A 121,800-nucleotide genomic window follows, 5' to 3' on the forward strand; every position below is an offset into this window, starting at 1 on the left:
CAGACACAAATATCCCTTTAGGGCAACGGTCACCAACTGGTCCATGAGAAAATTTTGGTGATCCACAGAAAAATTATTTGCATTTTTTATATTGCACTAAATCATGGGTCCTCAAACTACAGTCCCTGGGATGAACTTTTGTGTTGCTGCAGAGAGTCTCCCCCTTTAGGGTCTTTTTGTCCAGATCAGGGTGGGTGGTGGAATTCCGACTTGGGATCTGTGGAGTTTTGGGTGAAGACTGGAGGAAAGTGCTGCTGGTGGCAAAGAGCCGGAGGGCCTCATTCCAGTGGGACTGCATCATGGCCTGGAACTGGCTGACCATTTCAGTCTGTTGAGCCTGCAGGCACTGGTACCTGGCCTTGCACTCCCACAAGTCTTTCCTCTGCTTGGAAAGCCTATGCTTGTAGTCCTCAGTGAGGTGCTTCTGCTGAGCCTCCATCTTGATCAAATCCAATTTGAACTGAGCCAGCTGTTTTGCCAACTTTTTCTCATGGTGGCTGCTTACCTCTAACTTCCTGTTGGGGCCCTAAGGAGCCCGGGCAGGCAGGTGAGGAGTGGCTCGGATTGGAGGGGCGAGTAGAGGCTGGGGAGGCACCCCTTGATGTGAGTGACATCGAGTTGGCCATGACCGCCCAGTCACATGACCACCCAGCCATGGTCACACAGCCAGTCATTAGGCAGATCATATTATTGGTCCGCGGGATTTAAAATTATGAATTCAAGGTCCAAAAGGTTTGTGATCCCTGCTTTAGGGGACAATATACTTGGCAGATTGGTGTGTCTACAGCTATATATGTTCTTAAAAGATAACAATTATTTCAACACTTTTAGCTTGGGTCAGGCCTGTTTTTGGAACAGAATCAAGCATGATCACTCTGATGGATGACCTTGCACAGCAGAAAATACACAAAGAGAAGGTTGCTTGATCTTTCAGTACTCTTTCAGTTGGGAGCACTATGTTACTCTATTCCTTGTTAACATTAATATTTCATATTAATTCTATTTCTTTTTACATGAGTAGTTTCAGTTGGGTGACTGTATCTCTGGCTACAAGTGCTACAAAGCAATTTCTATCCTTGGTATTATTTAATTTTGATACTAATTTGCTAAAGATGGACATTAGGAGTTTTGAAACTGGATTCCATCAACATATTGATCATGCTTAGTTGCACTTTCCCACAATTCCTTAAACTAAAAATACGTATGTCTCTAACATCAGTATCTAAATGCAGTGATGGAATGGATGTAAGCTAATTAATTGTAATTTAATCCTGATGAGGTGGAAATGTTGTGAGTAATAATTCCTTGACTCAGATATTGGGGAGTATACTCATTTTAATTGGAATAAGCTTGTCTCAGAAAAAAAACAAAAGTCAGGGAAGTTGTGAGTGGGCTGTTATCTTTTTTATGGGAGGTCCAAGTAATCTCAATGGCTAGAAATGTAGAGATGAGGAAAGGAAATAATCATAATAGTAATTTCAGATGGTTTGAACTTGAACAGTACCTATCTACGGGATCAAATAAATGGAATATTTGAACCTTTAATTATGGTGTATAAAAATTATTATAAAAAAAAGTATATTGATAAAAACTATATCCCTTATTTAATCAAACTTTCTGACAACTTAATTTTTGTAATTTGCTCTTTTTAAAGGAAAATTTTAAATGTATAGAATATTATCTAAGGCCATTTTTTTCTATTACACATGTAGAAAACTAGTGCATACAGAGGTAGTATGCTACAGATTCAGACTGGTTCGCCCAAACCAGTAGCGAAAATTGCATGTGACTCTGCCCCCTCCCCCGTTCCAGCTCCATGGCATCCCATTTAGGACCTATTTTTAGCCAAAAGCACATGCATGGAAGGCTGAGCACATGTGCAGAAGTGGAGCACTCTCACATTTGTGAACCGATAGGAAAGGTAAGTGAATACCACATCTAATGGTGCACATCTAATTGACAGAAAGGAATAAATTCTCAGATATTTAGTTCTATTTCTATGGACAGCATGAAAACCAATAGTAACCCTATCTAACATATGGGAAAATGGTAAACATTCTTTATTTACAGTACATTCATATGAATGCAAAATGAAATGACACTGAACTTGTGGAACATAGTTCCAGAATAAGCACTATGGGCTCTGGGGCTGCAAATTTGGGATGGTAATATCAAATAATAGCCAGTTCTAATTTTTCCATTCAAGGAGAATTCAGGACAATGGAATAAATCCAGTAACCATTAAGATCCATACACATCACTGAAAACACCAAAAGTAAATTTACAATCACATCTGTGCCATCCCTGTAGCAATAGTGTTGTTTTATCTCCTATGTCCATTGTACTGCATCCAGCTTTTAAAGCAATTTCCTGAAAAAATAAAGCATTAATTATTTAAATCCTTGGCAATACTTGTATATCACGATCAAAAGAAGGAAAATGAGAAAATTTGATACAAAGAAAACTTTATTAAAACTGAATCCAAATATATGTTGAGGGATATAGTGAATCTGCGTCAGAAGACAGAAATATATATAAAAAGCATAGTTACAATACATTAAACATACAGGATAATAGGGATAAATAGAATACAGATACAATACAAATGAAATAATTTAAACCAGTGAGAATTATGTACAAAGAAAATTCATAGAGAGACATGGGTGGCAACTCAAGAGCAGATCAGGAATGAGTATCCAGCTTATAAAAGAAATAATGTAAATCAGTTAAGGATAGCTACACAAGACAGCATTAAATGAATGGTAAAAAAAAATGGATATAGTCTACCAAAGTGGAATTCTATGTTGCATACAAATTCATGATGACAGACTAAGTGCTGCTTGATTCTTGCACTAAAAGAAAAAAATAATGCAACCTCCTCTCCATAATTAAACCTAAATTTAAAAATGCAAAAAGTGAAAACAAAATTTTAAAAAATGGAATGAGAATATCTGTTCCAAGTCTCACAAACAAGAAACTGAACAAAATACTGAGAATGAGAAGGCATCATGAACTGGCAAGAAGTAGTATTGTTAAAATGAGGACACAAACCTAATTTCACTTAGGTTTAAAAATCATATAAAAACCATACATTCTGCATAGTTCCCTAAAACACATATCTAAAATTCAAAAACACAACAGTATTGGAATTGGACTAGGCTAAACATAAATAAAAAAGTGAAGGAATATAAAAGCGAATGTAACTTGGAATAACTACAAAACTTCATCGAAAAGAAACCAACAATTGTGTTAAAAATGTGTTAAGCATCATAAACTGGATACTGTCAAGTAATGAACTCCCACTTTTGTCTATAATGTCAATAAAGTCACAATGGAAGTAGAAAAGCATAGAACTGGATTACAACAAGTGTCATCACGACTTTAACATTGTGTTTAGCAACGGATTCCTGTGCTGCTTGCCTTTTAAATGCTGTAATGTTTTCGTTGTTTTTCTATTGAAAGAACTTCAAGTTCATGTTCCATAACCAACTAAAGGATATTTTCTTTTGTTACCATATTTCAGTACAGTGATTCACAACAGGCTTTATTTATCTTGATACTCTATCCCAAAATGTGGTTTTATGCCAAACTATGCAACATTTAAATAATTTCCAGAAGAATATAACATGGATATTCTTCTTGAAATTGTTTTAATGTTGTATAGTTTGGCATAAAACCACATTCTGGAGTAGAGTATCAAGATAAATGAAGCCTGTTGTGAATCATTGTACTGAAATTTGGTAACGGAAGAAAATATCCTTTGGTTGGTTAGGCAACATTAATGTCTTAACTCTTATTCCAAGAAATTCTTGTAAGTAAAGCTGAAAATATTTTCTGCAATGAATATTTAAAATACCAAACATCACAATGAACCATATAGTTGTATTTTGTTCAAGATAAATGCAGCTTTCACTTCATTTTAATCTGACTTATTGGATGAATCAATAGCCATCATAAAAGATTTCATTAATCATTTGATAACTCCATTCTGAATGAGCAATTCAGAATGTCTTTATTTTTAAAGGATATTGTATTCTAATATTCATCATATTTAATAAGAGATATTTAATTGAATTTGTATTTAACATGGGAACTAATTTGGAATAGATTAAAATATAGCCAAACTTGTAGACTAGTTCTAGACCAATATATTAAATTAATCTGAATTATTTTATAATGAATTTCTATCAAAGATACTAAATAGCTGGCTATTGGCACTTGAAACAACTCACTGGAATGATATGTATACAATTTCCAGTGCTCGCAATACTAGATGTCATATTTTGATTATTGACTGAAAGTTATGTATTCATTACCTGGATAAAGGACCAATTCATAGGATGTATTTCTGACAGCTTTCAAATTCCTGTTTTAAGGGGGAAACTACTAGCTGTTAATAAGAAAACTGAACAGTGTTAACTTCATGTTTGATGTCTATCTAGCCTTGAACACAGGAGTGGTGGTGAAAGTTGGATATTCATTATTTGATTTATTTGGGGTGATTGCTTGTAAATAGGATTGGAGATAAAGATGGGTTGGCCTCGGGCAGAGATCCCAGGGGAGGAGATACATGAGGACTGGAGGCATTATTCGTACACTGATGAGCAGGAGTGGCTATGATAGGAAACATGAGGATGGCCTGCATTCACAGATGCCAGGAATATCCTTGGAGATAAAAATCCCAACATCTTGCTCTCACTATTTACCATCAGGACTAGTTTAATAGATCCTTGGTGATCCTAGACTCTGGCTGCTTCTTCTGAATGCAAAGTTGGTATGCAGTAAATATGGCCATTATCTAATAATGGATGAGTGCTGACCTTGTGTACATATGCCCTGGGGGCCTGAGGAACGTTCACTATTTGGAATATATACCTACCTGGGCTTCATGTTTTGTATCAGCAAAGTTCCCAGGAAGGAATGCATAACATACTTTTTCTGCCAGCCATCATGGAACAAGCAGATGTAATCACAAAGAGATAGTGTCTTAAATAATCCAGTCTCCTGCCATAAAGGGCTTTAATGGTTAAAAACAGCACCTTGAATTGGACCAATAATCAAACTGGAAATCACTGCAAATTCCAAAACAGAGGTGTAACGTGTGCTGCTCTGTAGCATACATAACTGCCTGTACTACCACATCTTGTATCATCTGAAGCTTTTCAATATTCTTCAAAGGCAGCTCCATCTAGAGGACATTACAGTAGTCCATGAATTATCATGAGCAGAGCTTCCTAATTCAGCAATGGGCACAATTGGTGCATAACACAAAGCTGTTCAAAGGCCTTCATCGTCATGATGGTCACCTGTTCTCTGAAAGGGATTCATGAGCCTAAGAAGACCCGCAAGATGCACATTAGGTTTGTTTGGAGCAGTGCAATCCCATTCAGTATCAAAGATGGCAGAGTCCCAAAATTGGGAGGGCCAAAAACCCAGAGCCATTCAGTCCTGCCAGGATTCAGTTGAAACCTATTGTTCCCCATCCAGATCCCCACAACCATGAGTCATCAGGATAAAACATCAACAGCATCACTTAATTCACCAAGGGCAGATATATAAAAACTGGGTGACACAAATGATGCCTCACCCTATAGTGATGGATGAGCTTATCCAAATGCTTTGTCTATTAAAGAGAGAGAACCATATCCTCAACCCCCCACAGAGTAGAGATCAAAGGTAGGATCTCCCCCCGACTGGTATCAACCCCAGAGAGAAAAAAAGACAACCAGCACAATATAATGCCACCTACTCCAATTCCCAGAGCCTATTCAGAAAACATAACATGATTGATGGTATCAAAGTTTGCTGAGAGATCAGGGAGAGCTAGGCTGGATGAACAACCATCACCTCATGCCTGCCAGAAATCATCTAAAAATACAATCAAGACCAAATCCTGACAAAAGGATTTTGTCCATTTTGTCCAAATAATCCACATGATGTTGTTTACTGATGAGAAATTCCCAGGCTGCCCATTTCTCAAAAATGTTAATTTTTAAATTTAAAATATTGGTAGCTGCTGAATATAGTTGTATCACAAATACAAACAGCACAACTTGAGATTTAAAATCTTCCTGCTAGCAGCTTTTTTGTCAATCCAACATAGATTCTGTTCTTTTGCCCCCCCCTTTCCCTGTTTTTTTTTTTGCTTTTTTCTCCTTGCTGCTAAAAATCCATTTATAATCCACAATTCACAATATAATAGACTTAAGTGTCCCTGCATCATCTATATACATTTGAATTGTCTTTCAAAATTCAAGTGATTTGACTTTTCTGAGTATTGTTTTTATAATGTCCTTGGTCATTATCTTCTGGTAGAACTACTACACTAGAGAAGGAATGGATATCTATGAAACCCAAGCCTCCTGTTGCGTCTCAAGAATACTTGAACTACATCTCATTATGCTATGGTCTTATGATTATGATATCATAACAGAGATACCAACAACCATTTTAATGCCATGCCTTCTGTTGACCTTTAATAGAATGCACTCTATTGCATTCTAAAAAATGTAAAGCATTCTAAACTGTAAAGGGTTTAATTTAAGCAAAACAGAATAACAATTGAATGAAAATAATTAAATGCAGGTGATTTGGTCACTTATTAAGTACCGAACATTTCTTTTTTACTTTTAACAATTGCAATTCAAGAGCAATAAAGCACTGAACTCTACAATCAAAGCACTGGAGAGGTGAAGCACCTCTAGAATAATAAATTAGCCCTGGACTAGAGAAGAAGTGGCTGCATCATGTTTAGATACAAGACACTTGGCTTTCATTTATTTAAAAATGCTAGTTTGTCTTTATTCAATTGTTATTATTAATTTTATATAACTTGCTATTTTTCTGCTCTTTCCTAAATGCTTTGGACAATTTCGTTCTCTAGGTAACACAGAAACTAAATAAAACAAAAGCAGAAAGCATAATAAAAATTTAAACCATCAAAAGGCCACAAGGAAATTCAACATCAGTACATGTAGTAGACCAGAGGTGTCAAACTGGTGGCCCATGGGCCGTATGCATCACATGCAGGCCATGCCCATCCCAGCTCCGTGAATGGGAAAAATGTCAGGAAACATCAGGTGATGGTAACATGATGCCGCAAGTTTGACACCCACACAGTAGACCAACAGAGAATATGTACAATATAACATGATGTTTCAGCTGTTAATAAAGTAGCCAACAAACTTCAAGTAGAATTATACTTATTTCACTATGTAAAGAAATAAAATTACATTTTTACATGCTTTCTTCTGAGTCAATCATACTGTATAATAAGCAGGTTCAAATAAAGAAATTATGGAGTGGGGAAATACCTAAGTCACATTTGATGTCGTTTTACAAAGTCTGCAAACTGATGATCCTTGGCATAAAGTTCTATAATCCTTATTCTGTCCTGAATCTCCTGTAAAAGTAGGGAAAAAATCATAGCAACTGTACAATAATCCTAAATAAAGTCTCATGGTTCTATTGTATCTATTTCAATATAAAATCATAAAATATAAAATGCTATGTGATGTCCTTTTAAAATTGTTTCATCAAATTTGAATCCCACATTTTGACTTGAAAATGTGTATTCAGTTAGAATCATTAAATCCTTTGGATGCACAAAGTGAAAAATGAAACAAATATAAGTTGATACATACCTCCTTACTTAATTCTTTGTTATCATAAATATGTTTGATCTCCTCACTGCTATATTCAGTGGATGTCTCATTGCTTGTGGAGCTATATGAAGTTAGCTGTGGACATCTCCGATAATAGTGGCTGTATCCAGTGGTATCACTTTCATACATTGGATTGTATTTCACTGCATATTCAATGGATGAAAGACTGTCTCCTTGCCTATAAAGAAAACAAACAGAACAAGTGTCAAATGACACTTTGTATAATATTTCCCAAAACTGAGTTGACAATAGATATTCTTAGGCAATCAGAAAAAAATGAGTGAGGAGAACAGAAATGCATGCTGCTGTCCTTCACCCCGACCGGAAAATCTGAAAACAAAATGTAGCTAAATTTGAATGAGCCACATTCCATTTTCCATCTCATAAATAAATTACCATGGAAAGCTGTAATTGAATTCATTTGATTGCCATCTCTATAAACTCCATCAACACTGAAAGACTGGAGGGTGAGGGACACGGTACAGTGCAGAGTTCCTCTGTACTTTTTTTAGTTTTTTTTTCTTTTATTATTATTTTTTTATCAGAAGAATATTTTATTTTCATTTCCATAACATATAATCACATGTATATAGTTACATAGACAATATCATGTTGTAAGAGAAGACAACATACATGTGCAATCATACTACTTTAAAATCAAACCTGGAATAGTTTCCCCCCCCCCGAGCCCCCACAACCTACCTCCCCAACTTCCCAGGACCCGTACACGGTATAGATATTTAACAACCACAGTCTAAGATATATTGATAAAAAATAAATGTCAGAAATTAATAACCTCTTTACATTGAACTTAGCTCCTCCTTGCTAAATTAACTTTAAACAGTTCAAATCATTCCTAGTCCTAAGCATAGGCTATCTGGAATTTCTTAGTTCCATATTTATTTTGTATATAATCGATCCATTTTTTCCAGTCTCGTTTGTATCTCTCATTTGAATGGTGTTTAAGATATGCAGATATTTTTGCCATCTCAGCTAAATTTGTGACTTTCAGTGTCCATTCTTGGATTGTAGGCAAATCTTCCTTCTTCCAGTATTGCACCACCAACAGTCTTGCTGCCGTTATTAAATGCAAAATCAGATTAACCTCTACCACTGTACAATCAGTAATTATACCTAACAAAAATAACTGAGGAGTAAATTTTATCCTTTTTTTAAGAATATTTTGTATAATCCTCCATATTTTTATCCAAAATGCCTTAACCTTTTGGCAAATCCACCATATATGAAAATATGTAGCATCAAGAGAACCACATCTCCAACATTTGGGTTGTAAATTCGAATACATCAAGACCAATTTTTTAGGATCTAAATGCCATCTATAGAACATCTTGTAGAAATTTTCTCTCAGATTTTGGGCTTGTGTGAATTTCACATTTCTGTACTTTTTTAAACGCAATCTGAAATGAGTTCTCTATCTCTCTGAGCAATAAATATTCAATATCTGTGCTGGAAAGGGTTCTACAAACTAGAACTTCATAACAAAGCAAAAAGAATAAAACAGTGCCTCCAGTATTGTTCAAGACTTTCAGCTTTTCCAGTAGTAGAGTCATAAAGCTGCCCAACTGTAATACATATATTTTCTCCTTCATTCATCAACCCACTATTTATAAACTACAGTAACCTATCTTTAAGCTTTTGTTAATATATAATTTTGTCTAGAGGAACAGTAAGATCCAATTTTTAAAAGGCACTGGTTCACACATTTATGCAACATTTATGCTCTGTGTATTGTGTGTGTGCCTGACCTCTCTTCAGCACCCAGTGAGTGAATAACACAAAATAACCTTCAGCTGATACTTACACAAAGGAGTCTTCAATTTCACTTTTTGTGTTCTGGTCTCGAAGGGTTCTGGCCAGGAAGAAAGTTACAGTACAGGCTATGAGAAGAAAGACAGCTACTGAAGCTATTGCAATTCCCACAACAAGTGGCTCTGAGACATACTCTTCACAGCGCTCTCCTCTATACCACCAGTTTTCACCTACACGGCATCTATCATTTGTTCATGCCAACAGGATAGTGGAAAAGAAAAACAGTGAAAAGTTAGTTATTCTACTGTCACCATGAATGACAAAATGTCAAATACTAGTCTTAGCTAATGCAGGATAACAACACAGCAATTGCTCATATGTTGTACAATTATACAATCATAACTAAAGTATTGAGAGTCAGTTTGGGCTAGTAGTTGAGGCACCAGATTAGAAACTGGGAAACTGGGAGTTCTAGTCCTGTCTCAGGCATGAAAGCTGGCTGGGTAACTTTGGTCCAGTCTTTCTCTCTCAGCTGAAACCCCCTCACAGTATTATTATAGTTAAAATAGGAGAAAAAAGAAGTATTAGGTCTGTTTTCCACCTTCAGTTATTTATAAACATAATAAAGGTGAGATAAAAATCTCACATTTATTAAAATATAATAGTTGTGATTTTAGTCATTTAAAAGCCAGTTGAACAACTATGTACTTACCTACATATTGCTCCTTGCCCTGCGATTATGTCACAATTGCCATCATTTTGACAAAAATTACGTTGCAGAAGGCAAATGCTATTACATGGCAATCCATCAACGCTTAGATAACCAGGATAACAAACACACTCAGCTTCTCCACTCCACTGGTTTACCAAACACTCCGAAAACTCATTGCATGCCTGGAATTTGCAAGGATCAGCCTGGACTCCTGAAAATTATGAGAGAAAATTAATGCATAGCAGAAGAGTACACAACTTTCCCTGTAGAAGTAGATTTTATATATATATTTATCAGCACAAATACAACATATATATATATATATATATATATATATATATATATATATATATATATATATATATATATATATATATATATATATATATATATATCTTCCACTGTTTTATTTTGGACAAACAACTTTATCCAAAGTGAAAATGAGATTTAAACATTTAATTATAATTATAAAATTATAATTTTAAAAACTAAAAATCAGTCTTTAAAATATAGTTATTAACTCAAGGGAAATGACATATTAAAAACTTGTTGGTAACATGAGAATAAACTGTGGGTGAGACAAGTACACAGGTTAGCCAGCATTCTCCTTAAGATACCCACAAGAGGTCTACAAACAAGCCCTCCTTTGTCATTGTAGCTCCCATGCCCCAAATATATAGAAATAGTCTGTCCTGTGCTTTGATGTAGCACCCAATAATCAAATCTTCATTGCTGCACTGGTTCTGTATATCAAGCCATTATTTATTTTTGTTAAACGGAACAGTATAAAATTTGCACAACAACAGTTATCTATAGTGCTGATCTTACTTTGTATCATGGAAAGTCTGAGGCCCCCCAAAATAACAGGGAATGGAAATTGGACACAAATGGAGTGAGATGAAAAGGGTTTGATAGCATTCAGTTATCTGAATCATGTTGTGTTTTTTTGCAATCTTAAAGTCTGTTTGGCAAAAGTCTTCTGCCTCACTGAAAATAAGCTAATGGAACAAAAAAAAATTAATACCTGATTCAACATCAAGAGAGTACTTATCAATAGCCAAGTTCATAGTCTGATAGGCCGTGTTGCAAAAATCTTCCAGAATCATGTACACAGAATTTGTGACATTGCGAGGCACAGGCCGTGCAAATTTCATTCGGCTGTTAACCACAATACTACCATTCCTGAAGTTCAGAATTTCCAGATTCTGGAAGCCAGTTAGATTTGATTGCAAATAAGGAACCAGCTATAATGCAGGAAAAACAATATATAAATGAAATAGATATAAATTAAATATAAATATAATTCATATATCTACCCATTCATTCTGTGTTAACCCATTGCCCTAAACTATAATGGGATTCATAGGATCTGCCTTAATATGATGCATGAGCTTAGCTTACACTGATTGTACATTATAAACTATGTTATTATTTAATTTCATGTGTGAAATAGGCTTCTCAACGAATAGGTTGGTCAACAAATCAGTAAACACTGCCTTAATACAATGAAGATTAGTCCATGAGCTCTACATGATAATGTATGTATTGTATGCATATTCCTGGTAATATATCTTTTTAAAAATAATACTATCAATAACTGTGCCACATGTGGAGAAAGCTATTTAACTTTATAACCGTGCATATGAATTAATTTTACTAGTGGCAGATATAGTGACAAATACAAGGTACTTTTTCATTATTTCTAAATAAGACAATCAGGATATTCTAGGATAGGGAAGTGACCAATCAGTATTTTAAAGGACCTCAAAGAGAACAAAGTATCACATTTTTTTTTAGGAAAGTTAAATTCCTTTGCACAGGCAAAAAAGTAAAGTTAAACCATTTAAGGCAAAAGCATACATTAAACTGATAAGAAATAGATGCACTTATAAATACCATAACCATTCCAACCCTAGTATATGCTTCTACAGGTAGATATCAACAATTTTTGCTGAATAAACCTTTCCCTTTACCTGCTAACCCTTTTATTTATTGTTATTATGCAATGCACATTATAGGCAATGTATGTTGATAGTTAACAATAAAACATATTCCAAAGTTTGAGTTAACTAATACAACAATTAAAATAAGAATATGTCTGTAACAATTGCATTTAATGTTAGTTCATTGATTAGCTATAGACAAGCAATATTCAATCGTGTATGAAGAAGGTAGATCTGATTGTTTGCTGTAAATTGTCTGTATCAGTGAACTGAAACGAACATAGCAAGTTAAAGGGCAAATTAGCCATTGCATATCATTGTTAAATGTTACTATTGTGTAGTGGGCTTCTTCAGTTACTGTCTTATAAACTGTCATACAAAAACTGAGTCATGTATGCCCCTCCAATGCTAAAATAATAACAACCAGTAGAAATAATAATTTCTTACCAGTTCTAGAAATCTTTGCTCCAGCGCTTTATATTCAGGGGAATTTTTGTTAAACAAATCCTCTGAAAAAATCATGTTAGTAACTCGAAGGCTAAAGAATACAACTAAAGCACGTGCATGGATAGTTACGTTGTTGAGATTTTCAGGAGTAATCCTAGATATCCCAACCATTTCAGTAGAATGGGGATTGGTTGGTAATTCTACATGACTATCAATCACAATTCCGTTTTCCCAGTTCATTTCATGGGAATAATAAGTTGTGACTTCATAGGCTTGATCTGTAACTTCCAGTTCTTTTGTGACCAAGTCTTTTTCAGGTTCAGGTGATTGGATCACTGGGCTTTCCATAGTAGAATATGCTGATAAAATTATTTCCGGCTTTTCTAATTCTTTTCTTGTAATGGTTGTATATGACTGATTTTTTAATGACTGTTCTGTTAATATTAAGTCATTGATTTTTGTTATTTCAGAAATGATTTCATTCCCCTCTGTGGAAGGCAATTTTATTGTGCTGTATATTTCAGTAGATGGCACAACTCTTTCATCTGAGGTGACTTCTGTGTCAAGAGATGATTGGGAAATAGTTGCATCTAGTATATCCCGAATTATATCATCCTTTGGAGAATATGGTGTAAAATATGTTTCATTATAGTCAGGCATACCAGATCCCTCAGTTTTCACCCAGGTCTCTAAGTTGGTTTGTGGCTGCTGTCCTGAACCAGAACCATAATAATCAATAGTATCCTTTTCTTTATTTATAGACGATTGCTGAGTTTCTTCTTTTAAAGAAGTTGTAAGTAATTCTTCCTCAGTGCTAGGCTCTACTGCTAAAACAGAGGCTGTTGGTGATGTAAGACTGAGAGGAAATGCAGAATCACTTGTAGGTAGAATTTCTTTTGGCACAATGTGAGGGAAAATAGTTGAAGGCACAAGCAAACCTTCCAACTCTTTCTCTTTTTCAAGTCCTGAAAAAAAATCAATGCATAGTTATGAATGCATTTTGTGAATGCACCTTATTGGATTTTGTGTCTTAAGAAACCCAATGTTATCCTTTGTTGCTCAGCAATTACTGCAGTTTGTTTAGGACGGATTCACTCTTGTATCAATGACAGAAATTCTTCTCTTTTTTCCAAACCTTTAAGATAGTTGCATTAAAACCAAATCAAAGTAAATGGAATAAAACTACATATTTTAAAAGTGTATATCCCTTTCATTTAAAAATACTTCTAATTTAATTTTAAGAATAAAATATGAAATATACATATATTTCAATTAATTCTAAAAGCAGTAATCAATAACAAGTCACTGATGTAATATGAGGGGGGGCAATAAAAAGCAATTGAAATTGTAATAATAAAAGAGCAAAAGCAAAATGTATATGACAAAAGAATGGCAAATCTGTAAACCAACTTAATTTTAATTTAGTTAAAACAAGCTAGTAACCTATGTAGATCAATCAAAATTGCTACAATATGTCTTATAAATACTGACAACTGCAATTTGCATCAATTACATTTGCAAACTTCAGTAGGATTCCCCTTCAGGCAAGACAGACCTATGGAGTACATTACACTAATCTAATTTGTAGGAATTTAGAGCATAAATGACTGCTGAAGGTTGCTATTCTGAGCAGCTTTATACATCTAAATAAATAAATATTAGTAGTTAGTGATGGATTTCGAAAATTTCTATTTTGTTCTGAGAAATTAAAAATTAAACCAAAGGGATTTCTGTAATTCTTAAGAAGATATATTATATTATATATTCAAGAGAGATGGGCAATTAAAAATATGAAATATAAAAAAATAAATATTTCTGCACAGGACTGCAATTATAAATGTGACTTCCCCATCAATGCAATTAAAATATTTTCTATCATGGTGCCAAAATCTGACACTGTCTGTCTGATTGTGAAAAGTTGGTCATTTCAATTAATTCTTGAGGATCAGTTTTGAAGTAGCTAATCAAGAACTCAGGCAAAAATGCTTTGTCCATTTTCACATCTGAAAAAAATATATTATTCTAAGTCTTATAATTTATACAAACAAGTCAACTTACCAATGTCTAACAAAGACAAATTAGAATGACTTTCCAAGTCTATATGGGAATCAGTTTCAAAGAACAATGGTGTCCCAGGATGTATTTTTTCTTTTTCATCCATAAAAAGCAAATCTTCTGGGGAAATGGTGATATCAGTTTTTGAATTGAGAACACTTTCAGAGTCCACAGAACCATCTGGTTTTATCCACACATTATTGTCACTATCAAAGATAAGATCTGGTCCTGGCAAGTCAAAGGGCAAGATGTTGCTTGCAGTTGACTTATCAGCAGAAGGCCATTCAGATACTATGGCATCATCCTAAAATATAGACCCATAATGGTTACAAACAATGTTGATAATAATAATGCCTCAAAATATCTTATAGTTTACTCCCACATCTCATTATGTGTACAATTTCCAACAAAAGTATGGACAAATCAGAATTCTAAATATATCATGGGTTGTGACTTCTTAAATATGTCATCAGGGGCATCTGGAGGGACAGTGGTTGCAAATGACAAAACCAGTATCATACTGAAATTTTACAGGGTAGACCAGACTAAGAAACCAGTGCCTTGTAAATAGTAATAGCAATAGCAATTATATACTGCTTCATAGTGCTTTTACAGCCCGCTCTAAGCAGTTTACAGAGTCAACATATTGCACCCAACAATCTGCGTCCTCATTTTACCGATCTTGGAAGGATGGAAGGCTGAATTAACCATGAGCCGGTGAGATTTGAAATGCCAAACTGCAGTTAGCAGTCAGGTGAAGTAGCCTGCTTCAGAACTACTTTTATTATAAGAGCAAATAACAATATAATTTTCCAAGTATGGATGTTGGTTGTATTTTTCTCCCACTTACTTTATCTTTCTGTGGTCTAGGAAAGGTCTTGTTTGAGATGTTAGCTCTTCTACTTTACTATACTATTTTCATATTAGTGTTTAACATCTTCCTGCATCTTATATTACTTTTGGGAGAAACTACAAGTTGAATATGTCAAATTAAAAAAGAAAAGAAAGAAACAAAATGCCATGAAACCCTTTCAGAGGATATTTTTGTACTTAAATGTGATGTTGAGAGAAACTAATCTGGACTAAGAAAGCTTCTTTATGTATAATTGTGTTAAAATATTACTACAATCCTATTCCCATAAAGCAGACAAAAGAGCTGCTTTTTTGTTAATTTAAATCCTTGTCACATGTTCAGTGATTAGTCCATCAATAAATAAGTGTTTTTATTTGAAATACAAGAAATAAGTAATATAATGTAAGAGAACCTAGAGAAAATGTGCACAATTATATGCCAAAATACCATAACCACAAAGTCTGAGGACAATTATTTTTAATAGAAATGTTTGAACCATTTATCTATAACTGTCAAGAATTGCAATTTAATTTTTATTTAAATGCAGGGACAGTATCTGACACTATTCAAAGATGTTGAAATCATTACAAAAATATATTTTGGGCGTATTTTAGATTCTTTATACACAAATATACATACATTTAAAAGGCTATTCTGAAAAATATTTCACAAAAACAAAAGAATTAAACATAAAATCTACCATAAATAATTAAACCTGCAGATTAAATGAGCACTTGAGAGTCTTTGGAATATTGTTGAATTTTATCTTATCTTGCATTGAAACAGTTTAGATAATTGGGTAAATGTATATAATACTAAGTACTTTTCGAGCAACTTTTTAAAACTCTTGTGATATGAAATTTTCAAGATAAAATAAAAGTTGTAATCCAATAGTCTGTTGAGCATCCAACTGGGGAACATTGTGCTGGAATAAAATGGCAATAGAAGAAAATCAACTTACATCATCAATGGGTTTAGCAGTAATCCATGATGGGATTTCAGTCATGGAAACAGCCACTTCCTTTACTTAAGAAGGAAAATATTAAAAAGTAGTTATGAAACATGTTTATTTTTCAATTGTTTGCAGTCCTATTACCAATTAAATTCTATAGAGTCAGATCTACAATAGATATACATTCCGTGTTTCAAGGAACACAAAGGATATATTGAGTATATTATTTCTTTGATCAGAGTAAATAGAGCCACTAATAATTGAATACACATTTCTCTTTCTGTGTGTGCATGTTCTCTAGAATTTCACGTTCCTCTTAAGATTTTAGATTAGAATATAAGAATTATACTGTATTTCTTAAGCACGCACATAAAGAACTCAAACACAAAAGTAATAAATACGGGCAGAATACGCAGAGAACAAAAAGAATAGGTGTAATAATCAATATAAAAAGAATAAGAAAAGTAGATATAGCATTATTTGTATGGATTTATGTATAGATGTTTTCAAAGTTGGTTTAGTGGTTAAGGCACCAGACTAGAAAGCAAGAGATCATGAGTTCAAGTCCTGTCTTAGCCATGAAAGCTAGCTGGGTGACTTTGGGCTTCATATCAAATTTTTAAGAGAAAAATGTTTTTGCCTACTTTAAGAGTGAAATCATTTGAGTGAATCGAAACTATATTTATATACCATTAATAAGTTGGAGAGAACCAGGATCCAAGGGCAACGAAGCATTTTCAAATAGAATGTTCTTATGGAGGATCTCAGCAATGTAATGTCTGAAGTCACTATCTGTATAAACAACTGTAGAGTTGTCTTCAATTTCTGAAAAGGAGTTCTGTTCCACTTTGTTTGGCTGGAGGTTAATCCAATCCCAGATAACATTGCTCATTGCTTCCCTGTCAAAAACCACAGCATACAGGACTTCTACCCTGTTAAAGGGAGAATTAGAAAGATGTATATTGTCATTTAAACCCTACATTAGCAGTTACAGCTTATCTTTTGTTTACAAGTCATGTAATATATTTCTTTGCATCCCTTCTGATAATGACTACATTTTTGTAATTTAAGCATCAATCTAATTACTATTCTTATTGTCTAAGGGCAGCAGTTATATCTATTATATTACTTAAGGTAAGATGGTTTTAGCAAGATTTACACATGCACAGATTAGTTTTATATTAACTGTAATTTCACTGAACATAACCCTTTCTAAAATGCAATTAGATTCAGAAGAAAGTGCAATTGATATCAATAATTATTAATGGATTATTTCAATGTATTTAGTAATATAAACTCTTCTAGTGACATGGTTTTTGTTAACTTACCAACAAGTATTAGAAACATATATTTAAAGACATTGAATTTATTATAGAATGCTATAATTTATTGAAACAACTTTTTGCTGATTCAAGATAATTTTTCCTATAAATCCTATAAATTTTCCAAGAAATGGACAACATGTGATTAAAAGGAAACAAATAACTATCATTATGAAAAAAGTATTTTGAAATTTTCTTTACCTGCTGTCCTGAGTTGACCTAAATGTTAAGGTAAGATAGAGAATACCTGTTATAAATTAGAAATATTGCTTCCAAACTAAAATTTATAAATCAAATCCTCCCATAAAACAAGAAAAGAGAAATTGAGATTTAATTAATGATACGTAAATTGCTTAGAATTTAAAATTTAGTGTATTGTTCTGAATTTAAAGCAGTTCTTGGAAACAGTGCTTTATATTCAATATTGACTTTCAATAATTTTTGAAGTAAAGATTAAAACAGTTCACTTCAGACACAACACAGCAGCTTTGAACTTAAAACAACTCATTCAAATTCAAAACCAGAGTGTTTTAAATTCAAAATGATATGAGCTCACATATCAGCTCTGACTTGGCTGTTCCCATGAAGCTGGCTCATTTCAAGGTTGGTTTGGCTTCTAGAAGAGAGGGATTTATGCTGGCTCTTCAAAACAATATCAGATCTAAACTTCTTGCAATCTAGGAAAGTATGAGTTGCTTGTTTTTCTACTGCTTTGATCTTGCTCCCTGTGGCTTGCAGCTCTGGACTATAAACTAAGGAGCAGAGGAGTGTAGATAAAGATTTGGGGATTTATTCTGGGTTTCTTTATAGCTTTCATTCTGTCTGGTCTTTATTGAGAAGGCTTCTAGTCTCAGGATCTTGCAACAAACTCTTGTTCTCTGACTCTTCTCCTATTATAATGTAGCCAGCTAGGATCTAGTTTTGCATAGTCTGTATTTTCATAAATAAATCTGATAAAATTATAACCTTGCTTGGCTAATCCTGACCCAGATTATATTCCTGCTCTTAGGAATCTTTATGCACAGGAATCTACAAACATGGCTTCAACCTTCCTCTGGCTTTAAGCAAGCCACAACCATCCCACGCACAGAAGGCTTTTAAATTGCTACCAATGATGATTGCTTTTGTTAAAATATTTTATTGTAACAATACTTTCTTACTATCCTTTCAATTTGATAACTAGCAGAAATTTTTAACAGAACAAAAGAAATTGTACATTTAGAGCAGGCTGGCTTTCTCCCGTAGCGATTTTCATATTTTTACAATATGTTTTATAATAAATTTCAGTAGGCATAAATTATGGGATCAAATTATGCATATAATTGTTTTGTGGTCTGTATAATTACATAAGTATTTAAATAGTACTTAATAAGTATTTAAATAAAATGAACAAGTACTGTCCAATCTATAAAGTAGCCTTTAGGGGAGCAAACTAAACCAGTTTTGCTTTTTTGATATTTTTTTATTTCATTACTCATAATCTTAGCTATATGACTAATGCAAGTATACAAGTGTATACTGTACATCAACAGTGGAGCAAAGATAATATTATATAATGTTTATATTTTAAGCTTACATCAACTATATTGTATTCATTAACTGTAATGTATTTTTTCAACAAAAAGGGAGAAGATAGGAGAAGGAAGCTTTTTCAGCAAGGAGGCAACATATGAATTTCCATACCAACAATATTAACAATAAGATGCTTAATTTTCATTGCTTATAATATTTTATACCTGAATTCAGTTACATGGATATTCTTAAATCCAGGCAGTCCTTCATATGCATTCTGAATCTACATGAAAGATAGAAAGACGATCCTCAAACCATTTGATTTTCAGAACTCACTGTTTAATTCTCTCTTTCTCTTTCTTTCGCTCTTCCTCCCTCCCTCCTTCCGTCCTCTCTCTGTTATCATAATTCTGTTTACTTAATTATGCAGTTTCCAATTGTATTCCATTTAGGAATTATTTTGTCATTGCTTTTTCTTAATCAAACTCCTGGAGGAAAGGAATTTATGCACTCAACATGCAAATGTAGCATGAAGTGCAGTTAAGAAAACACCATAAACGCTGGTCTGATATAATTGGTAGAACATTAATTTTGACAGTAGAAAATTCAGATCTGGAAGCTGTCAACATACCAAGAAGCTAAAGTAAGATTTATGGAGAAGGAACGAGATAAAATAATAATGTGAACAATTTTGGATCTTTGCAATGAGAAGCACCATAGAAATGTAATCAATTAATATAGTGAAGTGGTCCTGGTAGCAAAATTATGAAGTCACAGAAATTGTCCCCCTATTCATACACAATTTGCAATTTTTTGAGAACAATTAGAACTTGATTTGGGGGCTGACCATTTATGCTTATTAAATATTCCTCAGTAAATATTTCTTTCTTTTTTCTTCAAAAGGTAACAAATCTAATCTTTTCCACTTACAAAAATTCCACAACTTTCATTAATTTCTTGTATGTTTTATTTAAAATTCACATAATGAATTTTATTTAATGAAAAGTACAGTTTTCTCTTTATCTAAATCGCTTGTGGTTATTAGTAAGTTATTAGTAATAATGTGGTTATTCTTACTCTGAATCCAGCGCTCATTATAGTTAAAAAATTAAAAATGAAGGAATTATGTAATCCACATCCCACATCAAGAATGCTTCGTCGGCAGAAAAACAATTTGACTATCTCAATATTCCTTCTTTCTCTATAAAAATATTTGATGTACTTGTACTCTAGCCATAATGAAAACATTCTGCAGTGGGGAAAGATTATCTAAGCACTGTGAGAACATGGCAAGAGATGAAGGGAGATAACTATAGCCAACCTGCCTGTCTGATCAGGCATTTATATTATGGCATAGCTTCTTGGCTGTACAGTTAGAAAATGATACTGTCTAGCTTAACCGAGCCATATAACAGTTACAGTGATTTTCTGTGACTACACTATATATATTTTCCTCCATATGAAATGCTGTCAGAATACTAAATATGTATATTCATAAGCTTGTAAAAATATTGTAACCATTATTTCATAGATCACTCAACCCATGTTCTATTAAATTAAACAATGGCATGCTTAAATAAATCCAGATTAAAAATTATATTTGACCTTCAGATTCAGGACTGGTATAAAAATCTGTTTATATCAATTTTTCTAAAGAGGAAAAGCAAGATCTAAAACCAGTGCCTTCCCCTTAAGCAGTTATAATATAAATAGTTGCAGCATTATGACCAAGGACAGAAAATATGAGGAGTCAAGGATTGTTTATAGTTACAGCAAGAAATAACACATAGAGGGGGGGAAATGCTGTCTTCTCAAATAACAGCGTTAAGCATGTGTGACCATTATTAATTCGTGTCTGGTTTAGGAATGCTGGAAAAGCTGGATAAAACATAGCTAATATTTCTCTTTTTACTTTTTAAAAACAAAAATATGATAAATACGATTGGTTACCCTGCATTTCTCTGTTGGCATTTAGCATGCTTATTCTGGATAGGAATAAAACAGGAATACTTTCATTTTCAAGGCATCTTTCACAGACCACTTGAACCAGATATTATGAAGCTTGAGCAGCAACAATGAGCACTGATTGACTAATATTCTTAGATATGTTGGGTTGCCATTTTCAGTGTTCAACTATTAGCTAACTTAAATTGAGTTATCATTTTTTGATTAAGACTTGGGAAAGAGATTGCTTAGACAAGCTATTTACGCTTGCATATTATGAGAGAACAAATTTACTACTCTAATCCCAATTAGATAATGAGTTCCAATGTTTGTCTTAGCAAGGGCCCAATATTTTAATCTTCACTAATATATAACCTTTCCTTTTGCCTAAACTAAGCAGTTCTGGGTTAAGTGGGAAAGAGAGGTTGAAGCAGAGGTGGTATTCAGCCAGTTCTGACAGGTTCTGGAGTAACAGTAGCGGAAATTTTGAGTAGTTCAGTGAAGTGGCAAATAGGCTCTCACCTCCCCCCTCCCCCGTCTCCCAGTCTCCCAGCTGATCTTCTTTTGTTTCCCTGAACAGGAAAACAGATCTGGAAAGCAGGTTAGTGGGGTGGGAAGGGAATAGGGATTTTGTAGTAACTTTCCTCCAGGGAATGAGGATTTGGCAGTATCCTTCTCCTGCCATGGCCACAGTCACAAAGCCACACTACAGCCACAAAGCCACGCCCACAGAAACGGTAGTAAAAAAATTGAATCTTACCACTGTGTTGAAGGGCTATAAAACTTGTAGCTGCAAATGCAACTCTTTTTGAGTCATATCTATTGCCTACCTCACAGCAGTGGGATTCACTTATCTTCCTTACCGGTTCGCAAATGTGAGCACACGCACCACACCTGCACATGCGCACTGCCTTCTGCACATGCGCAGTGCTCGCACATTACGTTGGGGCAGGTGGGCAGAGCCTCCTGCAGCCGCTACTACTGGTTCACTCAAACCAGAGAGAACCACCTGAATACCACCTCTGCTGACTAATTGCTGTCCTCTGAATCTCTGAGGCTGTAAGTTTAGGAACCATTTTAATACATCTTTATTAATGTTAAGATCCTGGCTCCTTTCCTAGTGTTCATCTTTCTTGATCTTCAACCCACAAAAGCAACTCGTAAAGTGTATGGGAAAAATATATAGGTGGTATAATTACTTCAGAAATAAATTGCTGAGAGAGTTGTTGGTATTCTTCAGTGGAAGGGTCGCTTAGCTCATTGATGTATTTCTCTTCAGGAAGAAGAATACTGAATACAACCAACTGCTCATGAGCAGGCTTCATTAGTTTTGTATAATCTCTTGTTATCTCATTGCTGACCTGGCAAAGCAAACAAGCAAAAGAACAATTTGATTTAATGAATTCTAGTCATACACAACCTCCCCAGACTATATTTCTATACCAAATAAATCTGTATGCTAGTTTCTTTCATGTATTACACATGGTACTGAAGTTCTCTGCTGGTTATTTGGCATAATTAATTTTTCTCTTCAATTAAATGTCTTCTCCCAAGCCCAATGTCTGCTCCTATGGAGGTCTATGAAGGGAAAAAGCAATCTTTGAAGATTTATAACTGTGTAGGTATCTCTTGACTTTGAAATGATGTGTGACCAATTTCTGTTGAAATTGTTAGTTATTTGTCTCATTTACAGATATACAGAACAGGGAAGGAGGAAATTTTATGCTGGTAATATAGTTAATTTATTTCTAACATAAACTGTAATTTTCAATATAGATTCTTTTTCTGTTATTCAAATGTGACTGGTGGTAAGATTTTCTTTCCATTACTTCCTGAGTAGAAGCAATCAACGCTTCATTTTTTAAATGGCATTATTTTGATGATGGGTCCACTTATTTTGTCCTGGCTCTCATTCTTAGTAAAACATCTTTAGGGTTAAAGCATATGTAATATATTTATCAGAAATAAAAGTGAAGAACATTCAGAATAAAAGTATTTAGAGAGGCCATTTGGGGAATGCAAGTGCTAACTGAGGAAGTGTGACAGCTGGTTTTTAGTGGCCCAGTATGGCTGCTTTTATGGCGGCACGAGTCATCAAAATGAGAGAGAAACCCTCAGGGGCTAGATAAGATCTTGTTTGGTGGAGACAAGAAAATGTTATCGAAGATCTACCAATTTTTGACCTGCCAAGATACTAATGAAGAGATGGACAAAAGCCTTCTAATAGTATGGGAGAGAAACCTAGGTTATGAAATTGAAATGGGCAAATGGTGGGATCTATGGAGTAAGACCATTAAACTTACAACATCTACTGCATTCAAAGAAAACATATACAAGATGGTTTATAGGTGGCACTTCCCCCCAACGAGGTTAGCTAAGATGTTTCCTGGGTTATCTCCATTGTGTTGGAAATGTGGAAGAAAGGATGGCACATTCTACCATATTTGGTGGTCCTGTACTGACGCCACGAAATATTGGAAAAGGGTTAAAAAATGGTTAAAAGAGGTTACCGGGGCAAACATTGAATGGAGACCTGAGAACCTGTTACTAAGCATCAAACCAGATAACATAAGCAGTTCAATATGGCATTTGAGCCTGCATATAATTGTGGCCGCAAGAATAACCTATGCACAATTTTGGAAATCCACCACTATACCGCCGGAAGATGCTATAATTAAAAAGATCTACGAATGTGCAGAAATGGACAGAATGATGGGTTGGCTGAGGGACAAAGGAGAAACAGAACACTATCTTAGCTGGAACCTATGGTATATGTGGGCGACTAGGAGAACAGCAGGGACTTAAAATGGGGAAAGTTAACATAGGTACCGTAATAGATCCCTGAATCTTGCAATGAGAAGATGTGGCTTAGAGACCTAATAATGAGGAAATAAAGAAAAACTGGGCTGTGAATGACTGTCACCGTGGGGGGGAGGGGGGGTTGTATGTTTAAAACGGCATTTGTATCTGTATGTTTTACTTTATATTGTTATGTATGATTTGTCTTGCTTATGTCGTTGTATTTATGTCACTGTATTTTTCTTCCTGTTTTTTTAAAGGTAATAATGTTTAATAAAAATTATATTTAAGAAGAGAGAGAAAAGGGAGAGAAGAAGCTCAAAACAGCCTTGAAAAGCAACTTTAGTTTCAAGAGGTTGATCTGGTGTCTAGTTAAGGCTATAGCGGTGAGATGCTGAGAGATACAGTCCAGACTGATGTTGGATACCAGAGTCCTGAGGGGACACTCACTGCGTCAGCTGCTGGGGCACATGCTGCAGTATAACCCAAAACTGAAGAAATATAGATGAGAGGATAAAAACTAAACTTAATCCTAAATTTATGACCATTTTGCTCAGCAGTGGTTCAAAGTTATGGTGGTACTGAACAAAGGGAGTTAAGACCTGTGCCTGAAGTTATTGCTATTAGAGCATCTCCACATCATGTGATCAAAATTTGGGCATTGGCAGCCCATCCACACTTACAAGTGCAAAAGTGCTACAACTCCCCCCCCCCAACTGCCTATCATGAATGCCCTTTTGGTCTCCTGCTGCCCATCTGATCTTCACTGTCTTCTTGCTCCTACTACTAGCAAGGCTCGCCTGGGCTTGCTGCTGGGCCATGCTGGGGCTCCACACTGTGGAAAAATAAAAAGTATACTAGAGCTGCAGTGTATCAAAAATCCCCTTTACACCATGTCTCTGGGTCAGATTGGGGCTGAGCTTTTTGCTGCAGTAAAAGAAAAAAATGGGACTGTTTGTACCATGATCCTAGGCAAGACTGACAGAAAGGGGAAAAAAGTAGAGAAGGAAGAAAGGAAGAAAGAAAAAAGAAAGGGAACATGGTGCGCAGAGGCTTTTTAACACAGAGAAGCTATGGGTCCTCCCTCCTCTCTTTTGGGTGGCCAAAAGGCAGGGATTAAGAAAAGATAGGTGGTTGGGGTGTCTTGGAGGCATTACTCAGACTCGGGGCTGGAATAACGAAGCTCAGAATGGTTTAGGATTGGGATGAGTACTCGCTTAATAACCAATAGTTCATGGTTAACAACAGCAATCAGGACTGCTGAGATTGCTGTCAATAAGTGATGCAGTCAAATGATTTTTTTTTTATGATTGCATTCTTTATCTATGGAAATCTCAGTCCAAACTGTGATCATAAGTAAAGGACTACATGTAGTAGAGACTGCATGTTGTGGAAGGAACTGGCTGGGAGAAAGGTAAACTGTAGAATTGTGTGAGCATGTGGGTTCACAGTAGGAGAGGGGGAAGAAAATCAGTTGGTAACTTCTGTGGAGAAAGGCACATCTCAGAAAGATGAAATTTCACCCAAGACCCAAAACAGGAAGTGAAAGAAAGATTTATACGATCTGAAGAGAAACCAGAGTATTGGTGGGGAAACAGGTGGCTATGGACATAACTGAAATCACGGAAGTAGATAGTGACCAGAGAAGAGAATCATGTTTTGTTTTTATTAATGGGTTTATTATGATTTTCACTTCGTTTTAAGAATTTTCTAGCTTACTATTAAATGAAGCCGAGATAAATTAATTTTAAAGAAAACTTGATAAATTTTGAATTAAAAAACATGTTGAACTACTAGGCAGAGATTTTCAATATTCTTCTAATCTTGGTTAGCCTTTGAAGTAAAAAAAATAAATAACTGTTTAAAAAACTTGGATGAAGCTATTATTGCTGCAATACCTCCAATGTCTATCAAGCAACATCTATAAAAAATAAAACAACCTTATAAAACACTTTAGCTTACTTCATGATCTTCTGTTTTTTCAGTTCTGTCCAAATGACTATCAGTTGAGACCACATCAGGAGGAGGAGGAATACTGGCAACTATATCTAAAGAAAATAATAAATGTTACCTTATTTTTAAATTAACTATTTTGTAAAATAAATAACAATCCAAGTCTGAAAAGATTATCAGGTCAAAAGAAAATAAATCTGACTAAAGCTTTAATCACATTTAACATTGACCCATTGAAAAATTGGAACCTAAGTTATTGCAGAGAAACAAATATTGACTTGGCCCAACACAACTGCAGCATTTCTCTGCCTGGAAAATGTCATTCCCTTCTATAGCTAGGGACCCTGACCAACTTCCACACATTTTATTCACATGCAAAAGTGTAATCATTTTGCTCCGTACTTTTCACTAATTCACAAATCAGGCAACAGACAAGTTAAGGAAAACAGACCTCTCAGAGTGGTAGTATCACCAACTGGAGATGGAGTTGACATCCTAAAACTGAAAAATAAGAAAAACAAAGGGATGAAGTATGTCTGTGTGTGAACAACAAAGAAATAGATTAAATATTTTCTTTCAAAGCTAACAATCCTTATTCCCGTGGCTGTTTCAGAAAACAGAAATAAGTGGATAAATAATTCAATGCTATTTACAGAATGCATTTACAACAGATAATGAGTGGGTGTGTATGTGTGTGTCACAGTTTTTTACTGAAATAATATCACTATTATTGGAGAAAACTTGATCATGTGGAAATCATTAAATCCAGAAAATTATTAATTATATTTTTACTATAAGTGGAAGCAACTTTTTGCATTTTCTTTATATTATATTTCTTGTGTTTATATACAATACAATACAATAGCAGAGTTGGAAGGTACCTTGGAGGTCTTCTAGTCCAACACCCTGCCTAGGCAGGGAACCCTATACCATTTCAGACAAATGGCTATCCAACATCGTCTTAAAGACTTCCAGTGTTGGGGCATTCACAACTTCTGGAGGCAAGCTGTTCCACTGATTAATTGTTCTGTCAGGAAATTTCTCCTCAGTTCTAAGTTGCTTCTCTCTTGATTAGTTTCCACCCATTGCTTCTTGTTCTATCCTCAGGTGCCTTGGAAAATAGTTTGACTCCCTCTTCTTTGTGGCAACCCCTGAGATATTGGAACACTGCTATCATATCTCCCCTAGTCCTTCTTTCCATTAAATTAGACATACCCAGTTCCTGCAATCGTTCTTCATATGTTTTAGTCTCCAGTCCCCTAATCATCTTTGTTGCTCTTCTCTGCACTCTTTCTAGAGACTCCACATCTTTTCTACATCGTGGTGACCAAAACTGAATGCAGTATTCCAAGTGTGGCCTTACCAAGGCCTTATAAAGTTGTATTAACACTTCACATGATCTTGATTCTATCCCTCTGTTTATGCAGCCCAGAACTGTGTTGGCTTTTTTGGCAGCTGCTGCACACTGCTGGCTCATATTTAAATGGTTGTCCACTAGGACTCCAAGATCCCTTTCACAGTTACTACTGTTGAGCAAGGTACCACCTATACTGTACATGTGCATTTCGTTTTTGTTGCCTAAATGTAGAACCTTACTCTTTTCACCATTGAATTTCATTTTATTAGATAGTGCCCAATGTTCAAGTTTGTCAAGATCCTTCTGTATCTTTAGCCTATCTTCTGGAATGTTGGCTATTCCTACCAGCTTGCCCCCAGGGTTCTTGTGGCTTCAACACCTTCTATCATTTCATCTCTGTTAGTGAGAATTACACCGCCGCCCCCCCACACTTCAGTCGCTACCGCCGCTACCGCTGCCGCTGCCACTAGCACCACCACTAACGCTGCTAACGCCGCCACCGCTAACGCCGCCGCTAACACTGCCGCTAACACTGCCGCTAACACCACCGCTAACGCCGCCGCTAACGCTGTCCCCCCACCCAGCTTCGGCTGCGTAGTGCACGCAAGCCTAGCTCACAAAAGCTAGGCCGCCGCCCCCCCCACGTCAGCTGCTACCGCTGCTGCCGCCACTAACGCTGCCACTGCTACCACCACCACCCCACCCAGCTTCGGCCGCGTAATGCACGTGAGCCCGCAGCTTTCGTGAGCGAAGGCCTGGGGGCCTTCCCTCACGAAAGCTGGGCCACCACCACCCACCCGAAGCCTCCCGAGTCCCGCTGCTGGGGCTTTGTTGCTTACCTGAGGGGGAAGCAGCAAGCGAAGGCCGAAGGGAATTTTCAAATGGAGGTCAAGCGTGAAAAAAGCTTCTCTTCGCCTCCAGCATGCTCACTGATTGGCTGGACTCCAGCCAATCAGTGAGCGGCAGGCTGGGCTTAGTGCAGACGGGCAGGGGAGCGAGGGAGCAAGCTGCGGATGGGCAGGGGAATGAGCAAGTGAGCTGTGACGCGCCGGCAAAAGGATGCTTTGCAGCGACAGGGGCCAGGACCAGTACCGGCGTTCCCAGAAGTTAATTACTTCCGGGTTCACCGACGAACCGGTTCGTGCGAACCGGTGCGAACCGGGAGGAACCCACCCCTGATTTAGATCCTGCCTAGCTTCTCTGCTATCACTATGTCTCAATAAAAGTTCCTTGTAAAATGCTGCATGCTTTCAAGAGTTCTGCTTTCTTGAACATATAGCTGAGGCAAACCCTTACATAGCCAGAATTTGATACTATTTAGCAATTTGTTGTATTTAATGTCAAAATTCTTAGAAGAAATGTTACAGAAATTGAGATAACTAAATGTTATCTATTTATAAATAGATGATTCATTCTAAAATCAATGATGTTACCTCAGAACACAAGCTGAGCTATTTAACTGCCTCCATTTTTCCCTTATGATTTTAAAACACAATTGTAATAATTGTAAACCTGAGAAACCTTTGTTTATGGTGAGTCTCAGTCATTCCTAGTTGTCTCAAAGGTGCTTTTTCAAAAAACAACTAGATTGCTTTTCCTCTGAGGAACAAGAAAAAGATCTTTTCTTCTTCCTTAAGGAAAAACAGTCCAGTTGCCTTTGAAAAATCACCTTTGAGATTGAGAAATCTTTAACTTCTTTGCAAATTGGATATTTTTATGAAATCCAAGTCAAAACATGGAGACTTGAATATTCCTGATTATATCCAGACATAAGTACATTATGGAGAAATATGTCTGTTTATTTCAATTTATTCGACCTTTGATCTGAACCATTTATCTACAATTTACCAACATCAACAAAAAAAAATAACTTCTGTGGAATGGTGGATATGATGTGCAGTTACATCTGTGAAATCAATGATTTCAGAGGATAAAAAAGTTTCATGAGACTAAGATTAATTAATTCAGTCAAGATTTAAGTCTAAGCAAACCAAGTGGAATAAAATAAAGCTCTAATATTCATCATAATAGAAAGATCAAATGTAACAAATAGTAGATATACTGTAAAGCTTGGTTTGGAATATATTCTTTGACTGAAGAGGAAGGAATTCAAATAACAGGAGGAAGAAGAACCTATACAGAAAACCTGCCATTTTATATTTCTTCGGGAGTCCTTCGGGAGTGGGCGGCATACAAGACCAATAAACTGAACTGAAAACTGAACTGAACTTTTGCATACTGGTTTTCTCTTTAGTAATTACATTTAGTAACATATACCACCAACATATACCCAACAGTATACCCACGATGGGTGAAGAGGCGTCAAGTACAAGTACAAGTAAGTTAGTAACATACTATCACAGTTCAATTTGTTCAAGAAAAAACAAAGTTGATTTTTAAAATAAATGTGAAATGAACTGAAAAGTTCCTGTATTATCAAAGGCATTTTCTCTGAAACAAAGAAAACTCTACATGACATTCTAAGAGGAAGCTCAAGGCTTTAGGAATTTTAATAGCTAGTTTGGCATTCACAGATAATGCTATGTCTGTTGGCCAATAACTATTATTATATATAGCTTCTACAGCACTATTCTTTATGAAGTCTTTATGAAGGCATGTTTTAACCCTGTGATGGTGAACCTATGGCACGCATACAGGAAACTGGAAGAGCAGCCACCAGGTGCACATGCATGCGCTGGGAAGATGATCTTCCAGTTTCCAGCACGCGCATGTGCATGAGGCAGCTGGTCTTTGTGCGTCCATGCACACCAGAAACCTGAAAGATCATCTTCCTGGCATGTGCATGAGCACCAGGTGGCTGCTCTTCCGGTTTCTGGCACATGCACATACGCACACTCCCGTTTCGGGAGCGGTCGGTGCTGAAAAGGTTTGCCAACATTGTTTTAGCCTGTGCACTAAAAATGTAGTTGACATAGTAGCTGTATATATCTTCATTTTTTACTGTGTGCATGTAGATGTATGAAACAATTTACACTGGTTCAGTGCAAATAAACTGCAATCCCACATATCTAAATGAGAAAAAAGGATGTAGAAATGGGAACAAGTGGCGTAACAATTATTTTTTTCTTTTACTGTTTAAATTTTATAACTGCTCTTTGGAAAAAAAGAACAGCTTTTCCTGTCATGTTTAATAGAAAGTAGTACAGTATCTTGACATATAAATAAATTCTGAGTTCCCTAATTACTATTCCAGTTCAGTGTTTCTCAGTATGTCTCAACTTGGAAAGAACCCTTGACATTCTTCTATTTCTCTGGGAAGGTAGCATTTAATTTCAGTACTTGGAGATATATATTTCCTGCTTCAAAAAACTTTACATTATAAAAAACCTATTCTGAAATTACTTGAAATTGTTTGTGGCATATGAACAGTGATCATTTTCAACAAGTCTTTGAAATGATCTTATACTTAAGGCCACAATTAGCTCAAATTTTGATGATAAAGACTTAAAACACTGCAGAATTGTTAAGTAAATGATGCCAAACAATAGTAAATTGGTTTTAAAACAATAAATGCTAGAGAAAAACTGAAATTATTTTGCAAATATTTGCATTTTGAAATGTGAAATTTCTCATATCTAAATTTTAGTTAGATTACAATTGTTATTTTGCATGTAGTTTATATTATAGGCCTGCACATTCTCAAAATTGTGACTGAATATTTTTCCCATTTATTTTAATTTATAAAAAAATATAGTTTGTATCTCAGTGACCCATTCCAGGTCACTGTTATATAAACTATATTTTACAAATATTTTCCCTTTCTTTACTTGCAAAAGCCATTTATGGATGTGTAAACTAAAGCAGGAATCTTCCAAAGCTGCAAATAAAGATTGAATTTTTTTTTTTTAAATTTCTCAATGGATTTTACTGAGTAAGATGAGATGGAAGAAATTATGAAAACACTTGAAAGAATTACAATGAAACACAGAAACCTAAAAAAAATCAGTGATTAGAATTTTGTTGATGGTAATACATCAAGGGTGTTCCTTTCACAGATATGAGTTCCATATGAATGTAAGGAATTAATTTTACTTATTTTCAATAATATCATTGTTCATCTGTTAACTATAAGGAAATGAAAGTGATTTTGACTATGTAATATTATGGGTTCAGTTGGATAGTTATTATGTGATATCTGTGATAACATGGCAAGTGCTTTGTTCTAAATATAGTAGAATCTCTATTACATTTAGCATTGAATGTGTATAGAAACATCTGAAATATGGGGCAAAATTGATTCATCTTAAGTTATTAATGATGCTACTATATACAAATTACAAAAGGAATATAATTTACTAAAAAAACAACATAATTGCTACATCTTTTATTTTGGCTTTTGGTGGATTTGTTAAAAGATGTTTAAAAGTGTAATAAATGCTGCAAATTTTTATCTCAAGGACTTGGAAAAGATAAAATTATGGTTATTTGTATTTTTACAAGTTGGTTTTCCCTAGACTATGAAAGTCACTTAATAATAACATCAAGTCTAGGAAAGCTAAATTAATGTTCATATCTTCAATCTGCAGACTAACTTTTTTAAATGATGCCAACATGATGAATGGAGATTAATTGTGATTTTTTTAAATAAAAAAACTAAATGCATAACCATGAAATAGCCAACGACGTTTCCAAACCTCAAGATAGATAAAAATGCTATGAATTTTGCATGTTTGACCAGCGCTATATGTTGAAGTGCTTATAAAATATGCATTAAATTCTTAATTTTTAAATTCTTAAAAATCTTGAACTCTGAAATAGGAAGGAAGGATGCTGTGAAACTTTAACTTATTGCAAAAACTGTCAAGAAATCAAAATAGTAGACTAAAGTGAAATCATGGAGACAAGGTTTCTTACTTCTGAATATGGAGGTAATCCTCAACTTACAATCATATGTTTAGCAACTGTTCAAAGTTACAACAGCACTGAAAAATGTGACTTGCAATTGGTCCTTGCATTTATGACTGTCGCAGCATCCCCATGGTCACATGTTCAAAATTCAAACACTTGACAACTAGCATGTATTTCCAGTGCTTGCAACAGCCCAAGGTCATGTCATCACCAGTTGTGACCTTTCCAGATGACTTCCCTCAAGCAAAATCAATGGAAGAAATTGGATTTGCTTAATGACCCCATGATTCATTTAACAACTGCAGTAAGTCACTTAACACAGCAAAAAAATTCATAAAATCTGGAACAACCTACTTAACAACTGCTTTGCTTAGCAATGGAAAATGTGGTTCCCAACTGTAATTGTAATTTGAGGACAACATGTACTGCAAAATATAGAAAAATATAGATACTCACCCATCCATTGCTTCTTTAGTATAGGACACTTTCTAGAAAAATAGAAAACCGTATTTTAAATGTGGAACTGATTTTTTTAAATTTATGTTATATTTTATGTTTCATATATGTGCTTTTATTATGTGTTTATTATTATTTATTATTAAGTGAATCAAGCATTCCAAATAGCCAAACCCGTTCATTCTTATTTATTCATAAAAACATTCAAAGGAAAGCCTTCAGAAGGTTGAAGGCATTTATGTTTATAGAACTAAATACATTAATTCAATAGATGCTTACATTTAATAGCCACATTATTGGGGAATGGGACTATGTAAGACTTAAGATGAAAGGTCTAACTCTAACATATAAAAAGGGGTGGGACTTCAATTGCATTTTCATGGCAACATCTTGACTTGTGTTGACACGCCCCCTCATTCACAGTGGCCCGGTTATCAAAATTCAAACAAAGTTAAGTTTTACAAAGTTAAAAAAGTTAAAACGTTTCAGACAGAAGTTTATTTTCTAATTATGCAGGGCACATATACTATACTGTGTTTATTTGAAAATGAATTGCTTTCATTTTATATTTTTCCTAGATTGATAATTGCCTTAGTTGCTTGACTAAACTGGAATATAAAGCAAATATATATGAATATACAGTGTGCCAAATCAGATTAATTTGTACATTTAATTAAAGGAAAATCCATATATGTTATTAGTATTAAGGCAGACAATCATTAGGCAAGCCATTTTTCTTGAATCCAGTTGTTGAAAAATAAGCACTGGACACTCTGAATAGGTATTATGATTTCTAAGGCAAATTAGAGAAAGGAAGTAAATTTGAAAAATTTAGTATTCTTGGATAAGATTAATAGTTATTTCAGTTTGCTTGTATTATGTGTCCAAAGCATTCAGAATAGAACAATAAAACTAATAAAGACAGGATGTTAGCACTAGTTAGATTATGTATGTATGTATGTATGTATGTATGTATGTATGTATGTATTATTTAGTCTGGGTATTTTATAGACTATTTATAATATTATTTATCCGCATACCTATAAATGGTTTCTCTACCTAAAGAATGAAAATTATTAGGAGAAATAAAATAATGTATCAATGCGCAGATAAGTAAAGAGTGCAAGATTACCAATATACACATTTGTGAAAAAGGACCTTTCTTTTATTAATTAATTAATTAATTAATTAATTAATTATTAATTAATTAATTTATTTATTTATTTTACTGGTAGTAGCAGAATGTATAGCCAATAACTGAAAATTAATGGGGGAAATCAGCATATTTTCAAGAGACAAATAACAACAGTTTGAATTTTCAAATATTGCAATTGAGGCTGCACCTAACAGGCATCTTATACAGCAAATGAGTAATAGCTTCTGAATCACTACACTAATGAAAAATCAGTTGGAAAGGATCTGGGTAGGGAAAAGGACAAACCTCCAAATCTGCCAAAATATTAGTCGCTGACCAGAATACTTATTTATTTAGAAAATTTATGTGGTCTCCCTCTTCATTCTAGGTGACTCTGAGTGGCTTACAAATCTCTTTTCCAGATACAGAAACTCTTATATTACAGGTAGAGTCAGACAATGGGATGTAGATGCACATTTAGTATCTAAACATCACAAAAATTTCAATGGGAATAGTCAATGTCAGAAACAGGTTGTCTATTTATTACACATTTTAAATAAACAAATAAGTAAAATGCATAAACTTAGAAGTGTTCCCAAATACAATTCTGTGTTTTATCATTTTGTAACCTAACTTTGGAATTCGTATTCACCAAATATTATATATCCCCTGGTTTTGCAGCAGAGATTATCTATATCCACGATGGCCTGGACTTTTTTGGATTATAACAGTGTTTCTCTTGACAACTTTAAGAGGTGTGTCTTAATTACCCAAACAGCCATGTTGAAGAATTCACCTGTCATGGTTGAGAAATATTGGATTACAATGTATAAACTTGAAAAGAGTGGGTGGGGTGGGGGAGGACTCAGTTAGCCCAGGACACATCTCTAAATCACTTAGGCAGCTGGTCCGATGAAAACCAGCAGGTTTAAAATAACACTTACTGGAAATGTTTGGGTTAGATGATAAACATAAGTATGATGTCACCCTGGATACCATTGGATTAGGCACTGACTCCTGGTGTCTGGTTTAAGGATTTGAGCAAATGATTTTTACAGAGATCACAAAACAACTCAAAGCAATATTGATACTCTATTTTGGGCTTGGAAGTTTTACTACTGCATAGTAAGACTGTAAGACTGAAAGCAAATTAAGTCTATTATGGCAGAAAAATATAACATTAACTTCAACAGCCGATTGTAGTTCTGATATTTTGGAACCATTCCACCTTAACAAGTTCAGATTGCAGAAATGGATTGTAATTTATAATATTTGCAGTATGTCATACCTTTGTGTTTCTTTAAAATGTGTGGGTGGATGATTTTTAAAAAAAACTAAAGTACTTGGCTTCTTTAAATAGATAAATGTTGAATAAATTCTCCCATATGCTTCTGAACAAAAACTTTAAATGTCACTATTTAAATGGTTTATTTTTTCTGATTTCATTAAGATATAATATCAAAACTCATTTAGAATAATATATAACAAGTTTATATAACAGGCTGTTTTGGGGAGGTTTGCAGAGTGTAAACACTTTTTTTTCCTTTCGGAAAGCTCTTTAGTTAGAGTGATTGATGAGAATTACATTGATCAAGTGCTGTGCAAAGCAGAAACAAGTCTTAGGTGCTGCAGGTTGTCAGCAATTTCCTTCTCCGGCACATGGATAAATACACCTGGAAACATCTACCTACCTACCTACCTACCTACCTACCTACCTACCTACCTACTCTCTCTCCTCCTATCTACCTACTGTATTTCTCTGTCTCTCTCTATCCCTGTATCTACCTCCCTACTCTCTCTCTCTCCCCCCCCCACCTACCTACTGTATTTCTCTCTATCCCTCTATCTACCTACCTACCTACTCTCTCTCCCCCTCTCTCTACCTACTGTATTTCTCTCTCTCCTCCTCTCTCTCTTCCTCCCTCTAGCTACCTGCCTACTCTCTCTCTCTCTCCCTACCTACTTTCTCTCTCTCCCTACCTACCTACTGTATTTCTCTCTCTCTCTATCCCTCTATCTACCTACCTACCTACCTACTGTATTTCTCTTTCTCTCTATCCCTCTATCTACCTACCTACCTACTCTCTCTCTCTCTCTCTCCCTACCTATCTACTGTGTTTGTCTCTCTCTATCTCTTTCTCTCTCTCTCTCTCTTCCTTTATCTACCTACCTACCTAACTACTCTCTCTCCCTACCTATCTACTGTATTTCTCTCTCTTTCTCTACCTCTCTATCCCTCTATCTACCTACTTACTTTTAAAAAAATTTGCCTCTTCAAAACCTTGGTGCGTCTTATACTCCGGTGCATCTTATACTCCAAAAAATACGGTAAGCAGCCAAGAATTACACTGCAGACAAGTACTTGGTACTGTAGCCATTTAAAAAATATTCAAATATTTAGTAGCAAAGTAGATAGGCTCAGTTACAAAGATAACAGGTGAACTATTGAAAGACTCAAAGGACCTGGATAGGGACAGACCATTCTGAAGCAAAAATCTATCTGTTTGAATAGCTGCTGACCGGAAGGTACATAGTCAATTAATTAGATCCTCTTATAAATTGGTCCAAAGGTTTGCCTTGATCTATCAACAGCAATGTCATTAAACAAGTATTATGCTTTAAATACCTAGGCATGGTCCTCCAGCTGATGGTTTCAAAAGAATTCATTCTAGCCATTAGACAAAATGTGGGTAAGAGTGCAGCAGTTATTCTACTACTCTAGGGGAGGTCAGAATTTGCCTGCAGCTATCACATTTTTTAGCCTCTAGCTAGCACAATTACTATATAGAAACATTCAGTGCTTTAATTAACATAAGAGGATTTACTACTACAAAATATGTGCAATATCTGCCTTCCAACACTAATCCTGAGATTACATACTATGTAGCTAGGTTCTGTAGAGCAGCATATAAAATAATTCAGAAGGTAAACATGTAGGTCAGAGATGTCAAACTCATAGCCTGTGGGCCGGATCCATCACATGTTGGCCACACCCAACTCCATTTTAGCAAAGGGGGGAAAGTTTCAATACATCATGTGACAAAAATGTAACATTGTGAGTTTGACACCCCTGAGGTAGGTTAATCCATGGTTAATAGATACGATTTATTCTTAGCATTACATTTTTAAAAAATTCCTATTGTTCTTTTAAGTGGTATGTGACCTTTGTTTCATACTTATCTTGTTAGTACTTGCTATCTTGCTGGGTTTGTCAAAAATGTATTGATAATTACAATTCTGACGTTCTTTTTAACTGACTTTATTTAATAGCTTTAAGGTAAGGTAAAAGTTCCCCTCGCACATATGTGCTAGTTGTTCCCGACTCCAGAGGGCAATGCTCATCTCCATTTCAAAGCCAAAGAGCTCCATTTCAAAGCCAAAGCACTGTCCAAAGACGTCTCCATGGTCATGTGGGCATGACTCAGTGTTGGGTTCCGTACTGGTTGCAATGGGGCCCGATGTCCTCCACATGAATGTGTGCGGTGTGCACACGCGCGCAGCACACATGCATCTTACTTTCCAGCGACACCTCCGCAAGCCTCTGCGACACTCCACCTACTTGGTGGAGCATCGCGTAGGCTCTGTACACGCCATGCGTGTGCACAGAAGTGCCGAAGACTTTAAAGGACAGGTAAGGAGCGTGGGCAGGCAGGTGGGCCCTCCGGAGCACCGTACCAGAATGGTATCCGGTGCTCTGGGCAGGCTCCGGTACCGGGGCATACTGCCTGCAACCCACCACTGACATGACTAAATGCCGAAGGTGCACGGAACATTGTCTTTAGCTTTATTTAGATGTTTTATTTAGTGGCACTTACCTTAAAGTTTCAGTTTCATTATAACTTTATTTTTTTATTATTCTGATTCATTAGTGTTATCTTTCTCTATTATATCTACCCTTGATATTCAGTTTAATATCAAGGGTACATATATGCTATATGCCTAGCCTATGTATTTATACCAATAGAAGAAAATACACACATTTATGCTAGCGTTGCCTAAGTTTGATTGCTTGCTGATGTTTCATTACCCAACTAGGTAACATTATCACTATGACTGAGTATAGGTTTGCTCTCTATTTATATACAGTAGTGCTATTGTAAATAAATAGTGAGCACAGCACATCCCACGCTCACTTTCACTGATTATGTTATCTTACTGGGTAATGAAATATCTGCAAACAACCAAGCTCAAAAAGCACTAAAAACGTTCTCTGTGTTTAGTTATATTTGCTTTGTTTTGGTTAATGACTATAATAAATATTAATAAAGATTTCTCAGCTTTCTTGTGATCAAAGCTGAAATATATTTAAAAGTTTCTTTCTTCACAATTTATTTTCCAACATTTGTTATTTGATATTTGCAAGATGACATCCAAAGTAATTTTAGGCATATCAAATAAGTACTAAAAATATAAAAATGAAAAAGAATAGATTTTAAGAGATACTTCACATTAGATGTCAGGTGCTAATTTCCCAGAGCCTGAGAACTCTGAAATTATTTTTATCATGTCCAGTATGACATAGTAAACAGTAACTGGTTTAATAGAATAATGAATAAGAAATAGAATAAAATAACAGAATAATTGAAAAGGTTTTAGTTTCAAAAATGTACATCCTTTTTCATCATATAGCAATAGTCTTATCTTCACTATAATTGAAACTATGTCCAACTGATATTCTCTTAAACTCTGTATCTTTTACCTTTGCTATGAGGCTTTGATATTCTTCAGATTGACTAAAATTGGTGCCCATTTCAAATATATTCACAGTTCCTGCTTCACATTCATTTAGCCACTTTTGATATTCTTCTTGTCCTGGGAGTCTGTCCAAGAAGATTTTGAAGGCTTCCCAAATAGCTTCTTGGCAGACTTAAAAAAAGAAAAAGAAATAAAATTACATTACTGTAAAAATACAAGTATCAATATTATGTAACAACTATCTTGTTGTATAAAGAGAGGGATGCACAAAGACATTGCTAGATACTGTTGTTGCTACTGCAGGTGATCAATCCTGCTGGATTAGAATTTATAAATTTATAGAGATACTATATTCAACTAAATGTTAAAATGTACAAAATTTCTAGACATCCGCTAGAGACCATAAAATAGCTATTACTGTTCATATGGTAGAAGGCTATCTGGTTTACAGAAATCTGGATGGTCATTGCATGACAGTGAAAAGAGTGGCTTTACTTAAGAATGAAAAAAGGCACAATTCTTTGTGAGTATAGTGTTTCTGAGGGTATACATCAGAAGAAGTACAGAGACAAATTGGTATGTTAATATTATTTGGAAAGTTATCAGGATTAAAAGTTAAAAAACAATGATGGAAGAATGTTGGAAATAGGTACAATTTTCTGGAAAAGACTAAAAGAATAGTAAGAAAAGAGAAATAGGGAAATAAAAAAATCACTAATTATTTCCAATTATTTTCAATTATTCTATGTGGCAATTGTTAATCCAAATGTGGCTTAAATTGCACTAAGTTTATGAGTGTGTATATTTATAGTTAATGGTTCTTTTAGCAAGTTCATGGATGTATCACAAGGTAATTTTGTCAAAATTTGACAAAATGTAGGCAATTATCTTGTTCAGAAGAATCCCACAGAGGTGATGCCAAGAACAGATGAAAACTTTCTTCAATTAAAGTTGAATGCAGAGATAAAAGGCCTGATAAGAACATTATTTTCTTCAATCAGCTGGAGAACATGCTTGATTGTCAATTGTTTTTGTTGGATTTTTGTCTGAAATAAATGTCTAGAAATCATCCAAGGATTTGTGGCAGTGGTGAAATCATCCAAAGGCTTTGTGGCAGTGGTAAACCACACCCACTACCGGTTCCGTGGGTGTGGTTTAGTGGGCATGGTGTAGCTTGGTGGGCATGGCTTGGTGGGTGTGACTTGGTGGGTGTGGCAGGGGAAGGATACTGCAAAATCTCCACTCCCACCCTACTCCAGAAAAATGATACTGCAAAATCTCTATTCCCACCCCACTCCAGGGGAAGGATACTGAAAAATCTCCATTCCCACATCACTCTGGGGCCAGCCAGAGGTGGCATTTGCTGGCTCTCTGAACTTCTCAAAATTTCCACTACTGGTTCTCCGAACTATTCAGAATTTCCACTACTGGTTCTCCAGAACCTGTCAAAATCTGCTGGATTTCACCCGTTTTGTGGTATAAACCTTCAACATTCTACTTAGAAAAACCTTCTTTTTTGTATAATTACATACACCATGTTTTCCTTTCTCTTTCCAAATGATAAAATAGCTTTAAACATGTATTAAATAATTTTAAATCATAGAAAATTATATTACAGTCTAGTCCAAGTAGGCATTTTTTTCTAAAACAAATTGAGCTCATGTAGCAAATGTATTTGAGCAGAATGAATAGTAAGATAAATCTGGTCGATCTTAGAAATCAGAATTCCTAATCAATTAATCACCATGAATTTTTCAAATGCTAACACTTGAAACTTGTGTAATTCTCCAGAATATTGCATAATTGGATTGTTTGTTTATTTGTTTCAAATGTCCACCCATCTCATATAGATGATTCCTTAAAAAGAATAAAAACCCAATGAATAATTACAAACATAAATAATCTAAAAATAATACCTGAGAAACTCACAATGTTCTATAAAGAGCTTACCTATTACAGCCTTCTGCAATCTATTATCTTCCAGATTTACATTTCACAATTTACATTATTCCTAAATTTTACAGCTTAGATGATCAAATTGGCAAAGGCTGAGTTATTGGCTTTTATCACTGACACTTGACAATAAGTGTATGATATAATAAGTATGAATTCAATCCGATAAGGGTAGCTTCTATCATTATTTATTTGCTTGTTAAATTTATGTGCCACCTTTTTAGCCATGGGGATACTCTAGGGGGTTTACAACAATAAAATTAAAATTAATTTATGTCTTAGCTTAGGAGGATTCAATGTGAGAACAGTTTTCTTTGGGAATTGTATGATCCATTTAAACATTTAAATAAACAGTCTAACATGTAGTATAAATCCTCATAAGGTTCTCTATACAATAAGTCTTCCTCACAAAAAGCTTTAGTCTTTTCAGGAAGTGCCAATTAACATTGCTATTATTGTCCAATGCCTTTTTATTATTACATACAGTAAGATGCTTTAATCTGTTACTTGTCATTCTACAGAAAGGGATTTGCTGGAGATCAGTGCCTGACTAGTCCTGCTTATTTACTTGGAGGTTGGAGAGCTTGCTCGGTCATTTATGTAAATGAGCAGTTCTTCCATTTAATCCAATTATAATCCCATTTGTGTTTCTTAAAGATTGACCCATGTACAGTATATTAGCTCAGGCAAACTAAACCTTTAAAACTCAATTCCCAAATGTCCAACAGCTTGCTATTCAACATGAAAAAATTAATGAGTTACTGCCTCAAAGAAGCCTCTCTCTCTGAGAATTTTATACCGTTAGCAGTATTTTACTAAGTGCATAGTTAAAGGAGCACTTTTAATCAAGAAAGGTCCATTTTACTCTGGATACCAATTCATTATTCTGTTGGTATGTAGCCTAGGAGGAGAAAAAGAGAAATATCATGACAGTTCACAGCTACTTTGACCATCTGGGCTAGAGAATCCTTGTCCTTCCTCAGAGGCCTTTGGGTGTGACAGTCCTTATCAGGGGATCAAACAACCATCTGTTGTAGGCCTTCCTGAGTGGAATGGAGCAGTTCTACAAAATGCATGATCATATCAAATGGATTACAAATAGGGACAGTAGAAAAACATTAGTATAGATTTAGTTATATAGTAAACTGCTATTTGGAGTTGAAGAAAGAAATGAAGACATGACAAGAAAAAAAGAGACATGAGTATGTGAGAATGTATGTTGCAAAAATGGCATGATGTTACTCAAATGAAACAGAAGAGATGAAACATAACACGGAGAAAGATAAGGACATTTAATGGGAATGGTAAATTGGTAGGATGTAAAAGATATTTGTTTAGGTTTCTGTGGTGTTAATTTGTGTAAGCCCTTTAACATCAGAGATGGTGTTAAAATATTTCCTAACTTCAATCAACAGCATTACAACTATCACTTCAACCCTTTGCAGGAATGGACCATGTTCTGATTTCTAATTTATTTTAAGACAGCATTTAAATGTCCTAAATATAGCACCCACAAATCCCTTTTATTAAGCTTGCAATTCTTAAAGAGAGCATGGCAGATATAATTAATTAATTATAAGTGTCAAGAAATTTAGACAGAAGCAGCGAACTCTATCCATAGAGTTAAGGAGAACATTTTGTGAAAAAGGGCTCTGTACAAGTTCATAGGAATCTAACCAATATGTTTGGATGCTGAGACTTAGAAACTATGGCCAAATTATATAAATTATACAGGAAAAATCAAAATAAAAGGAAGAGAAGGAATGTAACATTTTCTTCATTATCTCAGAATCACTAACATTTTTAAAGACTATACTTAAAAGTACTACACTGCCCATTGTAGGAAAATATAATGCCTCAGATCTGATTCCAAATAAGATGTTTTGAAGCTACCTGTCTATATCTTCTTATGGCAAGCATAAGATCTGATCCTGCATAACTTCATGATCTCTGGAAAATTTCTTTGTGGAATTGAATTTGGAGCACCACAAACCTTATGTTATTCTCATTTGCAATATCCACATAGTCAAGTAAATGATACATGCATATATGTGTTTTTCCCAAGCCCCTACTCTAACTGAGCTGATATATTTTTCCATATATCACATAATTTTTAAGCTTGCCTGCACTGAGAGGCAGCATAACTTACCCAAGCAAAATTTATACTTCCTTTTTCATCTCCCACATGCTAGTGGCTGTCCTTTGAGGTAAAACAAGTAACCAAAATACCAGTCCTAATACAATGAGAAGAGAATTTGCTTTGCTAATATTTAGTGAAAAAGTAGCATAATAATTAAAATACTGGAGTAAGATGGGACAATCTGGATTCTGGTGTCCATGCAGCTTTGAAGCTTTAAGCCAATTGTTGTAATTTAGTTAGCATATCAGACAGGGTTGTGGGAGTACTATGCAGATTGTCTTAAGTTATTGCAGGAAATTCATGATTTAATGTAATAAAGAAGTGAAGCAAAGCAAGCATCCCAAAGAGACAGCTCTCTTTGATTGTCCTATTATTTTCTGTAACTGTTACTTCTGTTGCAGTTATCTCTGTTCAGCCTATATCCTTCATTGCTACAACTTCCTGTTGAGTGACAGGAAGACAAGGGGAAAAATGGCAATATGCCCAGCACCAGCCCAACAGGGTTGTTTTTCTGAGGGTTTCTAACATTCACATAAATCTAGATCAGCGTTTCTCAACCTTGGCAACTTGAAGATGTCCGGACTTCAACTCCCAGAATTCCCCAGCCAGCGAATTGAAGTCCAGACATCTTCAAGTCGCCAAGATTGAGAAACACTGATCTAGATGTTGATTCTCTCAAGAAACAGCAGTTGCCTTGGACTGTTCACTTACCTCTAAGTTTGAAATATTTAAGATGATTCGCAGTAGCCTGTTCAATAGACTCTTCTGGGCATACTTTAATTCCAGTAGGGAAGAAAATGGATCTCTTCATTCGAAATAAATGCCTACTGAACTTTTGTGATTCCTTGAAGTCAAGAAGAGGCTTAGAATCCAGAAACTGAGAATGACTTCTATTTGTTTGCCAAGTATCAGATGAAATATCCAAAGAAATATCCTTAGGTGCTGTGTCCTCTGTTGGCAAATAGGTTTCATTACAAAGAAATATCTTTAAGGAGCTATGGATACAATGCTATAGTACTACATTATCTTATAAGCTTCATTAAGAAATACAATCTTTCAGATATTTCCAGTCTATTTTTCTTATATTTGTCTGGTAATATGGATGTTAACTAAGCAGTGAAGGAGTTAAAATATTGGATTGATGCTAAGGAGATCAATATCCTAGTCCACCATTTGTCACCAAAGGTCACTAGGTGACTTTGTGCCAGTTATTCTCTTTCAATCCAACCCACAGAGTTGTTGATATGAAGAAAAATAAAGAAAGCAAATCCTATGTACACCGCCTTCAGTTCCTGAACAAAAAGGGCAGTATATGATTCTAGTAAAAAACAGTGTATCATAATAATTATAATACTTTTTCCACTAATTATACTTTCTTTGTTGTTATAGTATTGCAAATAAGTCTTAAATATAGATCTTATTTTATTAAAAAAGTTATCATGGGATTTTTTTTGTTTGTGTGATTAAGGTAGATAATAATCAAGATTTCAAAGGAAAAAATGTTTATTATATAGATTTTGTGCCCCAAAATAAGAAAATTAAACTTGTTTTACAATTGAAGAAGAAAAGAGCTAGCATTTCTTTTCCATAGATGTGAAGAAACTACAACACTATTGTTAAAACATATTTTTGCCTAGGTGATAAAACTAATTTCTATATATTCTGAATAATCCTTTCTCATATAGAGAGACTATACAAAGTTTCTCCTACTTGTTCTGCACACATCTTACAGAATTTCCCTACCAGATTAGAGGGCTTACAATGACTCACTTCTTAAATATTTTCTATTTGTATCATACTAACTTTGACAAACAGCATAAAACTTTCAAGCACAATTTATGCATCTAATATGAATGGGCTAATCTAATCCCATCAAATGGCTACATTTTAAAGATGGAAATGAGATTAGTTCCTGCTTTATATTTTTAATATGGAAACTAATCAAACTTAGTTCACATATTTCCCATATTTGGTATAATGTAAAAACTAACTAGGAGGAAAATGATAAAGCTGAACAATTCACTGACTATATGAATGATAAAATATTAGCAATGTTTAAAAATGTTATTTGAAATGAAAAATAAATCTAACCATTACAAGAAGAATTACATGATATACTTGCCATGGGCCTGAGGACAAATATTAACAATATTAAGATTTTGTTTTCTGAAAAAAGCTACTACTGAGTCTGCATTGTAAATATAAAACAGACATATGCTTAATATTTATTGTCATGATATATTTCAGTCATATTTCAGTAAAAGCAAGCCTTAGGTGATGCTTGTTTTTATGTTAGGGATAGGGACCTTGTAGCCTACAATTAATTTTTCCTTTCAATTTTAAGAATTGCAGATAAATACATTGGATTCCAGTTCAGAAAGACTGATTCAAGCTCCATATAAATATAAGCTATTCCCTCTTATTCTGATTAAATGAATTTTCATTAAATACAAAAGTATGGAATAACTGTTTAATTAGTAAAATGGTTTATAAATGAATATTAACACACACACAAACACACAAATTATTAGGTATACTGTCTTACCTGCAAATGTTGGAAAATCCCTTTTAGCCAAAACAAATATGCATATTCCTAAATATATTTTCCAAGGAAAGTCACACATATTTATTTATCTTTTATTCTGTTTTATATTTAAAGTGAAAAAGGAAATAATCAAGTCCCTTTTCCACCGGACCAGCAATCCTGAACGTATCAAGCATCCAATAAGATTCTCTTCCAGGAACAGCACTGATGTCATATATTATTCCTTCTGATCATTAAAAAAAATACTATAGTTTGTTTAACAAAAGCCCAACAAAATATCTAGGATTATTTTCTCTAAAATAAATTATTTCATTTTTCATTTTGGGAGTTACAGAACTGCTAAAGGAGAAGCTTCTTGATATTAATCATTCCAGAGCAGACAGTTTTTTTTAAAAAAAATTAAGCTGGTCAGCTGAGCCAGCTTTACTAGAGCTTATCATGCCCTTAACTGGCATTCCATACAAGGGCAGCACCATTCTCACTTAACAAAATACAGTTTTAATTAACTTCTTGGGGAGAAAAGTAGTATTTAATTAATATCTTATGTTAACGTAAGATAAGTGATTTTCAACCTTGAGTGATTTTGCTGCAACTCTGGATGGTAACAATACATGCTTGATTTAATTTATCACTATGATTCTCCAGACAAGGTTAAAGCAGGGAAATATTTAGAAAATAGACCAAAAAGAATGTTGTTGAATAACATTGTACTTATTTATAATTTGTATAATGGTATTGCTATCCCATTTACAAAAAAAATAAACAAAAAACTATGGGCTTTTTATACATACACAATGACATATACATGAAAATAAATTTAAAATTGACGTACCTGAAAGACCAGTTCACATTAATGTCATCTTTGACCTTGATCCCAAAACGTTGATCCCCAAAAGCTAACGTTTCAGACCTAGTTAATATCTGGATGTGAGTTGATAAGGTAATCCTAGGATTTCTAAAAGAAGGAACTGAAAAATATTTCCCCAAAGAAGCCAATCCTTTCTGTATTCTTACAAAGTAAAATATATGGAAGTGTTTATATACTACACACAGTTGGTTCCAAAGCTTTACTCTCTACTTACCCAAAGAGGTGTTTTGCATAACTGGAATAAGGAATAAAGTATAATAAATGATACATAATAGCCATGTGGCTTGCATTTGCCTGCTTGTTATATTTTAATCTGGTTTTAATGTAGTTTTATTGATACCTATGTTTTGTTTTGTTTTTAGTGTGGTTGTTTTAACTAGATGAGTGGCCCAGAGCCATGAATGTGAGATGGGCTGTTATACAATCAAATCAATCAATAAAAATGGCACAATAACAGTACTCGACAAATAGTGATTAAAGGCTAAATACATCTAAATATCTAGTGGAACTTTATTCTGGGACACATTACATCATTGTTCCACAAGGGCTGATTGACGTCATATCATCATCTGCAGGAAGTTGTCTCAATCTTTCTGACAAACCTGACTCACAGGGCTTTTTGGTAGGTCAGATGCACCTTGCATGGTCTTCTACATGGCTTTTTGAGGGGCCTCAAGCACTGCCCCATTTACAGCTCAAGGGCCTCTTTCTAGGTTTTGCCTGATAAATTATTTGTGGTCTTCCAAGGCAGGTCCATTGATGAACTTCTTCAAAATATTCCGGTTGATAATATACCTCAGAACCTTTCCGTCAGAACACACTTGGGTCTCTTCCAGCTGTTGATGATATATACATGTATCTGCTCCAGTCTTTCTGGCAGTAGCTATTCAGCTCAGAGGAAAAAGCCTTTTCATGAGAAATATAAATGTGTCCTTCAGCAACTTCAAACTCTAGGCACCACTCCCACAAGTTTCATACATACATACATGAATATAAACACTTACATACACATATACATATACATATCTATGCCTATCTACCTAGGTACATGTACTTTCTATATCTATCTATATACACATACACAGAGAGATATGCAGTACATACCAATATTTTAAATTCCTACTTTTACCTGCATGTGTCTATCAGCATAAACAGATGGAGTCATACAAATAGGTTGGGGAAAGAAAGAACATGAAAGCATTTCTCTTCTATCAAGTTAGATTCTTTCTTTCCACAATGAGCCATGAAAGTAGAGTTTGCTACTGCTGTGTATTGAAAGCTATTGGATAGCAGGCTAACAAAGAGCAGGCTGTTTTGTACATCAAATTTGAGAGTACTGACCACAAAGCAGCTTAAACCACAGTTTGTGTAAGCTAATCATCAGATTACAACCTTTAGAAAGCTGGAATGTTTGAGGAATACAAAAAGTGCCAAACACAATTAAATCAAGAGGTTCACCAAGTAAGACTATTTGGACAGCTACTGCCAATGAGCGTAGATAATAGAAATATGTATTTTTCTTATACTGGAGTATAAGACGCACCAAGGTTTTGAAGAGGCAAATTTTTAAAAAGTAGATACGTAGGTAGAGGGATAGAGGAGAGAGAGAGAGAGAGAGAGAAATACAGTAGGTAGGTAGGGAGAGAGAGAGGGAGAGTAGTTAGATAGGGAGATGTTTCCAGGTGTATTTATCCATGTGCTAGAGAAGAAAATCGCTGACAATCTGCAGCACCTAAGATTTTTTTTCTGATGGCACAGCACTTGATCAATCTAATTCTCATCATTCACTCTAACTAAAGAGCTTTCAGAAAGGGGGAGAGTTTTTGCTCTCTGATAACCTCCCCAAACTTTTCCCCACTACAAGCAAAAGAGTTTTTCCCTCTCTCCTGGTTGACACATGAAGAAAAAACTGGATTGAATAAAAAGGCTGAGAGTTCTCCATCTAAGTATTTGTGCATTATGCAAAGAATCTATGACTTAAAAAACATAATTCAAAATTACTTTAAAGAAGTATTTTCAAGGAAGCAACCAGCTTTATGCAGTTTAAGAAACATAAGACAGTTATTCAAATTGGACCACGCACAGGTTATCTATCCAACTTTATGATTTCTGGTTTGTGATCACCAGGATATGGGCTAGTTGGTGGTCTCCAGCAAGATTGACAAAGTGAAAATATTTCTTTAGAAAGCCAACATTCCCATATCCCAATATTTGGGGCCTTTTATTTTTCAAGTACAATATTGGAACACCTGATACAAATACATAACATGTTGCTAGAGGTGGTTCCCAATCTGTATCTTAATTTGATCTTCAAAAACCTTTGATTATAGAGTAGTCCTCTCCCACTCATTCACACCTACACGCAGAGATGGGTTTCAAATCCCAGCGCCACCGGTTTGTTCGTGCTCGCATGCACATCTGGGCAGTTGGGTGGAGCCTCCCATTGCCGCCATTGGAACAACCCACCTCTGCTTAAATGTAACAGTGATTTAGTGAGTTTATTAATATTCCCCAGCAATTCCCTTCAACAAAAATCCAGAACTGTCCCAATTAAGTCCAGCCAAAAGTAGACCAATGCTAGTCCACAGAGTAATGGCTAATGAGCCACTTGAAAGTTTCCCAAACAAGATAAATTTACGGGCAAAATTAAATCCACAACACAAGAAGGTTAAGAGGCAAAAAAGTCCAGAGTTCACCAGGCATGATCCAAAGTCAAGGCATAGTGGCAACACAAAGCAAGGCAGAAATCACAACCAAGAACCACACAGCTAGGAAATGAACACATTGTTCCAAGCATTATCTCCATTTATCTGCTGGCTAAATAGTTAGCTTCTGGTGCAGCCTATCAAGAAGAACAAAGTTGCCTCCTCACGAGTTCTCAAGCTGACCTTTGCTACTCCTGCCTTTTCTCTTCTCTATGTTCTCGGATCAGGTACAGAAGGCAGTTCTTCATCACTGACTGGCTGCCACCGCATGCTTTCCTGCCTGATACCTCAGGGCTGTCCTGCTATAGCTGTCATTCAGCCAAATTACTCTCAGCTGGCTCCTCGTCCTGTTTTTCTTCATTCAACTACTCCCTTTCACTTAACTTGCAGCCCCTGCCTTGGAGCCATTGACCAATTCCCCTTCTGACATTTCAGGGTCTGCCTTATCCTTCCCTAAACAGATATCCAGAGAAGCATCTGGGGAAACATCTGGGGAAGTCATCATAGGAACATTGATTTAGGTCTTATCTTTGATGAGATGTATTCAATTTATCTCAGTGATTTTACACTGTGGCGGCGACGAGCTTTACTTTGTAAAGCAAAAAAAAATCATTTTCTTTAAGTACTGTATTGCCTTAAAACATTATGGAAAGATTGGAAACTACTGTTCAAAGAGAGTGTACTTTCTTTTTCACATAACTGTATCCTTTTTCCCACACAGAGATAACTGATATGCCAAACTGAAATAACTGATATGTATATATTTAGGTAAACTATGTGTGTGTGTGTGTGTGTGTGTGTGTATTTTGTGTCACAACTCCTGGTATGCCCAAATATGGGAGGAAGCATACTGCTTTCTTTCTCTATCGGCTCATCCCAAGAGACCACCCAGAAAGCCATTATTTTTACTGTTGCCTTTGTTACATTTGTGCTGATAATTAAATAAAGAGAGATATACCTTTACTGGGATTTGAACCTGTGCTGTATTATTTATCAGCACAAATGCAACACAAATGTAACAAAGACAACAGTAAAAATAGTGGCTTTCTGTATGGATGGTATCTTGGGATGAGCTGATAGACAGAGAAAGAAAGCAGTATACTTCCTCCCATATTTGAGCATACCAGGGGTTATGACACAAAATATATATCTATATCCCTGGCTCAGCTGATAAAGGAGGAGAACCTGTGGCTTAGTGGCTAACACAACTGCCTAATATGTAATACAGCACAGGTTCAAATCCCAGTAAGGGTATGGCTAGCTGATGAGAGCTCAATAGATTGAAATAGATCTATACTAGTCTCCCTTTATTTATCTATCAGCACAAATGCAACGTGTGTGTGTGTGTGTATGTGTGTAAAATCACAAAAAATATATAATTAAAATATAAGTTACAACTAGTCAAATAAATAGCATTTGTTTCTTCTCTGTGCAGTATTTATTTCATGTAGGAAAAAAAATCATTTAAATTGAATATTTAAAATAATTTTTGATTACAAGGATTCCAGTATCTTCCAAAGAAACAGCACTGATCTGTTGCAAACAACTGTCAAGTCAAACCTAATTTCAACAGAGTAATAGTGAGACTTTTATTGAAGAAAAAGAACTCATGAAACACCGTAATAAAATAATAATTTATTCAATAGTAAAATCCCTTCTTTAACATTTAACAGCTTCTTTATTCTTTAGGGTTCTTTAGTCCAGAAGAAATTCTTCTAGTAACAGCTTCAATGTCAAATGTAAATACTTGGGAGAATCATATATATTCAATTTTTCAATATGTATTTTAAAAATCGTATTCTTTTGGCTAAGAAAAGTTTGTTTTATGTCACTTTTAAAAATTATAACAGTAGTTTACTTGGTGATGGAATGTAATGGGGCTTACTCCTGTTAGTTTAAGATGTCAATCAAAGTGCCTATTAGACACACTTCCACTGACACCACCCCCAAAATAAATAATTGAAATATCAATAAAGCTCCCACCAGGGTGATACCTTGCCAGATACAAGTTCCAGCTGTACCCAGTACAGTGAAAACCACATGGTCTTGCATTAAGTATCTGATCAAATACATAGTATTCATATGTAATTTCTGAGCAACAGAAACAGATTAGGTTTGAATCTGTGCAATGTAACCAAATTAACAGGGAAAACAAATGACACTTCCATTTTATAATAACTTTGAAGCATGACTTTACATTGTGTTCCGGCATTTTAAAAATACAATGTAGAAAGTGATTGTGCGTATGAATAAGAAAACCCAAAAATATAGCCAAAAATCAAATGGGGCAATACCATATCTATTTAAAAGCAGCTATAGAGATGGATTCAGTTTAAATATTGAAGTACTATTTTCAAAAATATTAAATATACCTTTTAAAATGTATCCATTTTGTGAAGACTTACTTTCTAGCTTTTGGAATAAAATTATTTACATTTCTTAGGATAAAGTACTCTTCCATCTTTGCTGTTTGCCATTTTGCTTCTATTTTTCTCACTGAAACAAAATTAGGCAATGTAATGGGCATTTACTTTAAATTACATAATTATAATTTATATGCTTTCATTTCCTTCAAATATAGCTCGAATGTAACCCTTAAAATAAATACAGAAATGCAGCTCTTCACAACATTACAAGAAGAAACATTGCAGATTAGATTTCTCATATTTCTGGATCCATGCTTTTCATTTTCAAGATCCCGAAGAAAAATCTGCTAGCTTTTGCTGCCACCCTGCTGTTGGAAATGTAATTGCAAGATCAAGTCTCTAATCTGTTCTCGCTTTCTTCTCACCAGGTGAGGAGGAAACCATTGCTCCAAGTGTACCGGAAGTTCAAAGTTAACAATAGGATTCTGGTGATTTGAAGGAAAAAGATTCTGTATAAGTAAATTTTTTAAAAAGTATTATCTTGCTAGAAATATTTTTTGCTACTAGTGTTATTAAAATAAACATATAATTCATATAATAACATCCTATCCAAAAGCACAAGTACAAAAATGAATTCTAGAAGCCAGGAGACAGGCACAAAGCCAGCTGTTAAACTTGGGCTGACCATTTTCTCTCTAGAGAGGAAATATTGATAAATCACATATGAAAAAGCACCTAGAAAACTGCAGGAGCCAACACTGATTCAAAGGCACAAAAATAACTACCCTATTTTTCAGAGTATAAGATGCCCCAAGGTTTTGAAGAGGCAAATTTAAAAAGTAGGTAAGTAGATAGAGGGATAGAGAAAGAGAGAGAGAAAGAGAGAAAAATACAGTGGGTAGGTAGGTAGAGAGAGAGAGAGAGTAGTTAGGTAGGTAGATAAAGGGATAGAGAGAGAGAGAAATAGAGGTAGAGAGAGATAGAGAAATACAGTAGGTAGGTAGGGAGAGTGTGGGTAGGTAGGTAGGTAGGTAGGTAGAGGGATAGAGAGAGAAATAGAAATAGAGAGAAAAATACAGTAGATAGGTAGGGAGAGAGTGAGTAGGTATGTAGGTAGATGTTTCCAGGTGTGTTTATCCATGTGCTGGAGAAGGAAATCACTGACAATCTGCAGCACCTAAGACTTTGTTTCTGCTGGCACAGCACTTGATCAATGTAATTCTCATCAATCAGTTAACGAGCTCTCAAAAAAGGGGAAAAAAGTTTTTGCACTCTGCAAACCTCCCAAAAATGGCCCATTTTTCGTGAAAACAGCCCCCTTTTTTTTTTTCAAAAAAGGGCATGAATAGCCTTGGGGGAGGCCTGCAGAGTGCTCCTGGCGGTGGGAAAGGCAAAAACGAGCAAAAAACGGCCTGTTTTTCACAAAAACAAGCCCTTTTTGTCAAAGAAAATTGCATGCATAGCCTTATGGAGGCTTATAGAGTGCTGCTGGGGTCTGCGGGGGGGAAAAACAGCTAGTTTTTTGCTCATTTCTGCCCTCCCCAGCCCCCAGGAGCTCTCTGAAAGCTTCCATAAAGGTATGCACAGCCATTTTGGCAAAGGGGGCTGGGCTTCGGGAGGCACAAATGCTGTATTCGATATATAAGACGCACCCAGATTTTCAGCCTTTTTTGAGGAAAAAAGGCGCGTCTTATACTCCGAAAAATATGGTAACTAATGAACTAAGTTAGCTAAATAAATAAATGTTATATCAGCATTGGAAGATCATAAGATTATACAATATGTTGTATACATATTGATAAACCTCAGAGCTATTCGTTTGTTAAAAGCCTTTTCATGAAATTGAAGATCTGAAAGAGCATTTACTACCTCAACTGGGGCACTCTCAAGACATGTGAACATCACTTCCCCAAATTTCCCAGCCAGTCTTGTTGTTATTAGGAGTTCTGGGAACTGAAATCCACACATATGAATGGGGGCATGATTGAGAAGCCCTGATGTAGAATATTTCTAGTCATCAGCCATGCATTGGAAACAATCTCAGGGTTTATCCAGGAAAAAAAAGAATGCTGTAGTACAAGTACAAAGTGCATTGAAATTATTTGTACCTGAAAAAAAGTTTCCACATACTGCAATAAGTATATTCCACAATCACTGTTATTATTTTGTTTGGGGACTCTTGGACAAAAATCCACCATAGTCGATTTGCTGAACTCACGACAAGTTTTGCGTTTAGCTTCCCATTCTGCTTCTAGATATCTATAATTGAAAAAGAGAAGTATATTAAGATGGGTTCAAATGACATGATCTGCTTTCCAATGTGGTAACAATGAGAAAAATTAATTGCTGTTTATTTAAGTCTCAATAAAAAAATATTGCTATAGGGACACAGTGGCTCAGTGGCTAAGATGCTGAGCTTGTCGATCAGGTCGGCAGTTCAATGGTTCAAATTCCTAGCGCCACGTAACAGAGTGAACTCCCATTACTTGTCTCAACTTCTGCCAACCTAGCATTTTGAAAGCACGTAAAAATGCAAGCAGAAAAATATGGACCATTTTGGTGGGAAGGTAACAGCGCTCTATATGCCTTCGGCATTTAGTCATGCCGGCCACATGACCATAGTGACATCTTCAGACAGCGCTGGCTCTTCGGCTTTGAAATGGACATGAACAATTCAAACCAACCCTCTATGGTTATATGAAAACTAATAATCTCTATTAAAATGATTATTATACACTTGGTGTAGTATTATGTGAAGAGGAAGTTTTCTACACTTGTCCCCTCAAATATTTCAGCTGCTTTTGACTTGATTTGTATACTGCGTAGATAGTATACAGTTAGGCCTCTGACAGTGAAAACTGATATGTATAAAGAAGATAAAGTATGTTTCTAGCAAGGTGAGAAGTAACTGAAGTTCAGCTGAATCCCATTTTTTTCTCTTTGTCAAGCTAAGCCCTGGAATGATATGGAACAATTAAACCACAGTTCAGTTCTTTATTTGCTTATATGTAGCAAAAGAATCTTGGCAGACTAAACCCTTACTGCTTCCAGCCTACAAATATATCCTGGGAAATTCTACAGAGTGGCTATCTTCACTTTCTTGAGAGGCAGGTGGCGCAGTGATTAGGGTGCAGTACTGCAGCCACTTTAGCTGACTGCTAGTTCTGCAGTTCGGCGGTTCAAAAATCACCGGCTCAGGGTTGACTCAGCCTTCCATCCTTCCAAGGTGGGTAAAATGAGGACCCAGATTGTGGGGGCAATATGCCGACTCTGTAAACCGCTTAGAGAGGGCTGAAAGCCCTATGAAGCGGTATATAAGTCTAACTGCTATTGCTATTCTTCTTCTATCCAGATCTGGGCTGGGCTGCCTCTTATCCCCCTTTCCCTTTTGAGAATTCCTTCTGAGGAAACTGACATTTTACTCTAGTTTATCACTCCAGATCCCAGCTTCATGCATACCATCTTTCACAATCTTGAACACGGTTTAGCCAAAATGGGAATAATGGAAGCATGTTAGGGTTAGATTTAGGTACTCGTTGTTTGGTATATGACAAATGGAACAATGCTATTATGGCACCCATAATCTAGAGCATATCAGAGAATGTGTTCGAATCAGATTTTGCTTTTCAGCGGTCACTGATCTGTTGTTTAGCTGAAATGTAGGAAAAGCGACTAGGCTATTATTATGGAATTATTTGTGAGAATATGAATTTAAAGCTGATTGCTGAATGCAATAAAAAGGTACCTGATCAAGGTATAATATACATGAGAATAAATAGAATGCTTAGTGAATTGTTCATCACTGAGCAGAAAGAAAGTTAAGGAGGTATCATGACACTTCAGCAGCTTAATGTATTTATGGCTAAATGTATAAGAAATGCTTGTGGTGAAATGTATTTATTTAATTTCATTTACGTGCCACCTTTATTATTTTTATAAATAACTCATATTTAAGTTTGATATATATATCTTCTGATTTATATATTATGAAAAATAAAAACAGAATTGAAATGCAATAATACTCACTCTCTCAGGATCTGAACAGTATTTTGTACTGAACTTGCCTTCAGAGAATCTAAGATAAGGATACATGGCCTATAGAAAAGGGGAAATATAGGTTCGATTATACAAAACATCTGTCTTGATTTTGAGCATTTCAGGGTAAAATTCAATGAAATAAGTTTGTACTTATGATTGTGGAGACAAGATAATAGCTAAATTATACATAAAAATATGGTTTATTCTAGTGGTTAAGCCACCAGGATAATAATCATGGTACTGTGAATTATAGTCCCACCTTAGGTATGAAAGCTGGCTGGATGACTTCGGTTTACTTAATCTCCCTCACTCCAACTCACCTTACGAGGATTTAGTGTGAGAAAAACAGGAGGTGAAAGCAGTATTAGGTCTGTTTGCTGTCTTGCAAACCAGTGGTGGGATTCAAATTTTTTTTACTACAGGTTCTGTGGGCATGGCTTGGTGGGCATGGCAGGTGAATTCCCCATTCCCTCCCGATCAGCTGGGAGGCGGGAGGCAGAGAATAGATGGGGGGGGGGGCAGTCAGAAGTCGTATTTACCGGTTCTCCAAACTATTCAAAATTTCCACTACCGGTTCTCCAGAACGGGTCAGAAATTTCTGAATACTACCTCTGTTGCATACCCACAGAATATATGTGTGCATGCATGTGCATGTATGATATGTGCATATATATATTTAAAGAATGAAAATAAATGAACTTGCCTACCTTTTACAAATTTTCTTGATTTTTAAAGTGTCTGAGAATTTCTGAAAAACATGCACAATATTATCAGAAAAAGCAAACCAGAAAGGATAAAACATCTTATAAAATGTGAAATAAACTTAGATTTATACAATGAACAGTACAGCAACTTAGCCAAATGCTTAAAACTAAATCTAAAAGTCAGTTCCTTAATACATAATTGATATTCCAAGATTTTGCTTTTGTAACTTATTTACAAACCTTGGCTAACAAGAATGTAGATGGTACCATTTTAGCTCCTGCCTCAGTATGTGTAATGTTTTATTCAAAGGATTCCCATATAATGGTAAACAAGACTGCCACCAATATATATACCATATTTTTGGAGTATAAGACGCACTTAGCTTTTGGGAGGAAAACAAGGGGAAAAAATCTGCCTCCCAGCAATCTGCCTCCCAGCAATTTACAACAAACAGCAAACATAAAGAGCCAAGGTGGCGCAGTGGTTAAATGCAGCACTGCAGGCTACTTCAGCTGACTGCAGTTCTGTAGTTCGGTTGTTCAAATCTCACCGGCTCAGGGTTGACTCAGCCTTCCATCCTTCCGAGGTGGGTAAAATGAGGACCCGGACTGTTGTTGGGGGCAATATGCTGACTCTGTAAACCGCTTAGAGAGGGCTGAAAGCCCTATGAAGCAATATATAAGTCTAACTGCTATTGCTATTGCTAAACAGTACAGACAATATATACTGTTTGTGCTGCATTTCTGTCCATGTATGTCTGACCCATAGAAATAGCAAACAGTTGGAGAAATGTACATTATGGCAGTATTTTAATGAAGAAACTTTTCTTAAACGTAGTCACACTAACTCCTCCCAATTATTTAAATAAATCTACTCCAAACATGACAAAGTCAGGGTCTAATTAGACAACAGGACATTTTTACATTTCAGACTGCACTTGTACAGAAGCTGTTAAAATTGATGTGGCTTTCTGGAAGTATATGTTATTCTCTGCTATTTAAAAGAAGATACAATAGCACTGGGCCTCTTCAGATCAAGCATTTATTTTAAAAAGCTTCTTCATTTTGTTAAGTTGACTAGAAAAAAAATAAAGCAGTCTTTAAAAAATAAGTCTAATAATTTGAACATTCTATAGGCATTTATAGTTATTAATTTACCTCCTTGCAGCAAACAGCCTAATTAGCACAAGAAAAAAAATATCTGCCTCTGCCTCCCAGCAATTTGCCTCCATGGAGCAAACAGCAAGCTTCACTTTCATTTTCGGCACCTGTCTCCCAATCATCAGCTGTTTCATGCTGTATGGATTTCCAGAGCCTACTGCCGCCTCCACAAGCCCCATTTTTCCCATTTGCTGCAAGGAGGTAAATTACTGGGAGGCAGAGGTCAAAGGATGGGGGCTGGCAGGTGGGTGGGGCTACATTCAGTATATAAGACACACCCAAATTTTCACTCTGTTTTAAGGGGGGGGGATTATACTCCGAAAAGTATGGCATACAGACTTTACCGTGGGATGCTGCCACCATCATTAAATGCAAGGCAGTTTCCAAGTAGGCAAATCACAATCATGTGAAAACAAGGGTGTTGTGATGGACAGAACTTTGGAGGACCACTTGTAAATACCACTTGTTTAGTATTATCTCAACTTTGAACAGCAGATTTTATTATTTATTTATTTATTAAATTTGTATGCCATCCATCTGCCTGATAAGGCGGCTCAACAGTAAACCATTTTTTTCCATTTGGATAAAATACTATAAGTAGCTGTTTTGGAACAAGTTAGGATATTAACATTTTGAAATATTTTAGCATCTTCTAAATCAGTTTATCTTGCAAAGAATGAAAAAATATTTCCTGGTTTGATTACTAATTCCAAGGAGAGGAGCAGGCACATATAAAAACTGTCTTCCAACAGCAAAGCCTATAAGCAGAGATACAATTGTATGAATGCAATCAAAATACCTACTTTGGAAACTTTGGAACTGAATTCTGAAGCTATGGTGCCTGGTTGAATATCTAAGATAAAACAAAATAGGTTTAAAGAAAAATAATATTAAGGATGGAAGATGGCTTTGTATTGAAAATACGAAGTATTGTATTAGATGTTTATATATTTTATTGATTTTATCTATAGTCTTTTCAATATGGTAGAGAGAGACAGAGAGACAGAGACAGAGAATGTTTTTAGAGTTTGTCATAATCAATAGCACTTCAATTAGAAACTGAGGCACATTTATAGGGGTATAGGCCTGGCTGAGGCCTATAAAGTTACAATACCACATTAATAGTCAAAGATGGCAAGCTAATCTCAGGGTGGCATTACCTCCCCATTTTTCTTCTTTTCCACCAACAGAAAGGTGGAAATAAATTATATAAAAATGTGAAATAAGGCCCAGGGTTTCCAAAACGTTTCCTATACTTACTCCAGATAGCACTTGGACAGGATCATTGGTTATGGGGTACACTGGCCCCGGTGATGTAGGGATATACATAATCCATGAAATCCTGGAAATCACGATTAATTTTTGCAATAGCATAAGCCAGGATTTTCTAAATAGATTTCTCTGAAATGTTATCTGCTCCATGAAATGTCTCAACTGAAAAGGCAAAGTCTGGATTTGTGAGTTGTAGTTTATGAAGGAACTTTCGTATGTTGAGACACTGATTAATACTAGGACAATTTACGCTTGTATGCAGGGGTCAACTATGCATGAATATAGAACTAGACAATCAGCATGAAACGTAAAACAAAATGACTAAGTAATTTCACTGTAACTGATGGATAAAAAATCAACAGCAACTATGAAATGTTTTCTTGCCACTAGATCATCCCTAATAAAATGTCTGTATTATAATGAGGAGAGACCAAATATGCACTAAACTTCATAACTGGTTAAGCAGGCCACCGAGGGAAAAGCACACCAGAAAGAAATATACGAACAGTATTCATTCATTGATCTCCAAGAGCTTTATATATAGATCTTTTTTAAAAAAAATATCCAGTACATATTTTTAAATTATTACCTTCATGATGCAGGTTGCTCTTTATATCTTGCTCTTCAGTATCACACCAGATATCACTAAGGACCAAAACACTTTCTTTTCTAATGGTTACACTGTTACTTTCTGACTGATGTGGAAATTGCTGGAAGTCAGATTGTGGCCAATGTTGATTTTCACAATCCTTATATATAACGTTTTCTAACCAAGGGAAGCAAATTACTGCAATATACCAATGAGACCTGAACAAGAAAAGGCAGAGGAAAATCATTTCTGCTTCTCTAAGAGGAACAAATTAAATATTTAGGAATATGAATGCCTTTCTCTTTTATTTTTATTTCCAGTAAGCCAGGTGTTCATTTGATATAAAACAAATACTACGCCATTTTTCCCCATTAATGTTTATTTCTTTAGATAGCACCTAAATTACAAGTTATGACTATATGTTTCATATAAATTTCTAATTTTATTTCTTGCATTTATTAAAGATGACTTCATGCCCTTTTCAAGAATATCTAAACTCTACATATACAGTCACACTGAATATAAGCTGACAGAGAGGTGGATATTATAGCAGAAAACATTAATTGTGTTCCAAAGTATTTAGCGAACTTACTCTTCATTTACGGGTACAAAAATGTAATCTTTATTAAAAATGTTTATATATCGAGTCCACCTTTTTACTCTTCGGTGTCTTCTTTGGGCTATTCTGTAAAATAATAATTAATACTGCTTGTTAGAATAACAACAAATAATGATTTTCCTATCTGGAAAGAACCTATAAACTACTTTATATTAGTCTTTACTTGACAATAGGAAACTCTCTTTTTGTGAATCAGCTGGCCAAGATTAGTAGGCCCATCACTACAATTATTATGTAGCAATGCCCATCAGTACAATTATTCAAGCTCCTAACTGCTTCTGCATGGAAGGAGTCGGAACTGACAGAGCGACCAATGGAACTATAGCTCCCTTCTCCCTTCTGTGCTATGCATGTAAGAAATTGAGACTTGGAATCTTCATAAGCTTCACAGAGAGACCTTGGTAATTTAAATGAGTACTTGGCCATTTATAAAAAGTTATGTCTTCTGCACTGATATCTTCCACATGTTTTGATTATTTGCCCTTATCCTTGGCTTTGCATATCATCCAAGAATGGTGGGAATATAAATAATAATAGTTACTACTATTATTTTTCTAAAATGTAAAGGAACTGTGTTAGGAAAAAGTATCATTTTAGAAAGAGCATCATCAACAAGCAAAATCAATTAACTTAAGGTTTTTGGACGAATATTGAAGATAGAGAGAGAGAGGGGGGGGGAGAGGAGAGAGAGAGAGAGAGAGAGAGAGAGAGAGAGAGATAGAGAGAATAAATATATTAGTATCACAAGATTGATATCTATCTATCTATCAGTGGTAGGTTCTGGATCCCGTTGCAACCGGTACGGTGCAACAGAACCAGACGTCCACCACATGAACATGCGCAGCATGCGAACACACATGCATAGTGCGCGCATGCATACTTACTGCCCTTGATGCTCCGCAATACCTCTGTGACGCACCAGCTGCTTGGCAGAGCGTTGCGCAGGTGCTGTACGCTCCGTGCGTGTGCGCAGAAGCCCCGAACAGTTCAAATACAGGTAAGGAGCGTGGGCGGGTGGGTGGGCCCTCCGGAGCACTGTACCGGAATGGTACCTAGTGCTCCCAGCAGGCACCGGTATGCCTGTACTGGGGCATACTGGTCATATCCCACTACTGATATATATGCAATCTTGTGATACTAATATAGTTTCCTGGATTACAGTTCCTTACCAAATTTTACAATTTTTTTATCAGAATGCAAGAGATTAATTGTAGCTGTTAAAGCCTAACTCTAAAAAAGATGTATGGATAAAGCAACTAAACCTTACTAGGGAAAAGTGCCACAATTTTATTAAAATCCATAGCATTGATCAAGAATAATTCTTTGAAATAGTTCTATTTTGTTTGTTTTAAGAAATACAAATGATACTTATTTAAAATCAGCTTACGATAGTTTTGGATTTTCTTCAGAGTTCTTCTCTGTCCTGGTCAAGCACTTGTAGAAGAAACTGCTAAATATGTGTGACCGATCTGCAAGTTCCTTGGGAGCTTTTTCTAACTGCAGATACCTACGAAACAGATAAAAGAAAAAAAATGCTGTTCTACATCTTACATGAAAATGTTTTCTGTTACTCATTTATATGCATTTCAGCAAAATTTAATTCTCATGATTTCTGTTCTTCAGTTTGCCTGGAGAAAATATCGAAAGCAATAAAGTGATTGGCTGTTTATGCAACTGATTTTTTTTACACTAAACATTTGAAAGCCATGTTTTTGACATTCTAAAATAATTAGGCGTGAAATTAAATTAAATAATTTAATTTCCAACAAGCTGATACTTAATTAGTACAAAATACAGAAAAATCTCTTTCAGGTTGATTTAGAGGAAGGGGAAACTTCTTTAGCCTTCTAAATTTTTTCCTATCAAGCAATAACTTTGTCAACTGCAAAGGAACTTATCATCAATTTTACTTACTTAAGATAAAAATCAATGATCACATCATTAAGGAATTCTCCATATTCTAAACACTCCAAGTCCTCTTTTGTGACACCAAGCCCTCCTTTTGCAGGTGAAGGAGGATAAACAATCAAGCTGAGAAACAAAGCAAAACAAAATAATTATTGTGAAGTTATTACTAATGTTAGGATTGAACAATTTGATGTTTATTTCTTGCTATAAAGGTAGTTTATTTTTATAAACATAAAATCTAAATTTTTATTCTATCTAGGATTTTTGTTTTAAAAAAGCTTTGATTTGAAAGAATTGTACAACATACATGCATATACATATGTAATTACTGAAAAATAAGAAACAGTGAAAACTTTAAAAAGGTATGCTTATTAAATATTTTAATTCCAATTGGTGTTAAGACTTTTCTATTAAATGTGATACTATATTTCAGGAAGGTATACGACTACATTAAGCAATATACACAATTATTTAAGATTACCTCTGAATTTCTACTCCTGGCCCAGTTCTTCTGTCTAATCATTTATCTAGATAACAAATTTATTGCCTAGCAAATATGTTGAATGAATGTCGATGTGGATAGCCTGTGTTAGTAGAACTGAAGTCAGTTGTTCTCCTTCCCCTGATTGAGGAAAACTTTTCAGAAGATAATTTAAAGCTAAATGAGTAAGAAAATACTGGAATGTCTAAGATTTCTGAAGCATAATAGATAGCTTTTATTCATGTTAGTAAAAATTGCTCATATCCCTTCCTCAGATTGTAGAAAGCTCATCTGATACTGAATTGCCTGATGAGGCTCTTCCACTTTGAGGAAGTAGAGGCAGTAAATGATACAAGCTAAGTGAGGAAGATCTCAAATTGCTGCTAAAGGCTTATCCCACTGCCATATTGCATTATTCTGGACAATCATGTGATCTTGACAAGCAACTTCAGGTAAAAGACTGCAATGGGATGGAATACTGATCAATACTGATTTTGCAAGAATAACTTCATTTTTTCATACTTTGTATATAAGCTTCCATTTTGGCTGAAATATTATTGAAAATAAAATGTTAAACAACAGAAGCAAAATGATCCTATTGTGAAGGATGGTAGCCAGAACATAAACGCCATATGAATGTAATATGTTCCTAGAGGGAAACAAATTGAGATAATTGGACCAAAATGTATTCCTACTTTGACTTCTTTGAACAATAATTCTTTACGGATCTGAAAGGTAGACATCTAACAATGAAATAACACATTTTAAACTGTAATTTTATTTTTAAATGTCATGGTATATTCAACTATCAATTTGGTACACAAAAAGTAAAGTTATTAGTACAGTAAGTAGCAGCCTCTATCATTAGCTGGATGTTTCACTATTACATAAAACTGTCATACATACTTCTTCATAGGTCGAGTCTCCTGCAACTCTTTCCATTCCTTTCCTTTCCCAGAAGAAATAGAAAAGGAGTATTGTCCACTATGTTCTTTCTGCAGCAAGGTATAATTGGGCTTGGTCAGATTTGATTTGCATTCCTGGCAAAAAGAAAGTTCTATATTAGAACAGATTAAGTATTTGATGGGAAGGCAATACCCAACCATTTAAATTGGCTGCAAAAAAAAAAAAAAAAAAAAAAAAGCACCTAGTATTGATTTCAGAATTAAAAGCCATTTCATGTTCCTCACTAAACCTATCATTTGGACAAAATAAAATATGTCAAAATCATGTTCACCATTCAGCGGTTCTTAGATCCTGATAGATCATTTAAACTTTCTTTTATAAATTTTTGTCCCATCAGGGATGTGTCAATTTAAGTATTGCAAGTAGGTGGAAACAACTTAATTTAGAATAAATTCTAATAAGAAAATATATTTTTATTCTGCACTTATGCTTCCATGTTGAAATTATATAAATACCGTAGCAAAATTATGAAAGTACTATACCAATAATAAATATTGCAATATTCTATATTGGTTTAAGGTAATGGTTTCCCTTGCACATATGTGCTAGTCGTTCCCGACTCTAGGTGTTCATCTCTGTTTCAAAGCCGAAGAGTCAGCGCTGTCCAAGGAGATCTCCGTGGTCATGTGGCTGGCATGACCGAAGGTGCACAGAACGCTGTTACCTTCCCACCAAAGGTCGTTCCTATTTTTCTACTTGCATTTTTACGTGCTTTTGAACTGCTAGGTTGGGAGAAGCTTAGGCATCTCTAATTTTATGAGTTTCAGGAAAAAAATTAATTGCTTTGCTTTAAAATTTACAGATAAATTCAAATTCTAGAAATTATTTGTTTTGGAGCAATGTACTTACGTCCAGGGGCTGCTCTGATGAAACTGAAGTTCTGTTCCTTTCTAAGTGCTTCTGAAATGTTTCATAGCAATAGTGCATGAAAGAATTTTCTTCACATGAGATTTCGTCAATGGCTTGCTGCCAAGGTAAAAAGTTGGTAAGATCTGCAGAATGAATCTTTGTACTTATTTCTGCAATTATCCTATTCAGCATTACCTGCTCCTTTTCTGTGAGCATCTGAGATAGCTGAATAAAAACGAATTTGCTTCCTTTAACTGTAAGAAATAATGAAAATAAAAACTGCTTGGACCACAAAATTAGCACCACTACCACCACCAATTAATTCTAACTTTAGAAACTGAATTAACAATTTAGATTGCAATGTTAAAAATGTACTGAAATATATTTTAAAAAATCAAAAATATGAAAATCACAATGTGAAAAAAAATCATTTTAAAAGCTGCATAAATCAGAACTGGTAGATGGCAGGAAAGAGTAATTTTTGTTATAGGTTAAAACCCACATTTTTGCTACCCAGAAATCCACAAGGAGGATTTGTTGATTTATGCCACCATCTAGTTAAGATAAATGACAACACAGATTGCACTTATTTTATGACTTCCCCATATTTTCTTGAATTTCTGTTTCCGGGTTTTATATACCATGGAGTTAAAATATTTACATCTTCCAAAGCTGCATGAAAACCAAAAATTCAAGACTACAAAAGTGCCATATGTAAAATGCTAATCAGCAGTATTCAGAATTGATTGGAATGACTCTTGTGACAGAGCAGTATCCAGAAGAATCGGAAATGCAACTATTTTTATAAATTAAATTTAATGCATTCAATTAGACATTGCCCAACTTCAAAGTGATTCTGGCAATCAGAACAGAAAAGACAGTGCAATAATTATAAAAGAAATAATAAACAAACCACACCCACTCTCTCAAACTGCACTCCTTAGAATTTCCAAGCCATATTTATTTTATTAATCACATTTATATAGCAACCCATATCTACACATACCTTGCTTATTTAATATAATTCTTCCTAGTTGATTTTCAACTTGTTCCATATAATCTAATGAGAGCCAAAGAAAAATGATAGCACTATTCCCAAAATTGGATGAATCTTTATTTGTCCAAAGTCCAAATCTTTTTAAGTGTAGGGAATCTATTGAGAGTACAATTTTCTTGTTCAATGCAACTGTAGAGAAAAATAATTTAACACACATCAATGAGATAGCAGATCTGCTCTGGATCTATGAAAAATATGCAGTGGTAACCTTTCTGCCACTAACAGTCTTAAAACAGTGTTCTCTAGAAAGGGGCAGAGGCAGGCTGTTTAGATTTGACATGGGCTGTTGTGTCTCTGAAAGATATATTTATGCTTAGCTCACTTTTTGACAATCATGTATATAATTGTTTTAAAATGAAAACAGCATTGGGGAAAAAATAAGTCTTCTGCTTCATATTTGGTCAACCAAAGTCAGAAGGTTTTTAAAAATCCCAGGTTATCTGTTACTTTAGTAGTATATTATTTAGAATTATTCTGATAACAGGGATCAGAACCATGATTTCAATGAAAAGGTATACATATTACATTTTTAGAACCGATCCAACAGCTCTTTTTATTGTATAGGAGATACCTATACCAAAAAGAAAGACATTAAGTGAGTACTAATTTAGTTATAAAGTCAAAATTTGAGTAAGGTTCTTTTAAAGTTTAGTCAATCCCTTTGCTTAGGAAATACAAAAAAGCAATATAGAATCTTACCTTCAAATGGGATTGTAATACAATTGATGGTAAACTTCAAATAAAAAAGAAATAGAAAATTAGACTTTCTTAGTACAAGGTATTAGAAATATAGTCTTAGGTTAGAATTTGCATGGTAAGAAAGTAGGTCACAATACTTTAATTATTTAATGTTTCCAGAAAGTCGTATTGTAGTTTTAAAACTTTAAAATGCTAAATACACCTAAGATTTTTATGACAACTTGTATTTTTTGTTTAAATTCATAGCAGTTGCAAGGCATCTCTCAAATGTAAAATGTAATAAAATTATTTTCAAATAAACAGCCAATTTTCCTTTCATAAAGTTCCAAAAAGACATTCAAATAAATTTATGAAAGTGGAAATTGGATTATACGGCTAACTACTCAATATATGACTGTAGATGGCAAGTTTATTTTATTAATCAAAAAGGGGAGTGGAGAGCATACCAGTAGGAACTAAATGGAGGATTTAGGAGAATTTAGTGAAAACTGTTGTTAAAGTGGCAACAGTTATAATGAGGAACAAATTGAGATATTCATTCAACTGATAATATTATAATAGAAAGTTTTAATAGATATAATGTAAAGTTTTTAAAAAGTAGTAAGTTTTCAAACTGTTCATACATTACTTTATAAATGTTACTACTTCTTTGGAGACTATATCTGAAGTTTATTATTTTCCTTTTCTAGTTCTCTAGAGCAAGAGAAAAGATGGATCCTTTGTTTGAAAGTTCATATCTGTTTTCAGTTAATCAAAGAATAACTTAGGAGAATGGGATTTCTGAAGGAAATCCAGTTCAAAACTAATAATTGATACCATTCTTTCATGTTCAACAATTCTCCCAAACTATTTCTTTTATTTCAACAATTCCTTGAACATTCAGCTGTATAACCAACGCACATAACAAAGCCATGCCAAAATTTTGCATACTTTAACTGTGCCTTCATGTCAGTTATTTCAGTAATTTGAAGCTAAAAGGAAGATTATGGCCCTAAAACAAATAGGTTAATCTTTCTCTATTCTTTGCGATGTATTGATGAATTGTTTGAGATGCATTCTTTGAGTTGTATTGCGTTTGGGGGCGGGGGGCACAAAGGAAGGCTCAGCCAATCTCATTGTACACATGTTGTACTTTGACAATAAATGTTTGAATTGAATTGATTGTGCAGAGGAAATCTAGATTCAAAGGCCAAACTAATTATGGGCAAGTGAAGGCACACTCTTAGCACCTGTTTGGCTGCTCTCTGCAGATGATGCACAGTCCTTAAAAACATATTGTCTGGTTTAATGGGCTCTGTACACCCCTACGTTCACTATGAATCACTGTTTGTTTTGATCTGAATCTCTGCAGAGCCGAACTATTCTTCCAATGTTACAATCACAAATTTATTTAGTTTCTTTTTTAATTCAGTTTTAAAAGTAGATTTCTGCAGAGGAAGATCCCTGGCTTCAATTAATAACATAAACTTACTCTAGCATATCCTGCTGCTGCTCTTTTATGTTTTCCAAAATACATCCTTTCAAACTTTATATCTAAGGCAAGGGGCACATGCTCATTGATGGTGCTGTGATCTGCAGAGGAATGAAGAACAAGTGGATCAGCTGATACCTATGAAAAAAAAATGCACAAATTAATTAACCATTCTAACAAACCATTCAGCTAGCTATTTTAAAATAGCTTCTCCAAATTCCAAATGCTTAATTTCAGAATTTTTACTAGCAACCATAGACAGAAGCAAAAAATGTATTTTACTCATGTATGGAATACCTGATATACAAGAATCATATGAAGAAGCCATTTATACAATCACTAAGCTTTTAGTACCTTTCTGACCCTCTCTCTCGCTCTCTCTCCCCCCTCCCTCCCTTCTCCATATATATTAAAAGCAGATTGTGTGAATGTGCTTACAATTAATGTGCTTGTTCTTTGCTATGAGTTCAATATACATGATTGATAAGAGAATAAATATGTACGGTTATTATTTTGGGATGGTGCAAAGGTGTGAATTCTAACATATATAATAGAGCAAACATTTATTACTTCTTTTGCTTTGCTTTTGGTCTCATACTGTGATGGATCTTCTGATAAATGTAGAACATTTTCTTGTTCTTTGTCCGTTTTTTCTACTTCATGGTCTTTCTCAGTCTGAAAATATATCTCAGGATCCTGTAGCTCAGAAAGTTCTTCTTCATCACTAGAAAGGATAACTGAAATAAAATAAAAGCAAAATAAATATGATGTAAAGCCTGAATGTTCCTATTAACTCAGTGGCACCCAACCTTTTGGGTGACAGGGACCGGTTCCATAGAGACAGGTTTTTCTACGGACCGGAGGGAGGATAATTCCGTGTGCTGCTTACATCCTGCAAATAGGGCGTTGCTTGTTTGCATGGCCCAGTTTCTGGCATGCCATGACCCATTGCCAGTCCACAGACCGGGGTGGGGGAACCCTACTATAACTGATGAAATTAGTATAGCTTATTTGTTTAAATTCATTTATGTCTACCCAAACCAAGTTTTAAAATGTTATAAAATACATACTTGGCTCTGATGACTCCGCCGTCTCCTTATTCATTTCAGATTTATTCAATGGATTTTTCAGTGGCGAAGTTGTATTCACTTCCTCCTTCACAGAAGAGCTGACTACAGACAAAATAGATTTATCCTCATTGGTGGAAGAATATAGCTTTCTATCGGGAGAAGAATTTGAATTATTTTTACTTGGACAGCATCCAGTAGTGCCTAGATCAGTGGTATTTAATGTTTCATTAAAATCTGATTCCAAAGGCTGCTGAATATTTTCCTCCTGTAGACTGGGTGTAAGATTCTGGTGGTTCTCACTTGAATCTCGGTCACCAGGTGATTGAACTGATTCTGTCTTGTGTTCTTTCTGTAACAATATTAAGAATTGAAAGTTCTTTCAAGCCTTAGAATAGCAACAGCACTTTGACTTACATACCGCTTCACAGTGCTTTACAGACCTCTCTAAGCGGTTTACAGAGTCAGCATATTGCTCCCAACAATCTGGGTCCTCATTTTATTGACTTCAGAAGGTTGGAAGTCTGAGTCATTTCATACTGACTCTAAATGCCTATGTTTGGGCAGGTCTGTAGATCATTGTTATGTTCTCTCTCATACTCTTTTGAATCATATGAGTATTGTAACCAATCACATGATTAGTAGTCTGTGTCTGCTTTCTCTTTCCTTCCTCAGGTGAACAATTAAGAATGATATACTAACAGAAGGTACAAAGATTTTTAAAGACTCATAAATAATGAATTGGCAGTGTATGTTTATAAATATAAATGTATACCCTGCCCTTGGAGACCCAGTTTTACTGGCCTCAAATCTTCCATTTGCTCCATATCCACTATGGGCCCTGAGAAGTTCTACTAATGTATATATACTTGCCAATAGTGATTTTTTGGGAGAAGCTTCATTCCAGTGGCTACAGAAAACACCTCTTCTTTTTCTACTTTCATTATTCTGACAGCTTGACTTCATCAAAGAAGGAGAAACATTTTTGAAGTCCTCTTGTCTTTTCTCAGTCTTGTGTCCACGTTTATTATTAATGCTGCAGTCTTTATTTAAAATAATGAAATATTGAAGAGTCAAATGGAAATACATTTTTATTCATACTTCCATTCAAGCCCATTTAATTCCAGAAACCAACCACTCTACCTCTGTTTCTCCTCTTTGTCATGGTATGCAAAGAGAAACTGAAAGCTAATATTTGGCAATAGCAGGAAACCAATGGCTGCTGGATGTCTTGGCAAAGCTACAATCATCATCTGCTAGGCTGATGGTATGTGAAGTCTAAAATAGCAAGTTTGGCAATCTCTACATTAACGGTTGGAAGAATATATGAAAGATAACATTTTAAAATCTTAACAATCCGAAACGATTAGTTTTGATAGTTCTAGATGCACAATCACTACAACGGGAAATAATTTCATTCCAAATATAACACACTACAAATATTCTTTGTGACCAATTTTCAGATACCTCTAAGAAGACTGTAAAATTATTATCAATAGTTTACTGAAGCTGTCTGTTGCCTCTACATATTACTAATAATTTCAAGTCTGCCCTATATTCGCTCATTGTATGTTTGTGTGTTTAATCTGCTTATTTGATATATTTTTAATTATTTAATTATCATTTCAATTATTAGAAAATGAAGAAAATATCCATTCTGTTTCATCCTAAACTATATTAAAAATGAAGGTAGTCTTGATGTCTGACATGTTCTCTGTGAGTATTAAGTCCTATAGCATTTGGGGCAGCATAATGTTTAAGTAATTGCTTCAAAAACTTTCATATAGAACTACAATGCAAATAGCGCATATATCTCTGAGATATGATATGCCATGTAAATGACCAGAATGACTTTGTGGATGAAATTATCAATGAAACTAACACTTATTTGTATTTTATGATAAAACAATATGTATAAAACACATTGCAGTAATACAATAACAAAATGACTGTGCTGACTAAAGTTGGCCAGGGCCAGGTAGAGAACTCTATCCTGGCCAACTTTATGTTTTATCTAAATATTACAGTTGATTAAAATACATTATTTACAAACCTTCTAGCAATACATCACATTTTCTTAAAGTCTGCAAGGCATTACTAAGTTCTGTATCTTTATATTGTGTCTTTTCATGTGATCTTTTTGGATAATTTTCATATCTGGGAAGAAACAAAATTATTAATTAATGTTATATTTTTTTAAAAAACAAGTAAACAACACCCCCCCAAAGTATAGCTCAACTCCTGTAATTGATCCAATTACCATATGTTATGTAACAGATAGAGTGTTGTTAAATTAATATATATTCCTCAAACCAGATCTCAATAAAACTGCCAATAATAATAATTCAATATCCAGGGAAAATAATCGTCTTTGATAAACCTTACAGCTCTATTGGCTGTAGATGATTAGAGCACTGAACACTGTGTTTATTTTTTATGGCTTTAAAAAAAATCTTCTCTATTGCTCACAGTATTTGGAAATAAACTTTAGATCGGTATCAGTAGCCGAATCATATGTAATGGGAACGGCATATTTGTAGGCTTGCCACAGTAGCAGGAAATGCTACTAGGATTCAGTAAATCACCCTGTCATACCCACTTTAAGGAATTTTCTGAGATAAAGTTTTCTCAGTATTCAAATTAGAAAACCTGGAGCCTGATGGACATGTATGAATAGAATCCAAAGTTGAATTTCCATTTCTAAATTGTCTTAGGCCAACAGGATTATAGGCTCTTATAATTACAAGATTATATTATTAGATTCTATAGATTCAAAATTTGATTTTAAAAAATGCACATTATTTCCCTCACTACTGATATAAAAATTCACAAATCAAACTTTCACTGAAATGGTAAACTAGTATTTCAGTTGTTCAATACTACAAATAGTTCACAGGATTGAAGGAGGGAAATTCTAAACCTCAGATCAAATCAGCTCAACAATAATGGCAATGGTGATTATGATGATGTTGATGTCACCAAGCCCTCCATTCAGAAAACTAGAAGTGAAAAAATGAATTTGTTGAGGAACAATTTACTTTACTTTACTACTGATAACTTGGAAATAAATACAACTCTTTCATTTCCTAGGACTAATAACCTGGAGAAAGTCTATCATCATCATCATCATCATCATCATCATCATCATCATCATCTCTAAATGAAAAAAGCTCCAGTGCAGAACATATCAGATTGCAGTTTTATTTACTTCCAGGTCATTAAGCTACTTTAAAAGGAATTACTTTTGTAAAAAGTTTAGAAGTTTTGAACTATAAAAAATGTATCCTATTTCCTCAAAAACAAGACCTTCCCGGATAATAAGCCCAATTGAGCTTTTGAGTGCATGCGCTAAAATAAGCCCTCCCCCAAAATATTTCAACACAGCAGCAGTCATGAGGTGACCATCCTCACCACTTCCTGCACCTCAAAAATAATAAGACCTCCCCAAAAATAAGGCCAAGTGCTTATTTTGGGGGTCAAAAGGAAATAAAACACTCTTATTTTGGGGAGAAACACAGTAATTGCTTGGGTATACTGGCACATATTACTTATTCTATACCACACAAAGCTAGGCCTAAAAACTAATTAAATAATAAAATGCAATAACTTATTAAATTTTTATAAATAATTTGCTTATTATCCGCATCATAGTACAGGTACTTTTAAAGAAATGGGTTAGCGACCTAACTCACAAGAGCTATTTCTTATAATGAGAGAATAAAGACAAAGTTATTACAATAATTCTGTAAAAACAGAATAACATTAGAGAAAGGAATAGCCTTAAATAAACTTATTAAAACTGGTTCTTTACCAATTCAATAGTTTTATTAAATACATTTTGTCAGAACCACATGAGATACTGAAAAAGTATGAAAACTGTTTGAAGTATACATTGAAAAGGCTAATCCCAAGAAAAATAAGACATTTTTAAGAAAGGGGTACAATTAAAAATAATTCCATTTAATTCAAATCCTAGAACAAGTAGATTACAATGATATAGTTTAAAACAATTTGAAAACACCTCAATAATTGCAATGTATCAGTTTTTAGAACCCTCATTAAAATATATCTTTTATAAAATGAAAAATACAATATCTCTTCCTAGAAGACAAAGAAGTTATACTGAAAATAAAAAGACAATTCAAATTCTATAGTTTTAATAAATTAAGATAAACTACTTGTTCTCTATCTTCAAAGAATTCAGATCTTATTTTTTGATAAAAGTTTGAATATTTCTATTTTATTTCAATGTTAAAACATGAATCTATTACGAAAATTAGGTTTGTCAACACGGAAGTCTTCCCAATAGAATATATTATAATGGAACTTTGAGTTTATATAATTTTTTTATCTTTTCCAATGATTTCCTATGTCATCCACTGAGCAAATGCTCCAATGCAACCCTTTAAATCAAACCAATAAAATGCAAAAAAAGAGCTCAGTGAGCATACAGATGTCCTTATAAGCACATATGAAGAAAGGCTGCAATATAACTAAAATTATTTTCTACTTAGATAAATTAATACATAAAGCATGCATGAACTTGTTCCAGCTGATTTAGTGTTTTGTTGTTTAACTGTAGCTTCAAATATATATTCCTATATGCATTCGTTTGAAACTCTATTTTTAGTGATAAAGAGGAATGCAATCGATAAAACACTGTTTTGAATGACATACCTTTTAGGAAAAATACAGCTTTGTTGAGAACTTATTGTTTGACATGATTTTAGGCTGGAAATAGATAAGGAAGGTTGTTCATCTGATTGCAGCTTGTTAGCATCAGATAATTTAGCATCAGTTAAATGTTGCTTTTGCATGTATTCTCTTCCTGTTTTTGTCCTCAGAATATTCCTCAAGATAACTTTAGGTTGCCTGCTATACATATAATAATTAATAATCTTCAATGCATCAAAATGGTGAATTGTTATATTGTAACTGTCTAAATGATCTCAAATTATAGCTCCCCCCCCCAAATGTTCAAAAATGAATAAAAAGAGAAAGTAAGTGAAGTATTCCAGAAGAAAAATTCAGATATGATCAGTTAAAAATGCTATTGATGGTTTCATTGACTTTCTGTTGACACTGGTATCAGCATCATAAAAAAATAAGCATGCATTGCAATGCAGTAAATAAAATGAGAAAATCCACTTTGAACAGAGGAAAATGTTCATCACAATCAAACCTTATTCTCAAATGAATATAAAAGGTCAATAGAAAAATCCTCATTAAATTGCCACCAATTTAGTAAATTATTGACTGGTCTTTTGAATTAGAAGAAATATCTGCAATAATACACACATACAAACACAAAGTTATTTCTTTCTGAACTCTGTATGTAGGATTATCTATAAAAACTATTCCTAAAGAAGAACATGTTTTCAAATTTGACTGTTCAGTTTAGAATCATAAATTATGGTAAAATTACCATGGGAAGGAGAAGGTTTGGCGTATTAAAAGGATCTGCTGCACAATGCCAATGTGCACTAAGACATCTGTTGATCACCAAAAAAGTATTTGCAGACATTCTGCATTTTCAATGTTTTTTTTTTAAGTCTTCTGTTGGGACGCTATGTAACATCAAGGGATCTACAAGGGAAGAAGCCTGCTGCTATTCTTAATGTCTTCTTCGGAAATAGAATTGAAGAATTAGTTTAATGAACACTCAAGAAAAAGGTTAAAAGAAAAACAGTTGCGGAGCGGGAAGAGGGAAAAGAAATTGAATTTTTTTCCAGATGTTAAGCTTAAATCAATTCTTCCCCGATATGAACTGTCAAAGAGATGTAACTTTACAAATTCCCTATAAAATGAAACAATTCTAAAAGGAAATTACATGGATGCCTCAGGAAGATTTAGTGAAGATATTAAAAGTGAAAAAAAAATGTACTGCGGAATGCTTATTCATGAGACAAATTGCATACAATTATTTTAATAACATGTTGTGTTATGTCTAAGACAGACTTAATTAGACATACCTTTCTGATAAAAAGAGGGATTGGTGAAGAGGATTTAATATGTGCCATATCTCTAGAGTGTCAACAGATGAGGAGGTTTGTTGATTTGACTGCAACTTGATAGCATGAGATAAATTAGCACCAGTTACAAACTGCGTCTTTATATATTTTCTTCCTAATTCCGTCTTCAGGACATTCGTCAAGATAACTTTGGGTTGCCTGCCATACATGTAATAATAATGATAGCAAATAAGGAAGTCGAATTAGGATACATGAATTCAACCAAGTGTCCTTCATAAGCCAAATTATTTCAGCTAAGGATATTTATTCTACTCTACAGAGGGAAATTGCTTCTACATTTTCCTCTTTGACACAGCTTTATTTGCTATACATTTGCTTGGCCATTGTAGTCTTCTTTGTCTTCACATCAGCAATGACTGAAATCGTTACCAAGGTTTTGCATTAGAAACATATTTTGTGATAGTATGCAGCCATTGTCATTGTGCCTAAATGGCAGAATTGGATGTCTTGTTTAAAAGATTCTGAAATTACTGTAGGAATATCCATGATCTAACTCTACAAGTTGTCAATACAGGAATGGTCACAGAATAACAATGAAAATCCAGTAACTAAAACTGGAAAGAGAGGAACTATCCAAAATTTGAATAAGAATTTCCGCTTAATTACAGATGTATCTTCTTCGCTCAGTTCTGACATTAGCTTAGTCTACACTCTTAGTCTTTTTAAATTCAGAAATTCAGATGGTTAATTAGGGCTGTTTAGTAGTACTGAAATGGGATACATTCAGCAACTTAGAATTGTAATCCAAAAATAAATTTCAAACTCTAGAAGTTATGAATTTTACATGTAACAAAACCCAAGTCAGTAACTAGACATCTCTATGATCTTTGTGATCAAAGCATATTAACAAGTCCTATAGATTTTAGTTATAGGATATAGTTCCACCAAAATCAAAACAGCAAATAGAGAACACTTAGGATAGATGTGATAAAATCAAATTTTGGTTCATATATTCTACACATTTGGGCAAAAGTAAAGCAAAGCAGCTGGGCATAAAAGACACAGCAAAGACTCTTAAAAGTACTTTTTGAAATAGATGTGCAAGCCTGGAAAAAGATTCAATAACATTAATAATTTAGAAAGATGCTTTGTGCACTACAGATTTTTTCCAATGTACTAGGACATACAATTATTGGTATTACAGTAAAGAGCTGCTAGTCCCAAGTATTTTCTAGTTTGTCATTCTGTGAAGTCCATCTTGCCAGCAGGCTGAACTGAAAAACTACATCATGGGGAAAAAAAATTAGAAATCAGGTTTCCAAGGGCCTTGATTACTGTTAGGGCTATGCAAAAATTCAGAAAGTAGCTTTGAATGCATTCTATAGATATAGATGGGTGTAGCTTCCAAAGCAGTTGTAAGCAGTGGAACCTTGAAAAAAGCTTCTGCTTTAAGAATCTGAAGAAGTATTTTCATATATGCTCATGAATATTGCAAATTACCTCTTTTGATTGCTTTGTGTAATTCCATTAAAACCAGCTATATAATATTTCCTTTGTCAACATACATCATCCAATCAAGAATGAAATGCTAATACTAGTCTTATTATCTACAACATAACGGAAAAGTATAAAATAAAAATATCATGAGTATCCCTGTGCAAAGCTTAATGAAAGGATGGATAACTTGAATCACAAGGACACATAGCAGTGGTGGGATTCAATTTTTTTTACTACCAGTTCTGTGCACGTGGCTTGGTGGGCGTGGTGTGACTTGGTAGGTGTGTCAGGAGAAGGATACTGTAAAATCTCTATTCCCTCCTCACTCCAAGGCAAGGTTACTGCAAAATTCCCATTCCTTCCCGATCAGCTGGCACTCGGGAGGCAGAGAATAGATCGGGGCAGGGCCAGTCAGAGGTAGTGTTTACCGGTTCTCCGAACTACTCAAAATTTCCGCTACCGGTTCTCCAGAATGGGTCAGAATGTGCTGAATACCATCTCTGCCACATAGGTCTCTCAAAGCCTAGAATGCAGTTCCCAAGTTGCTCTAAAAGTTATTGGAAATGTGATAGAATATATTGTCTACAACCGAAAAGTTCCCGACTGAGATAAAATTGGAGATTTAGAACAAAGTCTACTGATGTGCTAAGTCAGTATTTCTTTTTCATGAGATTCAGATGAAACAGTAAAATTGCTGAATTCCTTGTTCATGATAAAACAGTACAATAACATATTTGGAAGGGACCTTGGAGGTCTTCTAGTCCAATCCCGTCTAGGCAGGAAACCCTATACTGTTTCAGACAGATGGCTATCCAACATCTTCTTAAAGACTTGCAGTGTTGGGGCATTCACAAGCTGTTCCACTGATTAATTGTTCTAACCGTCAGGAAATTTCTCCTCAGTTCTAAGTTGCTTCTCTCCTTGATTAGTTTCCACCCATTGCTTCTTGTTCTACCCTCTGGTGCCTTGGAGAATAGTTTGACTCCCTCTTCTTTGTGGCAATCTCTGAGATATTGGAACACTGCTATCATGTCTCCCCTAGTTCTTCGTTCTCTTAAACTAGATGGGCTGGATGATATTTAACAAATCTAAGCCGACATTAGCTGAGGCAGAGATGCTACCAATGGTTCATTTATCTGTCCAGGTGAGTGTTCTGGATGGAACTTCTACCCCCCACTCCCCTCAAGGATCAGTTTCACAGCTCAAGACTGATTCTGAAACTATTCTTGTCTTTAAATACAAAAGTGAAGTCTGCAGTCTTGTTTTCGTCGTCCATGCCCTCGTAATCTCTTTAGATTACTGCAAAATGTTTAAGAATTTAAACATTTCAGTTAGTATAAAATATTGTATCAAGAGTATTGCCTGAAATTGGATGATAAGAACACCTATCAGTTTGTTATGATCTTCACTGACTCCGATTTACATTTGGTTCCTTTCAAAGTGCTGGTTTTAACCTATAAACTCTTTATGGCTTGGGACCACCATATATGAAGAAATGCTTCTTCCCATATTCTGATCCACACTGTATGTAACTTTTCAAGGAACTGCTCCTTATGCTCTCTCTTACTGAGATTACTGAAGAGTGTGCTTTGTCAAACATAGTGCCCCAATGTTGTAATTCTCTCCCCAATAATATGTATTGGCATGCCCTTAATATTTTATTAGAACCAGAAAAATATTTTAATTCTCTTAGGACTTTCAATAATATGTTAATTCTGCTATGGTTTTAATTTTTTGCTATTTTGCAGTATATATTAGTAATACTTGCAAGACCACATTGTTCATTTTTCCAAAGGATAAGAGAAGGAAAAGATTCGTTCCCTTCTTTGAGTCTCTCTCTTTCCTTCTTACTTTTTCTCATTCACTGCTGGAGGCTTCCAGTTTAAAGCAATATTTTGCAACCATGGCAACTTTAAAATATGTGGACTTTAACTCCCAGAATTCTCCACCCAGCATTTTGGGAGTTCTGAGAAGTGAACTCCATTTCAAAGAAGCCAATGTTTAGAAATACTGTATTGTTAACAAAGCGGAATGGCGTAGTTATTCTTGTAGATATAAGATCAGAAATGAGGAACAGTTTGCATTGATTACTAAAAGGAGAAAAAAAGTTTAAAAGTTTTGGAACTAGAAAGATCTCCTCCTTCTAGTATTTGCATATCTTTGCTTCAAAAGTCTCCATTGACAGGGGGTTGTAATCTAAACAGATATGGAACTGTCTGAAAACGTTGTAAAACTGATTATCACCTCCAAACTGGTAGATGGTAAACATATATGATTTTAATATAGTGCTTTGTTTATTACTGATTTCAGTATCTGTTTTGGTACTGTTGTACCTCGCTTCAGTATAGATAAAAACAAAATGATTTAATTAATTAATTAATTTGTTTGATGCCTACTTCACCACAAGGTTAGACTTCACAGTAATACAAATTTATTTATTTATTTATTTATTATTGGAGGACAAGCTGAGAATCTTAGGTTGTAAAATACATTGGTTTTGGCTTATCCTCAAATGGGCCTATGTGTAAATATATATGGTAATACTTTTTAAAAGTACCTCTATGTCAGTGTTTCTCAACCTTGCCCACTTTAAGTCCTCTGAACTTCAACTCCCAGAATTCCCCAGCCAGCTATGGCATAGCTGGCTGGGGAATTCTGGGAGTTGAAGTTCACAGGACTTAAAGTCGCCAAGGTTGAGAAACACTGCTCTATGTACTTGTGAATAAACTCATCCACAGGTAGCTGGCTCATCTCATGGACTAAACTAACTCATGGATAAGCCAACTGTGAAAATTAAAAGACATGGCTTATCAGCTATAGCACATTTTTCATAATATTTTCATTAAAAATTTAAGGATCAGATTATCTGCAAATGGGTTTATTCACGAGAATGTACAGTAAGACATTATTATATTTATTTTATTAATTTATGAAAAATCATCAGCTCACCCCAATAATGGTCTTTCATCACCAATGCTTTTACTCTTCCAGTTTGACTGAATCCTTTTATTCCTTGATCCTGATGCCCACTGAAATAGGGATGGAAAGAGATAATGTTTCAAAACATGTAAAAATGTTTCAGAAAAACTGAGCACAAGATACATTTTGAAAAATTACCAAACTTGTAACATAAATTGATATACAGCATTTTTTTTTAATAAACACGCTGCTGAATAATAATTTGATTGTATAATTTCCATTTCCAATGTATGGAAACTAATCAAGCAATGAACCAGAAACTTCCTAACAGTGAGGGCAATTAACCAATGGAATGGCTTGCTTTCAGAAGTTGTGAATAAAATCTGAAGAATTGACAACCTGCTTCTTACACTGGCTCACACTGTTCACACTGACTATTATGGCAATTATGAGGATTGAAGGGCATTTACTTGAATATGCTGTTCTGGAACTATGAATTTAAGGTCAGTTCTAAAACCATGAATTTAACTTCCAGGTTTATCTGAAAATAAGCACCTCAAGTTATTTTCTTCTGTTGCTAATAGTATCCGATCAAGTGTTGTTGGCTTTTTATAGAAACCATATGTCTTTGTGTCTTTCTCATATCTCGATTGTATTTGCAGGTGTGGACACCATGCTAGGTCCACCCCTTGGTTTTGTAGTTTTAAGTTCAATTTGGAAAACTGTTTAGTTTTAAGTTCCCCTTCTCATTCAGAATATCTTTATATGTTACGATTTTTTCCAAGTTTATAACTTTTGGATGTATCAGTGCTTCCAACACCTCAAGTTATTCTCTTGAATAACTGGTCCGTTCTTGAATACCAAATATTGCACTCATACAGTTATGCAATTACTGTATTTTTCGGACTATAAAGATGCACCGGAGTATAAGACACACCAAGATTTTGAAGAGGTAACTTAAAAAAAAATTTTTTTTGCACTCTACAAGCCTCCCCAACCCTTTGCACACCTCATTTTTTGTAAAAAAACAGGGCATGCAGAGAGTTTGAGAGGCCTGCAAAATGCTTCTGGAGGCTGGGCAAAAACAAGCAAAAAATGGCCCTTTTTTGCAAAAATGGCCCTGTTTTTTGCAAACAGGGCATGCATAGCTTTGGGAGGTTTGTAGAGTGCTCCTGGGGGTAGAGGGGATGCAAAAATGAGCAAAAAACAACCCATTTTTTGCTCGTTTTTGCCCTCCCCAGCCTCCAGGAACACTTTGTAGGCCTCCCAAACCCTCTGCACGTCCATTTTTGCGAAGGGGGCATGGTTTCAGGAGGCCGAAAATGCTGTATTCAGTGTATAAGACGCACCAATATTTTCACCCTCTTTTTTGGGGGGGGAAAGATGCGTCTTATACTCCCAAAAATACGGTACACCTTTTAAGTCATTATAGAATATCTAATTTTAAGAATATGGCTAATAAACTTATCCAAGAGTAGTTCTTAAATTCTCCAAAACAGTGGAAAAGGAAAAGGCTATTATTTACCCCTTGAAATGAATTTTGCAATGGGTGAATTACTTCAAATCTTGACAATGGAGATTGAATATGCTCATCATCTGGCTTTGTGTTTGATCCTTTCTTTGGTATTCGATACTGATAAAAAATTGCATTCACAGTTGTAGATCAAAAGAAAAAAAATGTAACAGCACAAGAAGAAAAAAGATTAAAGGACAAACTTAATGCAAAGCATTACATATAGAGTAATATATCATTTACAAAGTCAATACACATTTCAGAATATTCATTTTATAGGACATTACAATTCTCCTTGCATTATAATGCAGTAAATAATTCACTAATTGTTATTTATTTTATGTGCATTTATTTACCATCCTAAGTGATGTACAACATTGTCAAACTCAATGAAAACTTACATTTTGTGGGTATGAAGATGATTTTCCAGATCCTTCCATAGTTGCGGCTGCATAAGACAGACACAAAACAACACCTTTATGTATTGTGTCATAATTAGCACTTCCAAAAAGAACTAATTAAGATTCACACAGTAACGTTAGGAGACATTATCTATTTCCCACATGTTAAAGGATGTGTATCTCTTGTGAATTAGTAGCCTTCTCTAATGGTTACTTTTTTCTAAAACAACGGTAACTGCAGATCATAAGCTTGTCAAGATATAACATAGAGATATTTATTTAAGTTGCACTGATAAACACATTTCTTCAATGGTTCTCATCATGTTTCTAGGCACAGTTCAGATCATCTCTTGCCATAAATCAGCAACACTGTCCCTTGTAATGTAAATGTGAATTACAGCATGATATTTCTGATACCATGCCAAGCAAAGGCATTTTATTCTCCTAGGTCTCATATTATGTACATTTTAACATTCACTCTTATCCTTGCTATTTTTTCCCATCCACTCAATTGTGTCTGATTCTTCTCCTGGATAAGCAGTTATCATTGTTAAGGTTTTCCATAAGTAGTTTGCCATTGCCTCTTCCTATGATTGAAACAAAGTGACTGGCACAAACTCACCCAGCTGGCTCCGTGTCCAGAGGGGACCAGAACTCAGCATCTCCTGGTTTCTAGACTGATATCTTATTCATTGCACCAAACTGGTGAGTGACTGTCTGGACAGGCAGACGCCCATGCAAGCAGGAGATGCAGATGCACAACTGCGGCCAGTCAGCTTGGAAGAGTGATCTGTGACAAGACCAGCTAAGTACAACAACTCTGATGAGAAACAGTTGCCATCCCTGCCGAATCCACAGATGAGAAGAGTTGAACACCAAGAGGCACAAGCACACTCCTCGGAGGCTACTCAAGAGGAGGCAGCTTTACCCCTCCTAAGAAGCACCAGTTGGGTTGATTTAAGCAGGTAGAGGGAGTTGAGTGGTTGTCAGAGACAATTGTTGTTTTTTCAGTGTGACATCTTCAGCTTCTTGACTTACTCCTTTGCTTCATCTCAGAACTTTGTTCCTGTGCCATGGTTCATGCATGTTCCTGGGACTTGTGTTTGGACTTGGACTTTCTTGGGGAGACCTGCTCTTTGCTTCATTGACCTTCAGAACTGCTGAAGCCAAACAGTTGGCATCCTTTTTGGATTGCTTGCTGTTAATTTGCCTTCTTCGCTTCACACTTGTGCCTTGCTATTTTTTGGCCAGCCAGACACCTCATTGTTCCCTCCATTAGTCACACTCTATTGGTAAACTCCTGTTGTCCTTGTTAGAAGATGTCAAGTCACCGAGGTCGCTACAAATTGTGGGAAATTGAAATGGGGTTTTGGGGAATGCTATACAGACGTTAGTTGTGAAATAAACATAATAAATCCCTCTCAAGTGCTACTTGTGTGAACTGGATATCTGTATCCAGTACTTGAGGGGCTGTCATAGAGAAGAGACAATTGACTTGCTCTCCATAGCACCAGAGGAAAAGTAGTATTGGGCGGAAGCTTATTTAAGACAGATCCAACTTAGAAGGAATAATTTTCTGACAGTAAGAACAGTTAAGCAATGGAATACCTTTCCTCCTAGTGTTGTGGGTGCTCCATCACTGGAGGTTTTCAAAAACAGACTGGACAATCATTTGACAGGGATAGTAAGAGGCTCTTGCCATGAGCAGAGCATTGGACTAGAAGACTTATGAAGTCCCTTCCAGCCCTATGATTCTATGTTCCATCGATGTATAACGGTACTCTGTTTTAACCCAATATCCAGCATTGTTATTATTTCACAGATAACTTTTTTTCTGCTTAAACAAAAGGCAAATGAAATTGTAGCGGTCTCTAAGTACAGATAAATCATTGCAGGTTTTTGATCAGCAGAACTAGTAACAACTTTAGCAAATAAATTCTAGTAATTGTTTCCAGAATCAGAAATACAAATAGAGACAAGACATATTCTTCTTTATACATCTGTTTTCACTATAAAAATATTTTCTAGCAGGAAGGAAGCCACTCAATTCATGCCTTAAGCTTAGGAGATTTAATTAATATGCTATGTCTGAATATACAACAGAACTAAAGCTGAGATGGAATCCAATTTGAAGAAACTAAAAGTGTAATTAAGCTCTCCTTTTACCTTTAGCTTATAAATACATGCAAATTATGTTTGCTGATTTGATTTAATAAGCAAATTATGGTCAATTAAAATGAATAATATTGTTTGTAATGTTTGTAAGGATGCACCAATAGATATCTGTTGTAAGAAGGAAGTTCCGGTGTTATTTGTAAGTGTTGTGTATGTTTTTGTCAATGTGTATAAGTATTTACAATAAAAAATTGAAAAAAATAAATAAAATAATAAATTAAGCTCTGTACAGCAAAAAAAAGCAGAGGAACTAAGAACTTTTATTGTCCATTGTTGTTAAAGATATTTAGAGAGCTATCTTGCATGGGATGAGGAAAGGGTTGAACATTTCAACTACTCATTCAATGTCTTTATTTCATTCCTTGCATATCTCATGATGTTTGTGTGTGTAAAAGAAAGTTGAGGTTTCCCTTTGCTTCTCTTGGTTTGAATAACAGAACCATGATTGGTAAACAAATTTTACAAATCATAATTTTAAAATGAATTAAGAAAGGACTCAGCCTGAATATTACCTCTTTATTCACTGTCTCTGTGTTATGCTAAACCTAATCAAATACGGTATAGTGTGCAAACCTAGTGTCTCAGGTCAGCAGTTGAAAAATAGGATAAAATGAGATGCAATTGTAATCGCCTTGTAGGAAGATAAAATATATATGTTTTCGTAGATTTTCATGGGTGTAGGTATGCTGGTCTTGTTCTATTCGGGTCTTTTCCTGTGTATCTTACACAGGAAAAGACCTGAATACAACAAGACCAGCATAAAATATATAGTATATATATTTTAATATATACTATCAATCAATCAATATACCTGTAGTAATATATAGTACATCATTCCTGACATATGGTTTAATTCTTAAGATCGTATTTTATAATTGATGAATAACTGGAGCTTAAACATCTTAAATTATACAGGTGAAGTATAGCACTTCAGAAGCCATGAGCCTAAGAAACTCTTCCTAAATATATTTATTAAATGTATGGTTCCAAAAAGAACCGAAGACAGCCATTCATTCATTCATTCATTCATTCATTTAGACAGGCTTATATCCTGCTCTAATAGTCAACAAAGTGAGTATTCACTTAGATATATGAGATTATGTAGTAAATCTTTCATTGGAAGAAATATCCAGGTCCAGTTCCAAGTCGAGAGAAAGGCAATGGAAATAAAATGGAGGCTAGAGGCAGATTGGAAAGAAAGGTCCCCTTTATTGATGAAGAGAACCACCAATCACATGTGATTCTGGGACAGCTAACAAAAAAGAGTTTAGAGTGGGTGGGTTTTATACCTTCTGGATTCCTATGGGGTCATGTAGTGGTCATGGCTGGCTCTGTAGCAGGAGTGTCAAACTAGCGGCCCACCAGCCAGATGCATCACGCACAGGCCACGGCCACTCCAGCTCTACAAAAGGAAAAATCATCACAAAATGTCACATGATGGCAACGTGAGACTGTGGGTTTTGACACCCGTGCTCTATAAGCAAAAGGGGCAGTGCAAATCTTAGGTGTTTGTCTGAGCTAATTTTGCCAACCTTTAGCTTGATTGTGTTGCTTATCTGAAGTTTCTGCCTGACCCAGTCCTTTAGGGGAAATATTCTAGCCTTCTTTTTTAATATTCCCCAAAGTATTTCATTTTTCTGGGGGAGGGAAGTGTTCCCACACTTTCTTTATGACAAGATTACTTTTAGTTTAGTGGAATGAAGATGATAACATTCAAGCATCATATGGAAAAATATATTTTATAGAGTAGCATTTTCAGCACATGCCTAATCAAAGAGGAAAAAGGTTAATATCCTTCATATTGAGAAATAGGGGGGAGAATCAAGTGACACACAAGATTAATATTGGAGAATACAATTACTATACTTAAGTATTGCTAAAGGAACATATGGCATATAACAAAGGAAGATTTGCAATATACAACATTTGCATCTATCCAGGCATTAAAAATACATGCGGTTACTAGTTAGTTCAATGTGAAACTTGCACAGCACCACCAAAGAGCGTAGCCCCTGCATTTCCTGGCCCATGGTATTAACGTCAGTTATTTGGGTCTACCCTTTCATCTATTGCCAGTTGGGGGATAATAACCACGCATCAAAAACACACGATCTAACTCACGCCAACTGTTGACAGAATAAAGAATCTGTTAAAAATTCTGCGTTCACTGCAGCAACTTACACGGAGTCCCTAATAAAAAACTGAATCATCTAAGGAAACGAACAGGATGAGACTAACGGAAGCAACGTATATCTTTATAATGTAAAAAAACCGTACACTTGTGTTCGTCGGTGTGTGTGTTTCTTTGTGAATATAGAAAATGCACAAACATCCGAACTGGGATGCGGAAGGAACAGAACGGGCTTCACGCCCATAAAAAAAACACCACAAAAAAAAAAAACCACGGAGGTAACTGCGCTGTAGTTACCATTTATCCACCAAGGAACAGGCACTATTAGCGTGCCCACCTCGCCGTTTATGGGGCGCACCATATTGCCCTGCCGATTGCTTGAAACCCCTTCGCAGAGCTTCCTCCAAGGCTACCCCTGCAGAATCCAACTTCCTCCCGAAGGAAGGCTCGCAGCAAACCCTGAAACAGCTCTAACTGCGATCGACCAGCCTGCCGATGTTTCTTTTTCTCTCTCACCTGATCCGATTGAAGCCCCGCTACCCCTCCAACCGCGCTCGCCTTTGTTGATTCGGATCGCCACCGGCAGACAACTGCGCCGCTTCGTGTAGCATTTCGCTCCCCCCCCCCACTTCCTGTAGAGGCGCCGCCCTTCGGAGCCATGTGGCCTTGAAAATCGTTGCGAGGGGTTGAAAGCCGTCGCTAGAGGCTGCAGTCGGGCCTCGTCCAGATGAGTCCTCGGGCATTCGGGGCTAGAGTTGGTGCGGAGATGTTTTGCGTTTCAGGGCGCTTCGGCTCCGCCCTCGCTCTCTGCCATCTAAATACGTAGTGTAAGTCCTCCAAAAGAAGGCGTCGTTTTGCACTTCGCCAAAACCGGGATTCAATCCTTGCTTATTTTTAAACTATTTCCAATTAAGGAGAATTGAAAAATGGGGTTTTAATCCGTTACAGAGAAAGTTGGAGGGGGGTGGGAATAGCTGAAAATCCCTCATGAGCTGTGGAGTGGAAAATAAACTCCGCAATGCCAAGTCTAAAAACCAAGCGACTTTGTATGAGCTGCAATTGGATGGAGTAGAGGTGTTGTCAACTTGAGAGTAAATTATATTTAGTGCACGTTACAGAGACAGATGTGTATAGAATTGTGGTTCAAAAGATTGAGTTAAGCTTAGAAAATAGTTGAGCCTAAGAATTAGCTATTGCTCTTCCTTTGAGAATATTATTGCCTTCAACCCAGTATCCCATTTATTTAAACTGCTTTATTCATGTTAGTTTTCTTCAGAAAAAAGCAACCACTGTCTTATAGACTGTTCTTTAATTATGAATTGGTAAAAATGCAAATCAAGACAGTCAGTACAGCACTTCAAGAAATAACTATCTTTTACTAGAAATCAATCTGAAACATGTTCTTAAGTTAAATTCTCCAATTCTGGTGCTTCTTTATGGATAGACTTTGATATTATTGATAAATGGGCTTTAGTCTCACTAGAAATTTATCCAATTATTGCTGTACTGAGGCAATTGTAATGAAGAGAGGCATTATTTCTCCATAACAAAAGTTAGATGTCACTCTAACTAAAAACAGATTTTTAGTGGAAAGGAAAAAAAATACAAGAAATAAATTAGAAATGGAAAACCTGTAAATGGAAGATGACCTTTTGGGGTTTGCAGGCTTCCCTTTATGAACCTTAAAATAAGGTAATCCATAAAAGCACTCAACTTTTGTCAAACTTTTAAAATCCCAATATTGTAAGTTATTTTTCCAGATTTAATTATTATTATCATTGAAGTGATTTGGTTGAACTTTGCAGCTAGTTTGCAGTCTCTTATGGCTGGCTCTAGATTTTTTTCCCATTGCCTTGTTCACTGTCCTGGAAAGTATAATTTTCTTAGCAGTTATAAATAATTCTAAATTGTACACATACATTCTTCAAATATCCCTATTTTTCCTAGCTAGATGGGTTTAAATACATATTTTAGATACATATAGATTTATAGCCCTTAATTCAGAAGTACCCATTAAATGCTCTACATAAAATATCCCAAAGATGTTTTTAAGAGGCAACTGGACTTTGAAGATGTTATGCTTATCATCCAAGAAGCTTCTTCAGCTCTGACTGGAAATGGAAGGATTTATATTCCTTGAAGACAGCTGGTCATTTGCATCCTTTTAGAGAGTCCTTGAAGCTACTTGGAGGTTTGTCGGTGTCCTCAGGTCACCTGAGTAGTGCAATGGGGTGGAGCCTTCTCGAAACTGCTGAAAGTACTATGTTGTGGAGCTATATGTTCTGCCCTGTGCCCCTTCACTGTTGAATACAGGTGCAGGCTGCTGGGGATGAGTCTGTGTTGTCTCCATCTCAAACTGAAGCACAAATGGTTCCTGAGTCTGCATTTTTCTGGAAATCCATTCATACTCCTGCACCATACATGGGTATTCATTCCAAAGTGCATAGCTAAATGTTTATGGAGATTCTTAGTCATCCAGGTCATGGTTGTCCCAAAGGTGCTTTTTCAAGAGACAACTAGACTTTCTTGTTTTTCTTTGAAGACGTTTTGCTTCTTATCCAAGAAGCTTTTTCAGCTCTGACACACACACACACACACACACACACAGACCATCCAGTCAGAGCTGAAGCTTCTTCGATGAGAAGTCAAAGAAAAACAAGAAAGTCCAGTTGCCTCTTGAAAAGGCACCTTTGGGACAACCATGACCTGGATGACTGAGAATGTCCACAGACATCTACTGTACATAGAATACACTAAAAATAATATATAAATATAGGCAAGGGTTTACATTTTTATGAATTGTTAATGTACATTTTTGTATTTCATTAAAGCTGGCTAATACAACAATTAACAAAGGAGTGGTGTAAACATCTCTAGCATAATTATTATATTTTAAATATGAGGCAGATAAAATTAATTGTCTCAATACAACAATTTCAACAATTCAATTTTAACAATACAATTTTAAGTGTACGTCAGTGTAACATTATTTTCAAGTGTAAGCCCATTATACAGATCTAAAAAATGTATTTTGATTTTAAAAAGGAACACCAATGTAAAAAAAAACAACTATAATAGCTTCTGTCACTACAGCCAAAGTAGTATTGGAAAACAACAGAGTTCTACAACTCATCACTGCCTGGGTCTCATTTAAAGAGGTTCCTGAAGCATAGTAGATGAAAGTATATTCAGAGATCTTTGCATTATTCAAGCAAGATGAATGTAAGTATGATTTGCACATACATTCAAGTTTATGAAAATTTTGTATGTTTTAGAGCAGACTAGCAACTAAAATATATTATGTATTTTCTACAACAAAGATAAAAATAATATGGTTTTAGGATTTGATAATTAGATTTGTTATGACTATAGAAATATTGGGTGTTTCTATTAGTATTTGATATTCTATATTGGATATTTTTAAGGATTATATTTAAACTTAAAATAAGTTATTTTGTTAAATAATTTTAGTGTTTCTTGGACTGTTTAGTATATATATTGTTTATATGTTGTTTTTGTTTTAATTTAGAGTAAGAGGTTATTTTATTATGCTCTCTGAGTTTGTTTGCTTGCTTGCAGGCATTTCATTACCCAACAAGGTATCATCTTCAGTGTGATAACACTAGTAATGTTACATCTGAAACCAGTGCATTTAGGTCTGGCCAACTGAAAGTATCTCTGCTTTGAGTTTCTTGAAGTAGAAAGGGCAGAAATAAACAGCAAGTTCTAGCCAAAGATATTATATGTATTTCTGAGTCATGCTGATTTCAGAGGAAGATGAGAAACAATTGCTTGCTCAACTCCTCCCCTTGGGTCAATGTGATTTAAGTATTACTTTTCAGATGTTTCATAATCATATTCCTAGAAGTTATAGTTCTAATACAATTTTACTGCTTTTTGACAATATATGAAAAGCAATATTGTGTTTTTAATAAAGATAACATTTTTTAAAATAAAACTGTTAGAGAAACTTGAAAACTTTTAAGAAGTAAAATATATTTTAATATAATTTCTTTATTTATAGTGGCTACAAATGATTGAAGATGTGAGCTTCAGGAAACTAATAAATAATTCAGAGTGCCCAGAAAAACTTAAATACGACTTTAACAAAAATGGTGAGCTTAAGCATGTAGACACTAATGAACCTTTTGTTTTTAATTATGAGAATTCATATAAAGATAATCACAAACGTTACCAAATTCTTGGACAGTTAATAACTCAGTATGTTTATGAGCTCCTTGAAAAAGTTTGCAGTCTGCAGAAGATTTACATCCCAACATGTATGGCCGACAGCAAAATGTGTAGTTTCTTTTTCATGAGTGAAAATGCATTGACAAATAGTTCAACTTTACTTGTCCTCCTTCAAGATCAAGGGACATTTCGTGCAGGCCAATGGGCACAAAAGTCAATAATACATGAAGGCCTTCAACAGGGATCTCAGATACCTTTCATTACAATGGCTCTACAGTACTCTTGGGGAGTGATAGTTTTAAACCCTAATGACAATTTTTTAGATCTGAAAATAGAACCAGAATGTTTAAGCCTTGTGGAGAATGATGCTATGTGGCCTCTAAATTTCTCATGCGCAGTCCCAAAGAGAAACAGCAGGAACCCTGAAGAACATACAACCTATGTTTGGGATCACTTCATTTCAAAGATGACTTCTAGAAATGTGGCCTTTGTTGCCCATGGCTATGGGGGATTAATTTTTATCAACTTACTCATGCAAAGAACTTTGGAAGTGATGAACAAAGTGTGTGCCGTTGCACTTATTGACTCTAAACATCACATGAAACATCAGACACAAGGCAATTCCGAGGTACAAACATGGATATGGAAGCACTGTCAAGAGTGGGTATCAAATAGTAAGCCTATAGATAAGTCAGTAGACTACCTTATGAAAAAGGATTGTCCTATAGTCTCCACCGGATCTGAAAAGTACAATATGGCTCCATCCTCTAGCCTGCAGTCCATCTTCAAGTATCTAAAGAATGCATTGAAAGCTAGTACTAAAAACAATTTCAGCCGATCACCTATTGTAACAAGGAGCAAAAATGCCATGAAAAAAAATTAAGTTTATATGTTTTTCATAGTTTCTTCTGTCAGATAAAAAATGTATTCGATGCAAATGCCTAGGCACACTCTTAACGTAAACTTTTTTATTTAATATATTATTTCTTTTCTTTCCCTTTGGCTGAAGCTGATATTATGTTATATAAGGCGCCATTTTGAATTCCATAGTCAGGCTTTATTTTAGTTGTTGAAAGGATACTTTGTACTAATTTGTAATTTAGTGACAGTTTTTTCTTTCAATGTCTTACAAATAAATTTTAAAAAACTCGTTTAATCTGAAGCATCAGTAAAACAATGAAAATAGAAATAGGATAAACATCAGAAATAGGTTTAAAATCTTGTTTGAAATATTAGTCAACCACTTGTACTTCAAATTAGCATAATTCTAAATGTTTTAAACTTTAAGAGTACATGTATATATTCAAATCAGCATAGAAATGTTGAACATTTTACAAAAATTACTGCTTAAAATTATATTTATTTGACAGTATCACATCAAATTAGATTGATCTTACTAACTGTTAATATTAAGACTATTTTTTAAAAGTTACTTTTAAAAATCTCTTTTCTCTAGATTATTATCTCCATTTTCAGTTCCATTTTACTTGAATAATGTTGTTTTGGTTCAGGTTGGATTTAAATTACAATTTCAGTCATGAACCAGCATTAAAATAAAGTAACGACTTAAAATGCACATAAATTTTATATTAAAATTTCAACTTTCTGAAAAGAATGAAAATACAGGTTGGAAAGATGGGCCCTCAAGGCATTTTTGCAGGATTGTAAAAAATGTAGATTGAATACCTACAGAAAATGCATTCTACAACCTAGAGATGACAGAATAGACTGAATCCCAAAACAATCACCAGATGGCTGATATATTGAAAAATGGACTGTCTGGCAATCTTATAAGTGAGAATCATGCATATACTCAGTCAACTTGAGCCGAGATAATTTAGGGTTACTGATAATAATCAGCATGTTATATGTCCTCTAGGAACTGGCAGACAGTGCAGCCAATTCCCAGAGGGACAGACAAAATGCTACCTTCCAAATAGTCTTTGAACAATCTTCTGCTGCATTTTGAACATGAAGAAGTTTCTAAGCTAGTTACTATGAAGCAATAACCTGAGAAAACATGTAGGAGGGTTTTCAAACTATTACTTTTTTCTGAAGTACAGCCCTGTCCTCTAGAATCTAGATCACGAGTGTCAAACTCATTGCATCAAGTTGCCATTATGTGATGTTTCAGGATGGTTTTCCCATTCACAGAGCTGGGGTGGGCATGGCCTGCACATGATGCATCCAAACCAAAGGCGACCAGTTGGACAGCCCTGATCTAGATCACGATCCTTCAAAATAAACACCTCTGCTTTGTCTGATTTTAATTTCATTTTATTATCCTGCATCAAGCTTACAGTATTATCCCTGTGGACATACATTTCAAAAAATATTGCCCTTTCTCGTGACTGAAATAGAGAAAAAGATTTGGGTATCACCAACCCGTCTTTAATGCCTAGCACCAAACTTTAGACTAACACAGTCTATTAGTCTTACAGAAATGACTGATAAATCATCTATTAGACTGTCTGTTTTCAAGTTAGTTTGAAATATATCTAGATAATCTTTCTTGAAGCTGATTAGTCACAACCTCTTTATACCTTTTCCCAAATACAGGAGGCTAACCTACAATTTAAGAGAGATAGTAAGATTTAGTAAGATCTAAAGTAACACCATTCTGTCCTTTCTCAATGGAATATTATGTCAGCTAGGCAAGAATACAAATATAAGGTGAACTGTATCATTCCAAGCAGCTTTCCTATATTCCCCAAAATTACAAATTTATCTAATATTAATCTTACAAATTACTGACAACACATTACTGTAACTGACTCAAGAATTTGAGTTTTCTCAGCTGCAAAGATTTTTTGCAAAGATCCCATTAAAAATATCACAGTAAGTCATAGCTGCTTACAGAAAATTTGAAACTGTTTTAACTAACTACCTGGGAAAATTTTGTTGGATAGAAGCTGGTTGTGCCATATGCACAGAATAAAATGCATATTTGTTGTACATATAGTTGCAGCATAGTACCCGATTGTTGTGCCTTAGTAGTTTGATTTTTCTGTGTTCTAGTTATCTACATGGTCTATATATTATAAGCTTAGTTTTGAAGAGAACTAGAGAAGCTGTTTAGGAGTAATCCTGTCTGTCTCTGAAGAGTTCCCTATTCCAAGCATGATTGACAAAATTACCTTCATAAGCAACTGTAAAACACAAAATCTCTAATGGCCACCACCCTTGTGCAAAAGACCAGACCAACATGAAAACAGCAATGTGACTCACCACTGGAATAAATAGGATAGCATTATATTTGTTTTGGGAGCTATGAATTCCTGGAATGCACCAAATAGCACCAGAAATGTATTGTGGGATTTGGCACCAAGATTTGAATCTATATGAAATCTCTTGGAGAAATAAATTGTTGCTTCAGGATAAAATTTCACCAATATGATGATATCCAGTTATACAGCTTCACCACAGGCTCAATGGGAGATGGTGTAAATTTCCCATGATGGTCCCTGAAGGCTTTCAAGGAAAAGCACACTTATCATTACAGAATGATTGTTAAATCATAAGCCTTCTGATTCCAGGATTGTATTATCCTTGACTCTTTACTGGGCTGTACTCCCTGTAATGCAAATTTGCAACCTGGGATCTTTTTGAACAATCAGTTCCTATACACAGCATGACTAGGAGGGCCTTTGTCTGATAAACCAGTTGCAACTTTATCTGGAATTTAATACTCTGAAGAGGATCACTTACGCCTTTGTCATCTGATTAACATGGGGCTGTCCTTGAACACTACCCAGAAGTTTCAGGTGGTCCAAAATGCAGCAACACAATTTGGTCTAGTCGTTAAAGCACCAGGCTAGAAAGCAGAAACCATGAGTTCAAGTCCCACCTTAGCCATGAAAGCCAGTTAGGACACTGTCAATCACTCTCTCACAGTCCTACTCACTGCACAGAGTTGCTGTGGAGAAAATAGGAGATGGTGTGTTGGACATGTTTGCGGCAAAGGCAGGGTACAAATAAATAAACCTATGTTCTCAGTGGTCTTGGTACTGTTGCACTGGTTGGAGTCCATTTCTCAGTGAGCTGTTCATCAGCTTTAAAGCTCTGAATATTTAAGACTCTTGTCTTTCCCAAATGTACTCTGTCTTATCTAGATGACCACAGAATCTACAAAAGATCCTATCAGTCATGGCAGAAGGGTGGCCTAATATTAGGTATTCTCATTTTATGGAATAGTTTGTCCACTGAGCTGAATATGACCGTCCTTGTGGCAATCTTGGAAGCTAATAAGAGCGAGTGTGTGTGTCTGTCGCTCTATCTATATATCTATCTAAACCCTATCTAGAGTCACTATATACATACATATACATACTGTTCTGTCCCAGGCTTCCTGAAACAATAAAAAACACATACTTAGTCCCAAAAACCCTCTTTTTATTTCAAAGGCTGAGAATTATGTTCATTCACAGCCCGTAATGAGTCACAAATAGTTGTAAAGAGTCCAACAATAAAAGTCTTTGGAATAAGGCTGATAAGCACCCACCTTTATCTTCCTTGAAACACTGCCAAAGACCTAATTGGCAATTAGCTTGCAAGGCCACACAGAGCAGAGTCAAAATGGAGCTTCAGAATTTAAACCAACAAGAATGAACAAAGTTGCTTCCTGCAAAGACACACCTGCCTTTGCTCCTCCTTTATGTTCTATGGGAGGGGCCAACCACCTCCAAGCCTTACTCCCGAGTTGTCTCTTTTGTCTTAACTGTTCTTGCCTTCTGGCAGCTCTGTGCATGCACGCTCTGGGAACAGACTCCCCCCGTTCCTCTGCCTCACTGATGTCCTACTCTGGAGGCTCCAGAAGCAGCACATAATTCCCAGATGGCCCTGGCTCCCCCTCTCTCTCTCCGATGCAGGGCCCTCGTCCGAGTCTTCCCCAGACTCCAGAACTGGCCCATTCTCCTCCCCAACCTCCTCACTGTCCCACTCTGCTGCCAGCTCCGCAGGCCGCCGGCGGACCACAACACATACATATACATGTATGTATGTATACAGATCTATGCATTTTTCTTATTAATGTTTTAAAATGAAATTGCACAAATAAACTAGCAAGTCCCTAATCAGTCATACTGTTTTATGAAATCTATAACTGAGGGACCATACACAAATTCTCACCCTATCCTGGGGTTATGAAAAAAAGGAAAGAAGAATAAAGATCTGTTCTCTCTAGGCATCCTGGTAAAAATTACCTATCTATTTTTAGGAAACATAGCTATAATCTGTTCTCCCAACATTCCAGAATCCACTTCACAATAGAAAAAGAAGATAGAGTTCACCTTTTCTCCTAGCCAGGTCTCAATTTTATCCACCATAATCAAATAATAATGTTATTTTTGCTCTAAAATGACCTGCATCTACAGAGAAGAAAGATTAAATTATCCAGTTAAATTGTTCTCTATCTTACAATCAATTCTGTTCCTCACAACTAGAATCATTGCTCCTACTTTATGGAACAACTCTGCTATTCCTCCCTCAACCATCATATAATCAGTCTGCTTGAAACCATGAACCCAGACATTAAATAGCTCCCCCAAAGAACCCAGGTAGTAAGTTTGGGGGTGGATAGAAGCAGGCTATCTACTGGCAGATGCATCCATGGCATGATTCCATCTTTAAAAGTTAAAGATTTTAGTATTACATGTCTCACGTGGGCTCCAAATTCTAGCTGATAAAAATAGTTTTAGAGCGAAAACTTAACAGGACAGGCAGGACAAAGGCAAAAATATTTACAGCAATTACATACATTATTATTTTATTAAATAATATAATTAAATACAACTATCTTTAGGTCAAAAAGGAAAGAGAATACAAACGAGTGATTTCTACAGCTGGGTTCACACATGCTAAGTCGTGATTTATTTGTAATTTATTTAATGTTCATCTATAAAATGATTTATTTGGTTTTGTCTTTCAGTCTTGTGTAAAAAAGGTTCTATTTTTGTTTATAGTTCAAGGAATTTTACTTGTTCGCTTTAGAGCAGGTACCTTTATTTAACACATTTTTAAGATATAGGCTATAAGCTAATAACAATAGAAAGTCAGCAACTTGTTGACATACATAACTTTAAGGAAAATAATGACAGAAAATCTGTCTGTTTTGATGTTGACCAATATGATCATGCAAAGATTAAGATTACTTCTTTTTGCTGGCTTAGTTGGGACACATGTTCAAATAAGCCTTGGCATAATCAGTGTTAAGATGTGCCCATTCCAACTTCCATTTATTTCCAGAAAGGGCATTTAAATGTCTTTGTAGAGAAGTTCATACTTGGGAATATTCTTCGGATCAATTGGGCTTCGTACAATGAGTTTTCCACGCATTGCTCCACGATAGATCACTTCAATCAAATCTATGAAGTCTTGTTTTGTTTTGAAACTTCCCACAAATTTGGTATGATCTGGCGATCTGTTTAGGAAAAAAAATAATACAAAGCCAATTTTAAACAACAATGTTAAAGCTGAAATTCAAAAATACAAGTAGTTCAAAATCTGAATCTATCAAGCTCTCACGTTTACAAATATATGTTAGCGTTGTATATAACGGTGCAAGATCAAATTAAAAGTTCATCCACTCTAGTGATTTCTCAAGTATTGTCATAAATGGATAATGAAACTTATAGCTTCAGGACCTATGACCATGAGTTTCAATTTAGACATTATGGCTAGACATCAATGACAGAGCAATTCCTATTTCTGATATAAAGCTAATTTATAAGGTGTGCTTCACAATGTAAAATTAGCCACAACTGTGTTTTATGATAGAACTATTTACATACAGATTCATTATGCCCAGTAATATGTTTTATTATTTGTAATAGGACTTCATTTTCAAAAAAATCTAACTTTGGAAACTAAAATCCATAGTCTTCAGTATTAATTTCTTAACACTTTTATGGATTGATAGCATTTATCCGTGACCCGACAATTGCGCGATAGACATGCGTGACGACAAAACCGCGATGTCAAAACCGCGACGTCAAAATCGCGCCCACAAAAGCGCGATGACAAATGCGTAACGACAAAAGTGCAATGACAAGCACAATTAGGATTAGGATAGGGTTAGGGTTATCACGTACGTATATGTGTCCCACTATGTAGTTTGTTGATGACGCGATTTTGTCAGTGCGCATTTGTCAGTGCGCTTTTGACATCGCGGTTTTGTCAGCGCGCATTTGTCTATCGCACATTTGTCGGTGAACCCGATTTATCAATATAATAAACAATCTGTCAGTGTTTGAATTAATGCATTGCCCCATGCCATAATTTGCTGAATACAACTGCATGGAGAAATTTAGACACCCCTAGTTGAACTGTATCTTTCTAACTAAACAGAAGCTGTCACAATTACTATATGATACAGGTTAAAAATATTAAATATTTGGCAACTCTTAATAAACTTCACTTAGCTATTTCACCAACTTTCCATCCCCATAAGCCTTGTGTGGTATAAGTCATGCCAACCCATCTCTGTAACATTGAACTAACTTCTTACATATTCTGCATACAAATCCTACTTATCCTAATTAGGAAAAAAGTGTCACAGAAAATACTTCCTGGCTTCCTGCATTCTTGCCTTGGCATATTCTGTGACCTAATTAAATCACAGGAATTCAAACCAAAATCAACCTATATAATGGCTTTGCATAATAAGCAGACTAAGTCACAGAATAATAAAATTAATACCAACAAACATGATCACACTTAGACTACATGCAAACCAACTTACCCATAATCAACTTTTATGTGTTGTCCATTGAAAAAGAAGACAGTTGATGGAATATAACTAATATCAAAATACTGGGTGTACACTGGAACCTTATTCACGTTCACTAAATAAATTGCAGCCATTTTACTCAAATCATGAGATGTTTTTGCAAGCTGTCAAGAGACCAAAGTTATGTGTTACACTGGATGCACGAAGAAAGGAGTCAAGGCTTTCAATAACAGCAGTGAAAAACAGAATAATTTAAACCTCAATTTACTGAGATCCTTTGTGATTGAAAAGACATAAAAGTTGGATTATAATTAGATGTACTTTTTGAAACACACTAGCAATAATTGTAGCTTCGATAGCAAGGATAACAAGAACACTACTAAACAATCCATCCATTTAAATGATTAAGAGAAGCCTTGCTGCAGATTCTGCTAGCATCAGATGTGTGTCTGATAAATATAGATGGCAGTTTCGTTCACTATGAAATATGCCAGCTCAGGAAATCTATCTGACCTCCTATAGCACCAAATGAAAATATTTTAGGATCGGGTGTTCTCCGAGCTTAGTTGTTTTCTTGCAAACGTTTCATTACCCATAGTAGGTAACATCATCAGTGCTTATCTTGTCAAGTTTAGGTAAATTAAAAATTCTGCAAGAAAACAATTGAGCTACAAATATTCTCCTTTATTTTAGGATCAGCAGATGTTTAGCGATTCACGCCGCTTAAATTCGGGGACTGCAAATAAATAAAAAGCAAATGCCGGCTTACAATGTTATCCAGTTGCAGGCACACATGATCTTCATCTCTACCAAAGCGAAGAACCAGGACTTTCTCCGCCACGGTCTTAATCGCCTCATCCACCTCCTTTTTGCTGTTTAACTGAGGCAGCAAGAAACTCATACCGGCTGACGAGACAGGAAGGTTAGCACTGCTTCCGCGACAGCAAACACGCGTAAACTTGTTTTTGCTGGGAGGGGGGGGGGGGGGGAGGAGGTGGTGTGGGGAGGGAGGAAACTGTTAACGAGGCCCAGTGAATGACAAGGACCTTCTCCAATCAATGCCAACTACCGCTACAGAACTTGTTTTCGCTGACGGAACTATCCGTCCGAGTCTTAGTTCTAGGGTGTCGGACGGGATATATTTAGGGACGGACCCATTCCGGAGCGGGTTGGCATGCTTAGATGTGCGTTTTGGTAAGTATACCAGATATTAGAAAGTGAGATTGTTTATTAAAACAACGTGAAACCTCAGTCCATTTCATTATCTAAGAAATTGGACTCTCAACTATAATATATTTGGTTTTGCAAAATTAAAATTGCTGCTCCCCCCTTTAAAATTCTTCAGTATATGTTAATCATTTTAAATATGGGAAGGACGTGATGCCTGTTTTAAATGTTGCCGCGTTTATCAATGAAATAGAAAAAAAAAAGAATGAAGAAGCGCATTGTATTATTTCTGACCCTAATTAGGCATACTTACACTGAAACTTGAGTTTGTCTCTCTGAATTCTATTGAATTCAATGTGATTTCTTCTTATGCCACAGCTAGCCAGCCTTAACTGAACTTGGAAAACCACAGCAGTGAAGCTTTAGTATTTAGATTAGAAACCACTTGAAATATCTGCACTAAGATAATAGTGAAAACAGAGAAGAAAATGTAGCAAACAGATATTATTGCCAAGAGAATTGTGTCCTAGTGTAGTCACCAATAGTTCTGGTGAGACCAAATGAGTCTATAATAAATATCTCACTGAAAATAATGCACTTTACTGTAACAGACCTGCCGGGAGGTGGCCATTTCTCAGTAATAAATAATAGGTCATGTGTGTATAGAAGGATATATTTCAATTCTAAAATTAAAACCATATTTTTGTACACATGGCTAAAAAAATATTAAATCTCTTTGGGCTTGCTTCATAGTAAGGAGAAAAGTAATAAGAAGCTCATTGTCTTCCATTATGTTTTGTCAATGGTTTCATTAGCTTCCATGTTTTGGAAAGGAAACTTTCTGGCATAAGCCTTTTTTCTGTATGTGACCTCATTTTTTAAAATAATACTTTTATTAAACATTACAATTAAAATTACAAACTAAAAAAAGAAAATAAATAAAAAGTGCAGAAAGAAGGAAAAAATAGAAAATATCACCTACTTTTCAGTCAGGATTTCAGACAGAAACAACATTTTTGCCCTTTTGAATGATCTCTGACAAGGATAATATGACAATTGTGCATCCATTCTTGCTCTGCTTGACTTCTCTTTTGATACCATTGACCAAGGTATCCTGGATTAATTCAGAGAATTGGGGGAGGGCTACATGATGTTGTGCTAATTTGGCCTCTTTCTCAGTCAAATACATTTTTATTAGGTTATAAAGTATAACATACAAAATACAAAAGCAAATAAGAGGATGGGGGAAGGGGAAAGGGACAGAGGAAAGAAAAGTGAGGAAGGGTACAGAAAGAAAAAAGAAACCGAAACATTGACTTACAACTCTATCTTTGCAGTAGAATAAGGCATTAACAAATCACAACTTTTTGTTTTACCATAATATTATGAACCAGTCAGTAAATCAATAAATCTGTGAAACTCAAAATCAAAGTTTCATTCTTTTCCACATCAAGCATGGACTTTAGAAGCGGTTTCCATGTGGAAACAAAAGTATTTATGTTCTAATTTGGCTTCTGTCTCCAGGATTGATTCCAGTTGGTGGTGATTGGGGAAGAGATTCCACTACAGCCTCCTATAGCTCATCTATTGCCATAGGATGATATATCTTCCTTATGCTGATGATACCCAATTAAATATATATATATCTGCCCATAGCAAAATAAATGCCTATAACATGGGTATCAAACGCAATGCGTCTCATTGCTGTCACATGACGTTTTGCAACATTTTCCCCATTAACAGCTGTGGTAGGCGTGGCCTCCGCATGACGCATCTGGCCCACGAGCCACCAGTTTAACACCCCTGGCCTAGAAGAGTCTAAACAAATGTTTATGCTTTAAGCGAAATCAAGCAGGAACAAATTTAAAGTTTCTAAAAACTGTTTTTCTTCTCTAGAACTTCAGAGTTGTGTTACTATACAAATATATCAAGTGACCAAATATTTAAAAAATAAAAGGTAATATAATTTTACAAAATATATTTTACCATACCTGTATCTCTGTGTTTTATAGTATATAAATACCTCCATTTGTTCTTCATTCACTTTACTTTTTCATTACTTTTTCATTTCTCCTGACATTCCCAGCTTTCACTGCCATACAGCAAAATTGCCTGAAGCATACATTTACATAGTTTATGTCAATATTCATTTCTTTTAACAAATCCTTTATATTAAAAAACTCATGCAGTACCCCAAAAGCAAACTCCATATGCATCTTAAGACATTATTAACATCAAAATCAGTTTTCATAATTTTGCAGCAATCATTCTTATATTTCCTTTTTTATTGACAGCTTCTTTTACTTTAATTATTATACTAAGCATCTTTTTAATACTACTTTTTAATGTAACTCCATATGCTTGTGATTTACTCTTTAACATAGTTTTTTGTCTTTGTTTCTGGAAGCTTCCGTGTAATTTTCCATACATGCACTTTTTATTCATTCTATTGTGAGATGACTCTTTTGTCACGTAATAGTCCTACTAATAATCTACCTTTCATTCATTTCTTCCTTTGTCTTCCACATTCTTTAAATGAATAAAAAACCAGGAATTCTAGTATTCCATGACTCCTGAGTCCCTTGGCTACATTTCCTGGAGTATTTTCTGAACCAAGCACATTGGTAGGTTTTATTGCCATTTTGAGAGGAGAAATACAAAAAATGGCCCTGAGTTTTAAAATACTCTTAATATACATGTACTTTTTAAAAAGTAGGCTTGACAGTTTTGTCTACTTTGCATCACTGCCTTGGTCAGTTGGAACCTAAGCGTCTCCAAAATATGATCGAAATCACAAAAAGGCTAAAATTCCTTCTCTCTGATCTAAATACTTTTATTTTCAGCCCTTAGATGTCACTGGCACTGCATTATTTTGCAACCTATTCAGAATCATAAAATTTGGATAGAATAAAAATGCAATAAATAAAATCAGCTTGTATTACTGATGTTTATAATAATTATAATGAGCAATTTCAGGTTTGTTTTTCTCAAATATATTTTCTTTTCTATATACATGTGACTGCAGGTATCTATTGGACATCACAATTCTCAATTCTGATCTTTTTCAACATGCATTTATTGAATTTGATTAGAAGATCTGCCTTCAATTTGATTGCACCGAAAATGACAAAATGTGGGTTATTTTTAACAGTGCCCAGCAAAATCAGTACATGTGGAACATTGAGGATGATTTATTTGAACAAAAATATTTCAAAAAATGCTAATGAGAACATAGATCTAGATGAATGGAAATCGGTTGTGCTTTCTGGCTTGGAAAAAGAAGCATTTGAAAAAAGATCACCTGAGGAAGAGCCTAATATAGCAGCTATTAAGGAATACATTGACATGTCTAGACGTTTAGGTAAACCTGTTCCAGAAAATATTACTGAAGAACAGTTGAAGAGGTTGATTGAATATCCTTCTGTTAGTTCAAGAAATAGGTATTTGGCCTTTTTGTTTTCAAAAGAAATGAAAAAGAATGCTGATAAAGAAAAAAAGAAAAAACAACAGGAAGAAAGGGAGGAACTTAGAAAAACAATGGAAAATGAAGAGCTAATACCAAAAAGTAGATTGTTTCGAGCCATTTGGGACTCCTCAATGGATGTTACGTACAATTGGAAAGCTGCTCAGGCTATGAGTTTTGGCCAGCCTCTGATATTTGACATGGATTACAATGATATGTCAGAGAGAGAATTGCAGAATACAGTGAAACAGATGATGGAATGTGAAGGTGCAAATCGTAAAGCTGTAGAACCATTCCATTTATATTACTGTAATTTTAAAGAAGATGGGCCATACCACAAAGAATTCCTCAAGCGTTACGGAGATGCATGGGACAATTTGTTTGTGACAGTAACAGAAAAGTCCTATGTTGAATTATTTCCAAGGGACCAGATTGTCTACTTAACTGCTGATTCTCCCACTGTAATGGAAACATTTGACCATAATAAAATCTATATAATTGGATCCCTAGTTGATAAGACAATAAGAAAGGGAGTCTCTCTTGCTCGTGCAAAGCGCTTGAAGTTGGCAACAGCACAGCTTCCTCTAGAAAGATACTTTAATTGGAAAACTGGAGCCAAAGTTCTTACTCTGGATCAAATGATAATGATCTTAATAACTCTGAAAAATACTGGAAATTGGAAGGAAGCTCTAGAGTTTGTTCCAAAAAGAAAGCACGAAGGTTTTTTAGATCCATCTTTGCAACAGTTTATTCATAAACAAAAGAATAGAAAAATCTCTGAGCAAAACTTTAAAAAAAAGCTATTGGTAGAGGAGCTCTCCAAGAAACGTTTGTGGAATGGATTGTGGGAAGAATAGTATGTAAATCACCCATGACTAGTATAAATTTCATGTAAAATAACATTGTTCCTCAGAAACCTTTGCAGACTAAATAACATGTAGTTTTAATACAAGAGGATTCTGTAAATATATTGGAAGCATCACTTCTGACTGCTGAGAAAACCTCTGTAATACACAATGGGGCTGAAAAACATGTTTTATCATCTTAAAGACAATAACAGTAATTGTTAATGTGTGTCTGTCACTAACTCCAATGTAATATGGAGTACACTTTTTCTCTGCTTCCCATTGCATTGCATCATACAACAAAGTTATGTAAATGTAGTTTCCCAATTTTGATAGAGAGGAATATGTGGTTACTGTGAATTTTGCTAAACAAGGAACTCAAATTACTGTAAATGTTCTGATTTTATGCAGGAATTAATACTATGTAAGGAATGTAACTATTAAAAAAGTGAATTGTGTGGTTGATCTTTTTATTTTAGAAGAAAAAATTACTCAATTGTTTCAATTGTTATGGTATTAATTGAAAAGTTAGAGTTGTTAAATATAAAGGACTACTTACTAAAACATGTTTTAAATGTTTTTGATCTAATTATTTTATAATTGTATTTACCTTGTCTTTTGATCAAATGATCTAAAAGTAAAAGGTGATTTGCTACAGTTTTAAACACATCAAGCATACAGTGCAAAAGTATTAATACTGTTTAAAATAGAGCAACATTGTGGATATTCCATCCCAGCTTCCCATCTCCAAAAGTTAAGCTTCTTTTGATGTTTCTGTAATCACCAGAGATAAAAAGGGAAAGGAGCAAAACATTCTACAAGTGGATCAATCTCTGCACAAAACCACCAGCTTGGGATGATCTATATTTGGTCCAACATATGTTCATATTTATAGGTCACCACAGTGCCTCACTGCAGCTAAGGGAAAGGAAGAATATCAGAAGAAAAAGCCGGAGGCTGGTAGAACATGCCATGTTTCATGTGCAGTGGCCATGGTAGTGCATATTGGGAGAAAAGTGCCAATAGTATGGAAAATTTTATCCAGTGAAAATACATTGACAAGCAGGAATATGTTTGTTTTAGCTTTTTAATGGCTGTTGCTAAGAACACATGCCAATGCTATAAACATGGTAATTAACTTTTATTCATATGTAATATAAACAAATTTATGATATGTATTATTTGGCTAAATTGTTCACATTACATGGAATATAGAATCTTAAAAAGTTAGAAATGCAAGTTGTACACATACTGATGTTACCTATGCATTACCTATTTATTTTTTGTGCCTATGTGACTAGTTTATTTAATGTTAATTGTGTTGACATTTGAATATCTAGTATTCTGATTTGCTCAGAATTGTATTCCTTTACTGGGCTTATTGTAGCAATATGTACCTGGCCTGGGCCAATCACACAAAAAAGCAGGTCATGAGTAATAGTTGAGTAGGAATTTATTGAGAAATACAGGGACTAAGGTGAAAAATTCTAGAAGAATTCAGTGACAAATTCATTTCATGAACATGTCCATTGCTTAGCTAAGAGAAGATACCTGAAGTAGAATGAGCCCCATACATTTTAAAGTAAGTGACCTATAATATTTGAATTGCCTCTGCTTTTATCCCACCCAGAGCCCCTCTATGAGGAGATAGGCAGTTGTTTGATTAATAATGACAATTTTTTCCATCTCCTTTAACCAAGCTACATTCTTGTATTTCTTTTGATTATCTGATTGAAATTGGAGATTTTGCCTATTTGCAATTTGAACTTAGTATTTGCTGATCTTGGCTACAGCTGTTGTTTGCTTTATTATTTCCAGTGCTTCCTTGGTATTTCTTGATTAGGTATTCTTTGGTCTTGTTCTTCAGCTTATTTTCTTTCATCTGTTCTAGCTTGCTTGCATCTGATCTCAGCTTGCTGATCTTATTTTCTAGTGTGATCTTTCATTTTGGTGGCTTTGGGATTTTTTTCTTCTTTGTTGATCTTGCATCCCAGGTTTATATTTATAACTGGAGTTATGGTGTACGTTAGTTGGTTTGTTTCTTGCAGTAAGCTGGTGCTTATGTTTGATATTGCAGTAGTGGCATCTTTTAATTCTTGTACCAGCTGTTTCTTTGGAACAAACCTCAATGCAGGGAACCTTATTCTGATGTTTTTGTGCTATTCCAGATGCTAAACGTTTTTTTTAAAATCATCTACTTTAGTTAGAGGGCTTTGTTTTTTCTGACGCAGAGGGTACCTGGTTTCCAAATGAATACAGTTCTATATCTCTTCTGGATTTCTCTAATGCTAACTCTCCCTTGTTTATCTCAACAGTCCAAATTATTTCCAACACAGCTTTGATTTCTCTGCCCTGCGTAGACTTTTTTCAGTTCTTCCAATTCTGCTTCTGTGAATTATTATTTCGTATTGTATAAATACGAATCATTGATCTGCTACCCTCTGTTTTCTTATTTCTGATTCTGGATGTTGCTCTTTCTAAAATTGGTGCGTCCATTTCAAATATCTTCTTGTTGCACTTGATCTGTACTAACAGATCATTATTTCTTTGTTTTCAATCGTGGGCTATTTGTGATGGGTATTTCCTTCCCTTTCCCTCATTTCCTTCCAATAGTTCTACAGCTGCAGGACTGAGTCCTGTACCCTATTTTTCCTCAGATGCCCAGGAATTCCAACATCTAGCATGGTCCTTGTTAACCTGCACAACAACTGAGCCGGTACAAATTTTTGTAATTTACGTTTCACCACACTTTGTTTGACTCCTCTGATAAGACCCATCCAGTATGGTTGAACCTCTGGTATAGCTCTTATCTTCCTCAGAGGACATAAGTCCCACAACCACGTCAAGGTAGTGCCCCACTTGGGGTGTCTATAGTGACATATCAGTTTACAATAACAATGTACAGTGAGATATACAGGGACATCACTGCCTATTCCAGGTTCTTGGAAAGGACTCGACAGGTGCACAGATCCAGTCTGAACAGTTGGCTAATTGTGCATTGAACTAAAATAATAATAATGTGAGAATTCTGCCATCAGAGTCTGAATTGTAGGTACTGTAGACTTCAAGCAATCCCATTTACTAGAAATGGGTACTATATTCTTTGGCATCTTTAAAGCAGTCTAACTATGTGGTCATCCCTGTATTCATTTTTTTGTACTAATTTTTGATTTTACCCTATAAAATAAAAAAAATGTATTAATGAAAATACCAAAAATCTCAAGATGAAACAAAAGATCTATATACAGATAGTCCTCAACTTACGCCCACAATTGACCCCAAAATTTCTGTTCTTAAATGAGATATTTGTTAAGTGAATTTTGCCTCATTTTATGACATCTCTTGCCACAGTTGTTAACTTAGTAACATGATTATTAAGTGAATCTGGTTTCCCCATGGACTTTGCTTGTCAGAAAGTCGCAAAAGGTGGTCACATGACCCCAAGTCACTGCAACTGTCATAAATATGAATCAGTTGCCAAGCGTCTGAATTTTGATCACATAACCATGGGGATGCTGTAATCAGTGTAATGGTCATAAGTGTGAAAAACTGAACAGTCACTGAATGAACTATTGACTACCTGTATACAATGCTCAAGTGAAACGAAAGCTTGGCCACACAGAATCATAACTTTCTATGACATCAATTGAAACTATGCCTGTGCCCCACTTTGATTTTTGACCAGATATATTGTTTGCTGAAGTAAAATGGTTTTAGCTGCTGACTTTGTGCTACAAATCCAGTAATTAATACTTCAAAAGCTTGCAAATTGATATTTTACACTCAACCCGTGATTGATTGGATCATCTTCACCTTACCAGATTCAACAATGACAGAACATTTTTAATGTCTTGCTTTCAACAGAACAGCATGTTCAGAGATGCCTTTGCTTTAAAACAGCCCATTTTGAAGTGTACAGCATAGTCAAGCATCAGGAAATCTGATCACAGGAAATATTTTATGACTTTTAATGTCAAAATGTATTATTGTTTTTTAAATATTTTTATTGTACATTTTTTCTGCATTTTTCATCAGTTTCATCTTTGCATCATTTTTACAATATACAATATACATATTATACCTCCTCGTTCTGATGTCTTATTCATACATAAATATTCATATAGTATCATATTTATATCTATTATTTCCATAGTTCTAACATAGTTGTCCATATGTTTATTGTACTGTATATTTTAATTTATACTTTTATACAGTCTGGGCATAGTATTATTTACAGTAAGTATTCTATCTAGCCTTGTACCTATATTTATTTCTGGTTTGTTAATCATCTTTCCTCCTTACTTTTCTAATCTTTGCATCTATTATTTAATTGATTATACCATATATCCCACATTAAATTATACTCTGTTTCTCCTTTGTCTTTAATGTCAAAATGTTTTATAATGGGTACGTCATAAAATGTTTTATAACATTTGCCAAGTTTCAATTCCATGGAAGTCATGGGCCCTGAATTTTTAAAAGGATATTTAAACAGTCTGATCAGCAATATCAGGTTTGTAGTACTACAGTTCTTTTCCGAGTTTTTTCCACGATAATTGCAAATAATACATTTCTTGAACCTAACCGGTTTGTCTGTCTGTGCTTGAGATAGCAGCTATACGGTGACGTCGTATCCAATCAAAAGGACCGCCGAGCAAATCAAATGTTTGCCGCAGCTCTTTAACGGCCGCCTTGACAACTGGAAACTGCGGGTTTCCCAAAGGAAAGTAACAGGAGCGGGGAAAGCCCTAAGAATAACCAGCTCAGCTTTAGGGAAAGAAGCTCCTTCTAGGCGCCCCACCCACCTTGACTTTCCCGGATGGATCGCGGGAGGACTCATCTACTGCGCATACTCACGGCGCAGTAGCGGAGGGGCAGGGAGGGAGGGAGGAGGAGAAAAAAAATGGCGGACGAGAAAGGAGGTGATGTGAAGCTGAAGCGGCCGCGGCTTGACGGAGGTAAACATACTGCGCTCAAATTCCTCTTCCGCAACCATTTCCTTCTCCCCCTCAGCCTAGGTTTTAATTTAAGACGTGAAAATTCTCGTAGGTCGAGGGATAGTTGTCTCCCCACCCCCTTCCTCCAGAGTCCGTGCGCAGCCTGGCTCTCGTATAATGCCCGTTCCTCGGCTTTTCATTTGAGCTCGGACTTTTCCACGAAAGAGCTCGTGACCTAATCTCCAGGCAGTTAAATGTGGATCTAGTCCACGTCAGAGTCCCGCAGGGTTTAGACCCCTGTAGAACAGGCTAGCTGGCACCTGGGTAGACTAAGTAGCGACTTGCATGTATTGCGCGATTGGAAGACTATCTGGCCGTCACCCTCATACACCAGCGTTGCAGATGAAGGTTGGCGCGGCTAATTGCTCTTTTCAGCAACTTCAGAATGCAGTTGTTGGTGCAAGTTACACGTTCTAGCAATAAACTGAATGTGATCAGCATTCTTTTATAGTTATTATGAGATAAAAGGTCCGTAAAATGGCCCCACAGGAATTCAGTGGATGCTTATCTGGGCATAACATAACATATATAAATACTCTCATAACATATATAAATACTCTCATAACATATATAAATACTAACTAGACCATATATAAATCTGATGCATAATGATTTATTTCCTTCAGGAACAACCTTTTTTGAATTTAGTGATTCAAGATGTCTTGAACTACGACATCTATAAAGCTGATCTGTAAAGACACGTGTTTGCTGGTCTTATGTTATATGTAGTTAACATTTATATGTTATACTACATATAAATAACATGCTAGAGAAAGAATATACTGGAGCATATCATTATGTAGTGTTATAATGTTTCATTTTCACTGATCTATCTCAATCCTGTAATTTTGTGGTAGAACTAAGGGATGCATAGATGAATCAATTTGATTCATGCGAATAACAATAAGTGCAAATAGTTTGGTTTCTAGAGCAAGCTTCTATAACAACTTAGTACTTGCTCAAAGTCAACTCCTCAAATGTTTATTCAAGTTGCACTGTTCCAGACTTTTGCATCAACTTGGAAATACAAGAATAATGGAACTGAAAAGATAATCTACATTTTCCAGAGAAAAAGCAGAAGGTAGACTAGTCTTAGAGGTTGGAAAAGCAGCATAGCAACACCCAACACCCTGTCATATTTAAAATGAGGATTACTAGTTTGAACTTCCACTACTCTGTTGACAAAATGATGCTGGGAAAACTAAAGGATACTGGGGGTGAGTATTGGTAGAGGAATAAGAGTTGTGAACTTATTCCTCTACCAATACTCAGCCCATTCCACGATGTACTTCAAAACCCAGTATCCTTCAGTTTAGCTCCTAGGATTTGACAATGTACAAATCCTCATTATGTCCTTTCTATTCACACAGAACATGGCATTGCCAGGCAGTCTACCTGTCCCTTCAAAAGCAGTAGTCAGAAAGCACAGTTATAGACAGTCCCAACCCAGCTAATGGAGAACTGAAGTTGCTCCTGGTCAGGTGATGAGAAAGGAGAGCAGTTATTTTAATTCCAGAAGTCTATCAGATTAATGCTTCTCTTTGCACCCTCTACAGACTTGTGAATCCCACATTTATGTGATAAATGAAGAATAAAATACCTAACAGATCTAAAAATAAGGGATATAGGAGAAAGATAGACAACAATCATAGTGACATCAAAAAGGGAAAAAGAGGCTGAAGAATCTATGAGAGGTACATAGCCTCAATCTTAGGAGCTTCAGCTATAGACCCTTAAGAGTCAGGAGGAATCCCTGATTTCTATGGCGGAGGGGATCATAAGATAGGTGGAAATATAATCCTTATGGAATTTAGAAGAAGGTACATTTTCAAATCATAACTTCATTCAGTTTCTAGCTTTCCCTCCAAGACTACTTAATATTGACCTACTTATAACACTAAATGTTCAGCAAAAATGCTTAATTCCAATGCTTAATTGGAATTGGGCCCCAGCAGTCTTATACTTAGTACTCCTAAGAATTTGTGACCTTCTGCAGATCCAGCATAAATATCAATGCTGTTTGGATTGGCTAGCAATGCATAGCATGATGAACTGATAGGCATAATTCCAAATTAGTAGTTCCAAGAGAACAGAGAGGTGTTCATAAACTCAGATGAGTAAAGGACAGAGTATTGAAGTGAGCCTACAGAACAGCAGTATTGTGCTTTAGTCATATGGGCATATCATATCCTAGAAGTTTCAACAGAAGCCACATCCCTAAGGCTGTGATGGCGAACCTATGGCACGCATGCCACAGGTGGCACTCAGAGCCATATTTGCTGGCATATGAGCTGTCAGCTCAGCTGATTTTCAGGCTTCAGACCGGGGAGGGCTGTTTTCGCCTTCCCCATGCTTCAGAAAAGCTTCCAGAGCCTGGGGGATGGCGAAAACTCCCCCCCCCCCAAATATAGGGGTGTCGTGTGTAGATGTGCAGGTGGGCAGGACACATTGAATTGTGGGTGTGGGCGCAGTCGCTGGCACACACACACACAATGTTGGCATGCCTTTAGAAAAAGGTTCACCATCACTGCCCTAAGGGCAACAAATTATCTATATTCAGAGAGTATTCAGACTCCCTTAACTTTTGTCAATTTTGTTGTGCTGCAGCCTGATTCTACAGTTGTTGGAATTCATTTTTTCTCATTAGTCTACACTCAATGAAGTGAAAACTGAATTTTAGAAATGTCTGTAAATTTAGTAAAAAAAAAGAAAGAAAGAAAGAAAGAAAGAAAGAAAGAAAGAAAGAAAGAAAGAAAGAAAGAAAGAATATCACATTGGCATAAGTATTCAAACCCTTTGCACTTAAATTTAGCTCAGGTACTCCAATTTCTTTTGATAATTGCTGACATGTTGCTACACCTTGATTGGAGTCAACCTGTGGTAAATTAAATTGATTGGACATGATTTGGAAAGGCACACACCTCTCTATAGAAGGCCTGACAATGCATAGCAAAAGCCATGAGGTCAAAGGAACTGCCTACAGAGCTCAGAGGTGGGATTATTACAAAGCATAGATCTGGGGAAGGCTACAATAAAATTTCTGCTGTACTGAAGGTTCCTAAGAGCACAACAGCCTCTATAATTCTCAAATGGAAGATGTTTGGCACAACCAAGACTCTTCCAAGAGCTAGTCGCCTGGTCAGACTGAAGAATCAGGGGAGAAGGATCTTAGTAAGAGAGGTAATCAAGAACCTGATGGTCACTCTGACTGAGTCCCAGAGATCCTGTTTGGAAATGGGACATAGTTCCAGAAGGATAACCATCAATGCAGCCCTCCACAGATCTGGGCTTTATGGCAGAGTGGCTAAATGGAAGCTTCTCTTCAGTGCAAACATATGAAAGTTTGGAGTTTGCAAAAAAGCACTTGAAGGACTCTCAGACTGTGAGGAACAAGATTCTCTGGTCTGAAATGTAACTCTTTTGCCTCTATTGTAAACATTATGACTGGAGGAAACCAGGCACCGCTCATCACCTGCAGAATACCATCCCAACAGTGAAGCATGGTAGTGTCAGAATCATGCTGTGGGGGTGTTTTCAGAAGCAGGGGCTGGAAAACTGGTCAGGGTTGAGGGAAAGCCAAATGGAGCAAAGTACATGATATCCTCAATGAAAACCTATTCCATAGTGCTCAGGATCTCAGACTGGGCCAAAGGTTCACTTTCCAACATGACAATGATCCTAAGCACACAGCTAAGACAACACAAAAGTGACTTAGGGACAATTCTGTGAATGTCCTAGAGTGGCTCAGCCAGAACCCTATTTGAATCCTATTGAACATCTCTGGAGGGACCTGAAAATAACTGTCAACCGATGGTTGCCATCCAACCTGACTGAGCTTGAGAGGATTTGCAAGCAATCCAGGAGTGTAATGCTTGTTGTGTCATACCCAAACAGACTTGAGGCTAAAATTGCCAAAGGTGCTTTAATAAAGTACTGAGTGAAGGGTCTGAATACTTACGCCAATGCGATATTTCAATGTTTTAAAAAATAAATTTACACACATTTCTAAAATTCTTTTTTTAACTTCATCATTATGGGATACTGAGTATAGATTAATGAGGAAAAAATGAATTTCAACAACTGTAGAAACCGGATGCAGCAGAACAAAATTGACAAAAGGAAAGGGGGTCTGAATACTTTCTGATGCACTGTATATTTCAAGGAATACAAACAGGAAAAAAATTCAAAACTTAGCAGCAGCCGTTATCCAGATGAACAAAAATGATTAGGTTTTTTTTTGGAGTGCATGCAAATCTTGGGCAAATTCTTGGTTGGTAAAAGGAAATTTATAGGACTTAATTCATCATGCCTTCACAGATACATTCATATTGTTTTCTTGCCACCAATATCAACATAATTTTTACTATTTTATTTCAGAATGTTATTTCAGCTTCATAGTGTAGTCTATAACTCTAGAAAGCCCTTGTGCCCTTCCATGCCAATAGTATCCATTCCAGCTTTGCTTAGTTTTTGGAGAATCACTTAAACTCCAATCAACAACAACTACAGTGTTTAAAACCCAGCTAAATAAAATCCAACATTACTAAATTTCACCTAGCCAACAGCAAACTTTGTTTTTTGCTGCAATAAGCCAACCATAAGCTTTGTAACAATTTCTAGTTCTAAGAATTATATTGGCATAAATATTTGTGGTTTAAATGTTAGAATTTTCAGTTTTATTTTTTATCTTTCTGTAATTCAAGAACAGCATAAATTTATATTTTAAAAATTATATATTTTAATTATTTCCATGAGTTTATTCTGTCTTGATTTGAAATAACTCACAATTTTTGTAGGGATGTCATGCAGATACATGATTTTTAAAATATATTTACGTATATAATTTAATTATTTTTATTCTGCATTAGCCAAGTGATAGGAGCTCCCTTCACTATATGTCTATGTCCTTACAGTGTGCTCTGTATAAACAGTTGTGGAGGTGCTGACACTGTAAGTGCAAAAGTCGCCTCTGAATAACAGTGCTTTATGAGGTTGCTGCTCCCATCAGTCCACTCAGTAAAAATAGCTCATCTTGGTAAGTTGTTTCGACTTCACCAGGACCTGAAGAAGAGGCAGAAAAACCTGTGAAAACTAAGACTGTTTCTTCCAGTAATGGAGGGGAAAGCTCGAGTCGTAGTGTGGAAAAACGTGCAGCTGATGAAGATGCTGAAGACTTCTCAACAAAGCCTGCTCCTGCCAAAATGTCCAAGTTTGGGTTTGCCATTGGCTCTCAGCTTGCAAAGAAACCACCTGCAATATCCATCAAACTTGGAGCAAATGTAAGTGGTTAAAAAATGTTTTGAATTGGTAATGTTTAGTATTTGAATGAATAAGTATTTGTTTTGACATTAAAAATAGTCTTAAAATGTTGATTTTATCTTATTTGAGCCTTGTGAATTACAGATGGTTTTTATTGCCTTGTTTTATGAACAATTATAAGATTTACGGAAAATGGAATTTGCTGGGAATGTGAAGATATTGATAATTTCTATTCTAATGTTTGCTGTAGTATGGTGGTGAGTGCATAACTTAGCAATATTATATACTGACAAAAATAAATACTAATTTTTAATCCTTTAGCCTTAATTAAAGATATATGAATTCATTTAAAGGAATATAATTAGTAGTTTAGAAAGCCAGTGTGGTATATTGGTTAAGGCACCGGCTAGAAACCAGGAGGCCATGAGTTCTACTGCTGTTAAGCATGAAGTCAGCTAGATGACCTTTTGCCAGTCACATACTCATAGCTGGAAGAAGGCAATAGCAAAAAAAAAAAAAAAAAAAAAGCCAAGAAAACTGCAATGAGTTGTCTAGGCATTTGCCAGAAGTCAGTGCTGACTGGAAGAAGAAAAACAATCAAATGAGTCTTATTCAAGAGGCTGGCCTATTATCTTTACTATTGTTTTTTATTATTACAAAAACCTTGTAGAAATACTTTTCACTTTAGTGGCAGTTACCTTTTCTAGGAAAGCTTGCAAAAAGTAATTTGAGTTATTGTGTGGATTAGTAGTATAATAAACACATAAGTATACATTTGCATACATACATTGCCAATAAAAATATTTACAAAAGTTTGAAACCATTTAAGCTTTATAAAGTTTTTTTTTTAAATTGAAAATTGCAAACGTTACTTGGCCAAGTCACCAAATTAACAGTAAAGTAAGCACAGGAGGAATCTGTCTCAGGAGAGCATTTTACAATAAAGGTTCCATAGTCACGCCCTCTCCAGTAGGCACATGCTGGTGAAGTATAGTCGGGGGAAAACAACATGCTGCAGCAAATCAATAAGGAACAATAATTACAAATATATTTGTTTCGTAAAGTATATAGAGCTTATTTGTTCTTATTTATTTTCTTCCAGTAAATGAATTTAGTGCAGTGGAGACAATTCGTGGCCTATTGAATCATCGTTTGAGAGATATTTCCTTATCCGATTCCTCAATCTTTTCAACAGTGACAGAACTTATAATGTACTGCCTTTACTGGAGTAGTTGGCATACATTTAGATATATATGTATATGTATGTCTTTGAAAATAGCCCAAGTTAAACTGTATAGCACACTCAAATATCAGCACAGAAAATGTTTTATGACATTTTGCATTATGTCACAAAACTCATGATATTTATAGCATAAAATATTTCATAAGATTTGCCAAATTTCAATTCTGTGGGAGTCATGGGTCCTGGATATTGGACACATTTTGTAAGTTAGTCCATTTGAGGTAAATCTTGGTTCAAAAAGTATTGCCTATGATGCACCCTTTCACCCTATTAAAAGTTACAAGAATAAGAGTTTTAGTTGTACTGTATATAAATTGAATTGTCTTGATTTAGAAACAATTTCCCATGTAATATAGGGTAGAGAAAGGTACAGTTCTAGTAAAATGTCAGTTTGTGTTTAGTAATTTGGTTTACTTAAGGTTTATAGCATGCTTTTAATTACTAATTTCTATTGTATTGATTTCTTGCATCAATAATTTTTTCCTTTGCCTCTTTCAGAAACCTAAAGAACCTACTCCAACTTTAGCTCCAAAAACACTCTCTGTAGCAGCAGTATTCAATGAAGATGAAGATGTAAGTAATTGAGAAATGTGCAGGAACGTGAATGTAGTACAGATCTATAGCGTTAAATAACTCGCCCTGCTGGTGGTTTTGTAGACTTTGAATACCTAGGCTTTGGTGAGGGTAATTGAAGAGCCCTCCTGGGTAGTGCAGGTCTGCTTTTTGTTCTTGCCCATGTTTTGCCATCTTATGTTCCTTGTTTTTACTATTGTATTATATTATTCTGAGTTTTTTTTTTTAATTTGTGTACTGCTCAGAGTAGTTAAAAGTTGAGTCACGTACACATTTAATTATAAGAATATAGTAAATAAACACAATCACATAGTTGCTAATCCTGACGAAAATATGTTTAGTTTAAAGACTTTTAGAGAAGTGCAGCTTTAGCAGTGCAAAGCATCTTTTTGCCTTTGAATCTGAATTGCCACATAGCTCTATATGTTATGTAAAATAGGGATAGTATGCTGCTTTAGCTGCAACAGCTGTATTGTGTCTTTCTAATGTTAATAAAAGATTTTAAACTACAAACTTTAGATTGGATGAGATTTTTAACAATAAATTATTAAGTTGAATGTAATAAAATGTATGATTGATTTATATGCTGGGGGCTGACATTCAAGATCAGCACAAAATAACAAAAAGGCTCTTCAAAAACAATCTCATCTATACTATAAACAAAATAATTGTGTTCATGTTGTATTTTTACTTAGAGTGAACCTGAAGAGATGCCTCCAGAAGCTAAAATGCGTATGAAAAACATTGGAAGGTAACATGTCTTTCATATTAAGATTGTTGGAAAATGGTAGAACAATGTTCATTATATTAGTATATTGACTATGTGTTGAAGCTAAAACTTAAGTAGCTCTTCTAGAGTTATTTCCAAGTGAATCAGGGATTATAATTTGGAGTTTATACATACCATGTTTCTGGTTTATCCTTTTTAGCTTTCAGCAGTTGAAAATATTTTTATTGTATTTATCTTCTGCCATAAGAAAATGTGTTCAAATACAATAGTTTAGGATTTCAGGATTATAAACATACTGCTGCCAGATGCATATAGATACGGCATTTTCACTTTGTAATAGAAGCTCTTTAAATATTTGTAAGTGAAGTACTAAATTAGTAAAGGTGAACCAATTGATTTTGTTTGTTTACAGGGATACTCCAACTTCAGCAGGACCAAATTCTTTCAACAAAGGAAAGCACGGGTTTTCTGACAACCAGAAGTTATGGGAACGTAATATGAAATCTCATCTTGGAAATGTTCGTGAACAGGATGATGACTAGTTGTCTATTTTAATCTGGGTGTTGGGAAATGGGAGAGTACAATATTAAAGGAATAGTGCCCTTTTTTAGAATGGTATACAGCTATTTTGGATGCCACTTTTAAAAGTTTGTCGTGGTACAACAACAAAAATGAGTTTAAAAGTAGAGGTAACTTATGTTTTGTATACAAATTTCAAAGCAATTGCTAATTTTGTAGCTTCATGCATTTAATTTCACGTTATGGAAAATAAAGGCATTGGAAGTGGTACATTTTTAAAGAAATTTTCTTTTTACAATTATTCTTATATGAAGATAGAAAAATCATTCTGTCTTTAATTAGTTTTAAGTTAAATGCTGCTGTATTAAAAAATCCAGATCCTGTTCTGTGATAGGTTTTTGTTGTTTATTTCTTTAGGCTACTTTTATAGAGGTTCAGTACATCAAGTCTTGCTAGACTGTTTTAATCCACATAATTCTGTAAAATAAACTATTACAAAATAACTTTACTACATTTCAATCTAAGATTTTTGACTGTGGTAGACTATTAGTATAATCCTGTTCTCGAACATTGTGTAATCCTTCTGTAGCCTGTTTCCCCCTTAAGAAATGGGTCTTGCATGTATATACATATTAGGAAAGTATTACAACCATTCATAACAAAGGTAAATCAGTATTTTTTAACATTTCAACTCTTGAGCCTTGACCAGTGCTTGTCATTGTTTGTCAGTTTGAAGTAGATTGATTAATAGGCTATCAAAGAAAAAGGAATTTTCAGAAGGAGACTATGCTTTGTCGTGTTTTAAATGCCAGGGTCTTTTTTTAAATAATCCTATAGGAGTGAGAATTACACATTTAAATTAGCAATTGCTTACTAAAATGCAGAAATTTGCAATTTGCTTCCATATGTTGATGGTATATTGTGCTAGAACTTTGGTAGCAAAAGTGAACTCTACTTTGAAGACAGGGAATCATGGTTTGGGTTTGTTTGTTTTTGAGGTTTATTTTGCATTCATATTTAAGCAGATGCAAACACACACACACCCTTTAGCTTTTCTTGTTCAGACTTCATTTCTTCAAGAAAATATCCTTTCCTCATTTTTTTAGAACGTTCTAATTTCTTAAATAAAAAAGAGAATACCATATTTCTGGTTGGTGTAGCTTTCAAGATTTGCGTAGCATAGCTTGACCCAAGGCTTATCTGCTATGTCCCTTTGCAGAATATGTATATAAGTCAGAATCTAGAGCCAGAAGGTCCAGTTGGATTGGAGTTCTTTGCTCATTACAAAGCTTCAATAGGGTCACTGTTTCATTGAAACCATGGTCTGGAAAATGACACCATTTATGCTTGAATATTTCCAACTTCCTGTTTGTTTGTATCTTTGTTTAGTCTTAGGAAATTAAAAACATCTTTCTAAGATGTCACCAGCTGAATGCAAAGATGTAGCTATTAAATAGACATAGAAAATTACAAGCATTGTTTTGGAAAACCACCAGTAATGGCAAAATATAATGGATGCAGCTTTCAAAGTGACAGAAGGAACTATGAATAAAGGAAGTTTCTTTCTACAAAAAAGTATTTTCCACATTCTTTGATTAGGAAAGACATTCCTAGACTTGTCTCCAATTGTGCTGCATTTCTCTTATCCCTCTTCAATTTTTAAAGTAGCTAATTACCAACATTGTTAACCAGCTGGGTCATAAAGGGAACCAATCCAAAAACTGGGTAGACGTTTTCTCCACCTATTTTCTAACTTATTTAAAGACAACATCAGCAAGAAAATGGAAGTGATTAAATAGGTGTACTTATGTCAGCCTTCTGAGGCAGACCAGACAGGAGGTATAGCCAGATGATCTAATTCTACTTTATTGTAAGATAGCATAAACAGAATCATGCAAGTTTGAAAGTATATTTCTCCCTCCCCCATTCCATTTACAGCCCAAGACAACGTGGACTGAGTCACTTGCCTCCTGAGTGACCTCCTGAGTCACTTGCCCAGCCCACATTCCTGCTAACATATAACACATGAGCTGCCTTCCCTCATCCCCAAGGTTTTACATTTATTGATTTATGGAAGAGTTAATGTAAATTTTAAAATGTTACACAAACAGAAACAGATCAGTTTTACATTCAATTAACCCTAAGGGTAAGTAGGTCTGACAGCATTCTGATACAGATAGTCCTCAACTTACAAAAGTTCATTTAATTACCGCTCAAATTTACAACACTGCTGAAAAAAGGGACATGACCATTTTTCACACAACATTGCAGTATCCCTGTAGTCACATGATCAAAATTCAGATGCTCGGCAACATATTTATGACTGTTGCTGTGTCCCAAAGTCACGTGATCCCCTTTTGGAATCTGACAAGCAAAATCAATTGAGAAATCAGATTCACTTAACAACCATGTTACAAAATTAACAACCGCAGTGGCTCACTTAACAGTTGTGGCAAGAAAGGTCATAAAATGGGGTAAAACTCATTTAACAAATGTTTCAGTTAGCAACATAAATTTTGGATACCATTGTGGCCATAAGTTGAGGACTACCTGTACCCCATTTGTAGTTGTAGATTGTAGTTACGCAACCTGCAACATTTTCATTTGGTCATATGAAGGGTTGCCTGGAAGGTTAATCAATGTTTTCCACAATCAAGATGGTTCTAGAGAGGCATCTCAAAATAGGGTTTTTCTCGCTCCCTCTTTTCTGTAGTAATATAGTGCCTGATTGCAATGGCATGACTCTTTTCATTTTATTTTTGCTCCAGTGGAAAAAGAATAAAATTTTTCTTTATAGAATCTGGGAGGAATAACAACATGACTGAGACATCCCCCATTGTGTGTTGTTTGTGCATGGAACAATGAATGAAGATATGGTCAAATGGATTTTCCTGGATCAACAAAGTTTTCTTGTATTTCTTGATATGCTTATTCTGTATTCTATAGCTCCCATTTAAAATGTAATTGATAAACAAGGACATGGTTTGTTTTAGTTCCCATTAGGTCTCTGTTCCCATGAAAATATGGAGATCATTTTTTCAGGATATGCTGATTGAACTTAGAGCTAAATTTAGAGAGCTCAGTAGTGGTGACCATATCAGAAGTCATTTCTTAAATTTGATTGTTATGGATATGGTGAGCTCTAATTAGGCAACAGGTTTTCCCCTCGGCCAACCTTAAGCCATAGACTTCCTAATGGGAGTAAAGCTTCAACACTTCTCCTTTGCAGCTGATCACTGACAATTAAGAAAGCTATAGTGTTGAGCTTATGAGATTCCTTTGTGCTACTACTATTATGTAGAAAACCATCTTTCCTTTTATCCTCACTAACAAAACTCTAGCTCCACTAGGATCCTGTACTTACATTTAATTATAAATCCCTCCATTTGAATCTCAGTTCATCCTCAAAAAATTAGCTATAGACTTACAGAGTTACATTCAAAGAGCCCAGAAATCTCTCCGTTTGGTTGTCTTTCAAATCCATCCAATCAATTTATCTGCAAAAAAAAGCAAACATAGCATACTTTACAAATTTATAGAGATGGTCTCTTGTGAACCTTTATCAATCAGCCTTCAATGATTCAATATGTAAAGGTCATTATAGTACCATTTTAGAGTTTATATTTTGAAAAATACATGTCACAAAGAAAGCAGTTATGGTAACACTATTATGTGCTGTTATCCTAAATCTGAGGATTTCACATTTTGATATTTAATCCTAATCGTTAATCATCAATCACCTATCCTCTTTAGTGGTTTCCACTGCTGCTAACATGGCATATCAGTAACAGAATTAGTCAGATTCACCCAAATCTGAATCAAAGTTCTTGCCTTGAAGGATTCCCTCAGTGCTGAGGGCTGCCACCAGCTGATCTTAGAAATCACACTATCAAGACCAAGTAGACCCCAAATAGTCATGCACAACTTTATTGTAACTTTCTTTTCTATCCAGAAATCTTCAGTAGTATTGAACCTTAGAATCGGCAATGCCATAATCATTACTTGCATAAACAATGAAGAGAATATAACCCTGCCTTTTTTTCTGAAATGGAGTCTTGACACGTGTAGTAATGTTGTTATAGCATCAGTACCAATATTCAAATTGCAGACTCCTCAATTGTTGGAGATGATTTCCCTACACTTCTTGTATAAATAAAAGGTTAAGATTTCCAGCTAAATAAAAGGCATGAATAAAGTGGCATGTCGAATCCAGTGTAGTTCAGCATAGATCTGTAACCCATGTTGATAAGTATAAAATCTTACACCTGATTCACCATACATAGTGGGTTGGGAATAAAGAAATTCTTATGTTTGTTTCTTGAAGCTATAGGCTCCTTTATTCAAGGCTTCTATTGCCATATATGTCAATTTTAACTAAAAACTATGGTTTTTGTAAGCCTCAATAATTTGATCTTTTCCACAATGTTCCAAAAATAAAGTGGCTTCTCTCATATCATACAGACTGTCTAAGCATATTTCTCTTTAATAACAAACCTCAGTGCGGAACAAAACTCTGTGAGCAGCTTCCAAATTTTCATAAAGCAAATAAATTAAGGAAAAAATTCTGATAAAGGAGACTAGCATTGGTGATGTTACCTAGTTTGGCCCAACGGTGCTTTTTCAAATGGCAGCTGGACTTTGTTTCTTCTCGAAAATGTTTCTGTCTTCATCAGAAGAAGAAGAAGCTTGGATGAGAAGCAAAAACAGCTTCAAGAAAAATCAACGTCCAGCTGCCTTTTGAAAAAGATCCTCTGGGACAACCATGACCTGGATGTCTGACAATCTCCATAGACCGTTACCTAGTTTGGGTAATAAAATGCTTTCAAGAAAACAACCAAGTTCAGAGAGCACCAAGGACCCCTCAGATAAGATTCCTTTTTAATATTCTTGAAGGGCAGAAAGAAGCATGTGTTTTTGTTTTGGAAATATTTTCTATTTTTGTCATTTGTTATTGTGATCCTCAGCATTATGTGCTTTACATTATCAGTACAAATATCCAGTTTCTTCATACTTTGGTTAATTTAGTTGAAGAATTTTCATACTATTCAAAATCGTATCTTGGAAGCTGTAACAATGTCTTCAAGATTTGGGGAAAAAAACCATTTTATTTTCATGTTCCCTTTAGTTACTTAATATGCCTAGATAAGGAGTTCAGGACAGTTTCCTTTATCTCTCATAATTATCACAGCTAAGAAGAAGATATTTTCCTTAAAGCAGAGTTTTTGATATGTTCAGCTAAATTATAAATATGGTGCTTGACTGTAGAATTAGAAGGTTTTTTCTGATTTCTTTATTTTCTCCTCAATTGTCAACCAATAATGCAAGACTTCACAAGTTTTCCCAATAACAAGATTTTCTTCTGTTTTTAGTTAGAAGAGCCATTACAGAAAGGTTTCATAATTTTGCAGATACTAAAATTAATATCCAGAATTATCTATTTTAGTGTGCTTTACACACAGAGAGAGAGAGTTTATAATATAAAGTGAATCCATATTTGATGTACTCCTGATCAAGTTCTATTATTTTTGCTGCTGTATTAAGATAAAAATATTTCATTTTTTGAAAGTTGTTATGAATATATAATTTCAGATTTAGTTTTGCAGTCTACACAATCACTGGATTTTTTGTGTATTGTTGTGTTAAAATGCATTTTTTATTTTGAAATGAAAAACTTCAACAAAGCAAAACTTCTTTCTTAAATTTTCCTACACTTTCATTGCAACACTGCTCATTAAAAAAAACATGGTGCAGTCAATGTGCAAACCTGGTGTAATCCTTGTTCTCTGCCTATAAGCACAAGTAATTTCTGGAGGGAAATATTGGGCTAGGATCAGGAACAATTTGCCTGGAAAGGCAAGTAAGAAAGACCTTACACCGGTTAGTGTTCTGTGCTGACTTCCACCTTTGTTCTATTGAGCAAAGTCAAACGGAGACAACCAGAATATTTAGCTTTGTCTTTTCACAGTTCAAGCACAGCTTGAAGAAGTATGTATTTCTGATAGACTTATTCTGATGGGCAATATTGCATCTAATTGGAAAAATCAGTTGCTTTCCAAAAATACTTGGAAAGCTGCAGAGGCAGCAATAGCCAAGCCTTTTTTTCCCTCCAGAGCCAGGCCAGGCCTATCAAACTGGCAGCCTGTGGAACGGATGTGTCAACGTGGAGGCCATGCCCACCCCAGCTCCACAAAGGCAAAAGATGTGATATATCACGGGACGCAATCGAGTTTGTCACCCGTGCTCCAGACTATTGTTTCAGCTTTTTCTCCTTTTTTCTTTTTGTATTCCTCTTCAATAATTTGAAAATGGCGAAAGATTTATACGATCTGAAGAGAAACCAGAGTATGATAATTTGAAAATGGAGGAGGTGTTTTAAACTACATGCCTCTCTCCATTTTGGGTCAGGATAGTAAGTATCTTTTATAAGTTTCTAGAAATCCTGACCCTCCTTAGCCAGCATGATAAAATGAAAATCTCTATTTTTAAAGGTTCCTAGGCTGAATAACTGAAGAAGATGTACCGTATTTATCGGCGTATAACACGCACCGGCGTATAACACGCACCCCCCATTTTAACACAAAAA

General features: G+C 35.2%; 6 protein-coding genes across 12 annotated transcripts; 3 read left to right on the forward strand and 3 right to left on the reverse strand.

Moving 5' to 3' along the window:
* Positions 1-7,318: 7,318 nt before the first annotated feature.
* On the reverse strand, positions 7,319-45,155 carry IMPG2 (interphotoreceptor matrix proteoglycan 2). Its single transcript, XM_032219775.1, has 18 exons — positions 45,077-45,155; positions 43,243-43,503; positions 38,443-38,609; positions 32,609-32,640; positions 26,378-26,427; positions 25,936-26,021; positions 22,374-22,535; positions 19,455-19,513; positions 17,920-17,937; positions 17,087-17,328; positions 16,406-16,470; positions 14,595-14,895; positions 12,537-13,501; positions 11,171-11,390; positions 10,147-10,357; positions 9,487-9,675; positions 7,644-7,842; positions 7,319-7,402 (listed from the first exon to the last, which is right to left on the reverse strand). Exons 1-18 carry the CDS (start codon positions 45,153-45,155, stop codon positions 7,319-7,321), a joined length of 3,390 nt encoding a protein of 1,129 aa, XP_032075666.1.
* Positions 45,156-50,264: 5,109 nt separating this feature from the next.
* Positions 50,265-85,116, reverse strand: SENP7 (SUMO specific peptidase 7). 6 transcript variants are annotated; one of them, XM_032219758.1, is made up of 25 exons: positions 83,663-83,714; positions 80,199-80,245; positions 79,810-79,917; positions 78,315-78,394; positions 73,869-74,066; positions 72,574-72,771; positions 69,950-70,053; positions 68,770-68,939; positions 67,900-68,248; positions 67,400-67,566; positions 66,830-66,967; positions 65,359-65,392; positions 64,609-64,788; positions 63,798-63,856; positions 63,603-63,719; positions 62,694-62,827; positions 61,313-61,429; positions 60,786-60,905; positions 59,372-59,464; positions 58,780-58,997; positions 57,722-57,771; positions 55,761-55,801; positions 55,042-55,110; positions 53,124-53,274; positions 50,265-51,500 (listed from the first exon to the last, which is right to left on the reverse strand). In XM_032219758.1, the coding sequence occupies exons 2-25, from the start codon at positions 80,235-80,237 to the stop codon at positions 51,363-51,365; spliced, it is 3,072 nt and encodes a 1,023-aa protein (XP_032075649.1). In that variant the 5' UTR covers positions 80,238-80,245; positions 83,663-83,714; the 3' UTR covers positions 50,265-51,362. The 6 variants fall into 6 exon arrangements, with proteins under 6 accessions (XP_032075649.1, XP_032075648.1, XP_032075651.1 ...); XM_032219757.1 differs by lacking the exon at positions 83,663-83,714 and adding an exon at positions 85,021-85,116 and having other exon boundaries at positions 63,603-63,856; XM_032219760.1 differs by having other exon boundaries at positions 63,603-63,856; positions 72,574-72,627.
* A 38-nt stretch (positions 85,117-85,154) lies between these two features.
* LOC116510642 (putative protein FAM172B) lies at positions 85,155-89,845 on the forward strand. The gene is made up of 3 exons (XM_032220269.1): positions 85,155-85,331; positions 87,598-87,726; positions 88,529-89,845. Exons 2-3 carry the CDS (start codon positions 87,721-87,723, stop codon positions 89,576-89,578), a joined length of 1,056 nt encoding a protein of 351 aa, XP_032076160.1. The 5' UTR covers positions 85,155-85,331; positions 87,598-87,720; the 3' UTR covers positions 89,579-89,845.
* Positions 89,846-93,677: 3,832 nt separating this feature from the next.
* TXNL4B (thioredoxin like 4B) lies at positions 93,678-97,384 on the reverse strand. Its single transcript, XM_032219950.1, has 3 exons — positions 97,191-97,384; positions 96,434-96,585; positions 93,678-95,113 (listed from the first exon to the last, which is right to left on the reverse strand). Exons 1-3 carry the CDS (start codon positions 97,320-97,322, stop codon positions 94,948-94,950), a joined length of 450 nt encoding a protein of 149 aa, XP_032075841.1. The 5' UTR covers positions 97,323-97,384; the 3' UTR covers positions 93,678-94,947.
* Positions 97,385-97,568: 184 nt separating this feature from the next.
* TRMT10C (tRNA methyltransferase 10C, mitochondrial RNase P subunit) lies at positions 97,569-102,354 on the forward strand. Of its 2 annotated transcripts, XM_032219195.1 has the most exons (3): positions 97,569-97,615; positions 99,485-99,545; positions 100,614-102,354. In XM_032219195.1, exon 3 carries the CDS (start codon positions 100,658-100,660, stop codon positions 101,906-101,908), a length of 1,251 nt encoding a protein of 416 aa, XP_032075086.1. In that variant the 5' UTR covers positions 97,569-97,615; positions 99,485-99,545; positions 100,614-100,657; the 3' UTR covers positions 101,909-102,354. The 2 variants fall into 2 exon arrangements, with proteins under 2 accessions (XP_032075086.1, XP_032075087.1); XM_032219196.1 differs by lacking the exon at positions 99,485-99,545 and having other exon boundaries at positions 97,575-97,615.
* Positions 102,355-106,775: 4,421 nt separating this feature from the next.
* On the forward strand, positions 106,776-115,725 carry PCNP (PEST proteolytic signal containing nuclear protein). Its single transcript, XM_032219890.1, has 5 exons — positions 106,776-106,854; positions 111,952-112,172; positions 113,894-113,968; positions 114,664-114,719; positions 115,111-115,725. Exons 1-5 carry the CDS (start codon positions 106,800-106,802, stop codon positions 115,238-115,240), a joined length of 537 nt encoding a protein of 178 aa, XP_032075781.1. The 5' UTR covers positions 106,776-106,799; the 3' UTR covers positions 115,241-115,725.
* Positions 115,726-121,800: the final 6,075 nt, after the last annotated feature.

This window comes from Thamnophis elegans, chromosome 6 (genome assembly GCF_009769535.1).
Source record: "Thamnophis elegans isolate rThaEle1 chromosome 6, rThaEle1.pri, whole genome shotgun sequence".
NCBI classification, from domain to species: Eukaryota; Metazoa; Chordata; class Lepidosauria; order Squamata; family Colubridae; genus Thamnophis; species Thamnophis elegans.

Coding starts and splice junctions, on each gene's coding strand:
- IMPG2 (XM_032219775.1), bottom strand. CDS start 45,155: ATGTGTGACTTTCCTTGGAAAATATATTTAGGAATATGCATATTTGTT. Junction 19,514..22,373: donor CTCAGCAATTTATTTCTGAA/GTAATTATACCA, acceptor TCTTTCATGTAG/ATTCAGAATGCATATGAAGG. Junction 7,843..9,486: donor GAAATTGAAGACTCCTTTGT/GTAAGTATCAGC, acceptor TTTTCTTTATAG/GCAAGGAGACAGTCTTTCAT.
- SENP7 (XM_032219757.1), bottom strand. CDS start 80,237: ATGGAAGGATCTGGAAAATCATCTTCATACCCACAAAAT. Junction 68,249..68,769: donor CTCCCAAAAAATCACTATTG/GCAAGTATATAT, acceptor ATATTGTTACAG/AAAGAACACAAGACAGAATC. Junction 57,772..58,779: donor GAGCAACCTGCATCATGAAG/GTAATAATTTAA, acceptor GTTTTATCTTAG/ATATTCAACCAGGCACCATA.
- TXNL4B (XM_032219950.1), bottom strand. CDS start 97,322: ATGAGTTTCTTGCTGCCTCAGTTAAACAGCAAAAAGGAGGTGGATGAG. Junction 96,586..97,190: donor GCCTGCAACTGGATAACATT/GTAAGCCGGCAT, acceptor GTCTCTTGACAG/CTTGCAAAAACATCTCATGA. Junction 95,114..96,433: donor CACATAAAAGTTGATTATGG/GTAAGTTGGTTT, acceptor TTTCCTAAACAG/ATCGCCAGATCATACCAAAT.
- TRMT10C (XM_032219195.1), top strand. CDS start 100,658: ATGCATTTATTGAATTTGATTAGAAGATCTGCCTTCAATTTGATTGCA.
- PCNP (XM_032219890.1), top strand. CDS start 106,800: ATGGCGGACGAGAAAGGAGGTGATGTGAAGCTGAAGCGGCCGCGGCTT. Junction 112,173..113,893: donor CCATCAAACTTGGAGCAAAT/GTAAGTGGTTAA, acceptor TGCCTCTTTCAG/AAACCTAAAGAACCTACTCC. Junction 114,720..115,110: donor CGTATGAAAAACATTGGAAG/GTAACATGTCTT, acceptor GTTTGTTTACAG/GGATACTCCAACTTCAGCAG.